The 140,592-nt window shown below is 32.4% G+C and overlaps 23 protein-coding genes and 1 long non-coding RNA gene across 26 annotated transcripts in view; 19 read left to right on the top strand and 5 right to left on the bottom strand.

Annotated features, from left to right (window-relative positions):
- The window catches only part of LOC124932382 (putative ABC1 protein At2g40090), a 5,577-nt gene extending 4,668 nt beyond the window's left edge, over nt 1-909 (top strand). The window contains exons 11-12 of the mRNA XM_047472999.1: nt 1-96; nt 469-909. The exon at nt 1-96 is cut by the window's left edge and continues 18 nt beyond it. Of these exons, the coding sequence (XP_047328955.1) occupies nt 1-96; nt 469-669 (297 nt within the window). The 3' untranslated portion in view covers nt 670-909. The remainder of the gene's footprint in view (nt 97-468) is intronic.
- Nucleotides 910-1,366: 457 nt separating this feature from the next.
- On the bottom strand, nt 1,367-3,899 carry LOC124930695 (putative serine/threonine-protein kinase-like protein CCR3). The gene has a single exon (XM_047471035.1). It carries the CDS (start codon nt 3,827-3,829, stop codon nt 1,379-1,381), a length of 2,451 nt encoding a protein of 816 aa, XP_047326991.1. The 5' UTR covers nt 3,830-3,899; the 3' UTR covers nt 1,367-1,378.
- A 1,741-nt stretch (nt 3,900-5,640) lies between these two features.
- On the bottom strand, nt 5,641-9,041 carry LOC124932355 (CTD nuclear envelope phosphatase 1 homolog). Its single transcript, XM_047472975.1, has 6 exons — nt 8,415-9,041; nt 7,873-8,001; nt 7,670-7,790; nt 7,465-7,546; nt 6,171-6,324; nt 5,641-6,065 (listed from the first exon to the last, which is right to left on the bottom strand). Exons 1-6 carry the CDS (start codon nt 8,727-8,729, stop codon nt 5,928-5,930), a joined length of 939 nt encoding a protein of 312 aa, XP_047328931.1. The 5' UTR covers nt 8,730-9,041; the 3' UTR covers nt 5,641-5,927.
- A 577-nt stretch (nt 9,042-9,618) lies between these two features.
- LOC124932160 (probable serine/threonine-protein kinase dyrk2) lies at nt 9,619-12,672 on the bottom strand. Of its 2 annotated transcripts, none has more exons than XM_047472771.1 (7): nt 12,236-12,672; nt 11,374-12,127; nt 10,809-11,088; nt 10,622-10,729; nt 10,261-10,539; nt 10,010-10,153; nt 9,619-9,926 (listed from the first exon to the last, which is right to left on the bottom strand). In XM_047472771.1, the coding sequence occupies exons 1-7, from the start codon at nt 12,522-12,524 to the stop codon at nt 9,750-9,752; spliced, it is 2,031 nt and encodes a 676-aa protein (XP_047328727.1). In that variant the 5' UTR covers nt 12,525-12,672; the 3' UTR covers nt 9,619-9,749. The 2 variants fall into 2 exon arrangements, with proteins under 2 accessions (XP_047328727.1, XP_047328728.1); XM_047472772.1 differs by having other exon boundaries at nt 11,374-12,099; nt 12,236-12,376.
- A 13,596-nt stretch (nt 12,673-26,268) lies between these two features.
- Nucleotides 26,269-29,782, top strand: LOC124929049 (protein SMAX1-LIKE 6-like). The gene is made up of 3 exons (XM_047469313.1): nt 26,269-27,876; nt 27,969-28,167; nt 28,270-29,782. Exons 1-3 carry the CDS (start codon nt 26,666-26,668, stop codon nt 29,611-29,613), a joined length of 2,754 nt encoding a protein of 917 aa, XP_047325269.1. The 5' UTR covers nt 26,269-26,665; the 3' UTR covers nt 29,614-29,782.
- Nucleotides 29,783-35,472: 5,690 nt separating this feature from the next.
- Nucleotides 35,473-37,936, top strand: LOC124929136 (zinc finger CCCH domain-containing protein 47). The gene is made up of 2 exons (XM_047469415.1): nt 35,473-35,658; nt 35,791-37,936. Exon 2 carries the CDS (start codon nt 35,831-35,833, stop codon nt 37,709-37,711), a length of 1,881 nt encoding a protein of 626 aa, XP_047325371.1. The 5' UTR covers nt 35,473-35,658; nt 35,791-35,830; the 3' UTR covers nt 37,712-37,936.
- A 1,964-nt stretch (nt 37,937-39,900) lies between these two features.
- Nucleotides 39,901-41,873, top strand: LOC124930620. Its single transcript, XR_007098676.1, has 2 exons — nt 39,901-40,020; nt 40,105-41,873. It is a non-coding gene; the product is annotated as an uncharacterized LOC124930620 (long non-coding RNA).
- An 18,206-nt stretch (nt 41,874-60,079) lies between these two features.
- Nucleotides 60,080-61,513, top strand: LOC124931661 (probable protein phosphatase 2C 25). The gene is made up of 4 exons (XM_047472184.1): nt 60,080-60,487; nt 60,565-60,927; nt 60,998-61,177; nt 61,259-61,513. Exons 1-4 carry the CDS (start codon nt 60,080-60,082, stop codon nt 61,424-61,426), a joined length of 1,119 nt encoding a protein of 372 aa, XP_047328140.1. The 3' UTR covers nt 61,427-61,513.
- Nucleotides 61,514-63,685: 2,172 nt separating this feature from the next.
- Nucleotides 63,686-66,202, top strand: LOC124931660 (GDP-Man:Man(3)GlcNAc(2)-PP-Dol alpha-1,2-mannosyltransferase-like). The gene is made up of 8 exons (XM_047472183.1): nt 63,686-64,124; nt 64,347-64,633; nt 64,735-64,921; nt 65,162-65,230; nt 65,319-65,512; nt 65,652-65,761; nt 65,853-66,082; nt 66,125-66,202. Exons 1-7 carry the CDS (start codon nt 63,822-63,824, stop codon nt 66,074-66,076), a joined length of 1,374 nt encoding a protein of 457 aa, XP_047328139.1. The 5' UTR covers nt 63,686-63,821; the 3' UTR covers nt 66,077-66,082; nt 66,125-66,202.
- A 614-nt stretch (nt 66,203-66,816) lies between these two features.
- On the top strand, nt 66,817-68,718 carry LOC124931664. Its single transcript, XM_047472186.1, has 2 exons — nt 66,817-66,979; nt 67,727-68,718. The coding sequence occupies exons 1-2, from the start codon at nt 66,956-66,958 to the stop codon at nt 68,339-68,341; spliced, it is 639 nt and encodes a 212-aa protein (XP_047328142.1). The 5' UTR covers nt 66,817-66,955; the 3' UTR covers nt 68,342-68,718.
- A 139-nt stretch (nt 68,719-68,857) lies between these two features.
- Nucleotides 68,858-70,898, top strand: LOC124931662 (transcription factor bHLH51-like). Its single transcript, XM_047472185.1, has 2 exons — nt 68,858-70,186; nt 70,260-70,898. Exons 1-2 carry the CDS (start codon nt 69,911-69,913, stop codon nt 70,776-70,778), a joined length of 795 nt encoding a protein of 264 aa, XP_047328141.1. The 5' UTR covers nt 68,858-69,910; the 3' UTR covers nt 70,779-70,898.
- Nucleotides 70,899-72,476: 1,578 nt separating this feature from the next.
- LOC124929365 (pentatricopeptide repeat-containing protein At3g56030, mitochondrial) lies at nt 72,477-73,550 on the top strand. The gene has a single exon (XM_047469708.1). The coding sequence runs from the start codon at nt 72,483-72,485 to the stop codon at nt 73,470-73,472; it is 990 nt and encodes a 329-aa protein (XP_047325664.1). The 5' UTR covers nt 72,477-72,482; the 3' UTR covers nt 73,473-73,550.
- Nucleotides 73,551-73,760: 210 nt separating this feature from the next.
- LOC124929615 (sister chromatid cohesion 1 protein 1-like) lies at nt 73,761-77,841 on the bottom strand. Its single transcript, XM_047470020.1, has 20 exons — nt 77,772-77,841; nt 77,619-77,686; nt 77,384-77,452; nt 77,244-77,302; nt 77,102-77,146; nt 76,983-77,002; nt 76,810-76,886; nt 76,532-76,649; nt 76,357-76,423; nt 76,175-76,253; nt 75,893-76,002; nt 75,420-75,685; nt 75,181-75,337; nt 75,011-75,102; nt 74,779-74,923; nt 74,591-74,687; nt 74,333-74,469; nt 74,153-74,243; nt 73,948-74,060; nt 73,761-73,861 (listed from the first exon to the last, which is right to left on the bottom strand). The coding sequence occupies exons 2-20, from the start codon at nt 77,669-77,671 to the stop codon at nt 73,779-73,781; spliced, it is 1,878 nt and encodes a 625-aa protein (XP_047325976.1). The 5' UTR covers nt 77,672-77,686; nt 77,772-77,841; the 3' UTR covers nt 73,761-73,778.
- A 3,429-nt stretch (nt 77,842-81,270) lies between these two features.
- On the top strand, nt 81,271-83,301 carry LOC124932252 (laccase-12-like). The gene is made up of 5 exons (XM_047472871.1): nt 81,271-81,354; nt 81,461-81,612; nt 81,676-82,049; nt 82,123-83,088; nt 83,171-83,301. Exons 1-5 carry the CDS (start codon nt 81,271-81,273, stop codon nt 83,299-83,301), a joined length of 1,707 nt encoding a protein of 568 aa, XP_047328827.1.
- Nucleotides 83,302-83,570: 269 nt separating this feature from the next.
- Nucleotides 83,571-85,388, top strand: LOC124932254 (dehydration-responsive element-binding protein 2A-like). The gene is made up of 2 exons (XM_047472872.1): nt 83,571-83,922; nt 84,158-85,388. The coding sequence occupies exon 2, from the start codon at nt 84,178-84,180 to the stop codon at nt 85,021-85,023; it is 846 nt and encodes a 281-aa protein (XP_047328828.1). The 5' UTR covers nt 83,571-83,922; nt 84,158-84,177; the 3' UTR covers nt 85,024-85,388.
- A 3,384-nt stretch (nt 85,389-88,772) lies between these two features.
- Nucleotides 88,773-90,691, top strand: LOC124931685 (dehydration-responsive element-binding protein 2A-like). Its single transcript, XM_047472209.1, has 2 exons — nt 88,773-88,984; nt 89,457-90,691. The coding sequence occupies exon 2, from the start codon at nt 89,482-89,484 to the stop codon at nt 90,349-90,351; it is 870 nt and encodes a 289-aa protein (XP_047328165.1). The 5' UTR covers nt 88,773-88,984; nt 89,457-89,481; the 3' UTR covers nt 90,352-90,691.
- A 2,315-nt stretch (nt 90,692-93,006) lies between these two features.
- LOC124931268 (wound-induced protein 1-like) lies at nt 93,007-93,683 on the top strand. The gene has a single exon (XM_047471699.1). It carries the CDS (start codon nt 93,207-93,209, stop codon nt 93,537-93,539), a length of 333 nt encoding a protein of 110 aa, XP_047327655.1. The 5' UTR covers nt 93,007-93,206; the 3' UTR covers nt 93,540-93,683.
- A 15,797-nt stretch (nt 93,684-109,480) lies between these two features.
- Nucleotides 109,481-110,138, top strand: LOC124933051 (heavy metal-associated isoprenylated plant protein 45). The gene is made up of 3 exons (XM_047473779.1): nt 109,481-109,577; nt 109,701-109,776; nt 109,894-110,138. The coding sequence occupies exons 1-3, from the start codon at nt 109,569-109,571 to the stop codon at nt 110,040-110,042; spliced, it is 234 nt and encodes a 77-aa protein (XP_047329735.1). The 5' UTR covers nt 109,481-109,568; the 3' UTR covers nt 110,043-110,138.
- Nucleotides 110,139-110,530: 392 nt separating this feature from the next.
- LOC124929613 (cation/H(+) antiporter 4-like) lies at nt 110,531-113,150 on the top strand. The gene is made up of 3 exons (XM_047470018.1): nt 110,531-110,779; nt 110,913-111,914; nt 112,035-113,150. The coding sequence occupies exons 1-3, from the start codon at nt 110,531-110,533 to the stop codon at nt 113,148-113,150; spliced, it is 2,367 nt and encodes a 788-aa protein (XP_047325974.1).
- Nucleotides 113,151-114,197: 1,047 nt separating this feature from the next.
- On the top strand, nt 114,198-116,762 carry LOC124929612 (cation/H(+) antiporter 15-like). Its single transcript, XM_047470017.1, has 2 exons — nt 114,198-114,425; nt 114,495-116,762. Exons 1-2 carry the CDS (start codon nt 114,198-114,200, stop codon nt 116,760-116,762), a joined length of 2,496 nt encoding a protein of 831 aa, XP_047325973.1.
- Nucleotides 116,763-119,046: 2,284 nt separating this feature from the next.
- On the top strand, nt 119,047-122,681 carry LOC124929611 (ring canal kelch homolog). The gene is made up of 10 exons (XM_047470016.1): nt 119,047-119,266; nt 119,350-119,528; nt 119,608-120,258; nt 120,329-120,439; nt 121,015-121,330; nt 121,567-121,766; nt 121,885-121,961; nt 122,064-122,165; nt 122,248-122,434; nt 122,520-122,681. The coding sequence occupies exons 1-10, from the start codon at nt 119,107-119,109 to the stop codon at nt 122,607-122,609; spliced, it is 2,073 nt and encodes a 690-aa protein (XP_047325972.1). The 5' UTR covers nt 119,047-119,106; the 3' UTR covers nt 122,610-122,681.
- Nucleotides 122,682-122,989: 308 nt separating this feature from the next.
- Nucleotides 122,990-123,801, top strand: LOC124931672 (PRA1 family protein B3-like). Its single transcript, XM_047472195.1, has one exon. The coding sequence runs from the start codon at nt 123,038-123,040 to the stop codon at nt 123,668-123,670; it is 633 nt and encodes a 210-aa protein (XP_047328151.1). The 5' UTR covers nt 122,990-123,037; the 3' UTR covers nt 123,671-123,801.
- Nucleotides 123,802-127,571: 3,770 nt separating this feature from the next.
- Nucleotides 127,572-132,003, top strand: LOC124932116. 2 transcript variants are annotated; one of them, XM_047472721.1, is made up of 11 exons: nt 127,572-127,950; nt 128,236-128,278; nt 128,464-128,517; nt 129,026-129,089; nt 129,528-129,584; nt 129,865-129,971; nt 130,403-130,441; nt 130,602-130,690; nt 130,770-130,848; nt 131,503-131,550; nt 131,724-132,003. In XM_047472721.1, the coding sequence occupies exons 1-11, from the start codon at nt 127,763-127,765 to the stop codon at nt 131,802-131,804; spliced, it is 849 nt and encodes a 282-aa protein (XP_047328677.1). In that variant the 5' UTR covers nt 127,572-127,762; the 3' UTR covers nt 131,805-132,003. The 2 variants fall into 2 exon arrangements, with proteins under 2 accessions (XP_047328677.1, XP_047328678.1); XM_047472722.1 differs by having other exon boundaries at nt 127,881-127,950; nt 128,236-128,292.
- A 1,524-nt stretch (nt 132,004-133,527) lies between these two features.
- On the bottom strand, nt 133,528-134,504 carry LOC124931072 (abscisic acid receptor PYL4-like). Its single transcript, XM_047471459.1, has one exon. It carries the CDS (start codon nt 134,312-134,314, stop codon nt 133,697-133,699), a length of 618 nt encoding a protein of 205 aa, XP_047327415.1. The 5' UTR covers nt 134,315-134,504; the 3' UTR covers nt 133,528-133,696.
- Nucleotides 134,505-140,592: the final 6,088 nt, after the last annotated feature.

Below are 140,592 nucleotides of genomic sequence, written 5' to 3'. Positions count from 1 at the left end.
TTCTATCAAATTTCAGAGCTTTTAAGCAGGCTGCCTCGGGTAATCTTGTTAATGTTGAAGACAAATGACTGCTTACGTGCAGTTAATGGCGCACTGGTACGTCTGCTTCTAAGGCCTTGTTTGATCTAGCCTTCTAGGGTTATTTGAATAACCAAGATGTTATTTCAAAAAATTTACTTGTTCGATGTAAGTTGTTGAAAATCAGGTTATTTGAGATTGTTCAAGTAAAAACATGAAAATTTTATTTATAAAAAAATAGTGTATTTTGTTGATGTTTTGAATTATGTAATTGATGAGTAGTTTGTTGATTAAATAGTTTAGAGATTATTTGAAAATTTTCAAATAACCCACATTAAACAATGTCTAAGTTCTGTTTTATGAGCTTAAAGTATATCTATGTTTTGAGGAATATTGTTACTCTTTTCTAATTTAAGTAGCATTATTTTTTTTTTTAATTCTTTTTTGTAGGTGAAGGGTTCTTCCCTTGAAACGTTTCTGATAATTGGGAGAACCTCTGCTGAAGCAGTGATTGAGATCAAGTTGAAACATAGCAAATCTTTCTTAAGTCGAATAAGCATCTGGGTCGAAGAATTTGCCTTGGAATTGCGATTGTTTGCAATGCATATGGCTTTGTGGCTTCTACGGTTCAGGAGATGTTTGTCTATGTGAAAGAAAGAGCAGTTATTATGTCTGAAGGTATACACATTTTTCATTTGAATACTCAGCCCACTACAGAAACAGGTATATATCGGCAATCGGAAGGGATTTATTTTTCCTAACATATATCAATATGTCCATTTTTTTGCCCTTAACTAGGTGGTAGGATATACATTACTTAACCATTTTTTTACGGAATGATAAGCCTGGGTTAATAATAGTTGTATAAGTTGGTTGCATTATTTGTGCATCGTGGATTGAATTTGTCCCATTTCTTTATGTATTGTAACAATATTGTGTTTTTACCTATATAAATGACTACTAGGGTGGTGGGTGTGGAATTCCTGTTTGAGAATGATGAATTGGAATTTGCACAACAGAAGTTCATTGATTATATGAGTTAATTTAGTACAATTGAGGTAAAAAAATAGTGTAACCTGTTAGCATTTACTACTATGGTAGAGTGGGGCCCATGGCACCATTATTTTTTTTTGGTTTGGAGGGAACATTTTGCCTTTAAAAAATTACTTTTGATTTCAGAATTTGCCACTTGTGTTAAAAGTAAATTTTGATCTATTTTTCCTTCTTCACAATACCATTATTAATATATTGATAGATATAAATAAGAACTAAGACGTAATTTCTCTCTACTAATCTTTTTTCTGTCTCTACATTGTCAATCCATGGATTCTATCTAGTAAGAAGAGAATGAAAAACAAAATTAAAGATAATAATGATGATGATCTGAAGCCATGGATAATGGACCACTAGATATACTCCCATGACTAGAACTAGTATCATCCAACATACCCAATGCCCTCTCCATGTTGGCCACAATATCCCCCATCGTCGGCCTATCTTTTCCCTCCAAACTCACGCACTTAGCCGCTATATGCGCCATCAGCTCCACCGCCTCCGCCTCATTCCCCCCTTCCGGCGCCCCCACTCTCTTATCCATTATCTTCCACAAATCTCCCGACCTAATCGCCGGTGCCGCAAAGTCAACCAAGCTAATCGGTTGATATTCTTCGCCCCCCTCCTTCTTGAATATCGCCCTCTTTCCAGTCAACAGTTCAAGCATCACCACCCCCAGCCCGTAAACGTCGCTCTTTGCAGTCAACAAGTTCAAGCTGTAGTACTCCGGGTCGATATATCCGATCGTCCCCGCCGCCTTTGCAGGCGGGAAACATTCTCGCTCCTCCGTTTCCGGATCCAACAGGGACAACCCCAAGTCCGATACTCTAGCAGTCCAATTGGAATCCAGGAGGATATTAGACGATTTTATGTCGCGATGAATTATGGGCGGGACTGCGTAGTCGTGAAGGTATTCGATTCCGCGGGCTGCGTCTAGGGAGATCTTGATCCTTATTTTCCACGTATTCAGTACGCTGCTGTCTTTCTCGACGTTGCTTTTGTCGTGTAAATGGTCGTAAAGAGCTCTGTTCTTCATGTAATCATATACCAAAAGCATTTCGTCTCTCTCATCGCAATACCCGACAAGGCCCACCAGGTGTTTGTGATGAAGCCTCGATAAGAACGCTAATTCTGACTCGAAGGCACTCTCTTTTTCCTGAAACTTCTTTGCCTTTTCCTCTGTTTCCCCTCCTCTCTTGATTGCGACTTCTCTTCCGTCCCATAATTTCCCCCGGTATACCACCCCGAAGCTTCCCGCCCCGATTCTGTTTTCCGGCGAGAAGTTGTCCGTTGCGGCAGCCAAGTCCCGGAATGAGAATTCCTCCGCTCTGTCCGGGTGCTTGGACGATGGGCCGCTCCTCTGTCGTCTCATAATCCTCGATCCCTGTCGCAGAAGGGTCGTCGGCGGCGACCGTGAGAACAGCTTGTTAGAAGTCCGGCCGTTTTTCGAATTTGATCCGGCAATCGTAGGCTGAACTGAATTGTGAATCTTTTTACGGCCACAGCAAGCACCGGTCCATAGACAGTATAGTAAAGCGCAAAAGCCTGAAGCTAACCCAATTGATCCAACAATTGCAAAAATCAACATCGCAATTTTCAGACGCTTGGACGGTGCCCAACGTGGGACAGGGTTACCGCCGGGATTCGAATTTGGAGGAGCCGCCGCCGGCGGGGAAAGAGGAATTTGAAGGTTACAGGTTTTGCAGATGTTGCCATAACCATGGCAAAGTAACTGAGATTGAGGATATATACCGCATTCGCTACAATTGGACTGAATACAAGGGCCTGGAAGAATCTGAGGCAGTGGAAGAGCGATTCCGGCGGGATGAATAAGATTAGGCCAGCCGGGTCCCCAGCAGATTACTGACAAATTGCTCGTCACTAATCCACATGTGAAATTAAAACCCGCAACTATCGATTCAAAAGAAATATTGGGAGGAGGAGGAGGAGGGTCTTCACCATTTTCAAGATTCCCCCAACAAACTACTGACCCATTTGAGTTTCTTATAGCGCATCCATGGCTGTTGCCGAGGGCTAAAGATGAGTACTGAACTGCTGAATTATGAAGAGGAATATTCAATTGCCTAGATTCATTTCTTCCTCCGCAGACAATGAAACCGGTAACATTCAACCCGCAGGCGAAATTACCTCCGGCTTTTATGTTGAGCATTGAATAGTTCAAGAATTCATTTTCGATTGAACTAGCCAATCCTTTATCCCTACCCATACAAACCACCCTTTTGGATTTCATCAAAACTCCGCAAGAAAATCCTAATCCAGATGATAAAGAAAGGAACCCATCAGATTCAGACGTAAACGTGGGCGGAATTCCGGTCCCTCGCCAGCACCTGGCATTTCGGGTTTCGTTGGTGAGAGCACAAATTTGTCCATCGCCGATTGTGAGATCCTGTAAGAGAACCGATGGGTTTCGGTATATTCTTTTGGGACCAAATGTGGAGTTAAAGCAGAGGAGGCTGAATCCCCCGGAGACTATACCACAGAAGACATCCCGACCACCGGCTATGTAATCGAAGGAGACGCCGGGAAACACATCAAACACACGGCCTCCTCGCCAGCATTTGATTCCCCCCCTGGATTGTGGTCCAGTTGTAACGCCGCAGACTGAAACGTTTTCACCAAAGATAACGGCGATGGTGGGTGCGGTGCCACCAAGGGCATTTACTTGACTAGGCAAGAAGAAGAAGAAGAAGCCGCCAATGAGAACGATAATCGCTGCGGCGATAGCCGTCGTCGTCATCTGTTCCGTTTCATTGGGGGCTGAGAGAGAGAAAAGGTGAAGAGTTGGAACTGGAAACGAGGAGTTTAACTACTGGAGGAGTAATATATAAAACTTATTTTATTCTACCTTTGGATATACTATTTAATATAGGGAGAGAATTGAATTGGTAAGAATTTATTTTATATTAAAAAACAACTATATTAACATATACTATATAATAAGAAATAACAGGAAATATGATCATAATAGTTCTTTAATAAATTTAATAAATGTAAAAATAAACTTAACTATGACATTTTGATTCAACTTATTATATGAGCTAGGGATAACGAAGTTTCAGCTAATAAATCTATAATAAATAAAATAAAATATACATATTTGGTGAATAAACTCAATAATAATGAGGAAAAAAAGAGATAAAATATTAGGTGAATAAACTCAATAATATTGAACAAATAAGAGATAAATTGAAAACTACCAAATCAAATGCTAACTATATATATCTTTTTTTGAGTGGATAGGTAAGCTAGATGAATGTAACTCACATTGACCAATAAATTATAGCCATGTGGCTTTCTCTACTAATTATGATGGACCCCTAAACATATTTTCTAAATCTCTAAATTAGTTTTTAGAATTTAAATATGAGCATTGCATTGCGTTCACTTTGGGTCAAAGTCTGTAAGAAAAATCTTATAAATCTTAATCATTAATAATTTTATAAAGAGAAAAAAAAATTTGAAAAAGGAAAAAGGAACACAACCCAGTTATAAAACGGGTCAAAGACGGCCTAATGGTAAGACCATATAGAAGAAGACCAATAAAGAAGAGAAAGTGAAATAAAAAGAGCAGGTACTTATTAATAGTATTGTTTGGTTCAGTAGGAAACTTGATAAGAATATATTACCAATTTTGAGTCCCCTGGCTTTAGGGGACGCTACTTAATTCAATTTCTTAATTTGCTTAATTTTCATTAATAAGAACCCTAATGCAGCATATGATCAAACTTAAAAGCAAAGGGAAGTGGGTTTATAGTTGGTGAATGTGAATGTGACTTTTAATGAGATTTTAATCTAAATGGCCACTGTTTCTTTTTTCCTTTTAATGACATTATTATTTGGGTACGATAAGGCAATAAAACAAGTCTCACATGTTGTTAGCTGCTCCTTAAATAAGATATTAGTGTTATATTACAGCACCATCAAAACCAAATTCAACATTCTTTTTTTTAATTATAACTCCACTTAACTAAGATATTCATGAGCTTGTTTGATGTGGGTTAATTAAGATTAATTCCAAATAATCCCACTATCAAAATCAACAATATATTCATCAATCAAATCATTTAAATCTTCAATCACAATATTTTCTATATATATATATAGTTAAGCTTGTTTGTTAAGGATTATTTGAAAAAGAAATATTGTTTGGTACCAAGATCAAAATATTTTATGTTTTAATATTATAAAATAAAGTATGATGATGGATAATAGGGGTTATTTGGATAGGCAGTCATTCATCAAACAAGGCCAAGTTATAACCTAAATAACCTGATTTTCTATAACCTATATGATATCTGAAAACAATCAATTGGTTATTCAAATAACCCGAGATCAAATAGAGAGAGACCAACCTGGTGAATTCTTGCACTTAAAAAGTTTCCATTCTTGTTGATTATCCGATAACTCCTGCAATCAAAATCCTTAATGAGAAATAGCAGCCTGACATCCAAAACATCATTCCTCAGTTTCTCATCCAGATATTCAACTGCACAAGTGTTATCAAATTAGTACAATGTGAACATCTATGAAATTCATTTGCAAAGGCCATAGAAACATAATAATTGATAATATGAAAAGAACCAATCCACCATCTTCATAACATATATCAATGGAGTTGCATAAGAATAATAATATACACATATCAATATTATAATATTGTGATACAACAGCAACACGCATCAAATCAGGAACATCGCGATTCACCCATCTTCTTCTAAGATAGCAACACTATTACTGACTTTGCATTTCCCCCTTTAAGGGGTGGCAACTGGCAAATAAGAAGATGCAGTTTTTGGCATGAAAAATACATACACCTTCATGTTATTAGCACCAATTTACCACCCAGGCTCAGACAGTGGAGGGATACCATGCCTTTGAAACCACTCCGGCATGTGAAACCTATCGTACAGCACAGGCCTCACGTCCCTTTGCTCAGAAAGATGTTGTACAAGTGGCAGGATCACCTCAAGTAGCTGTCCTTAAACAAGACCACAAATTTGTAATTATTTAAAAGAAAAAATAAAGATGTGAATTGAAGTAATTGATTGTAGAACATCATCCCAGCCCATTAATCACACCTGATCATCTTGCGGTTGTCCTGCAGAAAATCCTACGCAAGGAATGCCATTTACTGGTTGCAGTATGAAACTGAATGGGTTGTTATCAACTATAACTATGCGCCTAGGATCTTTTGAAAGACATGACAGGTCCTTAACATGTTCTCTGTATTCCCTGTTAATACACCAGGACGATATTTATTTAATTTCTAACCTAAATTCTCATTTTAATCTTGGTTAAAGAAATTTAACCAAAATAGTGCACAGGTTTGTTGGTTCAGGGGAAAACAAACACAACTCCATCCATTATTTTATGGCATATCAAGAATTATATTAATATGCATTCACTGCAATATCATCTATATACCAAAGGAATTCAAAGGTTTATTATAGTAATATTCTAAAAGACTTAAAAGATTCACCAAAGCTTAGTTTGTAATTCATCCAAATCAAAAAGAAATGCCTACTTCTGGACTAGCTTTTGATATTCAATGTACATACAAAAATGAAAGAAAAAGGATCATAATCTAAAACATGATTTTATTTATTTGCCAAGGATTCTAAAATATGATAAGCAACAAAATCACAGTATAATCTCAATCATAAATGAGACAAAATATTAGTTTCCCAATAGGCTCTATATGTGACTTACAATTGTTTTTTTTAATACAAAATTTCTCTCTTTTCACAAAGTAATTGTACACATGAAACTCTCTCTCTATATATATATATATATGAAAATCTGACGTAAATAAAAATAAGTCGTTCAATTTGTTTCTCATTTATCCTTCCTATACTAACAAAATTGAGGGGATATATATCTTCTACAAAATATAAGACCATTTGAATTCGTAAACAATTTACACAAAGCATGCCTTCTTTCATTTTCTTCTTATATCTATGGACTTCTTAACTGTCTCGAATTTCAATATGCACTGTAGCTCCAAGATGATATCAATTAGATATTAAAGACAAAAAAAAAATCTAACAGATTTATTCTAGTTGGACAGTAGTCTAAGGTATAACTACAATCATCATGGGATTGAGTGTAGTAGAATGAATAAGAATTCTAATAAGCATGAAGAACTTAAATATTTACACAATGAATATGAAAAAATATGTGACTTAATGAAACATAATTTAGCCATTGTGAGACTATATGAAAAATAGAAGAAAACAACATAGTAACATCTAATTGATGCTTGAATGTCAGGTCTAAGGACAAGCTAAGACCTCCAAAATGACAAGGATTTATTATTATAACAAACACACACACATTTAGATTTAGACATGGAAAAAGACAAGGACCACTTACGTGCTAGTTGTAGAAGGCCGATACAATCTTTGAATGAACCTATTTTCATTATCTATTCTATCAACCAAAGGTCTGGCATAACCTGCCACAAAAAAATGATAAATTTCAATAAAGGGAAGGATTGAGTGACAAACCTGATTAGATACAAAAGAAATACTCTTTCAAATAAAAGAAATTCAGAAGATGATCAAGTCAGTAGCCAAACCTTCAAGACCTGCTGTAAACAACACAAGATCAGCAAATTCATTGAGCTGTCTCAGAAATTCTCGTAATCCTGGACGTTCAAACACTGTGACATAGTTGATTTTTGGTTTTCCATCACATTCCTTCAACCAAAAGTTAAATGTTATGAACTGTAAAGGTTTTTAGCTAAACAAAGTAAGACCGTGGGTCCAAACAGAAAGGCACCTTGTCTGAAGATACACATTCTATCTCAAACCATTTCAATCCAGATTCAATAGCTTGAGTCCGAATTATAGATGGCAAACTGGATGTTTCATATGCACACACTAAAGTTTCATCCAAGTCAAGAACTACCTGCATAAGGAAAATCAAAACTCTCTTAAACAGAAATTTTCCTGTTCTACTTAATTGGTTAGAACCGAGAGTTGAAATCATAACCTAATCCATGTTGATTCGTTATTCTACAGCTCAAAATTTCAGGGATCAGTAGTACAATACTCCGAATAGTTACAAGGAAAAAGCAATAACTTCAAATTATAGATCAGTCCAATCTCGTTCCATTGATCTCATATTTCCAATAATTTACTGGTACTCGACGTTTGAGTTATATTCTATCTATGTGATTTCATAATCAGAGTAATGTTTGCATCAGAATAAGTTAAAGCAACTTAACATCAAATATAATGCTTGCAAAATGCATCTGGAAAACGCAATCCTGAGAACCTAGCTATCCAAATATGATATCGAATTAAGATGAACGAACATACCGTGAGCCTGTCAACTGGCCGATCATCATTGACTCTTTCACTTGTAATATGCAGCGTCGAAGCAGCAGGCGTCTCTATCCCTGTCTCATGAACTTCTTCCAATTCAACTACGGGAAGCGGCTTGAATGACGGAGTGCTGGAAGATAGCAAATTCGAATGCCCTAGACCAATATAGGAGAAGACCTGAGCCACCGACGGAGCTCCTCTAACGATCTGAAGGAAGATCTGGAAGAAGAAAGAGAGCCAATTCAGCAAACCTCTCCACACTTGCAGACTCTTAGGCGCGTAGACTTCAGTTTGAGTCAACTCGACCATGACGGCCGTCCACTCCGGCGACCGAGCAACTTCAACAGGAAATATATAAGAAAAACGTCTAGTTTGTAGCTGATTTAACAAATGAAGTGACTAGTCCTGCAAAAGCGATGGAGAAAGAACAATAGGATGATGATGATATGCCACCGTGACTACCAATCATCTCTTCTTCTTTAAGCCTCTTTCGATACATACACTCTTGTCCATCGCTTTTCAAACTTTCGTTTCTGCCTTCATTTTCAATCTCGCCGGCAATGGGATTTTTGGTCAAGGAACTCAAGGTTTAACTTCCTCCACCAAGTCTAGAGAGAGAAAGCTGAGTTGTAGACTGTAGCTTGTTTTATATTGGATTTATTTAAATAAATATTATGCTTAATTATTATTTAAAAATATTAAATAAAGTTACAAATAATAAAAAAACGTATTAGATTTGCGGACACGCGAATGGAGGAGAAGGGTGGGAAAGTAAAAGGAGTGAAAGTGGAGTGGTTGTGGGAGAAAGAGCCAATCAGATAAATACAAATAATAATTTATATATTTAATAAATTTCATTCTTAACCTGCTCAAGTACTCCAGTAGTATCCCACAAGGCAGTCTAATCTAATGACTTGTTTGGTTAGATATTTTTTAAATAAATTTTGAATTATTTTAAAAAAATTGTTGATTGTTAATATTTAAATTAAATATAAATTTATAAATAATTATTAATTTTTTTTACAATTATCTTATTCAAATATTAATTTAGATAAAATAATATTTTAAAATAAATTAAATAATTTTCTTAAATGTTAAACCCAATTCCAAATGTTTTAAAATAAAGCTAATTAGGAAAACCCAAAACAAAGAAAAAAAAGAGAAAAAAATTATATATAAAATGCATAAAATGTGCTTCTTTTCTTTTTTACATAATATATATAGCCTTTACACTATACCACACACTCACTAATCAATCAAACTCAAATGTATCGGTCGGTCGGTGGGTCGACTCACAAATAATTATGGTTGTATTTTCATGATCAAGATTCAAGAGTACTGATAAGATAGCCAAGGGTGATGCAATGCCTCTTTTGATGTCAAACGTCTTTCTGGATTCATTTCCAAAAGATCCCTCAAAAATTCACTAAACCCTGCATCAGAAATCGCCAGATGATCCTCCAACGAACTCTCTTCCGGGATTACATATTCCAATTCGTTTGTTTCCTGAAATCACCAACAACAAACATTACATATTAATAATGTAATTCCAGGATTCTAAATCTAAAGCATTCTCTGAAAGAACTAACCTCATTTATGTGATACAAATCGAACTCCTTTGTGAAATATTTGTCAGTCTCTTGCTCATTCACTAACATCGCTGGATCAATAGGGCCGAGCACTCCAATCATGCGTCCTAGCAACATTGCCACTGCCTCATTAGGAAACAGAACCTGATCATATATAATATTTATGTCAAAACCCATAAGTAAACAAGGGATAGTTGATTTTATTTATGAAAATGGTCATGGAAGTTGTAAAGATGCAAAAAAGAACATACTTCCCCAGAGTAAAGCTCAGCCAATATGCAGCCAAGGGACCAAATATCAATCTTTTGGTCATAAGGAAGGCCTAGTATGACTTCAGGAGCCCTGTAGGAGCGTGATTGTACATACATGCACACGTTATCAGTTACAAAGCAACTGCTTCCCAAGTCGATCACTTTTATCTCACACCTCCTATAACTTTTAATCAAAATGTTCTCTGGCTTAAGATCACAGTGAATAATATCCAATTGATGTAAGTATACCAGTGCCTCCAAACATTGCCGAGCTATTAGCTGCCAAAGAAGAAAACAATATCATAAGTTATTATTAACTCAATGTATACGGTTAGTAATTCAAGATCCAGCAATTAGGAACCTGCAGCCTGTTCATTGTAAAATAAGGTTCTCCGTCAGATTCTCTATTGAATTTCTGGAACTCATATAAGTTTGCCCGAAGTAATTCACAAACAATGAAAAGGTGCTCCTATAGATTCAAAGAAGAAAATAATTCAGAGCTCTAAATTGAAAGCTTATAAATTTGATGATTTTTTAACCACAAACACCTGAAAGTAGAAATAATCATAAAGCCGTAATATATGGTATTCATCCCCAGGATCGTGCTTGTTAACAAACCGTAGAAGTTTTATCTCATCCAAGCTCTGATCGAAGAAGTCCTTGTCATTTTTAATGATCTTCAAGCAAACATCCACACCTGTAAGTAGATCTTGTGCCTGAACAACTCTGCTGAAAGCAGCTGACCCCAAATACTCTGTCACATAATATCTTCCCGCAATTACACTATTCATAACAATTGGCAGCTCCTTATTTTCTTCAAATCCAGTCCTATGAATCATATACTCTCACTTAGAAGATTAAATTTATAAATGATCATAATCTTAGTTAGAAGTGAAATGGAATCATGTTGATTCCATTCCAATCGGTTACTAAATCGAGATCTTGATCGAAAAAGCTAATAATTCTAATGAAATTAGAATATTAATTCCAATTCCCCACATCCAAACATACCCCGAGATTGCAACTTTTGCTTTTAATTAGTACTGTACTAACTACTTTAGGAATCCATATATTTGTTTTAATCTAAAGTAGCTTTGGAGTAAGCAGATTTACCTGTTTTTCCTGTGTATGACTCTAAGATTGAAGATTTCATATTCCTCCTTATTTGTATCATATATCTGAAGCTCCTCCTCTGTAGTACCCTCCTCCAAATGGGTAGCAGATTCGGGTTCATACAAGCCCATTCCAATGGTATTTGAATCATTGTCAGGTCTTTGAACCCCAAAGCTTTCATCACTCTTCTTTAACTCTTTTGCAGATTCAGATGTGGAATTCTTCACCGAGGAGTCACAACAGGCGTGTTTTTCATCATCTTCTTCTTTCAGATCACCTCTAAATAATCCTTCTGGTTCGGCACAACAGGCACAAAGAGGTGCCGAGCAGCGATAAAGGGAATCATCTTCTTTCTCTGAACTTCTTTCATGATGATGATCTATCTTGAAATCATCTAAGAATTGGTACTCCTTTAAATCATCCATGGATGAAACATTGAAAGGCCAATTCTTTTTAAAGTGATGATTTCTTTCAGTTGATTGAATATCAGCACTAGGATAGAGCGTGTTATTCTGAATACCATTCTCCACCTCAGAAGTCATGATGAATTTATCCTGAGTCGGGCAAAGAAATGAATCCAATTTCCCTAAGCTAGAAGTGTTTGCAGATTCGTCTTGGTCGTTGAACCAGTACAGGTCATTTTGAATTTCAAAATCCGGATAATCACGAGCTGTACCAAACTGAGATAATCTATCCGATGAAGCTTGGGAGCTCACACGGGTCGTACTGCAAAGTCCATATGGATTTACAAACTCTGCATAAGTGAACATATAGGAAATTTTAAATCCCAAAACCTAATCAAAGCTGAATTCTTTCCTTTTGATCATATTAATCTAGTCGAGGAGGGAAGAGTTAGTAGTACCTGAAGATGTCAAATTAGTTATAGAAGAGCCCATGCTGACAAACTCATCGGATGAATCAGCGGCGGAATCATCTTCAGAAGCGACGGCGGTTCCCTCCGTCGTCGATCGGTGAGTATCCGGAATCTTCAAGAGAGGTGGCGGAGGAATCATCGGAAACAAAAACTTTTCGTATTCGAGGGACCGGAATTCTGATTTCTCAACTATATCATCCAAAAGAGCCGATTCGGATTGGGAAAAACCATTCTCCTTCAAAAACTCGAGAACGGAATCAATGTCCGAAACAGCCATTGATTGAGCAGTTCAAATTAAAGATGAGCAAAATCATGGAATTGAAGTGAAGAGTGCAGGTCAAAAGTGAAATTCAACATAGCAGAAATTGGGGATTGCATGCCTGTGAGGATAGAGAGAGAAAATGAAGATATATATATATATATATATATATATAAATATATATAGAGAGAGAGAGAGAGGAAGGTGCTGTAAAACTGAGAGATCAACGGGAAAAGTTCTTCTTCTTCTTTTCTCTCGCCAACTTTGAAAAGTAAATGCTTCGAATTTTCTCTAGATGGTCCCCATCTGTCCGTTGAAAATCAACATCAAATGACACGTGTCACCAAGGATTCATCCCAAATTAGAAAAATATTAACCGAAATTTTTTATATTTATGTCACTATTCATTTATATCTTATAACTTATAAATAAAAAATCCTAAAAATATACTGAAATATAAACATTAATTATTTTGCTAAGATGAGATTACAACTGTTTTCACTGTATTTATCGAATATACAATAAATAATTTTTTTATTTTATTTTGAGAATGTGCTAAATTTAAGTAAAAGGAATAACAATGATTAATACAATTTATTTCTTTAAATTATTAATTTATTTACATTATATTATAATAAAAAATCATTTTAAGTAATAAAATAATTAATTTAAGTCTTAAATATAATATCAAAATCAAAATGTTTGAGATATTCAAGTAAATGAAGTTTTGTAATTTATATATAAATTTGACAAATCACTGAATTAAGTAAATTATCATTATAAAAAACATTTATTCTCTCAAGATAAAATCCAAACTAGAAACAAAAAAAAATCTTGACATAATACTAACATTACAAAAGAAATTCACTCTATAACTGGAATTACAATAAAAAATAAACTTTAGAAAAAAAATTGAAAGATGTTTTTTTTAAAATTTAGTAAGTTAGCACAATTATACAGTTAAGAGTCATGAATTAATGATAATTAAATATATAAAAAAAAATTTCTTAGATATTGATTCTTATCGCTCCAACTATTATACAACTATTGTAGGGAATTTACATTTATAATTTTCGTATCATTTTTAATACTTGTAATTATTTTGTATCAAATTTGTGATGTGAACTAATAAAACTGATTTTGACTAAATGTTGCAATGAATATTCTATTTTGAAATAAAAATTGGAATAACTATATCATTTTCTTACGGAATTTATGACAATAGTTTAATAAAATTTATTTTGACGGAAGTTATATAAAAAAAAATTGTGACAACTCTACCATTATTTGATAGATTTTGTGATAAGTGTACACTTTGTGACGGAATTTATAGAATGAACTTAAATAAATTTTTTTTTTTGAGATTATTTTTGTGATGGGTTTTAAGAATCACTACCATTTTGTAATGAAGTTGGAGACCATGTTACAATTTTGTGACGGAATTTACATCGCTCTTGATTGCAACTACAAACATTTGTGTACAAAAATTATCGAGAAAATTAATCTGTGTTTTTATCTGTCATTAATATTTCCTCTTTACCTCGGTGTTTTTTTAACTATACAAGTAAATTTAGTAAGATATCAAGTGTTTCTTTGTGTAATTATTGTGTTACTAATTATTGCTAATCATTTTTTTATAAATAGAACTTGTCATACTTTTTATTCTATTCTATAATTGTGTTAAATAAATATAAAATAGAGCCCATGATACTAGTTAAATTGAATATTTGGTTCTTCTATTTACTTTTGTATTAGAAAAAGTATGGACTTTTTAGAGCATATTTGGCTTAAATAAAGGCAATAATTGAAGTAACACATATTATAATACTAGTATATTAAATTAATGCCATCATGTTAAAAAAACACCAGATATTAAGCTAAATGGCGTAAATAATTATAAATATTCTATGATCATATCTTTAGAAAAAATAATGTGTGGTGTGGATATGAAATAATTAGGGTTTATGGGTAAAAATTACAGGTGTGGATGTTGATATGTTAACTCACCCTCTAGTTATATACTATTTAAATTAATATATATTTATAAATTGGAAAGTTTACACATAATAAAAAGAAAAAAATTTAAAGTTTAAACAAATAATTAATTTATATTAAAACCCAGATGGGTTTATACTTTATATAATTTGAAAAATCATTAATTAATTATATAGTTTAATTAAGAGGTAAAACATAATTTTCATAATTAAATTTGTACAGGAGGTAGGTGGGGGCATGAATAATTGACACAACCTACCTTACAGATCATACTAATGATTTTGTTTGTCACTATGTTGACAAACTATTTATCAATTATCCCCTTTACTTATTTTTTTTATAACTTTTTCTTGGATCTTTAACAACTTTGGGTAGTAGATAGAACAATTGATTGATCATCATAATTGTTGTTTATATGTCTTTTAAAATGATTACTTATTTTCTAGTAAAGTTTTCCCTGTTCTATGGCTTTGAAAAACCTCAATTGGCATCTTTACACTTCTAATAAGAATATTTTTTTAAGCCCACACACTCAAAAAAAGGTTCAATTATTCTTATTTTAAAAAATAAATAAAGGTAGGGGTAATGTATGTATTATATATGTACAAAATTCCATGGTCCAAGTACAACTAATCAAATGATTGATAGAAATTGGAGTGACTAATATGCATATCTAAGACACTTGCTATTTTTAATTATATTAGTTAGAGATAGATTTGTAATGTTCATTGTAACACATGGAGTAATTATGAAGATAATTCATATGAATAATCATGAAAGTAAGATTTGGAATAATGTCTCTTGTGAGTTTGCTTACAAAAAAAAATTATGTTGGGAACTTTTGCATTGGATTCTGCTAATTGTTAATGGGATTAATTAATATTAATTTTAACCCTATATTTGCATGAGATATTTAAATATTGACTAGAGAAAAAAAAATGATTCTTTATGCCTACTTAAAGGCTAGTGGTAGTAAAGTAAAATGAAGTCCATGAGGAAATAATACCATTTATACCCTCCCTAGTGAGGAAATGAAATGACCTTAAGTTTTTGTAGCATGAAAAATGATAGAAATGGCATTTTAAGTTTTTTTGATATATTTTTTTTAAATTATTCTAATGTCATATAAATAACATTTTAAACATCAATGAGTTAATTAAAATACTAAAATATTATTATTTTACTTAAATTAAATACAAATTTTAAAAACAAAATGACATTTTAATAAATAAAAAAAAATTAAATAAATCATAATTTTTTTTATTATTAAACAAAATTGGTTGAAAAAAACAAATTCAAAAATTTACTATAAAAGATAAATGAATCCAAGAGGTTGAACACACATAACAATATAAGTCCCCTTTTGGACACTTGGGCTTTTACGAATGAAGTAAAATAATAAAAACAATTAACTTTTGGTTCAAAAATATAATGGTTTCTATTTTAGCCCATAGAGAGTTTGTCTTGGAATCTGGATTAGTTCTCATTTTAATAATCTGAAATGGGCTTTCTAAGTCTGGCTTTTAAATATTGTGTATGAATAATATATAACAATGCAGTATATTGTATTCTTCTTATGAAATTATTATTTTTCTTTGTCTTTAATATTTTTAAAATTATCGTAATTTAATCGTCATAATTCTTAATTTCAACATAAATTATCAGTGAAATTCAATCTCAAATATTTGATCATATTGACTCTTATCATTTGAATTAGTTTTATCAACTCACTACTATTATCTTAACAAAATAAAAAAAATAAAAACTCATTAATAATTTTTTGTAACATAACATTTACTTAAAGATTAATATTGATAAAGATTCAACCCAAATGAAACAAGAGCAAGTTTTATGTTCCTATTGGTTAAACTTTATAATTATTGTATTTCCTAAATTCAAAATTATTATTATTCTATTGATATTTAGTGAATCTATCTAGAAACTACAATATTCACATTGCAATCTGTCATGTTCATAGACTTTATATATATTTCTATGTGGTTCTTGATGTCGCTCTAACCGATTTAAAAACTATATAGATCGGATGTCGTTTCGATCAACTAATAGTCTAAACAGAAAATATCATTTTGTTTAATTGGATTCGGTTTAGTTGTTATCGGAGGGAATTAAATTGTGAGCAAGTAGACGTCTATTTTGAAGATAAATGGGATTGAATTGAAAATGAAAGAAGTTATTGGTTGAATAGAAAGTATCATACAAATTGACGAGCCATAGGGTGTTTTGGTGGTCCTTTATTAGGGCAGAAATTGGGGAAGTGGTAGCATCATCATTGATGGGGCGGGTCGCTTTTCTCACTTTTATAAATATACAAATGTCTATGTCTTCACTTTGTTCTATAATTGCTTTTTATTGCCCAAAAAGGCAACTTTTTCCACAGTTGCGGGATCATTTTTTATTTTATTTATTTGATTTAATATTATTATTTTGCTTCCACATTCTACTTTACACATGCTCAATTCTTGACCATTAGCCCTAAACCTAACCTACCAATGAATAAGAATAGGATCCCCACATTTTGTGATTCATTTTTTAAAAAAAAAGTTGATAATAAATTGAAGTATATAATTAAATAATATTATTTTCTTAAATTAATTACTATAAATTATATCGTTTTATGAATTTTGTACTTTAAGGTTTTGTAACACAAAACACTTTTTTAGATAAATTGGAATACTATTATTGTATAAATTTTCTTATATATATATTTTTAATATAAAACATTTTATTCATTCACATTTTTATTAAGATCACATAAGTTTATGATGAAAAACTTAACAAAAATAAATCAATGAGTTATTATATAAATCATAAGCTTTAAAACATAAAAAAATATTAAAAGAGTAAAAACCTAAAACCAGAACAATGTTTCATCTTCACTCAAAAAATTAAGTGAACAAAGATCTAAATAGTTCTTCATACATATCTAAATAGTTCTTCATACATATCTTAATTCATAGCGTTGTAAATTATAAACTTTCTTAGTCTGGTTAAACTTACATGTTTTATTTCTCTTAATCTCCTGAATGATCTTTTAATAATTTTTATTTACTCGTTGAGTCTAAGGGGTAAGAAAACGACCAAACCGTTCAAACCAGACCGAAACCGTTCAAACCAAATCGGATATCAAACTGAACCACCTAAACCGAGTTCAAATCGGTTCTGATTTGACTAAACCGAGTTGTACGGTTCGGCTGGTCGATTTGCGGTATCATAATCCATCGGTTTACCGACTAAACCGAATATACTGATTTTGTATAATACAATTACGTTATTCATTTTCCTCTGTATATTAATATATAATTATATATTATAAAGATAAAGTAAATGATGCTTCAGACTCTTCATCGTTCAATTTCAGCCTCCGTTGACGACCGTTGACAACCGCGGTAACCTGCAAGCTCAACTGTTCAAGCTGCCTCTGTTTCTTTTTTTTATTTATTTACAATTATATTATTTTTTTTATTAATTTAATAATTAACTATTTTTCTCACTAGTTTCAAAAAAAAAATTATACTAAAAATGGCTGAATTCATCCTTCATTTTCAACGTTATAGTATTACAATGTTAATTTTTATTCATACATTTTTTCTTTACTGAATAGATAACTCTCTAAAGCTAGCTTTTAGCCCTCATATTCAAAACTCTAGTTTCTATTTTTCAAGAATCAAAGACGAAATCGAGAATAATAATAACTAAAGGTAAGAATAAAAACTTCGATTATCCATTTTCATTATTGTTTAACACTTTAAGTTCATCATTCATCTTCGGAGTTGAGTAAAAGACATATATTTTAATTTTTAATTATTAGGTCAACTCTAAGCTTAGAAAATTTGAAGAAAACTCCTCAGGGTTTAGTTCGACTATTGTTCAGTTAACATTCTCCACTTGGCTTTAGATTCGATGACTTTAAGTCATTATTTTGAAAATTTTATAGTCTAGTAACATAATTTTTTTTATAACTATCTATGCAGATTTGATAATTGTGTTTTTAAACCGAATAAACCAACCAAACCGATTTTTAAACCGTTAACACCGAACCGATCAAACCGACTAAACCAACGGTTTCAAATTTAGCAAACCGACCTCAACGGTTTGGATGTGCATTTCGATCAATAATCCGACTAAACCGAACCGCTTACCCCTCAGTTGAGCCTAATATGGGACCTGATTCAATCTTCTCTTTTAAGTCAGTGAATCGGGACCTAAAATAAAGAGTGATAAGTAAAAAAAACAAATAAATTGGCAAGGAAGTGTGTTTTGCGATCAACTCCATTAATGTAATGCATGAATATCCCTCCCCCTCCCCTAAAGTTGGTTAATAGAGACCACATGCATGATAAAGAAAAGTGATGACTAAAAATGAACGATAAGTTGGGTTCCTTAATTAGGGCCGTGTCTCTCCCGTAACCTAGCTAGCTAGTTTTGGAGACTTTTGTGGCGTCATGACAACAAGAGCAAATCCTTCTCATGCATGCTTTCTGTGGTCCATCTCCCTACTCCCTTTGGCACCGTGTAGCAGCCTCCCCTAGCTCCCAGCAACAACTAGCTTGAGAAAATATATCAAAAATTTTAATTATAAAATATAACACAGTTGACTATTTTTTAAATTAATCAATGCATAATTCAATAGAAGATAAAATAAAAAATATATAGTAGCTCAATGTCTCAATTGGGCCTCCTTGCCCGTCCCAATATCCTAATTAGATTACCAACATTTGTCAATCACCCTATTCCTAGCTATCCATATATAACCTAATGAATCCCTATCAAAATTCATAAGAGACCTAGATACCAGTAACCAGGGGCGGCGGAACTAGGATAAAAAATTACTTGGGGCTGACTCCAACTTGCATCTCAGATTTAACTTTCTATGCTCCGCTTTTTTTTCAATAAAATTTCCACGATTATTAGAAGATGAAAACTCGTCATGCCCTCTCAATGCACACGCTTGCAAAGTGAGCCACCGAGTGCTTTCAATAGTTGCTGTAAGCCGTAATCTGTTATTTTGTTTTTCATCTGAAGACTATGCATTCAGTACTTTGTCAATATGACAAGGATATTCATTAGATTATCAAGATATTCAACTGACCTATTATGTGGTGAAATATTACATCCTCTATGCATAACAAAAGAGCATCTATCCCCATCATTAACTCGCTTTCAATTTTTGAATCCATCTATTGTAAATGTATGTTTTTGGGGTTGCTTATGTTCAAACAAGAAACATATGAAACAAAAAGCAGCATCTTTCAAAGGAAAGTATTCTAACCAAGTAAATTTCTTAAACCAATAACTTTGGAACCGTTGATTTTGATTTTCAAATTTGGTCGGCGGGTACTCATCCTTAATAGGTTGATATGACCTCATCTTGATATAAGCTCGTCTAATTTCATCACTTTGATTAAAAGGATATTTTCATATCGGAATACGTAATGCTGGATCAAGTTTAAGAGAACTTACATCAACATCAATTCTAAGAGATTTGTTAGGTTCTTGAGCAGAGATATCAAATTCTTTATTTAAATACCGAATTAAACCAATGTAACTATTTTAACTTGTTTATTAATATTAATTTATATTTTCATCTTTAATAGGTTGATATGACCCCATCTTGATATAAACTCGTCTAATTTCATCCCTTTAATTAAAAGGATATTTCCATATTGGAATACGTAATGCTGGATCAAGTTTAAGAGAACTTACATCAACATCAATTTTAGGAGATTTGTTAGGTTTTGAGTATGGATATCAAACTTTTTATTTAAATACCGAATCAAACCAATGTAAATATTTTAACTTGTTTATTAATATTAATTTATACTTTCTTATAAATTTTTAAAATAATTTAAAATTAAGAAATATAAAACATTATTATTATTTTAATTTTTATATTTTATCCTTATAAATAATTTGTATTATTAATTATATTGAAATAAATAAAAAATAATGTATAGTTATTATATAAATATAATTTTAAAATAAATAATATTATTATATGATTTACATTATTTTATATATAATTTTTTATACTTTATTTATATAAATAAATCTTATTTATATATTAATTAAAATTTATGTATTATAATAAATATTATTAGTATAAAATAAAATATTAATAATAATTATTTTAATAAAATTAAAATAATATAATTATGAATTAGTTTATATATATACAAATTATATTTTAAAATATAATAAATTAAGGTGAGGCCACACAGTTTACTTACATAGACAACTGACCTCAGAGTTACATGTCAAATACATATATAAAATGTTTTATTTTAAGATTTTAATTTAGGTGGGGCTGAAACCCACCCTAACCCATGCGTGGCTCCACGGTCCACCCCTGCCGGTAACCACTTTGACAGTGCAATAATAGTTAAGAAACCCTTTTCACCTAGCTCCTTACAACTCGTCATATTCATGACGTTCTTTAGAATACCTTGTGCACAGCTTGTTTTCAATCAAAAAAACGAGATTTTTGATTTGAACTTTAAAATTCCACAACTTCTCCCGGTTCAACTTGGGCGACATCCATTTATAAATCAAACTATAACCATGCATGTCATACATTAAATGACTCAAAATCATTCTCTTATTTAAATTTAGTATAACTTTATAATCCCCAAGATGACACAACTTTATCAAACAAACCTTTAATAATCTTTCTATCTCATAAATAACAGTTATTATGTTATACATTTAAATAATATATAATTGTGGAGAGAAAAAAAAAGTAAAACATTTGATCATATAAAACAAATAGAAAGATACCACCAATATAACTAACTAGTTGATGAAAATATAAAAGATTTAATCTTAAAAAGTAGTAATGACTTTATTTTATTTCAAAGTTGATGATGAGAAATTGAGAATCATTCTAAGGATGATAATATTAGCAAGTATTAGTGGTGGTTAGCTAGTGGCCAATGAGTGGTCATTGTGGGATTAGCACCAAGTCCAAGTGCTACTAGCTATATATATATAAATATGATCATGAGTTCCTTTCCATTTATACTTTTAAAAAAAAATATCACATAACTATTTATCATGAACAATAAGATTATTTTAACTTCAATATATATTTAAAATAATAATTAAATTTGATTATATCTACAAGATGAGTAATGAAAGAGTAATTATTAGGAGATAGAAGACAAATTAAGGAAAAGTATTTGTGGGGAGAGAATTGGTAACAAGATAATTTGAGTGAAGTCACATCATCTCCCACTTTGGACGACAATTACTTAAAGTTGCATCTTAAGATTATAATAATTTTTAATTTTTTTTTTTTTATGTTTGACAATTAGGAAGCTCACATATTTATTAAGAATGATCTTAACATTTTTGAAACTAATAATCTCATAATTTGGCATTTGCATGAATGAACATATATAACTTTGCATTTATTAATGATTAAACACCCATTAATGTTGATGTCATAAAAGAATATGCATAAATATGGGGGATAAAAAATGGGGAATTAAAGCAAATAATAATACTATAAGATGGTAGCTGAAAAAGGACTCAAAGATGATGACAATGAGCATGAGCATGAGCAATAGAAGAAGAAGAAGACCCATTTTGAAATAATGAAATAATAAATAATTAGAAAATGTAAAGGCGAGTCAAATCCCACCAGCCCCTGCTCGATCGATCACCTTTACAACAAAAGCTAACACCCATTTCCTCTTTCTCTTTCTCTTTCTCAGTGGCATTCCATCAAACAGGGGAGAGGCATCATCTCTCTATCTATCTATACTTGCTGGCTTATGGTCCCCCTGCCAGACCAGATCAGACCGGACCGATCCAACCGGCCCTCTTCACTTTTCTTCTAAATTATTTCTTCTTTTCCCCTCCTACTATATTTTTGCTTTATACGACACCTCTGCTTTCTTGTTTTCTTTCACGCGCTTCCATCCCTCTTACAATTCTTTCATGTAACATACTATGGCCTTATTCGGTTTGTGTTTTTAAAATGAGTAATTACATGAAAGCGAAATATTTGTAGTGAAAAGGCAGCGAATCATTCAATCTCTTCTCATCATCACATCATTCAAATTATTAATCAAAATACTAAAATACTCTTTATTTTAAATTACTATTATTTTATTTATATATATTACTATCTTTTAAGTCATTTTAACAAAATTAATCATCACTTACTCAAAATTATTAATAATTATTATTTTTTTTTTCCTCTAAAATTTTCAAATAATCCAAATCTAAACAAGCTCTGTGACAATGTCCACATTCAATGTATTTATTTATTGTCCCTCTTTTATATATAAACCTCTTTTATCAACAAAGTCATTTATATAATAAATTACTACATTAGATTCTTCGAATCTACTTGGTAGAAACTTAGTTTAGATGTTGGGTTATTTTTAATTTTGTATGATAAAAATTTAAATTTTATAAATAAAATAAAATATGAACTTACTAAGATAGCTCAAGTGATAATAATGGTTTTTAAGAGATTGAATGTCACATATTTTATTTTTATCGTGGATTATTATGTTAAATTAAGTGATTAAATAGATAAAATAATAATCAAAATCAAATGAGTTCTTGGTAATGTATAGTGTTTTTAATTTTTTAATTTGTGATACTTTTCTCGAATTTATGGTTCAAAAAGAATCTTTTTGATCAATTATTTTTTGCCTTTCAACCAAAAAGGTTGAGATCTGTCCTTTACACTTCTCATAATCTTCCCCTTTCTTTTATACAAAGCTCGTAGTATTACTAAATAGGCAAAGACACTTTACTATAATTGGTCAAAGGAGATTTCATTTTTTTAATATTCAAACTGAACCATAAAAATGTTAAAACATATAAGCTTGTTCTGTAATCAGAATCATCAGAGGAAAAGTAATCACTAATAATCTCTATTATGTTTTGATTCTTTAATTATTGTGAAGTTGTTTTGATTAGGGTAGATATATATATATATATCATAAACTCCTTACTTTGATTATGTTTTAGAGTTACGTTGACGAATTCGGGATGATAGTTGGTGTGGATTTGAAATCCTTTTAGGGTTTAAATAATGACAAATTATAGATAAAACGAGTATACGAAGATGAATGTTATCATATTTTTAGAAAATAAATAATAAATTAAATTTAAAAAATAAATAGAAAATTAGGAAGTTAGGTGAGATTACTGTAATTTTATTTGTTGAGGTGGGCTTCGCCTTTAAGAGATCCCGCCTATTCCTCCCTTGGAACTATATGAAGTTTATTTTTTTAATTTGTTTATTAATTCTTTTATCGTATTTTTTTATTAATTATTTACTTTTTCAATAAACAAATCATATTTTAATTTTATAAATTTTAAATACAGCCCAATATTATCAAAATTTAATTAACATAGGCAAACATAGAAAATGAGGATAATATCTAATTTTGAGAGAGTTGAAATTTTTTTTGATAAAAATATTTAAAGAGTATTAATATAATAATAACAATATTAAAATAAATGAGATTTTAATATATTGATTAATTAATTAAGTGATATGGTCTAAATTTTTAATCAAATAATTAAAACTCAAATAAGCTCTAGGTCATTTGATTTAGTTTTTTTTTTACTTTTTAAACAATCTAATTATTTTATTTATCAATTAAAATACTAAAATATTCTTATTTTATTTTTATAATATTCAAATAATTAAAATAATTTATATTTGTATTCAACAAGTTAAAGAAGAAAACTAATTAAATACTCTAAACGAAATAACCAACATCAAACAAACAAGCCCTTGTTAAAGGAACATTAAAACTAACTACTTTTATGGGAGGGTGGTAAAGATTTATTATTTAGGGTAAGGTGTGAGGCATTTATGGGGTAAGGCCATAAAAGGAAAGGGAAGGGAAGAAAATAAAAGTTAGCAAGGAGGAGCCGAATGATACAAAACACCACATCCAATCAATCATCTTTTCTTGGCTTGGTTGACCCACACACACTATCAATTATAAAATTATTTTAATTAAAATATTTCAATTTTATATAAATAAAATATCTTTTTTATTAATAATTTAAATGACTACTTTTTTTTTAATACTATTATGTAAGAGAAAATAATTAAAAAAAAAACATGCTATCTTAAATTTCCTTAAACACTGCAAATATTAAAATTTTCTTTTATAATATAAATACATATTAAGGACTTGTATTAGGAAATGTTTTTTCTCATAATTTTTTCTTCATTTTTTTAATAAATACTTTTAAAAAATAAGTTTTTTTTTTGTTAAATTATCAAAATATCTTATATATTTTAATATTTTTCTCTTCTTCTTTTAGAGTTAACAAAGATTATTTTGATATTTAAATATATAAAATAGTGATTAGATGACTAAATAATAATTGAAATGATGATTGAATTTTTAAACGAAACTAAAAAGTGTTTAAGTTTTGTGTAGATTAAATAATTTGTCAAAACTTATTTATTATTTTTATTTATCTAAACCTAGTTATTATAAACTTACTTAATACATTCATTAAAATATTAAAATATTTAAATTTTAAATAAAACATATTAGACTTTTAAAAAAATTAACTAAGACTTTTCTTTGTTATTTATCAATTTTTTTTAAAATTACCTTATGAGTTCGTTTTATATATATATATATATATATATATATATATATATATATATATATATATATATATATATATATCACAATCATTATTATTCTATCATTAAAGTACTTGTTACATAAATTAAAATATTTATATTTTATTTAAAAAAAAAATTTAAAAAAAAAACATATAATAATTAACCAATTAAAATTACAAATCAATGTTCATTCTTTAAGCAAGATTTTTAAAACAAATCATAAAAACCCATTAACTAGGACATTTTTATGTGTTGGATTATTTAAAAATTAAGAAAATAAAATTAATAATGGGAGATGATTTTAAGGATATAATAATTTTTTTAAAAGAATATATATAAATAAAATAAATAAAAATATTTTAGTTAATTAACTAAATAATATAATTAATAAGATATAAATAAAATAATATTTAATTTGTTTAAGATTATTTAAATAATTCCAATAAAACGAGAGACAGTGAAATTAAAAAAAATAAAATTAGAATGTGTAAGGAATATTGTTTTAGAAAAAGAAAAAAGAAAATAGAGTTAGTGTATATAATTGACAAAACTAAAACTGAGAGTTTCTATGGGTGGGCGCTGCTGCTCCTTGCCCTCGGGGAACTTTCTCTCGAAGCAATGCTTTTTCTCTCTCTCTTTCTTTCTCATTCATCACCTTCAACCTTTACACATACATACATACACTGAAGTTATCGACCCCCCTTTCTCTCTCACTTTCATACGTGTGTGTTGTGTGTGAGAGAGAAAGAATGTCACCCATCTGGGACACCCACCTTTTCTCCCTACCTAGCTAGTAGCTACGTTATGGCAGTTAGCTGAACAAGATTAGCGTTCATTATTGATTCATCCATTTTGGCTGTGTTGTTAATGATTATGATCAAGTGCGCATGCTGCTTTTCTTCTTCTTCTGGCTCTGCCTGCTTGCTTGCTTTGCTTGTAGATATGTAAGAAAGAAAGAAAGAAAGAATTGTTCCTTCTCCAACAGATGGAGACAACGACTATAGAGCGAGCCGCTTCTGCTGCTGCTGCTGCTGCTGCTGCTGTTGTTTGGTCCACTGAATGGATGGGGAAAGTGGCCATCCATCCCATGTCCACTCAATGCTATTTAGCTGCAGCTTCTTCTTCTTCTGCTCTGCTGCTGTTGGTCCACACACACACACACACAACGCAAGTGGCCTTCAAAAAAAGCATTTTCATTTCATCATCGGGTTGAAAATGATATCCTAAAGAAAAGATCTTCCACATAAACATGCACAGAACAGAATCTATGCTCTCCCCCCTGTTTCCTTCTTCTCGATTATGCAATTGCAATTCTAATGGACCCATCCCATCCCATCCCATCATCTCCTCTTCCATATTTCCCACCACTCTCAGTGCCATCACCAAGCAACTAGTAGTATCATCATTCATCAACACTCCTTCTCTCTCTCAAATAATTCAATCCTCTTATTAAAAATCTTTCATATAAAATTTCTACAATCCCACTTCATATACTCTGCTCTGCTCACCAACTCTACCTTTTTCGATGCCCACGCCTGTTACTACAGCCAGGCAATGCCTCACAACCGACGCCGCTCTGGCACTAGACGAGGCCGTCGTTGTCTCTCGTCGCCGCGCTCATGCTCAGACCACCTCTCTCCATGCCGTTTACGCCCTCCTCTCCATACCCAGTTCCGGCCTCCGCGAAGCCTGCGGACGGGCCCGGAACGGCGCTTATTCCAGTCGGATTCAATTTAAGGCACTTGAACTCTGCCTCAACGTCTCCCTCGACCGTCTACCTTCCTGCCCTAATCGCTCCGACGAGCCGCCGGTTTCTAACTCCTTAATGGCCGCGATTAAACGGTCGCAGGCCAACCAGAGAAGGCAGCCGGAGAGCTTTCATTTGTATAATCTCAGACAAGAGACGTCCTCCTCGGTTTCCACGGTAAGGGTGGAGCTTCCCAATCTAATTCTATCTATACTGGATGATCCGGTCGTCAGCCGTGTCTTCGGCGAAGCCGGATTTAGGAGTTATGACATCAAGTTTGCCATTCTCCGTCCCGTTCACCATTTTTCCAGATGCTCCCGTTACAGAGGACCGCCTGTTTTCCTCTGTAACTTGACCGGCGATTCGAATACTAATTCTCGAGCTTTTAGCTTTCCCTTCATGGGTTTCTCCAACTACCCAAATGGAGAAAACCATTTCAAGAGAATAGGAGAAATCATCATAAGAAACAGCGCAAGAAACCCGCTTCTTGTAGGCGTTTCCGCCATTAACATCCTTCGGAGTTTCTCGGAAACTGTAGAGAAAAGTAAAGGGCTCGGAGTTTTGCCCGTAGAAATGTCCGGAATTATCATAATTTCCATCGAAAACGAAGTACCCAAGCTGATTTCCGATAGATTTGATGATGACCATGACGAGATTCTGAAATTAAAATTTCAGAAATTAGGTGAGACGATAGAGAAGAGTACAGGACCTGGTGTCATAATCAATTATGGCGATTTGCAGGTACTCGTTGCTGATCATGGTCACGAATCGAATCGTTCTTCATCGTCGAGCTCCATCGTAAGAGAGATTACAAGGTTGCTTGATGTTTATCGCGGGAAGGTGTGGTTAATCGGAGCTGCTTTGAGTTATCAAACATACTTGAAGCTCTTGAACAGATTTCCATCCATAGAGAAAGATTGGGATTTACAGCTCCTTCCCATCACTTCTCTTGCTCCTGCAATGGAGGAGTCTTACATCCCCAGATCCTGGTAAATCAAACTTTCTTTCTAAGTTCTAACAACTGCTATTAATTCAATTACAGAAGAAACAAGTTTTCTGAATTTGATTAATGTTCTTACAGCTTGACGGAGGAGCCTTTCGTGGGTCTTGGCGGATTATTAAGCTGCTCCTACCAATTCCCGACCCCTTTTAACAACATAGATAAACACGATCAAAACGTCATCCCACATGGAATCTCATGTGGAGATTTGTCTGTCTTGCCTTCATGGTCCTTGGAAAGTAATGAATCTAGAAAACCTGCTGATTTCGATGACACGAAGGTGCGTATTAGAAAAATAGGACATGCTTTCCATGATCAAGAATCAGTTTGATATTAAATATTTTGAATTTATGTCTTCCATTCGTCTGTCTCTTCAGCGCAGGCCGATGATGATGATGATGTAATTATATTGAATGTGAAAGCGGCCGGCGTCCCAACCGTAGTAGGTTTCAAGGTTAACGACGACAGAAGTGGATCTGGAAAGAACGATTCTTGTGTATCAATTGATCTCGAAGAAAGTCCATCGCCCTCGGAAACATCCGCAACCACAAATCTGGGCCTGGTTCAGAAGAAGAATCGCTCATTTGATCGTGTCCCTTCTTTTTCATCACGGTTTGATCGTGTCGATTTCAAGATGCTCTATCGGGCTTTAAGTGGAGGCGTTGTCGTCCGGGAAGACGAATCTTTCGAGGCCATTAGCCGAGCGATAGCAAGACACGGAAAGAGCGATGAAAAACGCTCGAGAGGCGATGTATGGTTCGGTTTCCTCGGTCCTAACCGCTTCGGCAAGAAGAGGGTCGCGATTGCCCTTGCCGAGATCCTATACGCAAGTAAAGAAAATTTCATTTCCATCGACTTGAGTTCCGAAGATTGTATTTTTCTCGACAATAATTTGAAATTCAGAGGGAAGACTGTCGTTGATTTCATCGCCCACGAATTGAATGAGAAGCCTTCGTCCCTCGTTTTCCTCGAAAACATAGATAAAGCCGATCCCCCCACGAAGAACAGCTTGATCCAGGCGGTGAAAACTGGTAAATTTTCCGATTCTCACGGGAGAGAAGTCAGTCTCAACAACGCTGTTTTCGTGGCTGCGACCTCTGCTTTCATAAACATTCCAAATTCTTTCCACGGAAACGGGAACTATTCGGAAGAGAAGGTTCTGAATGCAGTCAAGACAGGGCCGGTCCGAATAGCAATTGAATGTAGAAAAACCGGCACCAACAAAAGAAAGCTGTCAACAGAAACATTATTGTCGCCAAAACGCAGTCATAAGATAAATCTAGACCTGAATATAGCGGCGTCCGAAGACACAGAGGAGGTTGAGGAAGCCGAGTCCATGATGAAGTGGTTGGAAAGTTTCATAGAGCTGATGGACGAGAGAATTGAGTTCAAAGGGTTGGAATTGGATTCGATGGCGGAGAAAATAAGGCAGGACATAAACGATTGCTTCCACAAGATCTTCGGGCTGGAGATTGTGGTCGAGATCGAGGAAAGGGTAATGGAGGGGCTTCTAGCGGCCGCCTGTAGCATGTCGGAAAGCAGCAGCTGGGAATTGGAAGCGTGGATAAAGGGAGTACTTGCAAAAGGATTTGAAGAAGCTGAAAAAAGACAAAAGAATCTCCAAAGTTGGTCTTCTGTCCGGCTTGTTGTAGTTACCGGGGAAGATCTTTGGCACACGACCGAGCCAGTTCAAGAGGAGGGGACTACTTACCTTTTAAGATTATAATATTTTAAGGTTCATTTTGTAGCTTAATTGTTCAAATATATTAATAAACATTTGTAACACCTTTCTATTTTGTGGTTTAGAATATAAATATATGTGTGATTAAGATTGTAACTATGTTTGTAGGTTTGTAATAATATATCATGAAGCAAGCATCTTTATCTTCTTCCTACATTATTATCAATTTTATATTCATTCATTTACAAGATCCCCTACCAAATATCCCTGATGGTCAAAAGGGTATAGTTAAAGGACATCCAAAACATTCCTAGAGTAGGAGAAAGCTCTTGCTCTTTAGTCATTAGAATCTTTATACACAAAAGGGTGGGCTAATTCTTTTTTTGGCTAAGGAAAAAGGTGGGCTACTTGATACTTGTAGTTATCTAGACTATTGTATGGGCCTTAGAAAGTGGATAGGATATAATTATATAACCCATCAAACATGTCCAGCCATATAGGGAAATCTTATTTGTCATTTTAAGACCACAAATAGGTGCATCATGCACTCACCTGATGAGACTAATATTGATTCTCAAGTATTGATTGTTTTAAGCATTTTATTGCTAAGTTTTAAACTGGTCTCATGTAGATGTTATTCAAAATCAAAACACTCAATGAATTTGTAATTCATATAAGCATCCAAATATAAACACATTAGTTTCAAAAAAATTGGGTTATAAAACTTAATCGGTTAAGACTAGGGTTTTGATCTTGACCCGAATGTTTCAAAACCCTCCAGAGGCAATAGGATTTATTGTAAGTCTTAGAGTCGGCCTCGAACTTTGGGCTGTTCCAGTCCCAGTAAAAAAAAAAGTCAATATTTTTTGTTGGCCAATGTCTAGTTTACAAAATTGATTAAAAATATATTTTTTCTTTTTTGAGATTTGAATCCATAACCAAATAAAAATTTTAAATTTTTATCTTGAAACAAGTTACAACATTTTATATTTTAAAACTATAATAAATTTGACTAAATATTTTAGTATTTTTAATAAATGAGCTGGCCTGGGGAATAGAGTAGACTGTCCTAGCTCAAGTGCTTGCCGAGCTTACCCTAGGGCCGGACTTGACGGTTAACGAGGAGTTATCAATACTTTCTCCAGCAAACAAACCTAGCTATTTGGCAAATAACCATAAGAATAATTTAATTTTATCTTTTAATTATATCATTAGAAAGATGTCAAAAGTTGTTGGTCACGAATATTTAAGAACACCTAAACAGGATCATCCCAAATGAAAGACTATAAACATTAAAAAAAAAAATTATTACATTTCTAAACACAGACTTGGAGCTTGAGTTGAGTTTAGAAAGAAAAAATAGTGATTAAAACTTAAAATAAGGAATATTATATGAAATTATATATTTTATATTTCATTTATTAACCTTACATTATTCATATAACAAAATAATGTAATAATGATATTATTAAAATATTACAAATATATTATTTTATATGATAAATATTTAAATAAGTTATACTCATATTATTGTATAATCTAAATCAAGTTTGAATTAAATACTTAACAAAATAAAATAAAATAATAAAATAGATAATTTATTGCTAAACCCAGGATCAAGTCCAAAAAAAAGTATTTTCAAATTGAGTATAATTGTGGATAAATTAGATTTCATTTGATCGTTTTAGATTTAATATTGAGCTATCCAAAGAACATAATATATAAATGGCATAAATTTCACGTGCTATAAATGGTAGGAAGTGGCCACTAAGGCCTAATGATTCATTCAAGCCAGTGGAAATATGACATTGCAACTCAAATAATTCTCCCACTATACACTTATATACTTTACTAACGTTTTTCACTCTTTATTTTATTAAAACTATATATATTTATAAAATTGCAATAAAAAATATTTCTAATAACAAACTTTCTTTCTATTTTAATTTGTAAATGATACATCAGTAAAATATATCTTTAACATTAGGTATACCGATTTTGTTAACTGTTTCAGATATAAAAAATGATTGAACTTAAAAACAAATGAGTATGTCAAATGATAGACTATTATTCATGCTTAGAAATAAGGGGGTTAATCCGCCTTTTAAAATTATATATGGTGACGTAATCTAAATAATTTTTATGTGAAACATTGTTACACTTTATTCAATAAAGTCAACTCATCGATTTTTGTTGAGAAAAATTATGCGAGACTAATATGACTACCAAAATTTCATTTTTTTGTTGAAGTGTAATTTACGGAAGAATTTTCACAGATGATAGATGTATGCAAAATGACATAATTATTGTGAGTTGCATGTGTTACAAGAAGGTGAAGACGACTTCTCATATACTTTTAGCCTTTTACGTTGATATATAAAATCTTTTATGAAAGTTAATTGAAATCTAATGAGTTATTGACAAACATGGATCGGCGGCTAAAAAACGAGATTTATAAAATATATCTTTGTCCTTATAATTTTTGGTAAGTATCTGATTATCAATAAATATGTCGTTAATGATTATTACAATTCGTGATTCATGAGGAGATCTTATTGTTTTTGTTAGATTTTTCAATTAATTAATTGTATTTATTTATTTTAATTTATATATATATATATATATATAATATTTTATTATTATTAAATTGACCATTTAAAAAATAAACTAAAATAAATTAACATCTACGTCAACACGACTAAAATCCCAACGTAAAATACAAAGTAGGAGCACTCTATTTCTATCCGTGCAAAAATAGAAGCGCGTGAAAGTAGCCGGTAAAGCAACCGGCTGTAGCCAGTACCATCATCACCAATTTTAATTCTATTTATTAAATTCAACCTAAACTATCACTATATATTCAAAACATTACCTGATATTTATTTCGCATCATATTTTAATCTAATGTTTAATATATTGTGTGATCAGACCATCTGATTTTATATTAGAGGTGACTAAAAATATTAAATTTCATTTGTTATTATATCTTTTAAGAGTTTAAATACCATTTTAGAAACAAATAATATTTGTATCCCGTTTGAATTAAGAATAATAATTTAGGTATAATTATAACATTATTTAAGGAAAAAGATGTCCCGTAGACTTGGTCCAATTTCCCAGCTAGCGACGAAACGAGTCACAGCTAAATTCCACAACTGAAAATTTATATTTGTATTTTTCCTTATCATTTGACTCATTTTGAAACATTATCTTGTTTAATTATAAATTTATTATTAAAGATTATATATTATCCATTATTGTTTAAAGTTGCAACCAAAATGATTATTAATTGAATATAAATCTGAAATCATTAATTATCATTTTAAAATTTTAAAACGGTTATTAGTTCAAAAGTACACACCTATTTGAATTAAAATTAAATAGAATTATCAAATGCCTGTAACCATTCACTTTTCAGATATCAATGTCTTATTATTATAGACTACACAATTTAAGATTTTTTTTTATATTATTGTAATATAAATAAGTTAGTATACTCATTATTTTAACTTAAAATGTTTTATTATTTACTCTTTGTAGTTATCACATCTAAAGAGTTTATTTGATTTAAAAAATAAAAATTTGTACCCATTAGTATAGTTTCACTATAAAATTAATTCATTTATTGACTAAAATATCATCAAAATATTTTATAATTTTCTTTTATTAAATTTTATAAAATAATTTACTATTTTATGAAATAAAATTAAAATTAAAAAAAATCAAATAATTTACTATTGTATGAAATAAAGTTTCTAAAAAAAATACAAAACAAGCTCCACTATTCTAATATAGATTATATTTTATTGTTGTAATTTTATTTTTAACAATTCCTGAATATTTGCCTTTTTAGCGTGAATGAATTAATGAATTGTTGTTAAGTATCAATTGGTTCAAATTTAAAAGCAATCAATTTATACGTGTGCTGAAAAGAAGATACCAACAGATAAATAATAATTTTGGAAAGCATATAATAGTGGATTCTTTAATAATAGCATATTATCATTAGAAAGGGATTGTATTATATTTATTATTATTATTATGAAGGAGCACTATAGAGATGGTTAGAGGAAGATTAAATTTATTATTAAAAATTAAAGAGCGTAGGTTATATAGTTTTGATGTTACAAGTTAATGGTGTAAAATTAATAACCGATGTTAAAAATTAAAAAAGTGAGTATAAAATTGTCTTATAATTCTAATAAGGGCCGGCTTCGAGGTTTGAGAAACCTAATGCAAATTTAATTTTTGAGACTCCGAAATTAAAATTAATATAATAGTTGTACATTTTATTAAAAATATATTAAATATACAAATTAAATATATAATTTGATCAATGATTTTAAAAAAGGAAAAAATATCTATGGTAATATATATTGATAAACTTTTGGTAATTTTGAAGCTTCCTTTAATAATATTTGTGATATATTATATATGATATTTTAGATGATGAAAAAAATATGAAAGATATTTTAAAATGAGAAGAGATTATGAAGATAAAATAAAATTAAAAATAAGTAAATAAATAAATTTAAGAGGATTAAAATGTAACTTAAAAAATAATTTTTAGGTTAGAGTTAAATTTATAATAAAAAAAATTAAAATATTAGAAATGAAAAATCGACAACAATATAAAAATATAATTAGAGTTAGTGATATAAAAGAGTTACATTAAATATATATATAGATAGAAAATGAGCATAATATTAAAGATAAAAAATTATATAAAAATTATTAAATTGTTACAAATTACAATAAAGAGATAAAAATTAAAAAAGGAAAAAAAATTAATACATTATTATATTATATATAATATATATAATATAAAAAGATAAATAAGTAATATATTATTATATAATATATAGAGATAAAAATATTATTATATATAATATAAAGAGAAAATTTAACTATAAAGAAATAAATATAAAATAAATATTATATTACATGATAAAATATATAATAATATATAATATATAATTAATTATATTATATATATTAAAAATTAAAAATTTAAGACCCTGAAAAATGAGAACTTATGCAATTTGCCAATTACATTGCCCTTAGGCCGAATTTAATTCTAATTAAGACATAAACATGTCTTAATGATTATGTTTAGTTATTTGATCATCAAATTATAGTAAAACTATTTTAGGCCTTTTTTTTATAACAAATTCATGTATATTTACAATATTTAGTAATTATTCTTTGACTAATAACCGATGAATAAATGAAACTGATAGGTTGAGATTTTTTTAAACCGATATAAATAATTTAAATGTCCATTTTAGTGTAAAAACTCATCGACGAATTCGTTTTTACAAAAAAAAATTGGTAGATATAAAACTTTTATTAGTAAATTTGTACAAAATTATGCTATGGACATACTTACTTAGACTCTAGTAATAGGATTAAGATAATTATGACAAAAGAAAAAAAAAACATTGTAAATATAGTCAAACAAATAAACATATAATTTTTTTAATAAACAAGTTAAAAAAAAGAACATTGTAAATATAGTCAAACAAAAAAACATTGATTTTTTTTAATAAAAACAAGTTCTTTTGGATATAAGAAAGCTTGGTTTTTATTTATTTATTTATTAATTAGTAATATAAAAAGATATATTGTAATTGATAGTCAAAGATGAGAGCCGGCCAATTTAGATATTATTATTATTGTGAATACCGAAAACCAGCCCATCCGGTTGATTAAGAGGAGGAGCGTGGGGTAAGCGAGTATACATTTGAGTTTCATTTGCATTTGAGTTTGCATTTACATTTACATTTGCATTTTTTTGAAAAGGTTTTAAAAAAATGAAAGAAACACAGCAAAAGGGGGGTGGGCTGTGGTGGGCCCCGAAGTCCAGCTTTGCTAATTTGACTTTGACCCATTTGTAAAGAGGAGCGCACACCTTCTGCCCTCCTTCCTTTTCACACGCTCTTCTTCCCTTTGTCTGTCTCAAAACCAAACCAGAAATCAGATTATAAATTCATTACAGCCGTCGACTCTTTCTTCCCCAATTCATCATAGTTTCTCTCCTTCTCTTTCATTTATTCTTGGAGCCTCCTTCCTTCCTTCCTTCCTTCCAAGGTACTAATCACTCTTCTTCTTCTTCTTCTAGTTCTAGATCTTCTTTTGTGTGTTTCAATCACTGGCAAACTCATAGATCCATATAATAGTTTTCATATCGGCCTAACATTTCTTAAATTTGCTTCTTTTCAGTGACTATAACCTTAAAAATTTGGCCTTTACTAACTTGGCGATGGTGGGTGAGAGACAAACCTCGATTTTACTCGAGCTGTCAGCAACTGACAATCTCGACGGCTTCAAAACAGCAGTTGAAGTTCAGGGTTATGATGTAGATGAGGCCAGTTTGTGGTACGGAAGAAGAATCGGGTCGATGATGATGGGTCTCGAAGAGAGGACTCCTCTCTTGATTGCTTCCCTCTATGGGAGCTTTCGCATCTTGAATTATATTCTCAAGACTTTGAAAGTCGATGCCAATAGGGCTTGTGGGTCTGATGGAGCAACCGCCCTCCATTTTGCGGCCGCCAGTGGGATGGATTCATCCGCCGAGGTTGTTCAGCTCTTGATCGACGCCATGGCTGACGTCAACGCACTTGATGTTAACGGTAACCGCCCGTGCGACTTGATTCCTCCTCGGTTGAAGAGTTCGAACCATTTGAAGAGGAAGAAATTGGAGATACTGTTGAAAAGGTATCACAATAATAACGACGACGACGGCAGTGTAATTGAAGAGGTTAATGAGAAGGAAAAGGAGAAACCTCAAATGGTTAATAAAGAGTATTCAATTGACGTGCCCTTGCCGGATATTAACATTGGTCTTTACAGCACAGATGAATTCAGGATGTATTCGTTTAAGGTGAAGCCATGTTCGAGGGCCTACTCTCACGATTGGACCGAGTGTCCTTTCGTTCACCCGGGGGAGAACGCTAGAAGACGCGATCCAAGGAAGTACCAATACACTTGCGTCCCTTGCCCTGAATTCCGCAAAGGAAATTGCCCCAAGAACGACAATTGCGAGTACGCTCACGGCGTTTTCGAGTCTTGGCTTCACCCTGCCCAATATCGAACCAGGCTATGCAAAGACGAGACGGGTTGTCTTCGTAAGGTCTGCTTTTTCGCTCACAAACACGATGAGCTTCGTCCTTTGTACGCTTCGACCGGATCGGCTCTCCCTTCGCCTAAATCGCTCTCCACCGGTCCAATCTCTTTGGATATGACACCGCCGATGTCCCCCTTGGGTTCTTCCTCGTCATGCACATCATCGCCCATGTGGGCTAACAAACCCAACATCACTCCTCCCCCGGCTTTGCAACTACCCGGAAGCAGATTGAAAACCGCTCTTCACGCTCGAGACTTGGAGATGGAGTTGGAACTCGAATTACTCGGGTTGGAGAACCTCCGTAATCAGAACCAAAGACAACAACAACAATTGTTCGACGAGATGTCCGGTCTTTCTTCTCCATACGGTAGGATGAACGAATTGAAGCCTACTAATCTCGAAGGGGTTTTCGGTTTATCATCTCCTAGGTTATCAACATCCACAACGCCCACAACCCAACTCCAAATGAACTCTCTCCGATCGAGCTACCCCGCCGCCAATCACTCGTCTTCCCCTTACGGGTTCGATTCCTCCTCCGGCGGTGCTATGGCAGCGGCGGCCATGATGAATTCGAGGTCGGCATCTTTCGCAAAGAGAAGCCAGAGCTTCATAGATCGAGGAGCCGTGAACAGCATGAGCCGTCCGGGGGTCAGCCTTGGGTTCACCGCGGCTGCTAATTCAGCTGGGTTGTTTCCATCAAAGCAGCATAACAATACAGAGTGGGGATCTCCGGATGGAAAATTGGAGTGGGGATTTATGAATAAGGGCGAGGATATGAACAAGCTGAAGAAGTCTGCTTCTTTTGGATACAGAGGTGGGATGAACAACAACAGGACGACAATGGCGCCTTCAACGGTGAACGAACCGGACGTGTCTTGGGTTCATTCGCTGGTGAAAGACGCTTCGGGCAATGAAGCAGCAGCAGCTTCGGCGGGTTTGTATAATTCCACCAAGCATGAACTCATCCCTCCATGGGTGGAACAATTGTACATAGAGCAGGAGCAGGTTTCTGCTTAAGCCATTCAATAATTTTTTTATTCTTTTCTTTTTATTATTATTTTAATTCAAATTAGCCCTTATAAGTCGGGCTGCCCCTCTGCCCTTATAAGATATAGTAGATTATGTAAGGACAAATGCAAGAAAATTGACTGAGCTGATTATTATTATTATTATATGTTGTTTAATTATTATTATTGAGAAAAGGAGAAGGAAAAAGACAAATAAAAGTGGAATTTGTGCTCATTCTTCTCTTTCCATTTATTTAAAGTTATTATCACTATAGAGACATGACCGTTATCAAATTCTGATTCATTTCAATAATTAATTTATGGTTATTGTTTTTCTTTGTCAGAAGAATAAGAGATTAATAATTAATTAGTCCAATGAACTACATAGGCTTCAAATAACTCACTCTTTTTTTTTGTTTAAATAATCCAATAATTAGGTTTCATCCTAAATTAATGTGAATCAACCATGTATATGTGTTATTTGGCCTTGGCTTGAGAGTTGGTCTAGTGGTTTTCCTAACCGTATTAGATATAAAAGAAGATTGACTAGTGAGACAAACGTGTCCAATGGTTAGAAATAATGGGTTAAACCCGTTTTCTCGGAATTCTATGCGTTGACGTGATCTGAATAACTTTAATGTGGGGCATTGTTACACTTTGTTTAATAAAATTAGCATAATTAATCTTTGTTAGGAAAATTAATGAGAGTCTAAGATGCCTACCAAAATCTCATTTTGACGGAATTCCCACTACGATAGATGAAAAAAGTCATAATTATTGTGAGTTGATGTTGTATATGTTACAAAAAGTTAGACGACTTCTCATCTATTTTTACATTGTCATGTTGTTACAAATATATGAAGTGTTTTATAGAATTTGACTAGAATACAATGAATTATGTCGGAAACCGTTAGTGGCTATTAGGAGGCATGAATTGAGCGACTAAAAATGCGAGACTTAGAAAATGAGTCTCTATCCCTATAATTTTTTGGCCCTATAATTTTTTGGTGGACTATCTGATTAGAGATAAATCGAAAACTTTTAACAACGAAAGTAGGTCATTAAGGATTATTCACAATATGATTATCACGACAATGTCAGATATTAGATCCGGAAAACTAGTGGATTTGTGTAGAAATCCTATTGCTCTTCTTAAATATTTCGAGTAAATTAATTATTACAATGTATTCAATTTTCATGTAATGCTTTTATTGTTGTGTTTAAACGATTTTTTATTAAATGAATTATCTAAAAAAATCATAATTTCATTTTTACGATCTTTTCCAGTTACCTTAGTTTTGATTAAAAAGCAGAATTCCCTTCAATTTCGAAGTTGATCTTTGTCGTATAATTATGTTTACGATTTCGTTAAAATCTCGAATTGATTATTAAAATTTTATAATTTTAAAAGAGTTATCAAAGACAATTTTAGGTTCACTATGAAATTAATCAAACTTTTACTATTTTATATTTAAGATAGCAAGATATTACAAATTATAAATAATTTTGATTTCTTAAAAATAATAATAATAAAATTGTGATAAAGAGAGTTCTTAATAAAATAAATGATAAAATCAACATCAAACTTGTAATGGGTCTTCAATTTCTTTTTAATGAAACATTTTATTTTATTATTATATAATAATACTTTTAAAAACTAAAATTACTTTATTAAATTTCCACATCAATTAATTTTTTTTAAATAATTCAAAATTCATTCAAATAAATCTCAATCAAACTAAGTGGTGGATGATGTTTATTTTGTATGGATATTTAAGAATGTATTATATATAGAATATAAATTCAATGTAGAAGTGAATGCAAAATTTGCTTCTTCCTTTTCAAATCTAATTCAAACTAAATTATTAACTTTTTTGTATCAGCCAAAAAAAAACTAAATTATTATATATTAATTGAATGCACCACTTTGTAGTTTGTTTCTTCTTAGGCTGCTGCTGAATGCTGACTATTAAGATAGATGTAGACACTTAACCAAAACACATAGTGACATATTATAATAATTTGGCAAAATGGATTGACTGACTCTATATATAGTCTATACATAAATTCAAAATAAATATTTGAATAGTCTTGACAAATCATATAATAATTAAGCAGGATTCTTCATTCATATGCTTTAATTTGGGTTGCCATTGAGGACAGGGTCTGTTTGATAATACACAACATCTCCATTGTCACTCACATAGTGATCCTTCTTCAAGCTTCTAATCAACACTCCCAGCAAGTGAAACGGGAGAGGACCCGATCGCTTCGGTTCTCTATAGTATTTTCCTAAAACCGGTTTCGCTGCCTCCGTCTGTCCGTCATTATTATTATTATTATTCAGCTTAATTTTATCATGTTCTAGCTAGAGAAATGAAATGATGCATGTTTTACTTACAGCTTCTATTAGATTGTAATGTGGGATCTGGGGAAAGAGGTGATGAATGACGTGAGTCCCAATATCATGATGAACGTTGTTGAGCCAACCGTAGTCGCGATCAAGGGTAGTTAACCCGCCTCTCATATAATTCCATTCCTGTAAGAATTCAATTTCATACAAAATTAATAATTAAGCTGTTCATTATAGGTACATAAATTTACTATCCATTTTCTTATGATCAATACCTCCCCACGATACCAAGGAAGCTTATCATCGTGACCATGGTGATGCAAGTAAGTTACTAGGTCTAGCCACATAACAAAAAGCTGCATGGATTAATAATAATAATGAGCAACTGTAATTGATGATCAATATTAAAAATGCTATCTATCAGAAGCTAGCAGCTGCTAAAACTAACCCAATATGGAATGCCATATAGTTTAACCAATTGAATTGGTCCCATTACAAAAGATAAGCAGACAAGAAGACCAGCCATGGCTGACCAGCAGACTGTAGAAGTAATCACGTCTTTTCGCTCACTTCGGACAAACAAATCACTGTTTGGGTCGAAATGGGAGCCCGACTTTCCTGGACTTCTACTCCACTGTGTTTGACAACAACAACAACAATAATAATATAAGCCTAAATCATTTGAAATGATTCTTTAGACAATGAATTTGGTTTCAACAGCATGCATGCATGCATATGCATGATTGTATTAATTGTTGTACCAGATAGAAAGGATATGCAAGCATGGGGAATGGCAAAGTGAATCTCAACAACTTTGTAGCTTTGTCCAAACTCTTGTAAATCTTCTCAGGCAACTGAAATTTCAAAAATCACAACCTTGTTTGTGGGTATATAATACTCAAGATTCAAAAAGAAGAAAAAAAATTAGTTTTTCTACTAGGGTAATTGAAGAAGCTTGAATTGACTTGACTCACTGGATGCCATGATTCATCGTTTTCAACATGACCATGATTCTGATGGTGAGTTCTGTGGCTGATTCTCCTGAATTTGTAGTCAAATTTCTCACTCAGACATTATGTCAAACACGTTATATGCAGAGAAATGGGGGTGATTTAAAAGAGACAAACCATCCATGGTAAGGGACCAGAATTGAAGAGTGAAGAAGATGCCCAGCCACACTGTTCAGTTTAGGATTGTTCGAAAAGCTTCCATGACCACTACAATCACGAAATACAAATCAAAGAGAGAAACAGAGGAGGAAGAAGAAGATTAAACTGAAAAAATTTCAGTAGGAAAAAAGGGTTTCCTCACCAATCATGGCCGAGAACAAACAAAGCCCAGAACATGGTCCCTTGCGCAAGCCAGTAGAGAGGCCAAACCACCCAATTGTTGAAATAAGCCGCTGCAGCCGCCAGACCAAACACAATAGCCACATCTCTGACAACGTAGCTCATAGATTTCCATGGATCCTTCACCCAACAATGTTTGGGAATTGCCGCTCGAATGTCGGCCAGCTTGAACGGAGGCGGCGCACCAGGATCGAACTCCTCCTGGTACTGGACGTCATTGATCCTCTCTTCACCCCCCTCATCTACAGATTGAACTTTCAATGGAACGCTCACCTTCAGTCCCCAATTCCTATCTCTAAACCCAATCAACGACCGGTAAGGATGAGACCCTATTACCGATTTGATCTGCAACTTAGAAGGAGTAGTATTATTGGGTCTGAAAGAGTTGTATCCCCTTCCGGATTGAGGATATACCAGTGGGAGGGGTCTTAAGCCGCATTCAGATAAGACCCATGTCGCCATAGGAGACCAAATTAAGAATATAATAAAGAGACAGAAGCAGGTCGTAGTACAGTATGTGAGAAGAAGAAGAATGATAATTTTATACGAGAAGAAGATAATAAGAGGAATTCTCTCCTCCACAACTCAAGCAGATTAATTAAGAGATGATGATACCGTGTGGAATCTCCATCACAATTGTCATCTTCCTTCTTCTCCGGCCACGACCTCTTTCTCTTTCTCTTTTGACCGTCCAAAATGCTCTGTATAAATTTCAACTCTTTATTATGTTCAATTCATCATCTTCCTACCAATATATATATATTTATTTTTTCCCAAATAAATTTAAATATTACATTTTCATTCTTAATTACTTAATTTGTTTTTATAAATTTAATTAATTAAAAACTAAAAAAAATCATTCCCTAATATTTTCTTTTTAAAAATAAACCCATATCAAACAAGCTCTAAAGTGAGTGCCCCTTTCCACATTGGTTTGCAATAATTAATCCATATAAGAAAAAAAAACGTGATTTAATTTGTGCTTTCCAAACAAAAAAAAAACATCCGTAGATGTCTTAACCGACATTCCATTCTATCAACTATTTTATTTTTTAAATGTTTGGTATTCATTTATTAAACCCATGAGCATATGTTTTTCTTAATTTAGTTAGAGCTTAACACGAACTTAAAAGATTGACCTTCAAATTAGAACATTTTCAACGAGAATTAAACAATAGATTTTTATTTTCTTGAATAATTTTTGTTGACTTTGAATATTCTAACGAGTTCAAACACAATTAATGTGTCTATGTCTAGAGAGTGATAATTATGTTATTAAAAATTGTATGGATATTGACAAATATCAATAATGTTTTATTATCATTCCAATTATAATATTTGAAATTATTTTCTACTTGCCATTGCATAGGTTTAATTGCCCCAATTCTTCTATTTTACAGAAGATTTGGTATAAAACAGATGAGAGAAAGTAACTGTTCATTTCTTTCATAAGTTATTAGTACTGTCAAAGAAATATTTTTATTTATTTATTTCTGAAAAAAATAAGCTGTTTAACTATTTGAGCATGTAATTTCAGTGTAATGACTAATGAACATGGAGTATAATCACATTATTAAAATAAATAAATAAACCTATTAAATATTTAGCTAAAAGAAAAAATGTTTCAAATTTAATTACACAAAGCTTCCTAAAAAAACCAAAAAAAACCCCATAGTTGGTTAGAAAAGGTCAACATATAGAGAGACCTTATATTTTTAATAGTGTAAAACTTAGCTTTAAAGCTTGTTTACAAATTACAACAAAGGTGAAGTTCTAAATTATAAAAGATCTCTTTATTAAAAGAAACATGAAATGGCCCATTCATTTTCCAGAGTTCTTATTTCTTAACATCATTTCTCAAGGTTTTAGTGGGCCATAGAATAAAAATTACTTCATATCTTAACCCATTTGTGGGCTAATGTCAATGGAAAAAAGTATTCTTGTCACTTAACTTTGATTTTTTCTTGTTTGGCTAGTTGTACTTTATGATCATTTTTCTGTTGCTAAATCTAATTAATCCAATTTAAATAAATAGATATACTTCAAATGTTACCAGGCCGACCCGGGTTTTGGGCAGTCCCGTTAGAAAAAAATATCAATATTTTTTTTTTCCCCTAGAGTTAGTTTAAAAGATTGATAATTTTTTATTTTTTATTTTTGTTGAGAATTATCCTATAACCAAATAAATATTTTAAGTTTTTATCTAAAATCATTAAATTATAATTTTTTATGTTTAAAAATACAATAAATTTGACTAAACATCTTATTATTTAAAATAAATGGGCTAACCTGGAAGGTGGAATGCCCTACTCGAGGGCTTATCAGGCTTACCCAAAGTCGACCCTGAATAGTATCTACCAAAAACCCCACACATTCAAAATGATATACTTTTATATATATAGTCAAAAGTCAAAACTCTTTATTCATACAAATTTTAAATTTGCGACATAAATTTATATTTATTTATTTGTAAATATCATGGAGACAATGTAAACCCGAGTTTTGAGCTGTCTCGGTAGAAAAAAATTATATATATATATTTTTTATTTTCCTAGGTCTTATTTAAAAAATTGATAATATAAATAATTTTTGTAATGAGATTTGAACACATAACTGAATATTTTTTTACATATCTTATGTTTAAAATTATAATAAATTTAATTAAATATCTCATTATTTTAATAAATGGTTTGCCCTAAGGAGTGAGTTGTCCAAATCCGAGGACTTGTCGGGTTTACCTTAAGGCCGACCCTACATGTAGATAATAAGTTAATGGTATTTGAAACTATTAAGATAAAACCTCATTTAATATATCTTAAAAAAATAAGAAACCTCAAATTGTAATATTTAAAAAAAAATATGAAATCTCAATTGCATCGACAAAGAGCTCAATTTGACAATTCAGCTATTAATATTGTATTTATTATTTAAAAATATTTTGTATATAGAAATTGTAATTATAATTTATATATATAACATTTCTTAAATAAACTCTTTTGAGTTTATTATATATATATATAAATAATTGTAATAATAATTTTATACTCGATATATTTTTAATTTTAAGTTAAATGGAAAGAGATTATAATTGTTTTTTTAGTAAAATATTTAAAAAACTTGAATTGGATTTTAGTCCAAAACATAACCATAGATGAGGCCCATTGATTGGACTTTTACTGTATAAAAGTATATTTTTACAAGTTTAATAAGAAATGAAAAAGGCCCATATATAAATTATGATGTTTGGACTTAGTCATATATAAATTAAAGATATATTAAGATTTTTTATTAGTAATATAAATATATTATTTTATTAACCATATATTATAGTTACGTTTACAAAATATATTATAATTTTTTTTTGACTTATCATATATATTTTACCAAATTTTATATTTTTAATTGAAAGTTGTGAATTAGTATTGAAAAAATAGACAATAATTCATCAACTTAGTTTGGTTAATATACATTAAGCTTTTCTAATATATTTAAATTTTTTATATACTAAGATTTTTTTACTTAGTCAGACTTGGTTGGTTCGGAATGAGTTTTTAAAGAATTCATACAAATCAAATATTATTTTACTTTCCTCTTATTAATTACATCATTCCATTCATTACCTAAAATATTAAAATATCTAATATTTTAAATTATTAATTATATATATATATATTTTTGTCAAAAACACACACAAAGAAACTTAAATATAAAAGAAATTTGATTATAATCTTTCTAAAATCCTTTAAAATTTTATACTTAAAAAGAAGACATGACATGATAGTCAAATCATAGAAAGACTAGTTGATTGGATCAATCTAGCCTTTCTTTTCAAGTTTAAGGTAACAAAGTTGAACTCAAAAGAGAAGATCACTAATTAAACTATATTTGGTAACAAAGATTTGAGAAGTTAGTTCAGGAATGGTTAGTTGTTAAAATTAAGTGTGTAAGTAAATCTTTCAAACTAAATTGATCGCTTAAACTGTACAAATATTTAAAAAGTAATGTTTAAATAAAACGGGACGAAAATCGAACCTTAATCCGATAATGGTGATTAATATATTAAAACTATTAGGTAACCACACATTTAAAAAAAATCATGAATGTGAAGTTTTGTTAAAAATATAAAATATTAACTACAAACTTAATCTTAAAATTATTGACTTACTATTATTACATATTAGTGTGATGTTTAATTAAAAATAAATTTCAGTGATGTCATTATTCAATTAAAAGTATAAAACATTAAGCCTTGGTGCAACTAAGCGTGGCACCAACCCTTGGTGCCCACTTCCTGTCGAATTCCTTAGACAATCACTCCTCGTTCACACTTATTTCCTCCTGTAACGCCTTTATTCTACTTTCCTAGTTTGGTGTCAGGCCAAGACCTGAATTACACACAAATCGAAATATTAGACTGGGCTTGAGGTCACCGATCCAGAGAAGGATGCGTTCGTGAAAACTAAGTCATTTGGAGGCTAAAACCGAGTGAACATCGGGTTGGATCAATCTAGCCTTGGCTTCGAAATATTGATGGTAATGAAGTCAGTTTCGAGAGAGAAGATCACTAATTCTTTGTTCTCCACCATCATTTTGATTTGGTGGTAAGAAATTAAGAAGTTCATCAAGAAATGCTTCTTGACGAGACATCCAACCAGAGAAGAAGAGAAAAGGTTGAGTTACACTTGTTATTCATTGTAGAGATGTGATGATGTTACTAAGGGAATGCAAAATTTATAAGCTTAGTTAAGTTGTTAGTAAATATTTTCGGTTAACATTTGTCAAAAAAAATTCGATAAAATTTATGCATGCAAGATGCAACCCATTTATTACCTCTTTTTTCTCTTTTTTTTTCCCTGTGGTACTGACTTTATTTTCCCACTGTTTTTGTCGTTACTTACATTCATACAACTACTGAAAAAAAATTAATATATAAATTAATATTTTAAATATTTTATTAAAATTATTTTTGATTTAATCATGTACATTTAGAGGTTATATTAAGAATTTTAAATAGTCATATATATATTATTTTATTAACCTTACATTTGAACAAATATATTAGGACTTTTTTGATATATCATATATTATATTATATTATTAGAATGTTAATTAGTTATATATAAAGAATATATTGTTTTTTTTTTAATTAGTTCGTTTATATTATTTTATTAACTATTATATATATATATATATATATATATATATTTACATGTAAAAAACATATTATAATTTTTTTTGACATATATATATATTGTTTTCATATTTCTTTATCAGTTTACCAAAATTTATATTTTTAGTTGAAAATTAACTTGAAAAGAATAGAAAATAACTTTAAAACATATTTAATTTGGTTAATATATATTTTGTTTTAAATATATTAGGTTTTTTTATTTTTTTTATTTTCATATATATAATAATAATAATAATAATAATAAATTTGAATACAATCTTTCTGAAATTAGAAATTTATATTAAAAAAAATATAATTTATAAATCATAATATTATATTTTCAATGAGACACAAGTACAAATTAGACTAAGCTACGGTTAATCCATAAGAAATAAATAGGAAGTGAGATACAACTTATTAAAGATTAGATCAATCTAGCCTTTGGTTTCCAAGTATTGGAGATAATGAAATCTAATAACAAAGATAAGTTAACTAATTTTTTCAACAACATTATTTTGATTGGATAATAAAAAAATGGGTTACATTAAATTATTATTATTTATTATAAAATTATATATTTTTTTAAAAAATCTAGTAAATGAACACGATCTTACCGTCATTATCCGTGAACATGGATCATTAAGCACAATTGTGCCACCTTAATGGATTTAAAAAATAAAAATTCAAATAAATAAATTCAAAATTTTATTTAAAAATAATTATTATCTTATAAGTATGTAACTATAATTTTTTTCACAGTTAATATACTTTATATTATGAGTTAACACTTCTCAAACTATAATGAAATTAGCATAAAATTTATGCATGAATTCTGTTTTTACCTTTTTTTCATTTCTTTTATGTGGTAGCAGACTTATTTATTTATTATTATTTTTTTTTAATCATTTTGAGTATTGCTAATTTTGTTTCAATTAACATGGTTAATATATATTAAACTTTTCAATATATTTAATTTTAGATATATTAGAATTTTTATTACTTCGTCATTTATATATGAATTTGATTATAATATTTTTTTAAAGTTTATATACTTACAAAAATATATAAACATACTATTATATTTTTAACGTGAAAGTCATGTCTACATGTAGCCCAACAAACCTATGTGTTAGAGCAACTCATACCCAGAGCCCAGGTTAAAAACTAATTAATATTTTATTTAAATTTACTATTTGTTTAACAAAGATGTATTCAACGTACTTACATTTAATCATCAATGTCTAAAGACTATTCGGTTCTGTTACAAATCTATAACACCATTTTGATAGAAGATCATTATTAAAAAAAATAAAATTTTGAATGTCCAAACCTTCGTGATTTTTAAAACATTTAACCTTATTCCAACTAACTAAATGACAAAACGATGAGTTAGAGGATCTCCATAGAAATTTACAGATTATTCTCTCCATTTTCACCGTCACACTCTTGGGAAGAATGAATAAAGACATCATATATGTGTGCACAGATGACAACACACTCTTAATGAGGATTAACCGACCCCCTTTTAAGATTATTTTACTTTTACATCTAGACAATTTAAATTTCATTTTAGTGATAATCGGGTCCCAAAAGACATTGGATCGTAATATAGCACCAAATGGCATACTAAGGTATGTTGATGGAAGATCACTAATTCTAAACCCCAACACATTTGTCAACATTATTCTTTTTCTATTCAAAACAGGATTTGAGAAAAATATCTGACTTATTAAGATTTTACTCAAAGATCGAAACATACACCGAATACCCATAAAATATTCCGAAGGTGTAAAATTCATGTAGGTAACCTAAACCATGCAAAGTGTGTCATCAGCGAAAAACAAATGTGATATAGAAAAATAATATCTTCTTGACCCACAACCCACTCCACGGATGAACCTTGAGTTTTCTACGAACGCTATCATTTTCGAGAGAATGGATCACCCTGTCTAATCCCTTGGGAACTCTCGAATAATCTTTAAGAACTATCATTAACAATGACAGAAAACATAGTTGATGAGAGACAAAATCTAATCCACTAAATTCATTTCGCATCCATTCTCATTCTGCCCATTACATTAAACAAAAACTCTCAATTGACATGATCATAAGTTTTTTCGATGCCTAACTTAAAAAAGCACATTTATCACCTCTTGAATTAGCTGAGTCAATGCACTCATTGTCTATTAATACAACATTATATATTTGACGACTTTTGATGAACGCAATTTGATTACTAGATATGATCGTCTCTAATACCTTTCTCAATCTGTTGGACAAATATTTTGCTATAATCTTATAGAAAGATGAAACAAAGCTAATATGCGGAAAAAATTTCACATCAATAGTCTTTGAAGCTTTACGAAGAATAATATATATGGTATAAAATAAATTTATTAAAAGCAATTAACAATAATATATTCTAAAAATTAAAAAATAAATTATTTTATAAATTTAAATAAATTATTAAACAAAAAATTAGATTATTACAAGAAAAAATGTATTCATTTTTTAATATTAAAGAGTTAATATTTAAAAACTTCTAATTTAATGTAAATATAGCATAGTGATAAAAATATCTTCTCATTTTCTAAGTAAATTTTCATCATAAAATTTAGAATGCATCTCATTATTCACCTTTTTTTTTTCTTTATTATTTATTTTTATATTAATTTGTCTCTGTAATAATCTATCTTTAGTATATTAATTAATATCCACCATTAATTATTTGTGGTTTATATTAATTTCCGTTATATCATAATTATTTTACAGTTACACTTATTTAAGTTAGGTGTTTACGTTTTCTTATTTTTTGCATTTTAATAATTGTAGTATTTTTTATTTGTTGTAAAATTTTCATCTTTGATAATTAAAGTCTCTTTTCACCAGTTTTTTTATACGTCATTGTTCATCACTTTCTTGAATTCTGCACAACAATTGGTATCAAAACGGGGATCAATTTATTAATATTTGTTATCTAACGAGAAGATGTCTACAATAAATCTGAAAATCAAAAAATTCATTGGGCAAAACAGTTTTGGTGTATGGCAAATCAAAATACGAACATTTCTTAAACAACAAGGCATCTGGGCACCATTGTCAAAGGACAATGTGAAAATTGTACTAAGTCCTACAAAGGAGTCTACCTCTAGTAAAATCACTATTGAGCTTGAGGTATTGGAAGAGAAGGCACACTCAACGATTTACTCTGTCTGGCCGATGAAATGAACATTGAGGTATCAGATGAAGATACTGCAATCGGTCTGTGGTCAAAGTTAGAGGCTTTGTACATGACAAAGTCACTAACTAACAAATTGTTATTAAAGCAACGTTTGTTTAGTCTTTGTATGCTTGAAGCTAAGTCTTTTTGAAAACATCTCGATAAGTTAAAGACTATATTACTTGAATTGAGAAATATAGATGTTAAGATCGAAGATTAAGATGTTGCATTAATTCTGTTGGTATCTTTACTCAACTCTTTTAAAAATATTGTTCAATCGTTCGTTGTGGGTAAAGACACCGTGACTCTAGAGGAAGTTCGGTCATCACTTCATACTAGAGAATTGTGCCATAAGGCGAGCGGTGAAATTGTAGACAATCAAGCATCTGGGTTGATTGTCAGCACAATTAACTACAAAAGGTTTGGAAAGAAGAAGGATCGAAAATACAAATCTAATGGCCCTAGTACTAAAGACATCTGTAATTACGGTAAAGAAGTTGGTCATTGGAAGAACAATTGTCCTAAGAAAATGGGAAAATATTCCACGACTGTTATAGCACATAAAGACAAAGACGCCAACTCTAAGGAGGACATTGCCCTTGTAGCTAACGCTTCTCTACACCCTATTGATACGTGGGTGTTGGATTCAATGTGTTCATATCATATGAGTCCGAACAAAGAATGATTCGATACCTATGAAGATTATGATGGTGAAAACGTAGTCATGGGAAACGATGCCATAAGTAAAACTGTGGGTATTGAGACTATCAAGATTCTGACTGATAATTGTAAAATACGGACCCTAATTGGCGTTCGGCATGTTCCTCAACTAAAGAAGAACTTAATATCTTTATGCATTTTAGATGCTAAAGGTTTCAAGTTTAGGAGTGAAGAAAGAACATTGTGCATTAGTAAAGGTTCAAAAACAATACTAAAATGTATCAAACAGAATACCTTGTATATACTACAAGGTAAGACGCTGACAGGTTCCACTACGGTTGCATCCAAATATGTGAATCTAGGGGTGTTCAATATTTGGTCTGAACCGAATATCCGACCGAATTCGAGTAAACCGAATTCGAATTTCAAACCAATTCGAATTCAAATACGGTTTTCGAATTGGTTTTCGAGTTTGGGTTTCAACTCGAAAACCAAACCGAAAACCGAATTCATTTTTTATTATTTATTTTTCCAAACTTAGCTTTAAAAAATGTTCGAAATAATCAAATTATAATAAAAGAAAAAGAAAACAAAAGCATTAGTGGTCTAGAGGTAGAATAATATTCTGCCACGGTATAGACATGGGTTCAATTCTTGGCTGATTCTATTTATTTTGAGTTATGCTAGTTCCAAAAATTAAAAAAAAATGAATTCGGATTGAATTCGAGTTATTAGGGTCCTACTCAAGTTGAAAGTATAGGAGGTTATAACAATTTTGTAACATCCATAAATGATTACTCAAGGATGACCTAGTTGTATCTTATGAGACATAAGAGCGGGGTATTTAAGACTTTCAAGTATTAGAAGGCACTAGTGGAGAATCAAACTGGAAAGAAGGTTAAGAAGCTGCGAATAGATAATGATCTTGAATTCTATTCATTTGAGTTTAATGAGCTCTGTAGGGATATGGAAATTGCAAGACATCATATTGTCTAAGGTACACCACAACAGAATGATGTAGCAGAAATGGTGAATCAAATACTACTAGAGATAGTTAGAAGCATGCTCATGCTGGATTGACTAGAAATGAGGTTGTCTTAACGACTTGCTATTTGATAAATCGTGCACCGCATACTAGGACTGATTGCAAAATCCCTTATGAGGTATGGTTTGGTAACGTCGTTGATTATTCTCACTTGAAGGTCTTTGTGTGCGCATCTTACTATCATGTTAATGAAAGGAAGTTGGAACCAATGGCAAAACAAAGTATTTTCATGGGTTATAAAAATGAAGTCAAGGGATATATATAGAATCTGGACATCTTCTAAAGGTAGAGTAATCCTTATTATGGATGTCACATTTAATGATATGTTTATACTTAATTCCTCTGTCAAGCCATCACTTTTTAGAGAAAATTATAGTACCGAGAAACAAGTGGAGCCTGAGATGGCTTCAATTCAAGGGACAATTGACATGACACATAATACTAATAAACCATCTGAGATAGTTTATTCATTTGGAGTACCTGAAAGTCAATCTAACATTGCTACACGACCTAAAAGGCAAATTAAATCTCCTGACAGATTAATTCATTCAATCGAGGGAAAAAATATCTCAACATGTCCTAAAAGTAGGACAATCAATCCCTCTATGAATGATACTGAAAAATGGTAAGTTATGCACTTCAGGTAGCTGAAGATGGTCATATATAATGAGTCATCTTCTTATAGTGAAGCTATTAATAGTAGTGATTCTGCACAATAGATTGCTGCCATGTGAGGAAATAGAATCACTTCACAAGAATAATACATGTGAGCTGGTTACTTTATCTAAGGGAAGAAGAGTCATTGGCTACAAATGGATTTTCAAAAGAAAAGATGGAACCTCTAGTGTTGAAGAGACCATATATAAAGCACGACTAGTTGCAAAGGGATTCAGTCAAAAGAAAGGCATAGACTACAACGAGATTATCTCACCTGTAGTCCGACACACTTCTATCAGGGTACTACTAGTTATAGTAGCACATCAGAATCTGGAACTCGAGCTAGACGTGAAAATGAATTTCTTATATGGTAAGATTGAGGAGGATATATTGGTGAGTCATCCTAAAAGGTTTCTTGTTCCTGGTAAGGAAACATATGTTTGTAGTCTGAAGAAGTCTTTGTATGGACTTAAATAGTCTCCTCGACAGTGGTATAAGCGGTTCGACAATTTCATGATTGAACATGGTTACAATACGAGTGCATATGATTGTTGTTAGGCATGGAAAAATGGAAACGATGGTTCAGGTACCCGAAGGAACCGAACCGATCGATTCGGGTAATTTCTTTGATTTTCGGTTCCGGATCAAAATCGGGGCAGAACCGATCGGTTCGGGTACCCAATGAATAAACCGAGTCCAGAACCGAACCAACAAATAATTTACAGATCTACTTCCCTCTTCTACAGTTTGGCCGTCTCCTTTGGTTCCCTCCGTCCGCCGCCCAAAGAACCCTTCTAGTATTCTGGTTCTCTTCGTCCGCCGCCCAAAGAATAAATCTGGAACTCTGGTCTGGTAAGTATGGTTCCCTCCTCCACCCAAGACAAATCTATTCAGGCTTCCGACGACGAATATACATTGAAAACTCTAAAACCATCTCTAATCCTGAAACCCATTTCAGACCTCCTCCGACGACTATAGCTATCTGGGTTTCAGGCCTTCGACGACGACTATAGCTATCTGGGTTTCAGGCATTCGACGACGACTATAGCTATCTGGATTTCAGGCCTCCAACGACGACTATAGCTATCTGGGTTTCAGGCCTTCGTCGACGACTATAGCTATCTTTAATCCAAGTAAGTGAATGTATGAACCAACAACATTTAAATGTAGGCAGGATTGAATCTTGATTTCAAATAGGCTGATGATTTGTTTATAGTGTATTCCCTCCTGTTTATGAAACTTGCTGATTCATTAACTTCATTTAAATTCTTCTTTAGATTTTTGTTGTGATGTTTGGTTGATGTTAGGAGATAAATATTATGGTAGTTTATGATTAATCAAGGTTAGAGTTAAAAAAAGAAGAGGTAATCACTTGCTGAAATTCGTTTTTGCTTTCTGCTGAAAAATCATGTTAGTTTGACAGTTTGGATTTAATGTACTATTAGAATGGTGTTTGGCATTATGTATTGGATGATTTAATTATATATCTTATGATGATTTGGTTTAGGATGATTGAAATATACAATTTTTTTGAAATTCTAGTTGTGCAAGTTTTTGTTTCTACCATGCCCATTATCATTGTCCCTACAACTGGATTTCTCCTTTTCTTGATGTAAAAGGCTATGTACAGTCAGATTGAAATCATAACAGGTTGACTTCAACAAATCAATTTCGGTATCCTCAGTTTCCCTCTTCCTATGTGGTTGTTTCTTAACAGGACTAATGTTTAGATTACTAGTTGTTGTAGTTACTGTGGGTCCTTGAATGAGATTATTCTGGAGCAGCAAAGTCTCCCCTTTTGGACTTGGTCCTACACGGTCACAATCAGTTTTAGCTAGATTAGAAACAAGATTCATGTGAGATTCGGTTTTCCCATTCCCGTCCAGCAAATTGGTTGCGCTAATGTTAACTTTATTACAACATCAATGACAGTTTCACTGACATTAATATGGTCCTTTTTTTTTCAGGTGTCCAATCAACACATCCAGGCACTCTAACAGTTAGAGTATGCATATCACCTTCAGTCTTTAAAGGATAAACTGAAACTAGAAAAGGGCCAGAGATATTCGTATTTGCTTGTGCCTCCATATAAGGTATGCATGCTTTATTAGAATAAGAGTGAACTCCATTTGTCTTTGGTGATAAAACACATGAAGCTTCACTCAACTTATTATCAAGCAATGCAGTAATTCAAGTTGATGAAAACTTTGTCCTAATAAGAGATTAGAGAACTGTTAATAGCATCTTTAATTTCCTGATTTCTTTTTATAAAGTGGATTAAGGAGCTTTATCGCATTACAAATATTTACGTTTAACTTAAGATTGTGGTCAACACAGAGAATTTGTGTTACTGTTTATGGCTTCTTAAATGAGTTGATCTTGATACTAAATTCTTTTATTGATGACAAAGTTAATTGTAGTGTCAAGTTTATGTAGGTAAAATTATTATGGCTGTCTATGTACCAAATTTATGTAGAATAAAGAGTTATATTTCAAATAAATTTTATGAATAATCTAATTATAACACAATACTAATTTAGTTATGAAACTTTTCTTCTTAAATAGAAAAGTAGAGCCCTAATTGGATTTACAAAGAAGAAATGAAGAACAATGAAAGAATGATAAAATATGATTATGTATTTTCTTGAATGAATTGTTAATTACAACTTATTTACTCAAGTAGTAGTATTAGAGATAACAACCAATTAGAATACAAGTATTCAAATTTCCCATTGGAAGAAGGTTGTCATTTATTCTTATCTAATAATTGCTTGCATCATAAGAAAGTTTTCTACATTAGGAAATGAAGTAGTTTAATTGGATATACATTAGGAAATGTATTTATAGCCAAAGTTCATGACAATTCATTCTAAATTTTGTGAGTTTGAGAGTAAGAGAGTAGAATGGAATAAATTGTATTTGTGATTTTAATATGCATCCAATCTTGTTTTTGTTTGCTGTACTTGTAGGTTTGTCAGTTTAAATTAGTATTATTTTTTTGAATAATTAGAGTTATGATCAAGATTGTCCACTTGACGTTTTTGCTATTTAATTTGTTTTAGTCAAATGAGTCAAACCAGAGAAACTGTAAGGGCAGCCACTACAGAAGAGTTCTTAGATTGTTTTGATAACACAACAGAATCCGTTAGGGAACACTTGAATCATGTTGAAAATGAAAGAGAAGAGATTAGTGAAAATGCTACTAAAAAAATATAGAAGTGCAATTTGGGAGCATTTCACTAAGGAGAGTATTGATGGGATTCCTAAAGCGAAATGTAATTATTGTGGTAAATATTTGGGTGGTTCTTCGATCAATGGAACTTCTCATTTGTTTAAACATCATGGAAGATGCAAGAAAGTGCAAAACGTAAATTTGTTGAAGGAAAAACAAGTTGTTGACTCCGATTCATTTACTGATGAAGAATTTCGAAGACATGTTGCAATGATGATCCTTTTCCACGACTATCCACTTTCTATGGTAGAACACATCAAGTTTAGAGATTTACTTGAATATGTTCGTCAAAAACCAATGCGCTTTCCATCAAGAAACACCACTAAAAAAGACGTGTTAAAGATTTATGAGGTTGAAAAGGCGAGAGTGAAGCTTTTGCTAGAAAGAAATGAATCAAGAATCGCTATCACCACTGACATGTGGACTTGCACATACCAACGGAAAGAGTATATGGTTGTGACATCACATTTTATCGACGATAAATGGGTGTTGCAAAGTTTTTTATTGAGATTTATCTATGTACCATGTCCTCATAAAAGCGAAACTTTGGCAATGTGTTAACGAATACATTGTTGGAATGGAATTCAGACTTGAAATTGTCAACCATCACCGTTGACAATTGCTCTACAAATGATGTAATGGTTCAAGATGTGGTGCATAGGTTGCACAAAAGCCATTTATTATCTAACGGTGAATATGTTCATATGCGTTGTTGTGCACACATTTTAAATTTGATTGTGAAAGATGGGTTAGATGTGATTAAGTCGTCAATTGAGAAAGTGTGTGATAGTGTCGTGTATTGGTTGGCTTCGCCTAGAAGGATAGAGGAATTTGAAGATAATGCAAGGACACTTGGAATTTACATGAGTAATAAATTGTCTCTTGATTGTCCAACTCGATGGAATTCAACTTTTTTCATGCTAAGAACTGCTTTAAAATATAAGTTGGTTTTTTTGTCGATGCTCTCTTCGGGATAGACAATACAAACACGAGCCAAACGATAATGAATGAGATCTTGCCCAAGAAGTATGTGAAAGACTTGAACTATTTTTCAATGTGACTGAACTATTTTCTTCAACAAAATATCCTACGTCGAATATATGTTTTGCTAAAATATGTGAGATTAAACTAACTTTCTCTACTTGGATAGAGTCTCCCATTGAAAAGATTCAAGATATGACAATTTTAATGATGTCAAAGTTTGACAAATATTGGTTAGATACACATATCTTGATGGTTGTTGCCTGTATTCTGGATCCGAGGAATAAATTGAAGTTGGTTCAATATTATTTTACACGTTTTTACCCAAGTGAATGGAAAACAAAGTTAGATGAAGTGCGTCAAAAGTTTATTATTTGTTGAAGGAATACACAAATGATATTTCAAATACCCCAATGACCACAAGTGACACAAATATTCTCCGGTCAATGAGTACTATCTATCCTGCAGACTTTACTAGCTTTTGTGAGAGCGACGTATATATGAGCACACAAATGAAATCTGAGCTAAATATGTATTTGAAGGAAAAATTTCTCCCAACAACCATGAATATTGATGTTCTCGCTTATTGGAATGGTAACTTTAAATATCCCACGTTACGAGCAATTGCAAGAGATTTGTTAACGATTCCAGTGTCAATAGTTGCTTCAGAGTCTGCGTTTAGTACAAGTGGTAAAATTGTTGGTCCTCATCGGAGTAGGCTTAATGTGGAGATGGTGGAGGCTCTTATGTGTGCAAAAAGTTGGTTATCAGGTATTGTTAATAATATTTTGAAAAACAATAAAGTATTATTCTCTTTTTTCTTCTTATTATTCAATTTTTACATTAATAATGTGTAGGTGAACCTCCAAATAAAACATCGTTCATGGACACAGATAAAGATTTGGACCTAGATTGCGATAAAGATTTAGGTATAATTTTATCATTTGCGATTATAATTTGTAAATGTTTTTAGCTAATTATTTTTTATTTTTACAGATGTAGATGACGTTAAGGAGAGAATTGTAGAATAAAGATTTCAAGAATTGGATATATTTTTGAGAAAATGTATTTTGAATTTGATATAATTTGGAGATCTATTATTTTGTTTGGGTTAGATCTAGTATTTTGAATTTGATATATTTTGGAGATCTATTATTTTGTTTAGGTTAGATCTAGTATTTTGAATTTGATATATTTTGAAGATCTATATTTTGTTTGCGTTAGATCTAGTATTTTGTTTGCTAAAATTTTTTTTGGATCTATTGGTGTGAAAAAAAAGACTTAAATTGTATGCTATATTACTATATTAAATAGACATAGATATGTAATTTTGTGCCAAAATAGTGAAAATATATATATCTTTTATGTTATTGCTGGATTTTTCTAAACAAAATTATAAAAAAATATAGATTTTATAAGTGTTAAGCAACTAGTTTATGGATTATATATGTATTGAAATTATGAATTCTAATTGACTAGACCCAATAGATATAGATTTAACATTTATTAGTTTCTTTAAATTTGTGTATAGGATTGTTTAAAATTAATTTTTATTTATTTTATTTTAAAAGGGAGAAAATTTTAAAAAGGTGAAAATCAATATTATGTTATTAATTGGATAAAAAGAACTAGATATATTTAAAAAATTATAAAAAAATTATGAATTTTTAATCTAAAATCGGGTTCGGGTCGGGTCGGGTACCCATCGGGTTGGGACCGGTCAAGTTCAGGTCAAACATGGACCCGATTTTTCGGGTCAACTTTGGGTCCGGTTCGGGTCCCCCGAGAACTGCAAATTTTCCATGCCTAATTGTTGTGTCTATCACAACAAAATCGGTGATGGTTCTTTGATTTATTTACTCTTGTATGTAGATGACATGCTATTGAAGCCAAGAAAATGTCAGAGATTCAAAAGATGAAAGACTTTCTCAGTTTTGAGTTTGATATGAAAGATCTAGATGGAGCACGAAAAGTTCTGGGCATGGAAATAGTAAGAGATCGAATTCAAAAGAAGCTATTTATTTTACAGAAGAGTTATATTTTGAAAATGTTGTCTCATTTTGGGATGAGTATAGTAAAGGCTCTAAATACTCATGCAACTGTTACGACTCATTTGTCTGCATTCACACCTAAGTCTGGAGCTAAGAAGTTACACATGTCTCATGTACCGTATGTTAGTGCGGTGGGTAGTTTAATGTATGTCATGATATGCACTAGACCTAATATTGCGTATTCAGTTAGTGTTGTTAGTATGTTTATGTCTTGACCTGGTAAGGAACACTAGCAAATGGTAAAGCGAATATTTCGCTATCCGTGAGGCACATCAGATGTTGGTCAAGACATAAACATTTATGGGAGTAATAATTAGTATCTTGTAACTGGTTATTCAAATTCAAATTATGCTGCAGATATCGATGGTAGAAGATCAATGACTAATTATGTTTACACCCTTGGTGACTCTATGGTTAGTCGGAAGACAACATTACAATCGACTGTGACGTTGTCCATTACCGAGGCTGAGTATATGGTGCTAACGGGAGCAACCAAGGAGAGTATATGATTGAAAGGATTAATCAGTGACCTTGGTATCCATCATGATCAAACAATTGTTTTTTTTTGTGATAATTTAAGTGCTATCTGTTTGACCAAATATCAAGTGCATCATAATAGAACCAAACATATTGATGTCCGTTATCATTTTTTTCGTACTGAGAAGAGAATTAAGTTAAAGAAGATCGACACTCATCATAATACTGTAGACATGTTCAAGTCGGACCCCACTTAACAAATTCACCCATTTTTTTGGACCCTTTAGTATATTAATTAATATCAGCCATTAATTGTTTGTGGTTTATATTAATTTCTGTTACATCACCATTATTCTACAGTTACGAGTAAGTAAGGTGTTTAAGTTTTTCTGTTTTTTGTATTTTAATACGTGTAGTCTTTTTCATTTACTATAAATTTTTCATCTTTGATAATTAAAGTCTATTTTCATCTTTTTTTCATACGTCATTGTTTATCACTTTCTTGTATTCCGCACGATAGTCTTATTGGAGAACACTCATCTTTTTTTTTTTTTTTTGCAACACTTGTTTTTTTATTTATCTTCAATTATTAATTTTTTTTCTTTGTTATTGATTTCTTAAATCAATATATAAGTTTTTGTAAAACACTTGTTTTATTGACAATTATTTATGCATATCTAAATATGATATTCTTTGCTTATTATTATTAATGTATGTTTATAGGTATACATCTTTTTAAATATAATAATATGAAATAATTAAATTAAATATATTTTTTACTGTTATTTTCTAAATTGCTTCAACTTATAATATTTGGTTTCTGAATAATCTCTTAATTTTTAATTTTTATTTTTTGAAAAAAGAGAAGACTAAAATGGTCTTTTGTACTATTAGGTAGACAATTAATTGTGATGTTTAAAACTTAAAAGTACTAAGTCAAATTCTTCTTTTTCTTCTCCTCTTCTTCTTCCCATTATTGAACTATTCTGCCTCAGACAAATATATTAATTGTATGACATTGAATCCGGCACGCCATGCAAGAAAAGCAAAACAGGAAATAGTCTCCTCAATCGTCTCCCAAGTTCCAACGGCGCCGTCTTTGGTCTTTCTCTCTGAGAACCTGCAGTTCGATCTCTATATATAGATCGATCTCCCTCTATTATTTGTTCAACAATATATAAAAATGTTAGTTCCCCAATCAATGACTAATTCCATTCATCTTGTATTCTCTCCAATACCAACTAGGGTTCATAGAATTCTCTCCAATTCTTCTCCCTCCAGCAGCCTGTCTTATCATGGATTATCATCCCCTCCTCCACCTTCTTCATCGCCAGCAGCAGAGCATACCTTGAAAGAACATGAACCAAATCATTATTCTTCTTCCTCTGTTTCATCAGCAGACCTTCTAAAGAGAAAAAGGCCCGCAAGGATCAACATCCCGATCATTTCCTTCAGTTTCCCACCCGTTGATACATTCAGGGAATTTGAGTTCCAAGAAGATGCATATTCTGCCTATTGCAAACGCGGGAAGAAAGGTCCCATGGAAGATCGATATTCAGCTGTCCTCAACTTTCAAGGAGATTCCAAAGAGGTATGTATAATAATATAATATATATATACCTAACCTAATCATAATTAGCTAGTTATATATAATGTTGATTTTTACAGGGATTTTTCGGTGTTTTTGATGGGCATGGAGGGTCGGCGGCTGCTGAGTTTGCAGCAAAGCATATGGACAAGAACATCATGGAAGAACTACGGAGAAGAAATGAATGCGGTGACGGTGAAGTAGAAGCAGCAATAAAAGAGGGTTATCTTAAGACCGATAGGCAGTTTTTAAATGAAGATGATAATGTAATTAGTGGGCGTGGAGGAGCTTGTTGTGTGACGGCCTTGATACGTGAAGGAGAACTTATAGTCTCTAATGCCGGCGATTGTAGGGCTGTGATGAGCCGAGGAGGAGTGGCAGTGCCACTAACTACCGATCATCGTCCTTCAAGACAAGATGAAATGGCGCGAATAGAAAGCCTGGTAATGAATTGTTAATTAAAATTGATATTGTTGAAGAAAACATTTGATTAATTTAATGAAGATGATGCAGGGTGGATATGTGGATAGTGGTCGTGGAGTTTGTCGAGTACAAGGATCTCTTGCGGTGTCTAGAGGGATTGGAGATGGACATTTAAAACCGTGGCTAACTGCTGAACCGGAGACAACCATATTACCTGTTTCCAGTGATTGTGAATTTTTGATCCTTGCTTCTGATGGACTTTGGGAAAAGGTACATACTTAATTACAATCTCTAATTAATTAATTAAAATTTTATTGTGTATGCGGTGATTAATTAAGTATTTTAATTTAGGTCGATAATCAAGAGGCTGTAGATGTAATTCGGGCGCTTTGTACAGACGTTGATAATCCTGAACCGTTGTCGTCTGCATGTAAGAAGCTCGCTCAATTGTCGGTGTTAAGAGGCTCCATTGATGATATTAGCCTGATTATAGTTCAACTAAATCGTTTCCTTAATTAATTTATTTGAAATAATATGCTTAGAGTATGATTGGTTTTGATAGTTGTAATAGACTTGCAATATTGATAATGTAATTAGTGTTTATAAAATTGACCTTAATTTTCTATAATTTCTTCAGTCCATGTTTTCACCCTTGTCTTATTTTATGTTGCAAATTGGAAATAAACAAAAAGAGAAAAGAAGAGTTAAAAATAAACAAATGCATGAATAAATCTAAGGTTTGTCTTATTTAGATCTAAGATTAGTTCAACTAATCAAGAAACCTGATTTATGTGGGAAATATGGACCATGGAAGAAAATGTTTATGACTAGCTAAGATGAAAATATCTACAAAACAATGATTTAAGATTGACTTATATAAACATACTTCTTTTTCTTTTCTTTTTTTAGATCAAGATTTGTTTTGTAAGAAGGTTAACCTGACCCCAATTATATCATTTATATGAACTTCTAAATTAATTATAGGTTATTGTTGATAAATAAATGTTATTAAATTGGTTAATATATATCTAATTAAAAAATATTTTAAAATATTATTTCATTTAAATCAAACCCCAAAATAAAAAATTGTAAAAGAATATAATTTTAAAGTAAATAAAAGAAAATTCAGCACAACATTAATTTTTTTTTTTGTTAATAAGTAGGAAAAGTTAAGTAAACTATATATACATCTATTCTTGCCCATCACACACACACATGAAACGGTCTAAGGATATTCATGCATGGCCCGCGTGGAATGGTCCACAATTTACGGATTGAATATGTGATCATTCCAACTCAATTTCTTTATTATTGTTTAGATACGGATGTATGTGGGGTTTAAACCCACCAGACATTTTTTTTTAATATATATTATACTTATATATAGGGAGTTAAATTAGTGAGATTAGTATAGCACATACCAATAAAACTAAAATTTTATTTTATAAGTCTCAAATATCTTTTAGATGAGGAGATTAAAAGAGAAATAGAGTTAGATGAATGAATGATTGATTTATATATATATATATATATATATATATATATATATATATATATTAAGAGATATTCATTAATTATTTGTTAAACTTTGTTTGATTATAAATTTATTATTATTTGGATGAGATTTGAAAGAGGTGGTGATATATATATATATATATAAATAAAAGATTGTGGATTGACCCGCTTATAAACTTAAAACGGTTAAAAATAAAATAAAAAATGCTATCACATCTTTACTATAATTTTTTTTAATAATTTTTTATATAATTACTCATGCAAATATACGAACTACATGTTAATGTATTTAATGGGCTTAATATACCATTTTTTTAAAATAAAATAAGATCAAATAATTCTATAATTTTTTTGAATTAATTCAATATTAGAATAAATATTTACTTAATTTTTATTCTTTATTTTTAAGTTTATTTTCTTTAAATCAACCTTAAATATTTTTAAGTCAGCTTAACTCAAAATTCTAAATTCCTCAATGTTTTTTTATAAAGTTTTGGAAACGCCTAGCTTCAGAGGTAAAGTTGAGTTTGAGCGTTTATTTTTAAGATTAACTTTAAAACTATTTTTTTAATATCTTATTGAGTCGTTGATTTATATGAAATAATGTTCTAAATTATACATTTTAATTGTACATATTAACAAATTTAATAACATTATTCATTAAAATCCAATTCAAACCTAGCTTGAAGGGTTTTAAAACATGGCTAGAGTAGAATCTTGCAGTGCATATCCTAGTTTCGCTTTCTAATCATTTTTCAGAAATAAAGAATAGCATGAGAACTCAACCATTATTACTTTCATTTTTATTTAAAACACACTAGATAATAATGGATTTTTACTTTATGGACCAGACCCAAAATATTTTATATATATATATATATATAACTGGGTGATTTAAATAAAATTTTCTTATTTGTTTCATGTTATTATTATTATAGCCTGAATAGATTTTATGGATTTCTTTTTAACTCAGTAAATTTTAAATTTTAACTCCGCTTCAAAATTTTTAGTACCTTCTAACCCAGTTTTGTCACATAAATTTTATTATTTTTTATTAATGAGTTAAAGTTAAAGTTATGATCATTATTTTGAGTTTTTTTTTAAGCTTTTAAAATAAAAAATAAATAAAATTAACTTTAATATTTTTTAATTATTTTTTGCATTACAGTATATTATTTATTATTTAAAATTTAATTAAATAAGTTTTTAATTATATGCAGCTTTGGCACAAAAAAGAAAAGAAAATTGACTTGCTCAACTTGAAAGTTGAAACAAACCTAAGCATGAATCCGATCAAGAGTTTCCGGCTGATCACCTGAGTAAACTTCGCTGGACGGCGTTTCTATTGTGAATCTACTCTTTGAAGAAGGAATCGCCACTGTCGATTTCAGCTTCAAAAATGGCAAATCAACTTGTAATTTGGTCCATCATCTCCGCTCTTTCAGCTCTGATTCTCAACTTGTTCGTGAGATTGGTACTTGGAATTACAAGAAACAACAAGAAGGCGGTAGCATTTTTTCACCCTTACACTAACGACGGTGGCGGAGGGGAGAGAGTACTCTGGTGCGCTGTCAAGGGTGTCCAAGAGGAGCGCCCCGATCTCGATTGCGCCATCTACACTGGTGATCACGATGCTTCTCCCGACAGTCTTATGGCCCGAGCCGTCGATCGTTTCGGTGTGAAGCTGCGTTCTCCACCCAAGGTAATAGTGATTATTAATATCTCCTCATTGTATTGATTTATTTTGATAACCAAAATTAGCAATTTCCCAAATCCCACTACATTTGAATGCGATCTGATACTGTATCTGCCAAAAACTGGTTAAATAAACATCATAATGCTTTTATTTTAGCTCTGTAGAAGTCAGATACTCCTCCCTGTTCCAAGTATAATTTGATTTCCGGTTTGGTGTTCTATATGTAAGGTGATTCATTTGTATAAGAGGAAGTGGATTGAAGAAACAACTTACCCTCGCTTCACTATGATTGGTCAAAGCTTGGGCTCTGTGTATCTTTCAATTGAAGCTTTAAGCAAGTATACCCCTCTGTATTATTTTGATACCAGTGGCTATGCTTTTACATATCCAATTGCGCGAATGTTTGGATGCAAGGTCATTTGCTACACCCATTACCCAACAATCAGTTTAGACATGTTATCTCGTGTGCGTGCAAGGAGTTCAATGTATAACAATGATACTTTAATTGCTCGGAGGTTTGTTCTGCATTTTCCATATAACTGCTATTTCTCCTCATTTACTCTTTTTCTTCTTCATTGATGAAATTACTCAATAATTGTGTTTGTTTTTTTGGCAGTATTTGGTTATCCCGTTGCAAAGTCGTGTATTATAAGGTTTTTAGTTGGTTGTATGGCTTGGTTGGGTCTTGTGCACACCTTGCAATGGTTAACTCTTCGTGGACAGCATCTCATATTGAAAAGCTTTGGGGGATACCGGATCGTATTAAGCGAGTTTATCCACCTTGTGATACTTCAGGACTTCAGGTTCATCACTCTTCATATTGTCTTAAGCCTGATAATTTTTGTGATGAAGAAATATTCTTTTGAAAGTTATGACTATGCTTATTTTTGTAGTACTTGTTTTCATGCATAGGATTTTTTTTGTTTGTTTGGAGTTATCGTCTTTGTATTCTTAGATTTAAATACTAGAGACAAGATGATTTTCTGATATGGTCTTTAATACACGTATATCCTTCAAATGCTAACTAGTTGCAGTTATAACAGGAGCTTCCACTCGAAAGATCAAGGAAACCACTAACAATCATATCTGTAGCTCAATTTCGTCCAGAGAAGGTTAGCATTTTATATAACATCTTGAGTCTTGACAGAAGAATGCTGAAAAGTAGCATCTGATGGTTTTTTTTCTGGTAATTTGTGTCAGGGGCATGTTTTGCAACTCGAAGCATTTTCAGCTGCCATCAAGAGGCTGAATGCTGATGAACTAAGGCCTAAGCTCCTGCTTGTTGGTAGCTGTCGAAACAAGGCAGATGAGGAAAGAGTGCAGAATTTGAAAAACAGGGCCACTGAATTGGAGATTGACGATGATGTAGAGTTCCATGTGAATGTAATGTACAGGTATGCACCATTTTGGCATATAAGCCTCATTTTGAAACAAACACTTCTGTTTTTGTTGTTTCTTTATTTGTACATGTTGAAATCATCTGTATTTTTTTCTTTTGCTGGTGTTCTTGAATCGTGATTATAAATAATACAGAGACTTGGTGCGACTCTTAGGAGGTGCAGTGGCTGGAATTCATTCGATGATAGATGAACATTTTGGCATAAGTGTGGTAGAATACATGGCAGCTGGAGCGATTCCAATTGGTGAGAAACTCACCAGATTTTTGAAATGAAAAATCTGATACTTTTAATATGGCTGACAGATTTATTTCCTTTTGTCTTGAGTCTCATTCAGCCCATGATTCTGCCGGTCCAAAGATGGACATAGTGGTGGAAGAAACAGGATTTCTTGCGGTAGATTTGGAACAATACTCGGATGCCATACTAAATGTTGTTAGAATGGAGGAAACCGACAGAATGAAGATGGCTGCAGCCGCAAGGAAACGAGCTGAAAGGTTCTCGGAGCAGCAGTTTTATGAAGATTTTAATGCTGCTGTCAGGCCAATTTTACACAGATAGAATAACAGTATAACACTTGGATAATAATCAAAGACTCAAAGTGAAAATCATTTATCACAGAAATTTTGTACAATGAGAGGGGACATATTTAATATTTGAAAATTATTTTGCTTGGGCTCACATCTTTAATAATCCCATCCAAGACCTATGTTCTATTAGATATTAGGTAGGAATGACAATGTGCAGTTCTGGACGACGGAGAATGCATTTATCATTCTCGTACCGTTTTACTTTGGAGATTTTTTTTAATATAATATTTATTGTAACATATTAAAAAATTATATTATTACATAAAAAATTTATAAAATATAATTAATAAATAAATATATCGATAATTTTATATATTTTATTGTGTTTATAGTGTTCGAGGTGTGATCGGGACGGGTCGGAGTGAGGAACACAAATACTATATACATTCAATCTTCGGTCAACTACTGGTCAAATCAGAGAAAAATCATCCCAAACGGAACAATTTAATTCGGTTAGTGCGGAGCGGTTTTAAATTGGTATTCTTACTATTACGTCTATTTAAAAAATTTACTGTAAAGTTTTATTTCTAAACAATATTATTTGATTAGATGAATTAATTTGAAGGGATAAATTTTGTATATCATGTTACATAAAATTTTATTGATACCAATTATAAGAATATTTTTATTGGTCAATTTCTGCCCATGTATATTTTATTTTCTTTGAAGAAAGTAAAAGGAATTTAAGAGATTGTGGGCAAAACGGGGAATTGGCTTAAAATTGTAGATAGAAGATCCGGTTAGCCACCGCGCGATGGCCAAGTGGCTGATAGAGCATCGTCTTTCTCTGATTCACCACTTCTCTCTCTCTTCTTTGGGTGCTTAATGGTTGGTCCGTAGGCAAATAACAATGGCTGCTTCGTTGAATTCAGTGGTAATCCTTAACTCAACACTATATCTCTTCCATCTCTTCAGCTTACATGTCATTTTTACCGATTCTATTCTTTGCTTCTGTCTGTATGTCTGTCTGCTCTCTTCTTATTAATTATTGTTCAGTGTTTTATATCCATAAAAGATTATCAGTGATGATGACTAGAACTTGTAAAACCAGATAAAAATCTTTTAGATGTACTTCTGGAATTAAGTTAATAAACATGTTATGTTAAATTATACGTTTTATAGATGGGTTTCTCTTGAGAATGCATATATTTACTTATTTCCATAGATTTAAGCAAAGAGAATTAGGTGATTTTGAATCGGATAGGGTGCTCTAGGGAAGATGATCAAATAGCACCATGTACTTATTAGAAATATACCAATTAATCCCTTAAAACTTTTGAATGAATAATTTGGTTCTTGAACTTATACAATCAAATTAGATATTGTGTTATCGGGTTTAGGGATATCCATTCGTCACCTATTGAATTTTCCTCGATTTTTCAATTGAAGCATAGATTTAACATTTAAATAAGGACTGTGCTTAGAGCCTTTAAACAAGGATTCTGTATAGGATATCTATCATCCTTATTAGAAGAAGGGGAGTCTTTCCTTGTGTTAATTCATTTTTAGTGATGTTGTTTTGTGGAAATTACAGCTAAATGTTTTGTAATGCTATTTATCATTTTCTGATTTTGAACTGGCCTGGGAAAAATAATGTCAAATTGCTTCATGATTGTTGCAGGCCACATGCTGTTACTTTACTTCTGAATGTAGAGTGAATTCAGCTCTAAAGATCAGAGCTTTCACCTCTCCCATACAAATAGTTGGATTAAGAGAACTTCCTTTTAGTAAAACAAAGAGGAGTTTGTGCCTTTTAGTAACAAAAGATGACCGTGTTGTGACAGACACCAGCATTACTAAAGAGGCTGGTCCTCTCGGAAATGAGAAAGTAGTAGATTCTGAGGCATCTAAAAATAATGTGAATGAGGAGAAAAGTGGTCCAACAAGATTGCCTTTAACTGCAAGAAAGAAACTTAAGGCGGCCAGAGTTCTCAACCGTTACAATGAATTAAAAGAATCTAAGGTGCCTAAGCCAGTAGGAGCGCTTGGAAGTAAGGTGATGGAGGCTTTAAGGGAAAGTGATAAAGGGAAGAAGAAATCAGGTCTTCCAGAAGCCCCGACGAATATGTTTGATGATGGGAAGAGGGGGATGCCAAAGGCAGGTCTGACTTTCGAGCTTCCGGTTGGAATGGATGTGGCTGTGATCATCTTTTCATTTGTTTTTATCACCACAGTGATGTTTTCCACAACTTATGTGGTGTGGAAACTTGGAGGCATCCATTTCAATGAGTACTAAAGTAAAGCTTTGTTGAGACGGCACAGGGTAAGATGTCTCCTCTTATTTTCAAATGTTGACAGAAAATATTGAAATTAAGTTATTTATTTATTATACATGAATGAATTATGCAAAAAAAGTCAACTTTCACCACAAAAAAAAAGATTTGATGCATGGTGAATCCTGCTGCATTTCTTGACATATATAATTTGTGGGTCATATTGAAATCAAATGTTGACTTGTGTTAGTGTTTCAATTCAGAATTGATAATGTCAAGATGTTAAGAATTAAACAAAAATAAGGTGAATTTCCAATCAAGCACTCTCATAGCTCATGTCATGTATGTCTAACATTGTATAATATTAGCTGTTTGTGTTTTATTATTTCTATTTGTTGAATGTTGGTTAGTTATTTGTGCTTTTGAGTTATGCAACTATTTGGAAACACTTTCTGGTTATGGATCTGGATTTAAATCCAGATTCAAATGAGAAACCATAGAATCTAAGCTAAGCAGGGTTTCCAAACATGATTTCATCTAACAAAGAAAAGAAAGAAGGAGAATTGAGGATTTTATAAGTTTGAGATTGGAATTTGTGATTATTTGAAGAATGAAAACAATCAAACAATCCTTAAAACAGAATGAAAATGAAGCATATCTTAGTGGCACATCTTATATCTTTTGAGAAAAGAACTGATCCATGGCATGATGATCAGTTGGCCTCATTTTTCAATTGTGACACCGACACTGCATAAAGATTTACTGTTTGAAGAAAGAGACAGATAGATAGATGAATGGATGAAGAAGGGGGAATCCTTATGGACCATTGAAATTGTAAAGAACACAGGCAAGAAGATAAAATTGAGTGGTTAATCAACAGGCCGTATGAAGGCCTCCTTTATTATGGTGAGAGTTAATTTGAAGAACGTGTTTAGGGCCCCAAAGCCGCCGTTCATCTGCCCCCACCCTCCATTGATGATTGTTATCTCATGTTTTTCTTTTGTCTTCTTCTTCTTCCCCTTAAAAGATGTAAAGAAAAATTCATCCAATTAGTAGACTCCACCTCTTTCTGTTGTGTGTCATTCACACTTCACATCACTTTTACTACTAATTACTACAGTTTGTGAGATTTTTACATATTTATGTGATTAGGACTTTTGTACTGACATTATTTTATTATTAGATACATATCTATATAGTACAGATAAGACAACTCCTAAGAGACATAAGTGTTAGTATGGGACCATTATTTATTTACTATTCTCTTTGAGAGACATTTTTCTATGCACTCAGATCCCAGTGGGATTGGGGTATCCTTGACATATCCCTGATGTTGAGATGACTGGTTGGTTAATTGATAAATATTCATTTGACTCTAAATTAATGGGTTTGGTATGATATGAGCCATCACCATTCACACCCATCAACATCTTCTTCCTCCTCCTCAAGATAAACTGAATTATCAGCAAGAACAGAACAGAGCAGAGCAGAGACGACTGTTTCTCTATAAAGGGATAAACAATGATGGGGAGGAGAAGAGGGTCATTCTTACAGAAGGGAAAGTTATAAATATATATATCTTTTTGGGAATTATGGAACAACTAGATTACTGTGGTTTTGCTCAACTTGATGATCAAGAATTAGCTCCGACAGACCAAGAAAGAGAAACCTCCATTTCACTTCCATGGCATATTCCTCCTGGTGATTCTCTTCCATTCCATGGATATCATGATTCGAGCTCATTACCTTTTGGAGAAGACAGGTCTATAAGTGCCTCGAGAAGCCATAGTCAAGCGGAGAAGCGTAGGAGAGACAGGATCAATACTCAGATGGCAGCTCTTAGAAAGCTGGTCCCCAAGTCAGATAAGGTTTCTTTTTTCTTTTTCTCTTTCACTCTTTCTATTCTCATTGTAATGTTATTATGTGTGTGGGTTTAATCAGATGGATAAGGCAGCCTTGTTAGGGAGTGTAATTGAGCAAGTGAAGGATCTGAAGAGAAAAGCAACTGAGGCTAGCAAAAGCCTGATTGTGCCGGTGGACATTGATGAAGTAACTGTAGAATTGTTTCTGGACGAAGAAGAAGATGAAGAAGCAGCAGCAGCAGCAGCAGCTTGTTCAAGTGAAATTAACAACAACCCAGAAAGCATTCTGATAAGGGCATCGGTTTGCTGTGAGGATCGTCCGGAGCTGTTTGAGGAGCTGAGCCAGGCACTGAAAAGCCTGAATCTGGGGACAGTAAGAGCTGAAATTTCGTCTTTAGGGGGAAGAGTGAAGAGCATATTGGTCCTTTGCACAAGCAAAGGGGTGTGCTTGAATAGCCTTAAGCAATCACTCAAAGGGGTTTTGGTTAAAATTGCTTCGTCTTCTGAAACATCAGGTGCATCCAGTTACACTATTAAGAGCAGAAGGCAGAGGTTCTTCTTTCCTAGTTCCCAATGCTCCACAACTTTTTTCTCTTGATTTCCCGTGGTGGGTGGGTGGGTCTTACAACCTTAAACTGTTTTGTTTGTTTCTTTCTTTTTTGAAATGTTTCATGATTGGGGGGAGGAGAAATAATCATCTTTACTCTTGTGATCACAATAAATATTCATTTCATCTTATAGTATTTTCTTTAAAGTTCAAAAGGCTAATATGAGTATATGACTAGCTAAAGTGTTACTTTGAATTAATATCAAATAACTCACATATATAATATCATTTCCATTGTTAATATTATATTGTTATTCATCTCTATTCTTTCTCTTTTTTTTTTCTACTAACCTTCCACTATCATATAAAATAGACCATTATAAATACTCAAATGAATATAAATAGTGGAAATGAGATTGTTCTCAAGTTAGATTCGCAGCACTTTCAAGAAGAAGAAAAAAACATAGATTCATTAGAAGAACAAAAAAATAAAAGATAAAAGGAGAGAGCATGTGGACCACAATGAAATTGTGTATTGATCTTCATATGCTGGATGGATGGTGTGATGTCTAATCCATCCTTCCATACCAAAACAAAAAACATTCAATATTATGAATAAGATGGATTGTTTTATTGCATATATAGAAAACATAGTGTAGATTGAAAATTGTAACTCATCAAACTAGGGTGACAACAATGGACATAATTGAGTTGTTTTAAATTTTTTTTATAATTTATACTTTTTAGATCCTACATTAAATCATATACAAACGAATTAGATTTATGATATATTTGATCGGTTTGATAATTTAATATCCGACCATATACATTGTTTACAAAATTAAGTATAAAGTGTAGCATTATTTTTGTTAATGTAGAAGTTAACATTGTTGCTTCAAAAATGTATAAATGACATAATAATAATAATAATAAATAAATACTTATTTAATTAAATAAATGTGACAATAAATAGATAATAACTATAAAAAAAAAAGATAAACTCTTACAATTGAATAAAAGTTAATATTTTAATATTACAAATTTGATATTATCAATGTTAATTAAAAAGAATGTATATAAACTTCATTAGTTTATATTTACAACAAAAAAAAAATTCTTTGTTGATTCTAATTCTAATATATTTTTAGTACGGAACAAAATAATTTAGTTATTTTGATAAATTATATATCTGACCATAAATCAGATTTTATAGTTCAAATCATATATTAGGTTAGTTCAAATTAATTATATTTTCGAGCAATCTGATATTTTGATTTGAATAGAATAGAATAGTTATAAAGTTCCACTCAATTGGGACTAATTTATTTATATGCTGATGCTGGTCTCGTCAACAAACAAACAGTTTAAAAGAAGGTTTAATCCTGACTATAATGGAGGAATGAATTTTAGTCAAATACAATCATCATTCATCATTGATCGAGTAAACTAGCTATCTTCTTCATACTAATGATTGATTATCATTTAAATATTATTCTCTCGCAAAATAGGGAACTAAAAAGGGGTTTGTTGACAAAATTATACATTATATCATCATTATCATCCTTAGTGGGAGGAACTTGGAAGTGCTGACATTTATGGGCGAAAGTGGATTGGGCCTTAATAATGTGGGCTAGCAACTGAGTACTTGTTTTAATGGGCTTAGACATCAATAATAAGTCCATTAAGCGGCTATATTAACAGTATAAATGGATTGAATTAAACGGCTACTCTCACACAGACACACACACACAAACCATGAGAGACCTTTGCAGCCGTATTCTTAAAACCTCAATTTGGGCATCCCAAATAAACTGTCGTTTACTGAGCTCCAAGAGCCGCCGCAACTCCATACCGGACTGGCCATCATCCTCTCACTACGACGATCTAATTAACGTCGCCGGTCGTGAGCGAGACTTCGCCACCGTCCGTCGCCTCCTCAACAAACGAATGGTAGACGGATTCTTCAACACCACAGACACTTTCAAATTCATCTTTAACGATCTTTCAGTTCTCACCGATCTAACCGAATCCCTATCTCATCTCGACGCCGGACTAACGCGAAAACACTCCTTCGATTCCCTGATCCTAGCTCTGTCTCGCGTCCGCCGCACTGACGAGGCCCTCCTAGTTGCAGACGAGATGCTGAAACGGCGGTACGGTGCGAATGCGGTGACGTTCCATCCTATTCTGAACACGCTTGCGAAGAAAAAACAGCTGAAGGAAGCGTGGAGAGTGGTGGACTTGATGAGAGAAAATGATATCCATATGGATATCACCGGTTACAATTACATCCTGACTGCGTACTGCTGCGCAGGGGATATGAAATCTGCAACGGATTTGTTGGAGAGAATGGAAGAGGAGGAGAAGCTGCAGGCGGATTCACGTACTTACGACGCACTGGTGCTGGGGGCGTGTAAGGTAGGGAAGGTGGAAGGGGCTCTGATGGTGATGAGGCGAATGGAAGAAGATGGAGAGAAGGCGATATTGTTCTCCACGCATGGGCATGTCATATGGGGAATGCTCAGGGTGGGCTGTTTTGAGCAGGCGATTGAGTTTGTCATGAGCTACGCTGGGAGGGACAAGGCTTTGGATACCCAGAGTTTTGGGAGTCTTGCTAGCCGTTTGATTGGCTTCAGAAAGTTTCAACAAGCTCGTTTAGTTTTGATGGAGATGGAAAAGAGGGATTTGCCTATGGGTGATAAGCTAAGAGAGTTTTATTATTCCCAAGAAACAACAACTTCTTAGGCACTTGTGTGTTGTAGTAGTAAACAAGATTTGTATCAGACCCATTTACTAATTACAAAAAAATAGGATAGTAATTATCAAAATAGCCAAATACCCCATCCATCTAATGCAAAATAAAGAAACTTTTTTCTTTCAAAGAAGACCTTAAAAATTAAAATAATGCATTGTCATTCATACATATTGCAGCATTTGAACTACTATGAATGCTCAATTCCCACGAAGTTTTTTTTTTTTTGTCTAAATACTTATCCAACCGCCTTTCTCAAAATAATAATATGAAAATTAAAATCATACATACTTTCCTTTTCACATCTTAGCCCCTCTTGAGATGACTATGTCTTCATATGCTGCTTTTTGCTCAACTCTTATGAAATCCTTGGAAGCAAGAACTGCCAAAACCATGAAGCTATGTTTTACTAAACATTTACAAGGTAGGTTTTCTTTTTTATGTCTAAATTCAAAAGGAGATTTATACCACAAGTTTGATAAAAGAGAAGGGCTGCTGTTCTTTTGTTCATGCCATTGGTAAGCTGATTCAGAGATTCTGTTGAAGTATTTCCAGGTGTCTCAAAATGTGTCTTTAGCTGCCTGATGGCATCAATCAACCAAACCACCACACCATCAATTTCAACAATAACAATAAACAACAACAATTACACAAATCAAACAAAGCAACTCACATTCTAATACAATCAGTCATATGGTCCACCTGTTGATCAAAGGCCGGGAAATGGGCTTGTGTTTGTGTAGGCCCAGTTTCAACCAACAGCTCTGCAAAAGCAAATTAACAATATTCATTCATGGCTAGTAGTCTAGTAGTAATGATGTACAAAGAAGTAGGCATATATAGGATGCTTTACCAGGCGTTACGCCATCTTCAGAAAGTCTCGATAGCTTAAAGTTGGGTTCGGCATGCAGCAACGAGTTCTCCTCCTCAACGGGTTCCAGTCCACTTCTGCTGTGTTTCGATGAAGAATAAGGCCTTTTCTTGTTCAATCTGAGAATTTTATTGAATGAATTTTAGGACAAGGCATGGTAAAACTAAACCGTTGTGCACAAAAGGAAATTGAACCCCCTTCTTCTTAGTGGCATAATAAGTCGGGTAGGCAACTACTAACCGGCCCGAGTTAGTATCAGAATTAAGTGTCATGAAATCGTATGCAGATCCAGAACTAGGATTAGATCTCACTTCATCTTCTGCTGTGAAATTATATCATTATTAACCTTAAATAACTCAAAAGGTTCATTAGCAAAAAAAAGTTTAAAAAACATTCTGGAAGTTCAGTACGAGGATTTGTCTATTTACCAAATTCACTGGCCTTATTATTAATCCCCGATACATTGTTAAGCTCTCCCGTCAGAATATCGTTATTGTGGATATCTGACCGTAGCTTCTCAACGGAACTGCCCAATGGTTGGGATCCAACTCCACTTTGAAAATCTTCAAAAGGCTACTTGATATACAAGAGTTTCCCCAACTTAGACTTGACAAACCTGGTTCAACTGTGCTAGAATATAATCTTAAGGGCTTTACTTACTTCATATCGTGAAGGATCGTTGTAGTCACGCCCATCTTGACGCGATGATGAAGATGGTCTTAGAGGTTGTTGTTGGTCTGAGGAGATAGTCACTGGATAACATAGTTGACAAAAGTTAGTTGGCATTTTTTACAAGAAAACAAAATTGTTTAACAAAAGAGAACTCTAACCAGAAGGTGAATCATGGGTACTTCTCCTCCATAGTTCCAAAAGAGGTGGTGGATAATAAACTTCTCCACTTCCAGATGCAAATAACCCACAAATTAGGACAACAGGAGGCAAATCCATAAGCTTGGCAATTTTCTTCGAGGGCGGAAGATTGAAACGCTAAAAGCATTAACCTAAAGTAAGCACTCAATAATCTATGTTACTTAAAGAGTAAAGGAATCTAAATGGTATAAATTTTTACCTTTCTCCTTTTCCCCTCTTTTTTAGAGACAATGTCAGCTGTACTTTGAAGCCAGGGCTGATACACATTACCTGGAATGATCATTTGATCATAATCCATCAAAATTGCTCGTCGTGGTTTTCTTGTTCTCCTCACAACAACATTATTGGATGTACAATTGTCAAGCATTGTTTGATCAGGTTGCTGGTTCAGTTGGTTTTCAGCATGCTGGTCGAGGATCTCGTTCCATTGATTCTCAAGATGGTGGTGGTCTTGGATTTCATCGGCTGTGACAACAATAAAAGGATTTAGCTGTTGTGGAAACAACTTAAAATTTTTCATCACTCACTTGTGACAGTTATAAGGTACACTTTTGTGTGATATTAACCTTTCTAATAAATCAATGATTCTTTTGCATCCTTTCAAAAGAACATCAACGCTTCTAATGGAAAATCACATTCAAAAGAACTAGAGGCATGATTGTTATCACTTACTTTGTTGAGGCTTTGGTTGATTAGGAGTAGAGTTAGTATTAACAGTTGGGATTTCTGCATCGCGATGACTAAAATGTGATTGCATCTCTTCATCCCCCTCAATATCAAACCTGGTGCAAGAAGAATAATGAGAAAAGTTTCAAAGTATGGAAAGTCTTATGAATGACTCACTATTTTTTTAATACATAAATGAAAAGTGTTGTTCCCTAAATAACCCTCCCAAACTAGTTTATAAAAGAAACTCTAGAGTGCAAACAATACACAATCAATCATGGTCAATACCTCTCAAAGTGATTGAATGGGACATAGCTTTGTTGGCATGCATTAAAACAGTCTAACAAAGTGATATCGTTGTTATCAACTGCAAACGAGAATATTAGACTTATTAGAAGTGGAAATTGACATAGCTTCCAAATGCCCAATGTCAGCCAGTACAAAAGAATAAGGATTTAGAAAAAAGGTACCTTGATGGCATTGATTTTCTTCCATCAATTTGTTGTTGACGAAAGGGTCCTCCAAACTATCTAGACGCTGCACATCGGAAGGTGTGAAGTAACTATTAAAGTTAGTTTCTGTATGGAGTTGTAATTTGTGTGGATAATCGTAATTAGAAGCATGGCTAATGAAACGTAGACTTACCATTGCAAAATAGCCCGACTGCTGGAAGACCATCTTTGTTTTTATATTTGAAAGGGACTGCTCAATCTCTCCTAGATCTGCCTCTTCTTGATTATCAGGCAAGGTGACTGCTTCAACACTATAAATATTAAAGAGGTAAAAATTGATGACTTATTTAATACTCCTTTATAATAAAATCACAATTAAAAATTCTAAATCTCAAATTAAAGAAGCCCAAAGTTTCGTAGGACAAAACATCAATACAGACATAGAAGAAGACTTAAGTTAGGATGTCATACTTGGCCCGACATTTACTCTTTGGGAGGAGAGTACGATCTGGAACTTCTTTTACTTTCCATGCTTCGTTTATTTCAACCTGATAAACTCGACAAAGAAGAATTTTCGTCATCTTGATGACTTGAATAACATATGTAACAGAGAAACAAAATTATTTGAGCAAGTTTTTGCATACCAGAAAGCGAGTGACATCCTCTATGTAACAAAACAGGAAAGAAATGTTAATTGGTCATTCAAAATTGCATGTCGAAATAGAGAACTAGAGAAAAGAAAATAGAATAAACGAAAGGTTACCATATAATATTTTCACTTTACGATCGTAAACTATCACAACTCCTTCTGAAAATAACAAAACAAAACAAGTCTTCTGTTCAGGTTTAGAGGCTAAAAATCAAATTTAAATCGAAACCTGTATGCACAAATTAATGAGACACACCCATGAGTATCCCGGACAATCTCAGAGCCATTGGAACAGTTGGATTCAGAATCTCTTCGCTGTTGGATTGAAAAAAACAAAAATAGAGAAACAGATGAGTTGGTCTTAAGAAGAAGAAGAAGAAGAAGTTATTTGCTGACCAAATTTTGATAATATTAAGCTTATCCAGTTTCTTCCGATTCATTTTAGCGTGCAATGTTGCTGCCATCCTTCACCACAAACACACAACACAGAGAGAGAGAGAGAGATGAATGTCTAGTCCGGACAACTGTAGTGGTTATGAATAAGAAGGCAAATGAACTGAATAATGAAATGGAACATGGAGAATTTACGTTCCGATTTGATGCTGAATTAGACAGAATAAGAGAAGATTACCATATCTGACCAAGTGGTGCTTTCCGAGCTAAGAGTTGATGAGAGTAAAACATTCCGATCGTTCGTGACTGTATAAGTATAATCAGCAATTACAATTAAGCCTGAAGGTAAAAGATGGAAGTAATTTACATTGAAGTTAGAGAGAGTTATTACTCGTTACTGGACCGAAGGATGTAGTTAAACACACTTGTGATTGCAATTTGCACACACACGCAGAAAACGAAGATGTTGCTCGCGGAAAAGAGAGAAACAAAATAGAGAAGACTTCACGCCATGTTAATCGTCTCTGTAGAGAGAAAAGTTGAAATGTGAAGTGATAGAAGAGGAGAGATGGCGCGCACAGTTTGTTAGTATTCTGTTCTGCAACAAATTACCGGCCAGGCCCCACACACACACGCGGATTGTTATTCTCTGTAGCACGTGGCGATCCTTTTCGAATACTACTGGTCCTACCTCATATTTAATTTATTTGAAAAGCAAGCATTACAAATTGAAATTGAAAGATCATCTCAATGTCGCCAGTGAGAGGGTTTTTGATCTCTAAGAATAAACTGCATTTACAGAAAATGGAATATATCAAGAAGAAGAAGAAGAAGAAGAAGACGATGAACAGTACTAGCAGGCAACCTGTGGAAGCTCTTGGATAATAAATAGTTGAGTCTCTAAGTCGTACTTTGAGTTCGATCGGCTTCGATTAGCAAGCGCTTCCCCTTCCTCTTCTTCGCATTATCGTTGATGACAATGTCTTGAACTCTCAGCGGCATTCCCTCCCTCAGTCGATATTTCTCCATTTTAGCCTTTTCGAAAGGCGCGGGGGCTTGGTTTCTCAGCCTCTTCTTGATCGAATTCTTCGCCCTCGTCTTCTTCATCGTCGTCGCCATTGGAGAAATCCTCTTCATCTTTGTCTGTATTTAGTGATTAGTTCTTCAGCCCTTCTTCACCGGGGATAGCTATGGTTGAGCCCAGCGCAATGTGAAGGTCGGTGAGGAGGACAACGTCGGAAGTGTGAGTGAGCGAGCGTCTGAATAACCGTCGTCTAGGGTAACCGTGACTGCCCTAACGTGGATTTTTAAGAATTCATCATTTTATAAAACTTCTGATTACAATATATATTTTATATTTCACCTTAACTATTTTTTTTAAATAATAAATAATAAAATATTTTAAAATTATAATTTAATATTTTTTTTAAATTATTAATACAAAATGATATAAATGAGAGTGATTTAAAATCAATAATAAAAGTATTACAATTTTTTTTTAAAAAAAAATTAAATAAAGTAGACCACAATATAATTCACCAATATTATCAATTTATCCGAGTAAAAATATCTTAAAGAAGATCTCTCAATTGGATACAATTGGGATATATATAATCTATTTATAATTTTAAAAATCAATGATAATTAAAAATAAAATATTTAAAATATATATATAAATTAAAAATATATTTGTTTAATATCTTGTTCTAAATTATAATTGATCTTAATAATCATAAAAATATATATATATAAATTACAAATATTATATTTATTTAATATATATATATATATAATTTAATATAATTTCAAAATACTTTATTGATTATGGAGAAATAGTTCCTGTGGCATCATAATAAGCTCATTTTCTATATAAAAAGGTGGGAAACATATGAAATTCGAAGTGGAAAGCAGATAAATTCAATAAAAGAGTTCAAAAGATCTCTACAAACGTTAATTTTGTATTATTAGTGTGATTTTTTTCATAAATGTAATGCTCCATTTTATAATAAAATTGTATGAATCATTTAAAAAAATTAAAAAACCTTTATTATTGTTTTAAATAAAATCATTAACTGAAAATATGAAATTTGTACTTTGGATAGGAAAGGTATCAGGGCAAAATGATGTGACAATAAAAAAAAAAAAAAGTTGAGAATATGGTATTCTTATTCTGATTTATAAATTAAATATTAAATAGTATTTGAAATTTAAATTTTAATACATCTTATAAACATGTATCACTTCAACGATAATTTGATAAAAAAAATATGATATTTTTTTCTAAGCAAAATCAGAAAAAACTATTCCACTAAGGTCCATTTATTTTTACAGTTATGGTCCATTTTCGGCTTAAATTATTGGTGAGTAGAGAACTTAATTAATATTTTGATTTTCAACTCAATTGAATTATTTTTTTAATGTTTTGATCATTTAATCTATTTGAATTTCTCAACCCCTTCTAGGGAAATGATTGTTAACAATTTATTGGAAGGTCCTCTAATCCATTGATTTTAGGATGATATAACTTCTTCTATTATTGTTGTCATTTGAGTCATATTATTGTTATCCTTTTATACTGTGTGATAGATAAATAATTATCGTTCTTAACAAAAATAATAAATAATAATAATAATAATAATAAGAGTCGGTATCACTATTGCTGGTCAAACTTCCTTTCATAAAAAAAAAATTATTATTATTATTTACTTGGGCTACCAAAATGTCATTTATTTCCTTAATCATGATAGCAAACAATGAAAATTAAATCCCAAGCAAAGAAAAAGAGAATGAAAAGTGAAAAAAGAAAGAAAATAACTACCTTTGTTGACAAACAAATGAAACTATTTGACTAATTACCTGCAGACATTAATTTTGTCTTACTGGATTCTTCTATCAAGTTCTTCCCCCAACTATTATAAACTTAACAACTTACATGATTAAACATAGCTGACGTTGAAATGCATTTCATTAACTAACAAAACCACGTCAAATGATGAAGTGGAGATAAACCATTAGTTAGGTTAAAGGTTAGGTCTAAAAAATTATCAATGGTTGATTCTTATAGTATATACCCATAAAATCCTTTTTCTTTAAATGAGACTATTATTTCATTAAATCATAACATGAGTTCACGATTTATATGTATCACAAGTCATCACAAATAAGACAGACATCTATTTATTAAGAATTGGATTCTTCAAATGACTTATGTTGTTTGCGTTTTGTAGCTATTTAGGTCAGTCCGCCTACATATTATGCACTTAAGAAATTCTCTCTATTTAAGTATGATTATATATTGGCTTTTTTGAGTAAGATAAAGAAAAAATCAAACCCCACTAAGGTAGTTCAATGGTAAAAGACGACTTAACAGACCAAAATGTCACGATTTCAATTTTATCTAAAAGCGCTTTGAGTTTAAGCGATCATGACTTTGGTGTGTCATTCTAGTTCTCCTTTCATTCCAAAAAAATCAATCTAAATATATTTGTAAGTATTTAAATTATAAAATTAGGAGTAGAATTAGAAAGAAACAATAATTACAAAATAAAACTAGTATTGTTGTATGTTTGGATGTGATGGTGAGGGTAATATAATTATTGTGTTTTTTGAAATTCATCCTCCAATGGTGAAAGACTTATAGGACAAGCAATGCAATCTTCTTTGTTTTCATGTGTTGGGTTAATTTGCCAGTTGGTGCACCAACTATATACTTTGCCAATACTGGACTGAGTTAACTTAATTACCATCTAATTCATTATTAACATTTTAACCTTGATAAGAACTAGCTAAGTTCTCTCCTTTTAGTTTACCCCTATAAAAGTGGAAGCTTCTTCTTCTTCTTCCCCACTCTCATCCATCAAGCTGCATTGCATTTGTGCAATATCAATCTCATGGCTTCCTTCTTGTTCATCGTGTTTATCTTCGCCAATGCTTTGCCCACATTGGCCCAGATTGTCCACCAACACGACTTCATCGTACGACATATCTTCAATTGTGAAGGATTAATCTCCACTTTTAATTTGTATTATTAATTGCATACATTCTATCTATGGTTGAAATTGAATTGATGCATGCATGCAGGTGCAAGCGAGCAGAGTGACGAGGCTCTGTAAAACCCAAAACATTGTAACAGTCAATGGACAATATCCAGGACCCACTTTGGAAATTAACAACGGTGACACGTTGGTTGTCAAAGTTACCAATAGAGCCAAATATAACGTCACCATCCATTGGTAATTAATTACTAATTAATTTCTCATTTTATTTAACTTTTAACCAAAAACAAAACAATGCAGGCATGGAATTCGACAAATGAGAACCGCATGGTCAGATGGACCAGAATTTATAACTCAATGCCCGATTAGGCCAGGGACCAGTTACACTTACCGGTTCACGGTTGAAGGCCAAGAAGGAACGTTATGGTGGCACGCCCACAGCTCGTGGCTCAGGGCAACCGTTTATGGAGCCCTCATCATTCACCCAAAACAAGGAACTTCCTACCCCTTTGCAAAACCTAACCGCGAGACACCCCTTATTCTAGGTGAATGGTGGAATGCCAACCCAATTGATGTTGTTAGAGAAGCCACCAGAACAGGGGCGGCACCAAATGTTTCTGATGCATTTACCATCAATGGTCAGCCCGGGGATTTCTATAATTGTTCTAGCAAAGGTAAGATATGATTAAACGTTGTTCTATATTGAGTTTTTTGAATGACCAATATTCATAAGTTTGCTTTTTGCAGATACAATTGTTGTTCCGATCAACTCCGGAGAAACCAACATGCTCCGGGTCATAAACGCGGCCATGAACCAACAACTTTTCTTCACCGTAGCCAACCACAAACTCGTAGTTGTTGGTGCCGATGCTTCCTACCTTAAACCTTTCACCACCAACGTCATCATGCTCGGTCCTGGACAAACCACCGATGTTCTCATAACGGCAGATCAAACTTCCGCCCGATACCACATCGCGGCTAGTGCCTATCAAAGCGCACAAGGAGCCCCATTTGACAACACAACCACAACTGCCATCCTCCAATACAACACATCGTCTTGCTCTTCCAAACAAAAGTGTGTATCCACTAAACCCGTCGAAGCAAACTTACCCAAATTCAACGACACTCGAATCGCAACTAAATTCACCACTACCCTCAGAAGTCCTCGAAAGGCACCTGTACCAACCGACATCGACGAAAATCTCTTCATCACGGCCGGGTTAGGGCTTAACAAGTGCCCATCCGGTTCCAACGCAAGTAAATCTTGTCAAGGTCCAAATGGAACACGTTTCACGGCCAGTATGAACAATGTCTCTTTCATCCTCCCGTCTAAGGTCTCCCTTTTGCAAGCCTTTGACCAGGGAATTGGAGGAGTTTACACCACCGACTTCCCACCAAATCCGCCGCTGAAATTCGACTACACAGGCAACGTGAGTCGTTCTCTCTGGCAACCTATCTCGGGAACCAAAGCTTACAAGCTAAAATACGGAGCGAGAGTTCAAGTAGTCTTGCAGGGAACGAACATCTTCACGGCAGAGAACCACCCGATTCACCTCCATGGATACGACTTCTACATCGTGGCAGAGGGTTTCGGAAACTTTAACCCTAATACAGATACGGCCAAGTTCAACCTTATTGATCCGCCAATGAGAAACACCGCAAGCTTACCTGTCGGTGGGTGGGTCGTTATTAGATTCGTCGCTGATAATCCAGGTAAATTAACTATTAATTAATGATTGATCATGTGATTCATGACATATTGTCATGTCCAATGATATTTAACAATTATATATAGGAACATGGATAATGCATTGTCATTTGGATGCACACATAACGTGGGGATTAGCTATGGTCTTTGTGGTGGAGAACGGTATCGGCGAATCTCAGAAGTTGGAGCCGCCTCCGGCAGATCTACCGGTGTGCTAGACGTACACAAATTCAATCGGACCAATAACACAAGATGAATGGGTCTAGGATTAATTAAAAGCAAATTATGTCTGTTTTTAATATAGTATATAGATGGCAATACGACCATGATGAATATGTATCTTTCATTGTATTCTTTTTGAGTGTACGTGGTCTTAGAAATAAAATAAAATATTAAAAAAAAAAAGAGACTAAATTGTTATTTGTGGTAAAGTTGAGAGGTGGAATTGAATAAATTTGCCTTGGGAAAAGGGTAGGGCGGGAAATCTTAGGGACAAAGAAAAGGAGAAGCATGTGCAGGCAGTTATCCAAAAGTGGTTCGGGAAAGTTCTTAAGCGACACGTGCTAGGTTCGGGGTCTCTCTCACGAGCCAAACGCGACCATGCTTTTGCCACGTAATCCAATTAAGTAAAAATATCTCAGCCTTATTTTATTCGTCGAAATATCTAGACAGAATGCTATACTATAAATAACTACTACTGCCATTGCTTCCAGAGATTTCCCGATTCCTCTTTCATATCTTCTTCTTCTTCTTCATTAATCTAACAAAAGGATCACAGCCAGCCAGAGAAACAAGTTTATTGATCCAAGTCTTCTTTCATCCGCTAACATCAGGGAAAGGTTGGTTCATTCTTCTTCTTCTTCTACGATCTTTATCAAACTCAATTCGATTTCATCCACCGTTTGTTACTGATGAAATCGTCTTATTAACTTCTGATTATAATAGTAACCAAGTTTAGTAGATGCATTTGGCACATTTGGAGCTAGGGTTTCTGACGAATTTTGGGAAATGGGTTTCTAGTTTTCAAGTGTTTAGATTACTCTTAGACTCATTTGTTCATTTCTTGTTATTCAGTGTTTACAGAAACAAGAAGAATGGCTCTACTAGATCAAGTATATAATAATAATAATTCCAGTTCACTGCCGGTGGATTACACTAGGAAAAGGAAATATAGAAGTAGACGTGATGGGCGAAATGTAGCAGAGACATTAGCTAGATGGAAAGAACACAACGAGAAACTTGATGATGGGGACAATCCAACTCGCAAAGTTCCAGCCAAGGGATCTAAGAAAGGATGCATGAAAGGAAAAGGGGGTCCTGAAAACGGTAGATGCAACTACAGAGGGGTTAGGCAGAGAACATGGGGGAAATGGGTAGCTGAAATCCGGGAACCAAACAGGGGAAGTAGACTCTGGCTTGGAACTTTCGACACTGCTGTTCAAGCTGCTCTTACTTATGATGATGCAGCTAGATCCCTTTTTGGACCTTGTGCTCGTCTCAATTTTCCTAACGACTTACCCTCGAACCCAACTACGTCTGGTTCTGATTACACTGCCGGGGCCTCTTCTAGCGTTTCGGATGGTTGTAGCAAGTCTGAGATAAAAAGGGAAGCGGTTGAGTGGGAAAAGCTCCAGACGGCAGAGGTAGATGGGGCAGAGTGTAGTAATAAGGGGACGGAAGAGATGTTTGATGTGGAAGAGCTTATGCATCTTCTTGAGAATGATAGTAATGGGAATGTATCAGATGAGAAAGGTGGACAGGGATTAAGCAATTTGAATATGGAATCAGTTGGACAGGCTTGGAATTTGTGTGATCATCAGAAGGAGGGGAGTCTGCAGCACATGAACATGGACAATGGTGGTCTGGATTTCTTGGATCCGTTCAGACCGGAAGACAACAATTTCATGTTACAAGAGTTGGGATATCTTGACATGGAGTGAAAGATTTAGTCCAAGACCATTTTGTTGTTGTTGTTTGTAATTGATATAGTGGGGCTGTCTTGTTATTAACATTCGTTTGCTTTGAAGCTTAGAATTACAATGTACGTGGACTTGTAATTATCCTCTTAGGTTTTAGATTTTAGAGGATTTTAAAGTAGCTGATGAAGATGGATCCGAGCAATTTTTTTGTAATAATGAGTGGAGTGGAGTGGAGTGGTGGGGGAGTGAGTATATGCTTGTTTTTATATTCTCATTACTGCCATGCCATGCCACCACTAAACCTAGAGGACCACAACATCAAAATAATCTGATGCTATTCTCCAATCTTAAATATGTAATAAGTCAACTTTGTTACTTTGTGTATACTGAAATACAATTGAAAATTTAATGGCATTAAAGTTATTTCATTTCCTAAGTTGCAAGTGTCTAGGTTAATTATGCAATTGAATGACATTAATAAAGCTAATTGAAATACTATGTTGAGAAAATGCCTAGGCTAATTATGCACATATTTTCATTCATATACCTCATATCATCATTTTTATTGATAAATTTGTTTAATTTTATTTTATTTCTTTTTGTAACATTGTATAAAAATATAATTTTGAGATAATATCTAACATTATTAAAATTATTTTTTATTTACTTTTAAGTTTTGTTGTAATCACCCAACTAGTTTAATAATTAGAAATTTCATTATGTTTCACTAAAATTATAAACTCTTATATGTACAGATTTATTTTATAAAAATAAGAATTACAAGAGTATTTAAATTTAACTGGCACTTTTAAAATATAAACAAAATATTATTTATATATAAATATTTTAACTCATTAATTAATTGATATTGTAACCCCGGGAAGTCCTGCCCGTAACTTAGTATTTGTCGAATGTCACGTGGCAATACGGGGATCTGGGGTGGCTCAAGGTTCGATGGTTTCAACTTTGATTTGCGTATCAGACATCTTTTTAAAATAGTACGCAACTTTTAAAATTAATTATAAAAAATAATTAATTTTATTCAAATTTTAATAATATGAGAATTTGTTGTAACCAAATAACAATTTGAAATTAAATTCAATTTAAATTAATCAAATATAATTAATTTAAAAAATATTTATTTAAAACAGAGTCGCCAAATGATTTTAAAAAAATCAGTAAAATGTACGTATATAAATTACTTTATACTAAAGTTTTCATAAGAGATTCGTTATTTGGCTACGCTCGGAAAAGGGTTTTTATGTTTTATCTTCCGCGCCCGTTGAAAACGATTTTATTTTTTAAAAGTTTGGCTATCAAAATATTTATTATAACATTTATTTCATTTAATTAGTAGTCCAGAGTACTAAACAAGAATAAGTTTAGATTACGTTAATAATTGTACAAAATTATTTAAAAGTAGATACCTACGATTATGGTTATATAAGATTGAGTACAAGACCTAAAAACATTAGAAAAGTATTATAATTTAAAAATAAATTTCAAACGGAGTCTTAGTCAAAATATTTGTTTGAGAAATATCCTGAAAATATTTTAAAATCATTTTCTGACCTCTCGGAATTATTTAAAAATGGTAAGAGGTTCCAAAATTACAAAAATAATTTTGGATTTTGAAAAATGAAACCAAACAAGTCATAGGACCGAAGTCCTAAGGGTTGGGTCTGTTTTTACTTTTTACCGGTCGGAGACTAGATGGGCTTAGTGTAGACTAAGGAAGCTCTTGATCGGGGCTTAGGATGCTCGGTCGGAGGACCGAAATGTTCGGTCCTGAGGTTCGGGAGGCTCGGTCCCAAACTCGAATTGTTAGGTCCTAGGACTGGGAGTCCCGGTCCTAGATTTAGATTTCTCAATCGTGGGTCCTAGGAGTCTCAATCATAGGTCAAACCTCTCGGTCATAGGTAAAAACCATCGGTTAGATTTCTCGGGTTTTGATCAAGAACACCGGTCCTAGTGCTCGGTCCTAGGTCAATTTTCTCAGTCCTTAGTCTCGGTCCTATCTCTCGATCCTTAGTCCTACAAGAGGTCCAAGAACACCGAATATTCTTCATTTGGTATGAAAATTGCAGGTTTTGTATCTTTTGATACACATCATGAAAACATAATTTGTAAGTTGTTATCAACTCCATTTGATGTATGGATCATAACCTATAATCTTAAAACCAATCAATCAAACTCTAAGACAATTGATTTTTTAAAATGATTTTTAGTGCAAAATTTGAGAACTTTTAAATTAGGCCATTTCATGGCCTAATTATTGTTTCAACAACTTCGAAATAATGTTTATAATCGAACACCACCAAAACAAGAACATTAAGTATAACAAATTTTAAAATTAAAATTTAAACTTTTTTATTTCAAAATTTTATGTTCGATCAAACATGATCGGGATACATGTTTTATCATTTGAAAATCATTATGCAATTATTTGAATCGAAATTCAAGCTTAAAAACTAATATATATATATATATATATATATATATATATATATATATATATATATAATATTTAATAAACATAAAAAATACAATTCTAATAAAGGGAGCATAATGTCACGGGCTAAAATTAGATTCATGTGCCACTAAGTTAGATCGAAGAGATTTTAACTTAGTAAGCTTTTTAGAAACAAATAAAACTCAAATGCAGGAACACTTAGATAGAGAAACAAAGTTTGAGAATAATATTATATTAAATTGAATGAATATTTAATGATTTACAAAGGAATACATTTGAGGTATTTATAGGACTAATTACAACAACTATATTAATGATACTTCTCAACCACAATATTAATTATATAATCTTTTAACTACTCTATTAATGATATTCTCCTAACTAACTCATTGATGGGCCTATTACCCAACTACTATATTTATAGGCATTTTTTTCAATGCTTCTAAAATATTTCTTATAGGGGGGCTTACTTGGATGGTTGGGCCTCCTTTGAGTTAGGCCCAAAATATTTCTTGTAGTGGGCTTACTTGGATAATTGTGCCTTAGGCCAAGACTTCAATCAACCTCGCCATTCCCTTGAACGGGCCGTAACACATTAATGAGCCGCAACAATCAACTGAAACCAACAACATATTTTTTTTTAAACAAAAAAACATATTATTTTTATTTTAAATATAACTATTTAACATACATTTTAACCTCATATATATAAGAATTAATATTTATGACCTTTTCCAAAAAAAAATATTTATAAATAAAATAATTACTTGAAAACTTGTGCATGCATATACATCAATATTTAAAAAGATAGAACAATAAAATACTAATAATAAAAAGAGAAATGAGATGCAAAAAAAAAAAAAACATGTAAACAATATTATGTTGAAAACAAAGTTAAATGTAAAAAATAAAACAATAGGTTTAACTTTGTAAAATAAATAAATATATTTGTTTTAATAATAATAATAAATAACATTCTTAAGGGTTCTTAAGGTAGGGTCAACAAACTTCGTCACAAAGAAAAGGATGGATGGATAATGCAAGCGCGTAGTTATCTTTCTTTAGGGGGGTGGGATCTGCTGTTTCCTATCTCCTCCTCCCTTCATTGTTCTGGAAACCTCTCTTCGACACGTGGCAGAACTCTTTTCTGTTTCATGAATCATGAACTAAAATGCGGCTACGCTGTAGCCACGTAATCGATTGCGTATTATTTATTTATTATTTTATTTTATATAGAGAAGCGACCTCTTACCTACCTAACTGTATAAATAGCACTACGACCATCTTCTTCAAGCTTTCCCAATTCTAGAAACATCTATCAATCTTCTTCTTCCTTCCTTCTTTCCGATTCTTCATCTTAAAAGTTAAAACTATCTATCTGCTCATCTTAGAAGAATCACAACCAGTAATACGCCAGCTTTCACGAATCGACTCCACCAGAAGCAGCATCTCTATCGAACTCTTCTTCCTTCTTTCCTGCCTTGGCTGATTTCGTCTTAGTTCATAAAGGTAATTGCTTTATTTTCTCCCCCACTCTTCTCACTTTCTCAACTCAATCTTCGATTTCGTCGCTTAACCCTTCTCCTCTGTTTACTGTTTTATTTAGATCTTCAACTCCTCCTCCTCTTCATGATTCCATTTAATCAACTCCTGATGTATTTATTTGGCACATTAGAAGCTAGGGTTTCTTAAGAATTACTTGACTTCGTTTTCTAGGTTAGAAATTAGAATCATATATAATATCCAACTTTTTTTCTTTCTTTGATTGTCCTGTTTACATTTTAGTCTTTGTTTCTTGGAGACATTGTTTATTTTGAAATTTTGGGGGAAAATGAGTGAACAAGTCTTTAGTATGTTGCTTTGGGACCAAGTATGACTAAAGTATATATCTTGGGGAGTACTCAAGAGGTTTTCTGTATCTATCCAACTTTATCTTGGACGGCTTATGAATAAATTTTAGTTTCTGGTTTTGTGTTTACAGAATAACAACAACAAGAACAATCAACATGGTTCTGCTTGACCAACCATCTAATAATACTACAAGTACTTCAGTACCGTCAGTGGATTGCGCGAGAAAGAGAAAGTCAAGAAATAGGCGTGATGGGCGAAATGTAGCAGAGACATTAGCCAGATGGAAAGAGTACAATGAAAAGATTGACATTGCTAACGAGGATGATGCAAAGCCAGCTCGTAAAAGCCCTGCTAAGGGATCTAAGAAAGGATGCATGAAAGGAAAAGGTGGTCCTGAAAACACTGTATGTGACTACAGAGGGGTTAGGCAAAGAACATGGGGCAAATGGGTAGCTGAAATCCGTGAACCCAAGAGGGGTAGTAGACTTTGGCTTGGTACTTTTCAGACTGCAGTCCAAGCTGCTCTTGCCTACGATGATGCAGCTAAGTCCCTGTTTGGACCCTGTGCTCGTCTCAATTTTCCCAATCAAAAGCTCCCAACTACGTCTGATTCTGATTACACTGTGCCGGCCTCGAGTATTGTTTCGGGTGGCTCAGCAGATTCAAAGCAGATTAACAATATTGATGAAAACAAAGCTTGTTCAACAACAGTACAGAATAGTGAAACAACTGAGGAGGAGGAGACCTTTGAGGTCAGAACCAAGCCATCAGAGTATAAGCTGATGGATGAAATGTTTGATGCTGAAGAGCTTCTAAGACTTCTCGAGCCTTGGGATATATCTCCCCAGCTGCAGAATCCTGAGGGGAAGTTGGACGAGAAGATCAGTATTGAGCAGCAGCAGCAACAACAACAGCCTTGTGAAGTCATCAACAACTATGATTTTTTTGATTTCTTGAGTCCGTTCAGACCAGAAGACGAAGAGTCCATGTTAGGTGAATTAGGATACCTGGACTTGGAGCTGTGAATTAAGTTAAATCAGTATTGATCATTAATTTGCAATTGGAAGACAGACAGTGAATGAGGGCTGCTAAGCTAATTGTTGTTGTCCTCGGTTTTAAAATTAGGGGATGATTAAAGCTTGGTTCTTGTTGTGTTGGGGGTGATGGATCCGGATAATGTTGGCTTACATACATAATTATATATGATGTAGAGACACTAATACTAAAATAAGCAAAAGGGCGGAATCCCAATCAAAATCTGATTCTTTTTTTTTTTTTTTTTTTCTGATTTAGCAAGAGATGATAATGTATATTATGTACAGCATGGTTTGATTTATTATTATAACTATTATTATAGCTCTATCTCCAATGTGTGTATAAATATATATAGCTTAGTTTGATTTTAGTTTATTATGCCTAACTTCAAAATATATAGATCTAAATGTGTAAGCAACCCCAAACCCTTGTGTTAAATCAGGGTCACAGCCCATTTAAAAAAGAAAATAAGATATTAAATTTAATAATTTTTTTTAAACTTAAGATATATAAAATTTAAGAATTTTTGTTTTTGATGAGTTTAAATATACTAAAAAAATTACACATAAAATTCCTAATATTTTAAAATATTAAATACTAATCATATTTTAGTATATAATTAATTCAAATAAATAACATTATTATTTTAATTTCTTAAGTACTCTGATTTCAAATATCAATTCAAATATTTCAAACATTTTTTTGTTTTGCGATAAGTTCAAATATCGCTAAAAAGATTACACATGTTTGTATCAAAATGTGTGACAAAAATAGACGAATCTTTGAAATAAAAGTTTGTATCAAATGTGTGATAAAAAATAGAAAGATCTTTGAAAAAAAGGGTGAATTCTTAATATTTTGAAATATTAAATATTAATCATATTTTAGTAAATAATTAATCCAAATAAATAACATTGTTATTTTAATTTCTTAAGTACTCTAATTTCAAATATTCAATTTAGATATTTCAAACATTTTTGTTTTGTTTTGTGATGAGTTCAAATACCATTAAAAAATTTACACATATTTGTACCAAAATAGACGGAAGAAAATTCACTTCTTCACGCAGAACATAAATATTAAAAAGCCTTAACATTAAGATGGAGTGAATTCCTAATATTTTGAAATATTAAATATTAATCATATTTTAATAAATAATTAATCCAAATAAATAACATTGTTATTTTAACTTGTCAAGTACTTTAATTTCCAATATTCAATTGACATATTTCAAACATTTTTATTTTGTTTTGTTTGTGACATAGTCAAGTTTAGTTTATTTTCTTTACACAAATTCTGAAGTTTTTAGTGAAAATTAAAACTAAAACTTACTTGAGATATGAAGTATTTAATTTTAATTTTAGTTTTTTGTATAGAGATAGGTTTCTCTTATCCTCAAAATTGAGTATCCTTGTTAAAGGTTAAAACATCATTAACGTGTTGATATTAATTTGATATCCCTACCAAATATATTAAGATCTCTTAGTTTGTTATACTGGATTTTGTGTAAAAAAATATTATGTTTAAATAAAGTGCAAAGAGAATGTACTGGAGAGGTATTTTATAAAAGACAATGAAGATAAATAGTTGTTCTTTTGGACGAAGTGGTCATATCTTATGGGGCTTTGGTGAGTCACTTATGCATAACTTTCATTCATGAATCTTTCTTTAATTTATCATAACCAAATTTCACTTGGCCAACCTCCAAATATTGAATTATGCTTTGACATAATCCCCACCCGACCACATCACATCCAAATATAAAAGTATATTTCAATAAAGCTAATAATAATAATAATAATAATGGAGATTTGTCCACTTCTCACATACCGACATATAGAATAGTAATGTGATATTCATACTCTCTTGCATTTTCTCATTTTAAATAAAATGCATTCAAAATAATTTAAAATATTGAGATTATTTTATTGATGTTTTTTTATAATAATAATAAAAAAAAGGTCAAGAAAGTATGGCTTGAAACTAATTATATGGAATGGTCAATATACAAAGAAGAGATAAGTATATATATATATATATATATATATATACTAGCCAATCATTTATCCACGTCATCCTCCTCAACTTCCTTCCTTGTTTAATCTTTTTTATATATTTAAATAATAACTATTATATCACATATTATTATTTTAATTATAAAATTTATTAATTAAAATATATCTACTTTATAATTTTAAATATAAAAAAACTTAATTAATTGATCTTACAAAAATTTTAAATATATATTTTTTCAAAATATCTAAAAAATTTATTGATTGAGATTTTGAATAAACATAATTAAATATTATTTTATTATTATTTTTTTATCATATATTAATATCTTTTAAGTAAAAAAAAAATAAAAATACATTAAACATAACTTTTCAAACAGTCCATAAATTATTTTAAAAACTGATTGGTATGTCTGTCACGCAAAAAATGTGAAAATGTAAAAAAGTAAAAAAAAAAAAAAACTTTAACGTTTCCCCTCCTCCGTCGGTAAAGTAGCCGTTTTGAGCGGTAAATGTGCGGTGTAGAAAGACAATTTTAGCCCAGGCTCCATCTATATATATAGCTAGTACACCTGACTATCCTCTTCACAATATATTTATTTATCTCTTCTTCTTTTTCTCGGTTAATCAATCAATATATATAAACCCTAGAGAGAGAATCTTCTGTTCTGTCGGAGCTGGCGAATTCACAAGAAATTCTGGAGGAACTCAGTAATAAAGGGTTAGTGCTGGCCCTGTATGAAGCGTTGAGATCTCGAGACGTCGCAACGGTTACCAAGCTCTTGGGGTCCGATCTCGAGTGGTGGTTCCATGGCCCTCCGACCCACCAGTTTATGATGCGCCTCCTCACTGGCACCACAAAGCCAGAAGAACATTCCTTCGAATTCCTCCCTCAATCTCTCGCCGTTTTCGGATCAACCGTCCTCGTCGAAGGCTTCAATACCACCCGATCCATCTCCTGGATTCACGCCTGGACCCTCACCGATGGGATAATTACTCAGGTCAGAGAATACCTCAACACTTCCCTAACCGTCACCCGCTTCGGAAAACCCTCCTCCGCCGGCGAATCTTCCTCCATCTCGTCCCTCCATTGCCCCTCCATTTGGGAGAGCACTCTCTCCGATCAGGTCGGGAAATCGGTTCCTGGTTTGGTACTAGCTATTTGAACCGCCCGCTACTCATATCCGGTTCGTTTATAAATAATAAATAAAAAAAAGTACGTCCGAACCGGTTAATTAAAGTTTGTATTTATTTATTATAAAAAAAAAAAATGACGTGGTCATTCAGGGGCGAGTCTCCTTTATGTTTTATTATCGAGTTTTCATTAATAATAAAAATATTAATAATTATGCTTAATTGGTTGGTGACATGTTTCCCACGTTCCTTATTTATCGAAACGATACAAGGACGTGGATTAAATTACGGATATTTTTAGATGTGTTCATGTTGTTTACAGGTTACACGTCACCCCATATTAAAAATATAAAATAAGTTAGTTTAAGCGTAGTCTGCGTAGACATTATAAATAATAGTTAATTCATATATTACTTAATTAAATAATTAATTAATTAATGTTATACAACAATATTTTTATATATAAAGTTGAAGGATGAAGAAGATACTGTTTTTATGGATGAAACCTAAGACGTGTTATCTCCTAAGCATATGTTAATTACCTAATTATATAAGCCATTAATGTGTTTTCAAATGACTGAATAAATCATTGTTATCGAATCCCCTTCAAATTGAAGAAGACAAAAGACTGATTATTATATATATATAATTATATATATATATATAATTATATATATATATATATATATATATATCATTCTAATTATTCTTAATATATTCATATAAAAAAACAAAACAAACACTATTTATTTATGTCTACATAATTTTTTTTTCTAAAAGAGAATTTAATTTTGTTTACTAACTAAAAAATATAAAATATTAATAAATTGTCCGAATTTAATTATTAATTTATATTTCTTAGCACAAAATTAATATAAAATTAATATTTAAAATTAATTTTAAAAAAATGTATTACATTATGTAAAGAGAGAAGAAAAAAACTTTATTTATTTATTATAAATGTAATTTAAATTTTCATCTTACTTTCAAATTTAAACTATTCATTTATTACAACTATCACAAATTAATAATTTGATAGGTTTAATATAATAAAAAGATTTGTGTGTTGTTATTTGAGAATCTAGCTAGTTATCTAAGAAAATTACGTTTTTATATACATACAGATATTATAAAAATTTAATAGGAAAATTTAAAATTATATAAATATAATGTCAAATATTTATCTTTAAAATATAATATCTTAATATTAACTTAGTTGATTAGTATTATTAAGTTGTAAATTAAAATTTTATAAATGTCATTTTTAATCTTACTTATTTAATTTAACCGTTTAAAATTTCAAAAGAAATCGATTCATTTATTCTAACCAAATGAGAAGTTGTGGTAAATGATCTAGTGATTATAGAAAACTAATGTTTAATTATATGCTTTTAAAACTTATTTCTTATAATTATATTTTATAATGACAATCAAAATAGTAAACAACATCATTGCTTATGTGTTATTGATAAGATGATATATAGTACGTGGTGGCTAATGCTTATCACTTTAATTATTACTTTTTTATTCGAAAGCTCTTTTATCTTACAGGTAACAGAGTTGACTTTGCTAATTAATATCTTAGCAAATAATTAATTTTGGTCTTCCTCATTTTAATTCACAATTCCCTATCTACTTTTGTGTTCCTATCATGCCATATTTTATTTAGTTCACTTTTGGTTCATATTATATTTTATAACTCTTTTATAAATTTATTAAAAATATTTTTATCATTTGAGTTACCTTAATGATTTTTTTCAATCAAAATTTTATGGATGAATCCTTAAATTTTATGTGTATTTTTTAAATAAGTTTGCCCTCCACCATCATTTTTTTTATGTGGCATTTGAATATATAATATATTACTGTCATTATTAATGTCATTTTTGACATGTTATCTCTTTCCAATAGTTTTAATTATTCATATACTTTTTTAAAAGGACAAAACTATATATAAATTTATATCTTATGCGAAAAAGACATGGCATTCTAGCATATTCTCCAAACGTGTATAAGAAGATGCCATTGCATGCATTCTCTAGAGCATATTCTCGATCCCATTAATCTTAATTTCGAACTTTTATATCAGTCACACTTATTTTAATTGATTAATTTATATTAATTAACTATTCAAATTTGAAGTTGGAAATATGCATATAATATATTTTTTACATTTCAATTAAGAAGAGACTAATTAATAAAATGTGTACCTTCTTGAATATGGATTAAATAAAAGTCGATCAGTGTCCTATCTATCATGAATATTAACGTCATGCATGATTTATATATCAACCAATTGCATGTTTGGTGGTCCTAGCTAATTATTATATGATGCATGCCCAACTCCACCATATATAAGTGCGCTGATAGTTCATTTACACTCATAATCCTTACATTTTTTTATAAATATAAACGAGAAAAAAAGTTTATTCATGATCAATTAATGAAGTTGATAGTTTGATAGGATATTAATTTATTCGAACCATCAATGTAGAATCAAACCAACTTATGCATCTAACCCAAACAAGCCTTAATTACTTTCCTACTGCACAGCTATGGGAAATCTTTATTTATTTTAGCTGGAAGCTTTGGGGAATCCAATCAATCCATGGCAAAAAATAATTGTGATAAATAATAAATAAATAGATATATAAATAGACTAGTTAACTTGCATAAATAATTTGTTGGAATTGGCTTAAAAGAAAAATTAGAAAATTTTGAATAAAATAATTAGGTAAAGATAAGTTTTATTATTTTTTAATAATTAAATAATTAAACAGTAAATTATATTATTTTTTTTAAAGAAATTAGAGTATAATGTTATATTTTTAACATAAACAATTTTTTTTCGGGTTGGCTTAACCTTACATAGATCCGTCTCTGCTTATAAAAATTAAACTTGTAAACGTAATATCAAATAACCTTGTTTATTTTTTAGCACAAATAATATTAAAAAATAGCCGTAATAGGGGTAACGAAGTTGAGAACGAAAACAATTTCACGAATCTGACGTGGTCTGACACTTGTACAGTAGAGACAAATAAAAAAATCTTCCTAACATGGCTATTTTCTCGAAAAAAAATATATATTTCTCCTACACATGACCATGTTCAGGACAAAAATCTTTCGAACATGACCATGTTCGAGAAAAAAACTCCCGAACATGACCATTTCCCCCCCAAAAAACATCTCTCTTGCATTTTCCTAAAATATTTTTTTTTTATCTCTCATGCACATGTGATAGACCACGTTAGATTTGTGGTATTACTTTCGTTATAACTTTGTTGTTCATATTATTTCTCATTAAAACAAAAATACTACGTTTAATAAAATAATTTTGACAACCAAAATTTATAAATTTTCTATTATAGGGTTAGTTAGTGTCACAGAGTTGCAAGACAATATCCTATTTTTATGGATGAAACCAAAGATGAGTAATCTCCTTAAAGAAGATGTTAATTACATAATTATATAAGCCATTTATGTGTGTTGAAAATGACTGAATAAATCATTATTATCCAAGTCCCCTTCAAATTGAAGAAGAAGACAAGACTGAGAGGGGAGGAATATAGTATATATTTTAATGAATGATATGTTTCACCTTTTAAAATGAAATATTATGTTAAAGACTGAGAGGGGAGGAATATAGTATATATTTTAATGAATGATATGTTTCACCTTTTAAAATGAAATATTATGTTATGTTTTGGACTTGTTCAGGGGATTTGACCGCAGACATTAAAAAAAAAATCTAAATTAAAGATAACTAGTATTTTTTTAATATAGGTATACAAAGAGTAATCCAAATTAGTGTAACATATTCATATTTAAAAAAAAAATATTAATGTCTACTTAATTAATTTTTTATTTTAAGAGTTTAAACTTTTTTTACTAACTAAAAAAATATAAAAATGTATTATAAATCAATTATTCATATTTAATTATTAATTTATATTTAGTAGCATAAAACTAATATGAAAATAATATTTAATATTTTTTTAAAAAATCATATAATTAAAAAAATAATAATATTTATATGATAAATATAGTTTTAAATTCAATCTTATTATTATTATTTTTTTTAAATTTAACCTCTTCAAATTTTATGAACGAGTCAACCCGCAAATAAATAATCTCATCAATTTATTATAGGGGTGTAAGTAAAATAAAAAAACGAACCGAACTGATGAAAAACCGACCGAAATAATTATAAACCTATCGAAACGGGTTCTGGTCGGTTCGGTTCATAATTTCCTATACTGACCCTGGACGGTTTGGTTTGCGATTTATATAATAAAATACCGACGATTTAACCGACCTTATACGTGTTTTTGATATATTAAAAAATTTATGTCCTTCTAATTTAATAGTAAATGATGAACTAATGTTTTTTTTTTATTATGTTTGCTATTTTTTTTATAAAATTCATCGACTATTTTTTCCATTCTTTAGTTTATTATATTATATATTTGTTATTTTGAAACGATTAAACTGATAAACAGAACCGACCTTTAACCGTCAACCGGCGGATGGAGATTTTAGAAACCGACAACAACGTTTGGGATGAATTTTTCGGTAAAAAATGACCGAACTGAACCGCTTACACCTCTAGTTTAATATAATAAAATGTATCACGATATATGTTGCGAGAACCTAGTGATTTAAAAGAATTGTATTTATTTATATATATTATAAAAAAAATTAAGTTTATCAAAATTTTATGTTAATTTTAAAATATAATTAACTTAATTTTTAAATTTTAAAGTGGTGTATTTATATGATTAAGTTGTAATATATATATATATGCAACTCGACTATGTTGTTCTAACAAAAAAACGGCGAGTATCAATGAGAAAACTGTGTTTTTATATTAACTCATATTTATATGTTTTGAAAATATATTTCTTATAATTAATATTTTATAATCACAATCAAAATAGGAAACAACATCATTGCTTATGTGTATTGATAAGATGATATATATAGTACGTGGTGGCTAAGGCTTATCACTTTAGTTAATATATACTTGTTAATTTATTCGAATGCTCTTATCTTACTGGTAACAGAGAGTTGGCTTTTCTAATTTATAACTTAACAATTAATTAATTTTGATCTTCCTCATTTTAATTCATATCCCGTATACTACTTTTGCGTGTTCTTATAAGCAATATTTTATTTAGTTCACTTTTGGTTCTTCTTATTAATGAACGAAAAAGTCATATCATCTATTTGTTAAAATCATATATCGTACGTATCAATTATTTTGTTTTTTCTTCAATCAGATGAACCCTTAAATTTTATATGTATTTTTCAAAATAAGCCGCCCCCTCCACCAACTTCTAAATTCAACTACATCATTTTTTTTATATGCCATTTGAATAATATATTAATGTCATTTTTGACATGTTATCTCTTTTCAATAACTAATAATTAATATTTTTTTAAAAGGACAAAACTATAATAAATTTACATCTTATGCGAAAAAGAAATGACATTCGAGCATATTCTCCAAACATGTATAAGAAGATGCCATTGCATGCATGCTCTATAGCATATTCTCGATCCCATTAATCTTAATTTCAAGCTCGATCTTATATCAATTACACTTATTTCAATTAACTGGTACTAATTTATGTTAATTAACTAATCAAATTTGAAGTTAAAAATATGCATATAATATATTTTTACATCTTAAGAAAAAACTAAATGTGTACTAATAGAAGTAGAGTCATGTTTACGAGGTATTAATACTAGTTCTTTTTAATTAAAAATAATAATAATAATATATATATTAATATAGATTAAATAAAAGTATGTCAGTGTCCTATATCATGAATGGGAAATGATATTTTCAACGAAAGAGTAGCGAAAGCAAGGCCACGAATCTACGTGGCCTTACCAGCTAGGAGAGAGAAAAAATAAGAAAAAAAAGAAAAAAGAAAAAAGAAAAAAAAACGTTTCAGTTTCCCCCTTCTTCTTTCCTCTGTCTTTCTTCTTTTCATTTATTCTTTCCGGCGATTTTTCTCTTCTCTGGCGATTTTTCTCTCTGGCGGCGGCATCCCCGACTTCTTCAACTTTATTCATCTTCTTTCTTTCGATCGAAAATGGTAGGTCTTCTCCTTCAGGTATTTCCGTTCACTTCACTGTCTGCATTTTGATGGTAGGTTTTCTCTTTTTCAGACTGGTGGTCCAGGTACATCTCCATGCAAGACTCCAAAATCTCCAAGGACAAGGTAAATAACATCTCCTATAGAATCCTAAAACATTTTGATGATTTGAAGACCGTTTAGGTTTTTGCGGTTAGGGTTAGGGTTAGGGTTAGGGTTATGGATTTTGATGATTCTGCTGATTTTAATGATTTTAACGATAGAAATGGTTGATTATTTTGTGTTTATTTGCTTCTATGTGATGATTTATGTGATTTTTGATATGTTTGGCTGTTATGGGTCCCGAAAGTGTTGTTTCGGGGACCCGAAAGTATGATTACATAGTCTAGAAATTTGATTTTGATATGTTATTTGAATGAACGGTCCCGAAAGTGTTGTTTCGGGACCCGAAATGTGTTGTTTCAGGACCCCAAATGTGTTGTTTCGGGACCCCAAAATTGAATTTTGATATGTGAGGCTGTTATGAGTCCCGAAATGGGTGGTTTCGGGACCCGAAATGGGTGGTTTCGGGACCCATAAATCTGATTTTGTAATGTTTGGCTGTTATGGGTCCCGAAAGTGTGGTTTCGGGACCCGAAATGAGTGGTTTCGGGACCCGAAATGGGTGGTTTCGGGACCCATAAATCTGATTTTGTAATGTTTGGCTGTTATGGGTCCCGAAAGTGTGGTTTCGGGACCCGAAATAGGTGGTTTCGGGACCCATAAATCGGATTTTGTAATGTTTGGCTGTTATGGGTCCCGAAAGTGTGGTTTCGGGACCCATAAATCGGATTTTGTAATGTTTGGCTGTTAAGGGTCCCGAAAGTGTGGTTTCGGGACCCGAAATGGGTGGTTTCGGGACCCGAAATGGGTGGTTTCGGGACCCGAAATAAGGTGTTTCGGGACCCGAAATAAGATGTTTCGGGACCCGAAATAAGGTGTTTCGGGACCCGAAATTTTGATTTTTAACTTGTTTTCTCTTGATTTTTAACTTGCTTTAACTTTGTTTCTCTTAGATTATCTGTTTCATGTTTTTTAAATGTTTATCTTTTGTTTTTGTAGGGCAAATAAACGTAAAAAGAATGCCCAAGAAGCAGCATCTCCCAAAGCAGTTCACAAATCCCCAAAAGCTCCCAAATTAGTTCCGAAATCCCCCAGAGCAGCAGCTCCCAAAGCAGCCCCACACAACCTTTTTTTAACTAGGACATCTTCTTTTGGCCTTTTCAATCTTCTGCAACTACTGTCTAATGATCAAAAGGAGGCTGTGAAGTCAATAGGCTTTGGCCATCTACTTTCATTATCACTTTCAAAATGCCCCGGGGAGATATCTCGTTATCTAGTGAGGCAGTTTGACTGTGATAAATGTTCTTTCACTCTAGAGAATGGCGAGGAAGTGAAAATCGAAGAAGAAGATGTTGAAATGGTATTGGGTCTCCCCAGAGGGGAGTTGGACATTGTAGAATATCAGAATAACGAGACTGATGACAAGCTGAAGGCATTTAGGACTCGATGGGGTAACCCTATTAATGGCGCTCCTTTAGTGACTGCTATACCGACGAAAATGATTGAGAACAAAGCTGCTGACAACAATTTTAAGATAGACTTCGTATTATTTGTTGTCAGCTGCTTTCTCTGGTGTGATCACCTAGGTCAACTATCAAGGTACTATCATTTTTGTTATTTCATTTGCATGACAACTTATATGACATGTTAATAAATCCTCAAATATGTTTTTTCCCCTTGCAGGTATAGAATTCTGAAATCTATTTCAGATGTTCATAATATCAAGAAGTTCAATTGGTGCAAATTTGTACTTGAAGGATTAGTTCAATCATGCGCAAAAGTGAAGGAGAATGAAAAACGACATTTCCAAGGACCACAGACGTTCCTTATTGTAAGTTATCCGTTAATTAATTTCTCTGTTTGCAAAAATAATTGGTTTTAATTAACATATGTTTGTTTTCAGTTGTGCTACGTGTATAGGGTGAGCAACCCACAACTGGGAGGAGTTAATGACCGTCGATTTCCAATACTGTCATGTTGGAATGACACGACTTTGAAGTTTAGACTGGATACGGAGTTTGAAAAGGGAGGATTCGGACGCGGAAGCGTCTTGGGACGAATTCCACTACCGGGGATGTGGGGGGAGAACGATGAGGAGGATAATGATGTGGGGGATAATGATGTGGGGGATAATGATGAGGAGGATATGAATGAGGGGGTGTCTGAGACCCCAAAGGCGGCGGCGGCAGCGGCAGCAGCAGCAGCAGAACCTAGGAATAGGTCACCACCTAGGAATAGGTCACCACCTCGGATGAGGCCACCAATGAGGAGGTCAGAACCAACGCAATCAACACCTATGAATCAAGGCCTACCACCTATGAATATAACACCTATTAACACGGCAGGTCCGGACGTTGATAAACTGACTTTTACAGAGAATTTGGCGTGGATTGCTAAATGTACGTTGTTTATTGAAAAAGCCACGAGAAGACTGAAAGCTTTAACTTCAGGCTGGGATGCAACGCCAATGTATGACAACGCCATCCACGTAATTTATAGAGCAATGGACAGTAATAAACCTTTTAGGGATGCCATGCACAGATACTTCAAAGATCGAACACCCACTGAGGATGATGGGGTAAACGATCAGGACGCTCACACTGAGGGGGCTCACACTGAGGGGGCTCACACTGAGGGGGCTCACACTGAGCGTGCTCACAGTGAGGGGGCTCAAACTGAGGTGGCTCACACTGAGGTGGGTGTTCTCGAAGAGGAAGATGAAGATGAAGTACCTGAAAAAGATGGATCTCCAAGAAAAAGAAGGAGAAATTCAGTGCGACATATGAAAATTCCAGCACGCCTTAAATCTCCATACATGACGCAGAACAAGCCGACGAAGATCATCCAGCCTGCCCCTCAAACTCATGTTGTCGTGGGAAAAGAATTGGTTGCTTCCAAAAAACCGAAGAAATATCCCATACATATGATGGAACTTCCAGCACGCCTTCAATCTCAATATATGAAGAAGAACAAGCAAAGAAATCTAGAGTTCTATCATTATGTCAATATGGAATACCGAGATGAAGTCGTTGTGGGATTCATTTATGCAGTTGATTCGAATGCCAGGTAAATCAAGATTTCATAGTTTCTTAAATCATGTATGTTTGGCTGAATTAATGGTCCCGAAAGTGTGGTTTCGGGACCCGAATAGGGTGGTTTCGGGACCCGAAAATGGTAGTTTCGGTACCCGAAATGTGGTTTCGGGACCCGAAAAGGGTTGTTTCGGGACCCAAAAAGGGTGGTTTCGGGACCCGAAAAGGGTGGTTTCGGGACCCAAAAAGGGTTGTTTCAGGACCCAAAATGTGGTTTCGAGACCCGAAAAGGGTGGTTTCGGGACCCGAAAAGGGTTGATTTTTAACTTGTATTCTTCTTTATCTGGTTTCAGCAAGGAAGTATTCTATGTATCCGAGCTTACCAATATCAACATAGAGCAATTTCAATCAATGAAAAATGAATGCCATGTTGAAAGTGGGATAATTGATGCGTGGGCAAACATGATCACTCTTCACTGCAAATCAACTTCCGACTCGAAAATAGTTTTTTCGACAGTCGTTTCTGTAAGTCTCTATATCTTTCATTGTTGTTTAAACCAATTATCTCTTATTCTGATGTTGATTTCATTTGCAGGACTTTTGGAGAATGAAAGACCTTTTCATTGAAAGATTGGTTGAAGAAATAAGAATTTTCGAATTAACTCCCGAACACATGAAAACTGCTAAGTCCTTTTTTATATTATCTGATTTTTGATTATAATCTTGGTGATAATCTTGCAGATATTTTTCCCAATTTTATATGAAAATCACTATTATGTGGTTGTCATCAATATGCGAAACCAAGCAATTGAAGTCATCGACAACCTCCCACTGGACCCAGATATTGAATGGGATGATAAATTTGTCACAACTCGGCAACTGGTAACGTTGAAGTCTTTTTTACACATAATGTATTGACTTCTTTGAAAGTGTTTATTAACTTCTTTGGTAAAACAGGTACAGAACGTTGTGGACTACTTCCAAACTATCGACCAAGGGATCGCGGATAAAATTGCTCAATTCCCGTTCAATGTTTTGAAATTACCTTGGCAAGACAGTTCAAATAAAACGGATTGCGGAATATACTGTATGAGACATATTCATTGGTACACGGGCGATACAACAAATTGTAAATGTGGTATAACGATAGAAAATGTAAGTTACATATTTTCACATTTCATTTGTTTTACAAATCTTTAATAACCGCTGAATTATAATTTCCTACAGGCAAGGGGAATGCTTGAAGCATTGCGAGTCAAATACACTGCAATGATCATCCGTTCAAACTTAAACAAAAATATCAAGAACATCTTACAAAAGTTTGTAGACATTTTAAAAGTAGAATGTCCTGAAACATATAAGTTGTATGATAACAGCAATTCTTAATTAATTTAGTACATTTTTTGTCTTCAATTATAATCATGTATAAACTAAGTTGAAACCCAAGTATAAACTAAGTTAAAACAAGTTAAAAACCAAGTATAAAGTAAGTTAAAACCCAAGTATAAACTAAGTTAAAACAAGTTAAAAACCAAGTATAAAGTAAGTTAAAACCCAAGTATAAACTAAGTTAAAACAAGTTAAAAACCAAGTATAAAATAAGTGGTTTCGGGACCCGAAATGGGTGGTTTCGGGACCCGAAATGTTGTTTCGGGACACGAAAGGTGGTTTCGGGACCCGAAATAAGGTGTTTCGGGACCCGAAAGGTGGTTTCGGGACCCGAAATGGGTGGTTTCGGGACCCGAAATATTTGGTTTCGGGACCCGAAATATTTGGTTTCGGGACCCGAAATAAGGTGTTTCGGGACCCGAAAGGTGGTTTCGGGACCCGAAATATGTGGTTTCGGGACCCGAAATATGTGGTTTCAGGACCCGAAAGGTCGTTTCGAGACCCGAAATAAGGTGTTTCGGGACCCAAAATTTAGATTTTTAACTTGTTTTCTCTTGGTTTTTAGCTTGCTTTAACTTGGTTAGACTATCTTCGTTAGAAATGAAAGGACAAGAATGATAAAAATGTAAAAATATTCAAAGTTATAACATGATCAAAATAAGTACTATCTTCGTTGAATGTTATCACCACACGCATGATCTTCAACATATACTTGAGAGGACAAAAGTGATGTGAAGGATATTTGAGTTGAAAGTGGATCATTCCATTGTTGTTGTTGTGTTAAATCCAAAACTGTAGATGTTGTGGCCGTATTTCCCTTCTTTTTTGATCTCGAAGTCTTGGGGATTTTTTCAATTAAAGATTGTTTCCTCTTTGTTGGTGGTCGTCCTCGACTTCTAACTTTCTTAGGAGAGTGTATCAAAATGGATGTAGCGGGAGATTGAAATAGAGATGGAGATGGAGATGCTTCTGTGCTTTGGTCTTTAGATGCTTCAGTGCTTCCATGATTAAGTGACATAAACTGTTCCATCAAGCCTTTTATTCCGTTCATCCAAAAAGAACAAGTTACTTCCGATTTTACTCCAACTTGTTGAACCTCTTGCATCAATCGAGTTAGACTATTGTGACGTTTTTTTTCTTCCACGGACATATCTGAATCATAAATGTTGGTGATATTTTGATACCCACGCTTAATATCTTTACGCCACCGGTCCATTATATAATACATTGGTACCTCATTCACCCTCATTTTTTTCAACACAGCCATGATATGTCTACACAAAATACCTCTGAACTCAAACAATCGACATTCACATTTCACATTGCAATCCTTTTCGGTGTAATGTACTTTGTAAGAAACATCTCTTAGATGTTCTCCATGAACCCCCAACATGATTTCCTCAACTCTAAATATAGAAACTGAACCTTCCTCTTCAATGGCTGAGATGTCGCACAACATCAAACCTCTAACTTCTACTTGAACCAATCTAAATATATCTGGAGTGTATAAGTTTTGGTATTGCCTTTCGAAGGCAAATCCACTAACAGTTGGTATCAAAGAATTAAACGATTGGAAATCCAATTTCTTTTCTCTCTCGATATTTCTCAACAGAGCCCTATCATATTGCTCGACAAATTGTTTGAGGGATGTTTTGGACTGCACGTAGTCATCAAAGAAGGCGTTAATACTTTCACTCCGTTGAGATGTTGACATACCGGCCCAAAATTGTCCTTTGACATAAACAGGTATCCATTTAGATCTTTCCAAATACAAAGATTTCAACCAAACATTATCTTCCAACTGATAATCTTCAATTAGTCTATTCCAATCCTCTTCGCATTGTTGAATATTTATGGAATTGTATACAATGTTTTTCAGCCTCTTCTTTATTAGATGGTATTCAGTATGGCTTCCAAGTTTTATAGGAAGTTTCTTCATTATATGCCACAAACAAAATCGATGATGCGTTTTAGGAAATACCTTCTCAATTGCAATCGCCATGGATCGACATTGGTCTGTGATTATGGCATTGGGAGGTCTATCATGCATACATTCCAACCAAGTTCTAAACAACCATGTGAAAGAATCTGAATCTTCACTTGACAATAACCCACATCCAAGCAAAATGGATTGACCATGATGATTAACACCAACAAACGGAGCGAAAGGCATGTCATAGCGATTTGTCAAATATGTTGTATCGAAAGAGATAACATCATGAAAATCTTCAAAGGCAGCCCTGCACTTACCATCTGCCCAAAATACGTTTTTAATTCGGGATTCCTCGTCCAAATCAATAAGGTAGAAGAAGTTTGAGTTCCTGGTTTGCATTCTTAAGAAATAATTAGTGAGTGCTTCAGCATCCCCAATCCCTAACCTCAACCGTCGTGCTTCTGTAACGTAATTTCTACATGTCCTCTCATCGAAAGACATGTTTTCATACCCTCCAGCTTCAACTACAAGTGATTGAAATGTTTTGGCCACAGTTATTCCAGCTTCATCGTTTGTATCCAATCTTCTCTTTACATTTCCGTCAATTACTTTGTAGGATCTAACATGACGTATTCTCTTAGGGCTTAAAGAATGGTTGTGCTCAAGAGAAATACTTGTTATCACATATTCCCCTTCATTTCGAACAACAACATTAATCTTTGCTTTACAATCTGTCTTCGTTATTGGTCTAGGCTGATGAAACTTGTTTTTTGACTTCGATTCTTTCAGAAAACTCTTGGCACAACCAACGCTGAAGTATTTCCTCTTACCACCTACATTTTTGCTCCCTAATTTGGTAATGCCGAATCCCGTTAAGTGGGCATATGATGTGTAGAATTCAAGAAGTTGTTCTTCGGAGGAAAATGTCATTCCAACACTAGGAATGTGACTGCAAAAATTAAGTAAAACCGTAAGAAAAAAGTCCATAAACCACTCATTTCGGGTCCCGAAACCACCCATTTCGGGTCCCGAAACCACCCATTTCGGGTCCCGAAACCACCTTTCGGGTCCCGAAACCACATATTTCGGGTCCCAAAACCACCCATTTCGGGAAATAAAAGGACCCTTTCTTGTCCCGAAACCAACCATTTCGGGACAAGGAAGGACCCTTTCTTGTCCCGAAACCAACCATTTCGGGACAAGGAAGGACCCTTTCTTGTCCCGAAACCAACCATTTCGGGACAAGGAATGACCATTTCTTGTCCCGAAACCAACCATTTCGGGACAAGGAAGGACCCTTTCTTGTCCCGAAACCAACCATTTCAGGACAAGGAAGGACCCTTTCTTGTCCCGAAACCAACCATTTCGGGACAAGGAACCCTTTCTTGTCCCGAAACCAACCATTTCGGGACAAGGAAGGACCCTTTCTTGTCCCGAAACCAACCATTTCGGGACAAGGAAGGACCCTTTCTTGTCCCGAAACCAACCATTTCGGGACAAGGAATGACCCTTTCTTGTCCCGAAACCAACCATTTCGGGACAAGGAAGGACCCTTTCTTGTCCCGAAACCAACCATTTCAGGACAAGGAAGGACCCTTTCTTGTCCCGAAACCAACCATTTCGGGACAAGGAACCCTTTCTTGTCCCGAAACCAACCATTTCGGGACAAGGAAGGACCCTTTCTTGTCCCGAAACCAACCATTTCGGGACAAGGAAGGACCCTTTCTTGTCCCGAAACCAACCATTTCGGGACAAGGAAGGACCCTTTCTTGTCCCGAAACCAACCATTTCGGGACAAGGAAGGACCCTTTCTTGTCCCGAAACCACTAGATCTGTTCAGGGTACCTTTCGGGTTCAACAGGGGTGGATCTGTTCAGGTTAAGTTCTTCATCTACTGGGTTGTTCAAGTTCGGTGCTTCGGTTTCCTGAAAATTCAAACAGTTTAAATCCATAAATACTTATGTAAAATATAAACCCTAGATCTGTAAAATCTAAACCCTAGATCTATAAAATCTAAACCCTAATCTATTCAAAAAAAAATAAAGATCCTTAAAAAGGATACCATGGAGAAGTAAATGCTGCCGTAGAAAGAAATAAATGCAGCCGGAGAAGAGAAATAAGTGCAGTCGGAGCCGGAGAAGAGAAATAAATGATGCGTTTCAGAGAGAGAAAGAAATGCAGAAATATGAAACCCTATTGGGTGAAAGAGGATATGCAGAAATGTAGAATTTTTTTTTTCTTTTTCTCTCTCCTAGCTGGCAAGGCCACGTAGAATTCGTGGCCTTACTTTCGCTAACCCTTCGTTGGGTTTATCATATCTCATCATGAATATTAACCTCATGCATGATTTATTTATCAACAAATTGTTTGGTGGTCCTAATTATTAATTCCTTTATTATATGATGCCTAGCTCCTCCACTATATATACACAAGTGCGCTGATAGTTCATTTACACTCATAATCTTTACATTTTTTTAATAAATTAATATTATATATAAATGAGAAAAAGTTTATTGATGAAAAATTAATGAAGTTGATAGTTTGATGGGATTTTTTTTAACCATGAATGGGGAATCAAACCAACTTATGCATCTAACCAAACAAGACTGCACAGCTATGGGGAATCCAATCAATCCATGACAAAAATAATTGTGATAAATAATAAATAAATATCAAATAGACCAGTTAACTTGCATGAACGGTTCGAAGAGCCCATCAAACTTTATATAGGTTCACTTGTAAACAATTAAACTTGTAAACGTAAATTTAATATCGAATAACCACGTTTATTTTTTAGCACAAATAATATTAAAATAGTACTACATTTAATAGAATAATTTTGACGTCCAAAATTTATATATTTTCTATTATGGGTTAGGTAGTGTCACAGAATTACAATCAAATGAAAAGAAATGGGGTCTATTTCTCATCACATTTTATATTAAAGATTTTTATTTCATATATTTGTGAAGAAATTATAATGATAGTATGTAGAAAATAATTAGATTATATTAATTTTTTTATACTATAATAAAACAAACCATCGTCCCAAATTGTGAATGGTTGTTTATCCTTAGAAAAATTAGATTACTATGTAAAAATTATATAGATCATGAATAATGAACTTTATACTAATTAAATAAAATGAAAAAAAAATCACTTAAAATTTTTACTATTATTTCAATGGGACAAATATTATAACAAATTATGTACCACTTTTTAAATTGGACAAGTTGAGATTATCATACAAATTTAAAGAACATATTATTAATGGACTCTTTTATCAAATAATCCCACCTTTTTTTTAGCCAAAAAGTGATTCTTTTCCTCACCAAGAAAGGAATCCAATACTCCCCCCACTTTCACATTGGTTCTCATACTTTATGTAATATTTAAGAAAACAATTTTCTCTCAGTATTCAGACTCAATCCTTCAAGCGAACTCATCAACCTCTTGAGGTCGATCATCACCAATTAAGACAAGCAAAACGAGAAGAGAATGGGTAATGTAAGTTCTTGCGCTTTACACACAACACATGGTGTCGTTTCATCACATTCATCTGTTGAAAACAAAATGCCCACTTTATTTTTTTGGATGATGCTAATTAATTTTAAGCATGATCATGATCAGGTGGTGGAATTGAAGGTTGATTTAGACTGTGATGGGTGCATCAAGAAAATCTTGAAGGCCATAAAAAAGATGGAAGGTGTGTTTATTAGCTAGCTTAATGTTATTATTCACCATCTAAGTACTACTAATTACTAATTACAGGCAATTTGATTTATCTAATTTCTTTGTCTTGTGCATGCATGCATACATCCAGATATAGAAACTTATGACCTTAACACACAACTCAACAAGATAACGGTCACCGGAAACGTGACGTCAGAGGAGGTGATCAGAGTTCTTCGGAAGATAAGGAAACCTGCAACTAATTGGGGGGAAGATGGATCGAATATCAGCTCCTCCTAATTATTCTTAATTAATCTCATGCATGTTTTTCCCCAAGTTTTGATCTATATATATATGTATCTTATTATTGGTTAAATAAAATTTCATTTCATTTCATTTAATTAATTATAACCAGTTTCTTTAGAAATAACTTATAACTAAAAATTACCCAATATATAAAAAAGTACATATAAAATGAATGAATAAAAGGATTTAAAAAAAAGCCATCAAAAAAGAAATAAAGATACAGGTTCATTTTAATTTCCTCTCCTATTTTAATCATAGTCAATCATGGACCATCCGTTGAGATTTTGCTCTCCAAAAATCTCGCCGAAATAATGATGATGGGAGATTGATTGATTGATTATCCCCGAAGAAGAAGTTTTGGGGGTGTTCATATTTCATATCCTCTTAATTATTTCTCTCGATTATATATCCTTTCTCGATCGATCGGGGCATGCATGCATGCAGGTTAAACCCAACCCCCGTATGCTACGTACGCCTGATCAATGGATGCCTCAATGGACATATACCAGCCTCCCCTTTTCTTCCGTCCTCAAGGGAACAACCGTATATGCACCGGAGACCCCAATATGATTCATTCTCCGGGCATTTGGGATCGGGATGGAGCAAAACACTTTCTCAGCTTTGCCCTTCCTCGCCTACAGCTTCAATTGGCAATCATCTTCATTGTCACCTACGCTCTTCATACCCTTTTTAAGCGCTTCAATCTTCCTCGTATTGTAGCCGAAATGACGGTATATATATATATATCCAATTCTTCTTTTCTTTAATTTACCCCCTCCTCCTGATATTCATCTCCTGATGTTGTTGTTATTGTTGTTGTTGTTGAATTGATCAAACGAACGACGTACACATATATATATGCAGTGTGGTTTCATCCTAGGACCAACACTTCTGGGTAGGTTTTTGCCAAGAGTGTGGAAATCAATTTTCTCTCCAGAAGGAGATATATACCTGGGTACCCTAGCTAAAGTGGGGTATATGTACTTAATGTTCTTGATTGGAGTCAAGATGGACCCTAGTAAGATTAAGGTATCTGGAAGGAAGTCTTGGATTATTGGAGTTGTATCCACTATTTTACCTGTTATGGTTGGTATACAAGTATCTCCCCGTGTGGCCGCTGTTGTAGGTTGGATTAGGAATCCTGCAATTCGGTTCATTATTGGAACCCAAACCATAGCTCAGTTCCCTGTTGTAGTGGGTCTACTCATGGATCTTAAGATCATGAACACAGAGCTCGGCCATCTTGCTTTGACAGTTGCTTTGATTCGGACTCTTCTCAGCATTTTACTTTCAATGCAGACCACGTTTCTAAGGGTTACTGCACAAGGCTCAAGTGCAGTCGGTGGTCAATCAGCTCTTATTTATATTGCTTGGTTTCTTTTTACACTTTATGTTCTCCGCCCAATATTCCGATGGATGATACGCAGGACCCCAGAAGGCAAGCAGGTTAGAGATGAGTATGTTGCCTTCATTTGTTGTATGGTTTTGTTATCCGCCATTATAAGTGACAACGTGGGAGTTCTTTACCATTATGGCCCCATCTGTCTCGGCCTCATCGTACCAGTTGGCCCTCCTTTAGGATCCACACTAGTTGACAGATTGGATACAATGGTCACCGGTTGGCTGGCACCTTTGTTGTTCACTTTCTGTTCACTTCAATCAGATCTCTTCGAGATCTACGATATGAAATTTGAGAAGATCTTGATTGCTGTCCTTACCCTCTCCAATATCTTTAAGTTTGTCATTGTTTTTATTCCAACAATATCCTGCAAGGTACCTTTGAAAGATTCCATTGCCCTCTCCTTGATTCTAAGTGCTGAAGGCAACGTTGAACTCGCAGGATATCTAGCATACAGGGAAAATGATGTAAGGTTTTACTTTTTTAAGTTAAGAAAAGTACGTACGTAATTGGTCCCCGGCCGGCCCATTGTTATTATTATTATTATTATTATTATTTACTTTGTTCACTTGTGTAATGAATTGCAGACATTAGATCTTCAGACATTTTCGACAGTATCGGGTTCTGTGCTGATTTGCGCAGTAATAATACCGTTTCTGGTGAGGTGTTGCTACGACTATTCCACAATCTACAGAGGATACCAGCAAAGAAACATAGTCCGAACTTCAGAAGATTCGGATCTTAAGCTGCTTGTGAGCGCTCACAGGACAGACGACGCGACAGCGGCTTTGAATCTTCTGGAATGTATGTGCCCGTCGAAAGACAGTCAGTTGTCAGTGTACGCAATTCATCTGTTGGAGCTAGCGGGTCGGGCCACTCCCCTTCTGATTAACCATCAGCTAGGACAAAAGTCATCCGGTAGGAGCGGTTCTCGGTCTCAAGAGATAATCGACCTGTTTCATTTCTACGAGAACAAGTTTCCTGGAGGATTCTCGACTCAGATATTCACGGCCATGTCCCTTACCAAGTTCATGCACGACGACATATGCTCGCTTGCGTTTGAGAAGCAGGTGTGTTTCATCATCCTCCCGTTTCACAGGAAATGGAGTGCTCAGGGGAGGTTAATATTGGACAACACGCCGGTGCGTAGCATAAACCAGAACGTTCTGGAAATGGCCCCCTGCTCGATCGGAATCCTGATAGACAGGAGAAAGATACAGGAGATGGAAACGAGCGCGAGCCATAGGATGGCGGTTATCTTCATGGGTGGTAAGGACGACAGGGAGGCGTTGGCGTTTGCAAAACGGATGGGGAGGATGCCTGACTCGGAACTAACCATCATCCGGTTCCAGGCCACGGAAGAATGGGAGAACAATGCCTGGGACACGGTTCTGGACATGGAAGCTTTGAAGGATCTGAAGATTAGAGCCTCCCAACCGGGCAGCACGATAATCTATAAGGAGGAAAAGGTGAAGGATGGTGCCGAATTGGCTTCGCTTGTTCACTCAATTGCAGAAGTTTATGATCTCATCATTGTTGGGAGACACCATGCTGCTGCAGAGAATTCGCCAATGTTAACTGGTTTAACTGAATGGATGGAATTGCCCGAGCTTGGCCCCATTGGAGATATGCTCGCTTCTTCCGATATTCGCAGGCCCGTCTCTGCATTGATCGTGCAACATCAATTGCACGTTAACAAGTAATTCGAATTCGAATTCAATTCTCGTTAGATCGATTGATTAATTAGACCATTTATATAGATTTAAGAAAATATTTTAGAACTGATTATCCTCTTCTTTTCTTTTTTTGTACAATTGATAATATATATAGACCACCATAGTTAACATTTATTGTTTTTTATGTAATTTGATATATATAGCCATTACAATTACATTTGTAAAATAAAATTATGTATATAAAAATGTTCTTATATATAGATATGGCAAGTTGTCTTGTGGGCGCAGAGCAATTTAATTGCTTGTATTTATTTTGACCTTTATAATTAAAATGATGAGTTACAAGTTTTATGGATTGTGTTAATTATTTTAACTTGTTGAAATGCAATTTCCATATAAGTTGTGACACATATAAATTAAACAAGGCATATATATAAAATAAGGCCAATATTTGAAATGAGACGCCTAGCTAGCTAGAACAACCTTTTGTTAGTTAAAACATATGCGTTATTGTAGTACGTAGTAAGTGATTATCATTTGAATTTCTAATTAAATTATGTTTTATAACTAAGTTATAACCAAGGATTTCCAGTTTCTAACTAGCTAATTAAGTTTTTCTTCAGCTTCTACTAATTAATTAATATGAGATTTGTTAATTTGGAAGGCAAATTAATCAGATTTCATGAAAAGTTAAAGGAGCAAAATGGAATTATATAAAAAATAAAATCTAAAAATAAAATTTTAGTGAGAATGGATTTGATATAAAATGACTGATATAGGAGAAAAAGAAAACAGAAATAAGTGGAGAGTTGGTAAAGCATGTATGTATGTTTGTACGGTCAACAACTTAATTGGACATATATATAGAAGAGAAGCACAACCCATGCATGAGGATGACCACGACCGTACGTATGTAGGTACTTACCACCATTTTCATTCTCATTCTGAATTTCTGTAATATTGGTCCTATTGTTTGTTTGTTTGTTTGTTCGTTTGTTTTCAATTATAATTACACTAGATATGTAGTTGTTGGTTAAGGAAGGAATTAAGCAAAGCAAAACAAAGGAAAGCAATATGACGGAATCACTTGGGCCAAACAATGACACATTGATCAATGTGGGACGAAACACGATTCTGTGCATGGACCTTGACACCATTACCGGTGGGTTCGGGGTTCACAATCCCCTCGACTTCACCGCCTCTCTTCTCCTCGTCCAGCTCTCCCTCATCTCCGCCATATCCATCCTCATCGATTTGGTTCTCCAGCCTCTTGGCCAGTCAAGCATCGTGGCCCAGATTGTCGTAAGTTATAAATTATATAATTTCTTCATTCCAATTTTCATAAATTAATTTATGTCAATTCATTTCCAGGGCGGTATTATCGTTGGACCCACGTTTCTTGGCCACGACAAAGACTTAGCACTGGCCTTGTTCCCTCCAAGGAACACCATGGTCTTGGACACCATTGCCGCTTTCGGTCTAATGTTCTTCTTCTTCTCCATAGGAGTCAAGATGGACATATCCATGTTGGCCAGACCAGGGAAGGTGGCCGTCATGATAGGAACCTTCCTCATGTTCTTTACCACTCTGCTTTCCGTCATGATCTCCTACGCCATGAAGACGTACATACCCATGGACAAGTCCCTCGCCCGAGCCATCCAGTTCTACGCCGGTTCCCAGTGGCTAACCGCCCTCCCCAGCCTCGCGTGCCTCCTCACCGAGCTCAAGATAGTCAACGCAGACCTCTCGCGCCTCGCACTCTCCATCACAATTTTCAACGACACCGTTGGAGTCCTCTTCATCATAGGCGGGGTTGCCTTCATCGAGAGCGCCAGTATCATCCAGGCCGCCCTCATTACCTTTTCCTCAGTCGTAATCATTTTCATCATTGTTCTTTTCTTTTACCCCGTCGTCAAGTGGATCCAACGCAGGGTTATCAACGACGACAAAGGTGTCCAGGAGTGGCACATCATCGTTCTCTTCATTTGCGTGCCTCTCACCGCCTTGATGACCGAGATGGTCGGCCAGCATTACATATTAGGCCCCTTTGTATTAGGACTTATGGTGCCCGAAGGCCCTCCCTTGGCCTCCGCCATTGAGACCAAGCTCGACTTGTTCATTTCAAAGCTGCTTTACCCTGTTTATCTCACCGTCAGCGGCCTCAGCACCAATGCCTACACCATAAGCGGGAAATCTGCCTGGATTCTCGGGCTCCTAACCCTGTTTTCTTGTATTATCAAGACCATAAGCGTCATGTTGCCCGCTTGTTATATCGGCATCCCGGTGCAAGAAGCTTTCGTGCTCGGACTCATGCTCAATGCCAGGGGAGTCAGCGAGCTCATTGTTTACAACTTTTGGAGTGATTTCAAGATCCTTACGGAAGGAGACTTCTCGTTTGCGGTGTTTGCAGTGATAGCGGTGACAGCCATCATCACTCCGCTGATAAGACACCTTTACGACCCGTCCAAGAACCAGATTCCACTTAAAAGAAGAAACATTCAGCAATCTAAGCCGGGGACAGAGCTTAAGATATTGGCATGCATATTTGACGAAGTTAACGTGCACACGATGGTAAACCTTCTCGAGGCCTCCAACGCTACGCGCGAGAATCCAATCGCCGTCACCACCCTCCTCCTGGTGGAGTTGGTGGGCAGGTCCATGCCCATGCTCATCGCCCACGAACCGAACCAGCCCGCGCGTCACGACAGCTCGGCCGCGATCATCAACGCTTTCCATCAATACGAGCTCTACAACCAGGGATGCACCAGTCTCCGCGCCTTCAGCGCTATATCTCAATTAGACATGATCCACGAGGACATTTGTCGCGTGGGGGTCGACCAGAACTCCTCCATCATCATATTGCCTTTCCACAAACAGTGGGCCATCGACGGCTCCATCGGATCCATGAACCGAGCCATCCAGGCCATGAATGTCAGAGTCCTGGACCGTGCTCCCTGTTCCGTCGGAATCCTGGTGGACCGCGGGGGCTTGCATGGAACTCTGTCAATCCTCAACAACCAATCCACTTACCACGTGTGCGTCCTATACGTGGGCGGTGCCGACGACAGCGAGTCCCTATGCTACGCTGCTAGGATGGCGAATCACGAGAGCGTGGTTATGACGCTGGTTCGGTTCTTGCATTTCGGAAGCGACAATGCCCGGGAACGTAAAGTGGACAACGAGCTAATCAGCGAGGTCCGACGAGCGCATGCTGGGAGGGACGCATTCTCGTACAGGGAAGAGCTTGTGAGGGATGGAGTGGGTTTGGCCGCTTGTATCAGAGGACTGGAGAGTTCGTTCGATCTGATTGTAGTAGGGAGGAGCCATCCGGATTCCCCGTTGATGGTGGGGCTTGAAGAATGGAGCGAGTGCCCTGAACTGGGAGTGGTTGGCGACATATTGGCGTCGGCTGATGCAAACAGTACTTCGTCGGTATTGGTTGTACAACAACAAAAGATCCTGGGAGGAAAACTGGTTCATCGCGCGATGAAACACCTGGCCGGGGATAGAGATTCGCTTCTGATGCAGCCAATGCCAACACCGGTGGGCGAACACAATGATCACTCGTGGGTAAGCGAACAGAACGAACCCACATGGGCGGTTGCAATGGACAAATCATCTGATAGAAAGTTTAATTAAGCTAAAATATATCTTCCTCGATAGGAATATTAGGATATATAGGTGCCAAATTAAAGGTCCCCCACCCATGCATGTACTTCTTTTAGTCTAATTTTAACAATTTAATTAAGACACCACACCAACTAGTTACAATTATCCAGCTCATTTAGAAAGACAAATTTAGATTGTGTCTGTAATTTAGATTTCCTAATTATGAAGATAGATTTTTTTGTTCATTAAATTAAATAGTACAGTTTCTATTCATTTCATTGGAGAGAAATCAAATAAATAAAAATCAAACAAATTAATATCTGCAAAAATCCTTCAAAATGACAATGAAATTTTCGACCAAATTTGTCGTTTCCTAGTCATATAAGATGATAGTATCGTGAAGTATCTACAACAAACAATAGAGATTATTAAATGTTTTACTTATCTTCAACCAAATTATCCAATGTAATCTCGTTATTTTAGACATACAATTTTAGCTATCTCAATCCACGTTTTTCAATTCAGATCAATATTACTCAAATAATCTAATGGATACCATTAATGTTACAAATAAGATTATAAATATTAAAAGCATCCATACAATTAATGTAAAAAAATGAAGACTCGTCTCTACTTTCTTTATGCACAAACAAACGACAAAGACAAACTAATATAAATCTTTTACGCATATATCTAACATCAACTAAAATTCTATTATGAATTGCGATCCACCAAAAAAATATCTTAGTGAAAACCTTATACTCACATAGTTTCCTCCAACCAAACATAGACTAACCATTTTATTCGAAAAATATAATAATAATGTCAGTAAAAAAAACTTTTCCATAGATATAATATTTAGTCTTACCATGTTGTAAATTGCCCAATTTATAGTGACTGTATCTTTGAAGAAAGTAAAATTTTGATTTATAAAATTTTGATTAAAAATATAAAAGTGTAGTTAAATTTAAAATAAATCACATTAAAATATGACTAAATTATAAAATAAATTTAAAGATAAATAACATTCACCTTTAACGCTTTAATATTTCCTAATTAGTACAAGTAACTTTATTTGCACATAAGGAAATAAATCCTATAAAGCTTATTACCACTAATTTAAAAGATAATAAAATAAATTTGACTTGACAAATTCATTTGTAATTTTCCATAAAAGTTGATGTGATTTTATTCATAAATAAATATATAAGTTAAATATCAAAATATTATCTCATATAAATTAATTATTTAACCAACCATAATCTTATTTGTAATCTCCTTTATATTAATGCATTTAATACGGAAAATGAGAAGTTTATAGACATTTAATAAAAATGGTCCTTTAATATTTTACCCTTTTTGGAGACACGTTAAAATTATGATCATGGCCAAGTTTATACACTACGTTGAAAGGTGGTAAAGCTCTGCGCCCAGAAACCGCTCAGACTACTACTCTCACTCCTTGACTCGCTTTCTCTTTCTAAAATCGGAGCCCTAGACGACGAGGAAGCAAGGTATTTAGAAATCTGATAATTTGAATGCATATATGCAAGTCAGCTTCTTGATTTGATACAGGGAAATAAACTGTCGAGTCAATTATCGATGAATTCAACTTGCGATATGAACCCAGTATCACTCGCCTGAATCTGATCTGCTGATTCTTCAGGCCCTTATTCTACTGGAACATTCTCTCTTTTCTGTAAGAATGCAAACGCACTCTGTCCTAAGACTGTTAATGTTTTGAGGCAATTTCTTCGTTTGCCACATTTATTTATTTCTCACTTTCCAATTTGCTTGCCCGATCGATCTCTTTGTGATCTCTTCGGGAACATGATTGGCACTTCTTCTCACTCGTTCTTTCCTTTCGGTGCTGCAAAAATAGCTTAACGATTGAGGAAGCAAGGTCCGCTCAACCTGTTGACGAAGCGAATCTGCAGGAAATAGGTGATTTCTGAGAATTTTTTCCGCATTTCTTCAGGCCACCTACCATCTTTTGATGTTTGTGTTTAAGAATGAAAGCTTCTCTTGAAGGCAAAGTGTCAACTTCTCTCACCTTTAAGGCCTGTAACTAATTAAGTTGTGACATTCACTTATTGAATCTCAATAAAAGCAAATATTTTCATATAACAGTGCATAATTTCTGTATAGACAGAACATGCTTATAGCGAAGAAATCTATTTCACATCGCGTGTAGATAGATAGAGGGCTTGTAGCAGAAGTTGAACTTCTGCAGCCACTAACAGTAGTCTAGCAAAGCAAAATAAGGCCACCTACCAAATACAAGGATATTTGAATTGAATCCTTTTATTTCTTGCTTTTGTTTTTGTTTTGGACTGCATCTTTTGATGTTTGTGTTTATGATTTGAAATTAAGGATGGGGGCGGGAAAGAAGACGAAGAATGCAAGAACGGAATCCTCTTGGACAGTGAATTCCACCACACCAGCTAGAAACTTGAGGACGACCGAAATCGGGGCAATTATTTTTGGTTGCAAGCACAACACAATTCAAGAATGTTACAATAATCTATTATTTGGTTTGTTTGAAGCCTTCTTTCATGAGTTATGATTGATTTTATGATTTCAAGTTTGAGATTTTATTTTTTTTATACTTGAACAGGTTTGCCAGCACCACATTTTGCATATGTGCGAAATGTCAAACCTGGTATGCCACTTTTTCTATTCAATTATAGTGATAGAAGACTTCATGGTGTTTTTGAGGCTGTTAGCCAGGGACAATTGAACATCAGTCCTTATGCATGGACGGATGGATCCTACTACACACCATATGAGGCACAGGTGCATGCTTCTCAAACTTTAACTTGTTATTTTCTACATTCAATGATCATATCCAGAAACTGAATATTTTTCATTGTAGGTAAAAGTTCGGGTTGTGACTCAATGCAATCCAATCAATGAAGAGAGCTTTAAGCCAATAATTGCAAGCAACTACTATGACGAGAGGTTGTTTTGGTTTGAACTAGACAAAGTTCAAACTGATAACCTGATGTCTAAGTTTCATGCAAAGCCAAGGGAAATATACAAGAGGCCTCCCTTACCACAAGGCCCAATTGCCGAGGCTTCAAATGCTTGTGCAGTGAGTGGGACTAGAGCGTCCATTCCTGAGAAGAAGTGGAGTTCATTGTTTAAAACTTCACCGGATAATGAGGCCATAGCAGAAGCTTCTTCAGATTTGTATGCCAATGCAGGGTGGGAATCTGTGCAACCCATGCATGAGTCCAACTGGGATAATTGTTCTAATTTTGATCCTATACCTGTTTATGTAAACCAAGAAGTAGAGCACTCACAGGATGATGAATTAAGTGTTGATGCACCAAGTTCAGTTGAAACTAATGTTGTTGACTCACCGACTAAGGCACCTTGTTTGGATGGAGGCCTTGAGTATTCTAGTGTACCTGAGGACTTATTACATTCAAGGGAAGAGTTGACATCACATAATAATAACATGCAAGATTCTGTTCATTCAATGGTCAGGGAACATTCGAAAGCTGAGTTTACTTCAAAGGAGGTAAAAAGATTTTGTTAATACCCATCCCTTATTATACCTGTATTGTAATATCTCATTTCTTCAATTACAGATTGGCGAATGTTCCAGTGATTGCTGCTCAAGATTGTTTGAAGAAGTTAAGAAATTGAAGATATGTTGCTCACAACAAGAACAGAAGATTAGTGTTCTGGAGCAGGCACTGGTAGTGGTAGGCTTTCATCATTGTTAATTAAAACATTACTTTACTAGTGTGTAGTTTTGGAATGCATCTTGTTCTTTGTTTTCTATGAAGCTAATCCACCAAGAAAGTCACAACAAAACACAAAAATCAAACCAAAATACCTAGTTGAACCCCAAGCCTAATAGATGTCATTTTGCTATTGTTTCTAGACCATGATTCAGACATATAAATTTTGTAATATGCCTAAAATTTAAAGATTTCATTTTGCTATTGCGTCATTTCACAATTAATAAATGCCTAATCTAGCTCCAAGCAGGTTAATATGAAATGCTTTTGCATCATTCTTAACATTTTACTAGAGAACTTTAGATGTTACACTTAAAGGACCTCTCTTTTATTATATGCATGACTTTAAAAAAATACTTGAGAATTTTGTTTCATCTGTTTGCTTTTTTTGTCTTTTGTTATATAACATAGCATATCTGATATCCTATATGATTACTATCTTGTCAAGAAATATGCTATGTAGTTGTATCATTGAGTTGTATTCATTCAAACAATTGGGCACATTTTCACTCTTTGACTGAACATCTCAGGTTGAATCAAAGATACAAATGCAGAATCTTATGCACCTGAACAACCACCAAATGGAATCTTCTCCTTTGACCTCTGCTGACTGTTTTGAGGACAATATATATGATCACAAACCCATATATGATGCATCAATATATATTGTTGGAGGATACAATGGTGATTTCTGGTTATCATCATTAACTAAATATTCACCTCTCTATGATGAGATGAAACCCCTCCGCCCAATGCCTTTTTTGCGGAGTTACGCATCTATAGCTAAACTTAATGGTGAACTTTTCGTACTTGGTGGTGTTCATGGTAACACATGGTACGACACAGGTATTAACCGCACTAGTGTTTTCAAAGTGTAATTGTCGCAAGATGTGATTTCACAATTAAACAACTTTACTAACCCTGAAGCATAAGACATTCCAAAAGACCAAAAAGGAAGTCTTTCAAAACTCGACAGAACCCATTTACATCCAAACCATACAAGTTTTCTTGAAAACAAATCACGTCTTATTTTTTTCATTGTATTTTTTTGGGGGTTATAATTAATTTATTTTATTCTGAAGTTGAGTCATACATCCCTTCGAATGACATTTGGGTCACCCGCCCTTCAATGAATGGGAAGAAGGAAAGTCTAGCAGGAGTATCTCTGTGGGACAGGTTGTATGCATTAGGTGGCGGGGATGGAGTTGAATGTTTTTCAGATGTTGAATTCTTAGATTTGAATGGTGGAAGGTGGATTACCTCACAGTCCATGCAACAGAAGGTAAGTACGTCATTATATATTAACTTGGAAAGCATTTGAACCATTCCTATTTTAGAAACTATTTATGAAAGCTTTATTCCATCTGAGGTGATTTAACATTGACTTTATGTTGTTACAGCGCTTTGATCCTGCAGCAGCCGAGACCAATGGGGCACTTTATGTTGTTGGTGGATATGATGGAGTACATTACTTAAGGTAAGACATATGGACAATTTACCATGATTTTAGGAATATCCTGAATATGTCTGTTGGTTTTTGTTTATGTATCCACGGTAAAACCTTTATTTGCTGTATTAGCACGGCAGAGAGATTCGATCCTAGAGAAGGTTCATGGAATAGCATCAAGAGTATGAGCGTGGGCAGAGGTTGTCACTCTTTGAGTGTGCTGAATGGGAAATTGTAAGTAGAGATATTTCTTTGCATATCTTTCAGCTTTGCAGAAGATTGATTTTAAGTAAATAATTTATTTGTTTATTTACAGATACGCAGTGGGAGGTTACGATGGATCGAAGATGGTTTCATCAGTAGAGGCTTTTGATCCTCGGGTTGGTGCTTGGATGTCAGTTGAGAACATGAAGGGTTGTAGAGGTTCGTTTGGAGCTAGTGTGGTTGGGGAGAAGATATATGCGATTGGTGGAGTGGGTGAAAATGATGTGGTCCTTGGGACGGTAGGATGAATATCAATTTTGACAATCTTTCTTTTTTTGGCTCCCCTTTACTAAACAAGTAAATATTTTTGTTATGGCTTGGCAGATTGAATGTTACAAAGAGGGTACTGGATGGCAGGTGACTGACCTGAAAGGCATTGGAGAAAGGGGATTCTTCTCTTCCATTGTGATGTAGCTGATTAGAAGTGAGTGTTATCTTTTCTTAAAACTGATTTTTTTTTATTAAAGTCAGAAGTCCAACAACAACAACCAAAGTTATGTTAATGGAGGATGAACAAGTTTAGTTAGTGTATAAGGTTGTGGTGGGGACCTCTCCTTTCATAATTATAGATACTTGTTTAGTAAGTAGCATTTGGTAGTGACTTGTAATATTACAGTTAGCCACTACCAAATTTCATTTTTCAAAAAAGAAAACTATTCCCTTTAATTATTATTATTATTATTATTATTATTTGTATGAGGATGTGATGTCGACCAAACGGGAGGAGTCAGCTTGAGAATGAATTTTCTAATTTTCTCTAATAAAAGTTGGCTTCAAATCCACTAGTACTAGTACTACTTTAAAGTCAAAACTTCTCTTCTCTTTGACACCAACAAATCCCAATGGTTTCGCCACCATCCCTCTGGATCTCCCAATCCTTGCTGCAGCTGCAGAAGCGGCTTCCAATTGCCTCACCGGCTTTACGCGCCTTCTTGTCTCGCCTCTCTTCTTCCATTCGACACGGTTTCTCTCAGCGTCGCCCCTGGTTGGAGCTCGTCGACGGTAGCTCCATTTCCCGCCCCGAAACGCTATCCGAGGCTCTCTCTCGCATCCGCAAGAACCTCTCCTACTTCCAAATTAACTACATCACTCTAATTGCATCAGTACTTGCAATCTTTCTAATCTCTCATCCTTTCTCATTCCTACTCCTCCTCTGCCTATTAGCTGCCTGGCTCTTCCTCTACACCTTCAGATCCTCAGATCAGCCTCTCGTTATCTTCGCTCGCACATTCTCCAATCGAGAGACTCTCGCCGTACTCGTTGTCTCCACTATACTTGTAATTTTCCTCACCAGCATCGGATCGATCATCATTTACGGTTTATTGGTTGGATTTGCTATAGTTTGTTTCCATGGAGCATTCAGGCTTCCGGAGGATTTGTTCATCAACGACCAGGAACCGGTGAACCCCACTGGTTTCATCTCTCTTCTCGATGCTGCAACTCCATCCGGCACTGCAAGGGTTATGGTATTATAGCCTTAACTACTTTAAGGTAATATATAATATTCATTATTAAAGCTCCCATCCCTTTTACTCATTCATGTAACCAAAAACATATATAATATGATTCTATAAATTATTCAAAGTTAAGTATTCTTTTAAGGTAAGGATCTCTTATATCATATATGTAAAAATACTTTGCCTTTTTCAAATTAATTTCTACATAAATATAATTTGTGGTAGTTCATACTTAAATTCAAATTAAACTAATCAAATAAAATAAGCCCCCAAACACGAATTCTATTGGGATTCACTTAATTTGAAGAAAATTATTAGAGTAGGAAGAAGAGAGACAATAATATTTTAGGGTCGGTTTGAAAAAAAATACAATAAAAATAATTTGAATATATAAATATATATTTATCAAGATATTTTTTTGACACATTTTGTTATAATGGTTTAAACATCCATAGTTTTTTGCTTAGAGTTTGATTCTCATAAAAAAAAATAATAATATGATTTACAGGTTAATTTACCAAATTAAAAAATAATATCGGATTGACATTATAACTTTCTAAATTAAAAATAATAATTACCCACGTTAATCATGTTTTAAATAATAAAACAATAATATACTTTTGTATAGAAAACATATAAAAAAATAGAATTACAATAATGAGTACGGTGTTCAATATTTGGTCTGAACTCTGAATTGAATATTCGATCGAATTCGAATTACATTTTCGTTTTTCGAATCGAATTCAAATACGGTTTTCGGTTTGATTTTCGAGTTTAGGTTTCAACTCGAAAACCGAATATAATTTTTATTATATTATATATATATATATATATATATATATATTTAATTATATATATATATATATTAAATTATCATGAGTCTCCTACTATATATCTATATTAAATTCATAATTCTTCGTTCCCTTTTCTTTTTCTCTAGCCGTTCACATCTCTCAACCGCCATATATTGTGGTTGTCTACACTGTTTTACTTTTATTTTCAATTGTCGAATATATTGGCGTTGAGTCTTTAAGCTTAGATTACGTGATTTGTATTTTTTTTTTATAATTAAAGTAGATAAAATCTTTTTAACAACTTATTTATTTTGTTAACTGTTTTAAGATTTTTTTATCTTATGGTAGATGATGTTCAATATGATATAAACCGAATATCCGACCAAATTCGAACCGAATTCGAATAAATCAAGTTATTTCGAATTTGTTTAAAAAAAATAAAAATTCGAAGAATCCAAAATCCGAACCGATGAACAACCTAATGAACTTTAAAAAAAAAGTGAAATTGAGAATTATAACATACTTAAATTCTAATTTCAATTCTTAATCTTATTCTTATGTTCTATTAAATCTTGGAATTGACCTCAATTTCAACCCAACCTTAATGATTTTAGTATGCAAATTATATGTTAATTTATACAACCTAATCAATTAAAGGTAACTAACTAAAATTAAAATCAACTAATCACAATTCACCACTAATAACTTGGTTAGAGATGTTTGTGTATATGAATTTGATATAAATTAAAAATATTATGTTTGTATAAATAAATTTGATAAATTGTATCATATTGATCAAATTAATAAAAAATTAATAATGATGTTAATTTTGTGTCATGCAGCAAGTTTTTTTTTAATTCACGTCATACTCACAACCCATTAATTGAATAAATATTATATATTTTTTCAAATTTTTATAGTCAAACAAAATACTTTTATTTTGTTTATAACTAAATTTGACATTATTAGCAAATATGATATTAATAATGATAAGCAAATACACAAAAAAAGGAAAACAAAATTAAAAAACAAAAATTTCTAATGACAAAATTTCTGGTATGCAACCATTATCAGAAGTACTGCTTTTATAACTGATTAAGATAGTTTAAGTACAAATTCACTTTAGAGGGACTTTAAAAAGATTTAAGTTGGGACTCCTTAAAAAGATTTAAGTTTTTGTTAAGGTTTGAAAACTAAACTTATAGTATTATATATTCTCTATATCATTTTTAAAAACATTAAAAAACTTAAAAGAAATAAAGTTGCATAGGACCGGTCCGTCATAAATATCAAACTTTTGGGGGCGACAATAAATATGTTAATTTGAAATTGACCCGCGAAAACCGAACCGAATTGTCCCGTTTGGGAAAGTTTTTCCTCAAAATCGAACGGGATGGTATTTGTATCTCTTACCCCGCCCCGATTTCACCTCGATTCTGTCCCGAACACTATAAACATAATTAAATATATTAAATCACCAATATATTTATTTATTCACTATATTTTATAAGAGTATTAAGATTATTTATTTATAATAATATAAAATTTTAATATATTACAATATATATTATATTAAAAAATTCGTTAATATAATTTTATTGTATAATTTTTTTAAAAAATTTTAATTGTTCCCCACGAGATTCCTCGAAATCAAAAAAAAATGAACGGGACGGAGATGGTAATAAAAAATCCCGAAATTAAAACGAGGCGGGGATGGTAAATGCATTCCCCGTCCCGAACCGCCCCATTGTTATCCCTAGCTGACCATGCTTAAGTGACAATATATTTTTTAACCCATTAAGATAACTCAATAAGAGTACTTCTTAAATGATCAAAAGTCACTGATTCAATTTAAAACGTAGAAGGAAAAGTTATACATTAACTCAGACCAATATTTTTCACTAACCAAGTGTTTAAAATATATTAATGAAGGAATAGAAAACTTCATCTTCATACAATGACCAAGTCTCTCAAAACTGCTTGAACTAGACATAACATATTCAATGATTGAAGTATAGAGTAGAAGCAACTAATTTTAAATTATAAATGTAAGGTTTTACAATAGTTTCTAGAGCCTTTCGGAAGTGCAATAATTTCTATTAATACAATTCCTTAATGAAACCTGTAAATCTGCATTTGAATACTAAACATATGCTGGGCTTTCCATATATATATATATATATATATATATATATATATATATATATATATATATATATATATATATATATATATATATATATATATATATATATATATATATATATATATATATATATATAGATATAGAGAGAGAGCTATAAGAGGTAAATTATAAGGATGTTTAGAGTATATTCGAAAATCGAATCAGATTCTTATCAATTTTAATAATATTAACCGAATTTTATTTTTGTTTCGAATCGAATTTAACTTTTTAAATATATTATATATAATAAAATATATTATTAAAATAAATAATAAAAGTTTAATTTGATTTTGTTTGATTGGCTTAACTCAAAAATTAAATTAAAAACCGGTTTAAAATTCAATTCGAAAATCAAAAATCATATTATGTGAATTCGAATTCGAGTTATACATTCGGTTCTAACCAAATATTGAACCTACTAAATTATATATTTTATTGTCATTTAATTTGAAATATAAAAAATAATATAAATTATTTTATATTTGTGTATTTGACTTAAAATAAAAGAATTTTATTTTTGTAATTAGTTAAAGTTTATATTCTTTTAATTTATTATTATTTAATATTTTAATTATTATATTTAATAATGAAAGAAATTTTAATCTATATAAAAATTAATTATAATTATAAATTTTTATATTTATTTAGTTATAACAAATAAATAATATTATTTATATTTTAATTAAATTATAGAACAATCTAATAATAATTAATTAAATTATTATTTTTACAAATTATAATATTTATATTTATTTATATTATATAATAATTTATTTTTTTAAAAAAGATCCAAGTATATTAGTATATAATAATATTAATAAAGAGTATAGGAAAAAAAATTTGAGATGAGATTACGAGTGTGCGTTTATAAATTTGGTATGTTATATGTTTGTGCTAACCTTACAAATATATCAAAGGCGGTTTAAAAACAGAATGCCCTAACCAAACACCACTTTAAGATTATTATTATAATCTATCTATAATGTTTTCCTCCTGAAACTGTTTCTATTATTAATTATTTTTTCCCAACGATTGATTGATTATCAGTTCTTCTCGTCGAGCAGAGCTAGAGCTGCTGTTGCTGTTGCTGTTGCTGCTGCTAAGTGCTGATTGGATTCGTGGGGTCAGAGAATGAAACCCGCCGGCGATTCTGTGAGATGGGTTAGTCTCACATTCGCCGTTTACGTCCTCCACCGACTAAGCTTCAATTCGGTGTTCGGCCAATGCGAACTCAGTATCACCGACAGCAATAAACTCTATAACTACACTCTAGCCTCCCCAATCCCTAACTTCCCCCATGGAGTCCTCAGTGAAGATGGGTACTGTAATCATCCCCCCCTCCTTATCTCTCTATGTATATATACACGTATTTGCTCGATATTAGATCCAAAATGATGAATCCAATTGCATGTTTGATTTTGATAATATTGTTTTAGAGAGAATGGCTTACATTGTCTTTACGAATAGTAAGAACAGCACTGGCACAGTGACCGATTTTCATGGAATTTGAAATTTTGAGACGAAATAATTTATCATTCTAATGAAAGCTTAGCTCCAAATGCTGCACCGATTAAAGTATTTTTGTTATCTTTCATTTCATTCAGATTCTACAAGGTTGCAGCAAACGAGACAATACTTTGGTTTCAGGTTTGCTCCATCAGGTTACATTTTCATTAATATGCTCTGTTTCTTCTACCCTGCACGAAGCTAGATGATTGTGTTTAGTTGAATGTCAACCTAAGTCAATAAACGAGACTATTCTGTGACTTCATTTTTCTATTGTAATTACTTCAGGCTATATAGCTAATTCTCTTCTTATTTCTATGGACCAGCTTTGTGATTCAATGGTTTTCAACCATGAGCAACCTCGATGTTTTGGCTGCAAGGTAAGTGCTAATTGAGGTCTAGTACTTGTTTGTCTGGCTATCTTGTTGGTTCGAATAATGCATGACATTTGACATAGGGTTGGAATGATGTTTCTCGGAGAAGTGACACAAATTGGTTTATCTATTCAGTCATCTATTGAGTTTGCCTTTATGTTTCTGTGAGCTGATTTAATATCCTAATCTTTTACTAATTGCTCCTTAGTGATTTTGGAACTTTGACAGTTCTTAAATAAAACCTATTAAGAACCACTTTTCCGACAATAGTCTACCCTTTCTGTGTCTTATCAAAATGCATGTTCTGCATGTCCATATGAAGAATTTATAAATGGAAGTCATTAATCATTCTGGGCAGAGCTTTTTTTTATACAATCACATTAACATGGAAGTTGTAGACTTAAGTAGCCTCATGCTTTGCTTACGTGGTGGTCAGAATTTTATTTTATTTACTTATTCAAAAAGAAAAGAAAATTTAATCCTCATTCCGAGTTCATGTATTTCCATTCTCCAGGATTGTGGAGGAACGTCACACTGTGGCATGTTTTGTAGCGCCCTCGTGGTTAACAAGATTGAAGGTGAACTCTTGCCAAAATGGATGGGCACAATTTTATTAGTATTTTGAATTCTTTGATGCAACTTGTTAAAACTTTTAGAACTTCTATTATTACTTCCCAAAGGTTTGCACAAAATAAAGATGCATTTGTTGTCTTCTCTTCTGATACTTGCTGGATGCGATCATGCGACCTGCATAAGGTTTGTTGGTGTTATTTGGGGTATTAACTATAGAAAATGATTTGGCTATGGAGTATGGATGACAATTGTCAATTTAGTTGCCTCTGGGTAACTGTGTTTAGAACTGAATAGTAGGTAATAGTGAGTACCAACTTCAGTAGCTGTAAATTCTATTTTTTGGAGAAGAGAGGGAGAATGATAGCCTTTTTCCTAATTAATTACTTCCCTGAAAAAGAGTATTCATCTTATGTAGCTGATTGAGTTTCTGTTGTCTCTTATAGGTTATCCCGTCTGTACCACCATTGGTCATACCTCAAGTATGACTATTGATGTTGTTGGTAAGATATCTTTTAACTCATTAATTGGAACAAAAGAGGTTCTGTTCAGTTTGAATTTGAATTAAAACTGTCATATATTTTGATGTTAATGAAATAAACTATTTCTCAAATTCAAACTAAAGCTTTTGTATTTGACAAGATTGAGAATCAACCTCACGCCACAGCATCATGTAGTTGGTAGATTTACTATTATCAATATACCATGTGTACACATGTTTCCCCATATGAAGCTGAATGTTAGATGTCTAAGAACGGTATATTTTGATTATGAACTTAACAGACAAAAAGAATCCCCGCACTGGTGTCTCAGTTAGAATGTCAAGTACTAGTTCTGGAAACAACTGCTCACTCACTGTCTCCGTAATATGCGACCTCGATGGAGTTCAGGTGAGTTTATAGTACACTTATTTATCCTCAAACACTATGTTCATGTCACATCCCATGTTTCTAAAGATGGTCCATTTTTCTGATGCACTGCATTTTTTCCATGTTGCTCCTGTTGTATGGCGACTTTTTGAGGGGTGATTCTCTTTGCTGTAATTTGTTCTACTTTTTTGTGCGGTAGAACCCACCTGGGGTATCTTAAGAGGTTGAGGCCTAAATTCGATTCTACCGAAAGCACCTTAACTGAAGTGGGGTTCATGATGGGGTGGGATGTTGTGCACTTGTGCTAACCTGGTCCAGGAAAAACCTTGGTCTAAAAAAAACTTATTTGTGTGTTAGATGCAACATGTAGATTTAAATGAATTTCCTTTAAAAAAATGTCACACCCTTTTTTTTTATGTCACACCCCTAATTGTTTGTATATTTGTTTGCAGGGACCTGGTGCACTGGAGAAAGTTGGAAGATGTGATTATGTGAGTGACCTAGAAATGTATATTTTCTTCTCCTGTATTATTATAATTGATAACTTATGGTTTTCACTAACAACACTCAGAAAATGGAAAACATTATGTATATCCTTTATATGATTTCAGTATCTGAATATCCTTTTGTTTTTTGGCTTTCTACTCATAGGCTACATCTTTAAGGCATCCATCTGGTTGTGCAAAGATAATATCAATAAATGGAAACAGATTGGGCTGGTTTGGTTCCTTAATGACCGTGTAGGTTAATTTAATTCCATGCTTCACAGGGCACATTTACTAATTAAGATACAGACTCATTGATGACTTAACTTTTCAGAATTGTGTGCCTCTTTGGAGCTTATCTACTGGCAGGTGTTGTTTATCGACACTACTACCTCAGGATTCGTGGTATAGATGTATGTATGCCTTCTTTCATAGACAGTTCTTATAATATATATTTGTTTTCTCCTTCTGGAACTTCAGATACATTTTTTGCTGAGATTTTGATTTTGTGGATTCTTGTTCATGTTTCTGCATTATTGATTTGGAATATTCTCTTCAGTTGCAGTTACATTTGAAATTTTTCATTATGTTAAATTGCCCTATTGGTCGTTCTGCTTCATGTATTATTATGTATAATGAGATTGAACAATTACATCTGCAAAGAGTCTTGGTTTGGTGCATGATGGCTCTCAAACACGTAAGAAGTCTAGGGTATTGAATTGGCATTTAAATCATGTTTTGAACAATTAGATTATTATCACCTGTTCATTACAACTGATAGATATGCTAACATATATCTGAGAATAAAAAACAGTCTTGCAATGAGTGAAGACACATTTTTCTAGCTCTTTTACTATTGGTTTTATTTCATTCTCGCAAGTTTGTTTCACTTGCCAATGAACTTTGTAAATGGGTAAGTCAATCTTTATGTATTGGAGATATAGATGCTTCTAACATCCCATTTTTCATTTTTTTTTCTATTGTAACTATATATTTCAGCCTTCTTAATATATGTTGGGTTTAGCAAAAAATAAAATGTATAATAGTTGTTTCCTTGCCTCTTTCAGGTTATACCCAACTTGGAATTCTGGACCAGCTTGCCACATAGAGTGCAGGTAGTTCCTAAAATTACCAAGTAAATAATAATAAGATAACTGTTACAAATTAGATAATTGAAAGAGAGCCACATGCTACCTACCTGATGAACTTCCAAAGTCTGTGTTCATGATCCAATCCTTTTGAAAGTTGGGTTAAAATTAAACCATATTTATATTCCTCTAATTTGCAGGGTATGTTTACCTGGATCGTATGTAAGTTTAGAGAACATACTGAAAGTTACAGAAGCTCTTATTCTGCTGTCCACTTCTGACTAGTTCATTAGCTTGGCTTCCAGTTTTGAAATTATGAGCAAATATTGAAATTCATTTGTTCTTTGACGTTGGTGTGGCGAAATCAGTGTTGTAACAATTGATTAATGTGATTGTGAATTCTCTATGAAACAAATGTATAGTCAGAATTATTGTTCTGAACAAGGTTTGATTTATTGGATTTTCATTTTTATAAGTTTCCGATCGGTTTGGTTTGGTTTGGTTTGGTGGATGAAACTGGGACTTTCTTCTACCTCCATATATGTCCTCATGAACTTTAATGTTATAATTTCTATTATTCATTCATGTAGAGCTGGTGCCGACAGAAATGTGACAAGTAAATGAAATTTTGCCTGGAAGATTAAGATGTTGAATAGTATTAGTATTAGTATTATAGATCTGATCTGATCTGCCCTGTCCACAAAAAAAATCAAAATGGGCACATCAAGTTGAAGTTAATATAAAAATAAGTCAATTAATGATCTAGTCAGTGTGTGTGCAAATTGGTTGAAAGTAGCATGCTTACCCAAACAAGGAATAACAATTAAGGCCTGCTTGGCCACTTGTTGTTACCAAGTTGTAGTATATATCATCAATTAATGGGTAATTGAATTCAATGTGACAACAAGTTGCATATGTTTTTGTTTTGAATACTAAATTAATTATATATTTATAAAATAAAAAAAGACAAGTTGAGGGGTTGAGGGTGGGGAAAGTATATAGTTGTTGTTGTCTTGATATCCTAAAATTTATCAACTAGGATTTATTTAATCATGTGTGACAATAACATTAACCAAGCCTTCCCTGCTTCCCCCTCTTTTGGATTTTAATTTCTTCATTAAAGCTAAGGTAGCTAAGCTAAGCTAGCTTCCCCACATTTATTTTTCTCTTTTGAGTGAGACTCATAATAACTTTCAACACTTTACAACTGTCTTAATAGAAAGTGGATGATGAGTTTATTATATAAATATTATCAATTTCTACATTCTTAATAAATTCATAGGAAATGTCTTGTTTCAAGTAATTAAATTCCATCAAGTATATATATATAATAAATAATTATAAGGGACCATGTTTTATCTTCTCTCTTCTTCTTCTTTTTTTTTTGGTTTGAATAATTGTTTTATCAAGTCAAATAGATTTATTTATATAACAAATAAACATCTAGAATTTGTTCATTATAAACTATATAGAATATAAAAAATAACTCAAAAGCTTTGTTAATAAAGTAAACAAATTGTATCATAAATTTTAATTTAAAAATAGCTCAACTTGCTCACTCAATTAATTTCTTTCTGGTCAAACTTATTTAAATTCTTTAGATCACATGTCTCTAAATAATTGTTTTAACTCTTTAATCTAAAAACATTTTATTAATATATATATATATAAAGCATTGCAATTTCTTTGAAATTATCTATTCTATCTTATTTTTGAAATTTAATTTGTCGGGACTCATTTTAGATTGTAAGGACATTTTTAATTGATATAAAATAATTTTAAAAAATAATAAAATTTTGGTTAGAGATGATGATGACTTTTCTAAAGAGTGATTTAGTTTAATGTTAAGAAATAAAACACATGTGAATCAGAGTTTAATATAGAGATTATGATTTTAATCTGAGATCAGTTAATTTAATTTATTTATTTTTTCTAAGAAGGTTTATGTATATTAAAAAGAATCGTTTAAAAATAATTTATTTTAATTTTTTCACAAGAAATCAAGAGAAAGTTTTCATTAAAATTCACAAAATGAGAAAGAAACACCGTCTGTCTAGGACAGTGAAAACAGCAATGAAAAGTCTGTGAAGTTACATTAATAATAATACTAAATAAAAAAAAGAAAAAAAGAAATATGACTTTTAAATTCAACAACCGAGTCAGGAAACCGAGTTCAATGTTTCATTCTGACCGAGTTTTCAGCATTTCTAGCCAGGGATTGCAGGTTACATCGAACTATGGTGTCGGCGAACATAATCGTCTCTTCCTTGGTATTTCCTTGCGGTACATCTACCACGTACGATTCAACCACCACCGTTTTCGTACCGTCCGGGCATTTATGCAGCGACGTCACCGATCGGTAGTTATTCAGGCGATGAACGCCGCCGACGACGGAGAAGCTGATGACGTGGCGCTCGTCGTCTAGGATCTCCAATCGCTCGGTGCTGGAAGCGGCCGGAAGTCCCGACACGACATGAACCTCTCGGAGTGTGCCGACGTCGCCGTGGCCGTCGATGAGTTGGCAGCTCTTGAGGAAGTGTTTGTATGCTTGAGGGTTATCGAATCGACGGACTAATGACCAGACGGCGTCGATTGGGGCGTCGATGGTTTGAACTAGGACAGAGAAACATTGATTGGGTCCAACCGTGTGTGTATGATATGGAACGGCGTCGTCTGGGACGATTAAGGATGTCCATGTGATGACCGCCGCCGTGGATTGTTGTTGTTGTTTGTGACAAGTGATCATCATCGGACCACCACGGGCGGTTCTAAATTGAAGAGAAGTCGGCATGTATGTATGTATGTATGTATGTTGATGTTTGATGAATTGGATGGATTCAATTGAAATGAAGAGTAGAGAGAGAGAGAGAGAGAATTGAATCGATTCTTATCGGGGAAGATGATGAAGAAAAGAGGAAGGGAGGTTGGGGGTTATTTACGAGAGAGAGAGAGAGAGAGAGAGGAGCCGGACACTAGATGCAAGTGGATCGTCAAGTTGCAGACTCTTTTGGACGGAGTCATCCCCATTTGCCTTTAAATAATCTTCCTCTCTCTCCAATCACTCTTTCTCTCTCTCTCACATACTTACTTACTTTACACACACTCAATATTATATACATGTATTCTTATTTTACGACTAATAATATCCTTACATTTTTCTCATAATAAACAACTGGGTTGTATTTTATTGGAAAATATTAGCAAATTATCTTTTCAATATATTTATACAATAATAATCTAATAATCGGTCTTATATTCAGTATATCGGTTAAATTATATATATATATATATATATATATATATAATTTGTGTGTGTAATATATAAGGTTAAACATTTTCCTCCATTATTATATACTTTTTTAGAGCATGTCGCTCTATATCTTTTAAAAGAATAAAATATATGTGGTGGTGTATTAATGATGTATTCATGGTAATTAAATTAATGTAAGATTTATATTTTACATTTATTTCAAAAGACAAACAATATTGTAAAATCAAGAAAAGAATCCTAAAATTAAATCCGTGAACAATAGACGAAAAAGCGATTATAACACATTAATAACTACTTTAAAAAAAAACTGTCAATTTTTCAATATCTTCACACGTTAAGGCTTCAAATTTTTATTTTTTTTGGACATAATCAATGGACCCAAATTAAAATATAACATGCGTATATTAAATTTGAATAGGTAGTTCGGTGGATCAAAGATTTTTTTTTTTCCAATTTCTTATAAAATGAAATATGTCTATATAATATAAAAATAATAATATTGCTAAAATATTGAAACATAAACCAATGGGAAAATATAAGCATTGTCATTCTAGCATTACATTACTTTGAAAATAATAATAATAATATATCAGATAATGTATTTAAAATTGATATATATATATATATATATATATATATATATATATATTTGGGATAATTTAATGAAATGGTAAGTTAATTCCACTTTTTTCAATTCTTTTTTCTCATTTTATTTTGTTTTTGAATTGAATCCTTTTAAAAATAAATAAATACAAGGATAATTGCTAGTATTCTTTATAACTTTGTTTTTAGTTAAACTTTTTTAATAACTTTAAATTTTAATACCATTCAATATCATTAAAGTAATATTTCTTTCTTAATTTTATATCACCTATAATTCATATCATAATTTTTAATTATTTAATATATATTTTTAGTTTTAATTATCCTTTTCAAATCTTATTTTTAATTTTCAGTATTTTTTCAAATGAGTCATTTAAACAAAAATGGACTGTTTTAATATAATTTTATTCTATTTTATTTAATATATATATATAATCTAACTTGTTTATTTATAGTTGTTATTATTATTATTTTAAATTTAAGAGATAACATATTATCATAGTCAAAAAGTTATTCGATTAATTATTATAATTTTATAACAATAATGACAAATGAAATATATGTGCTTAAAAATTTCTTAGTATCAAAATTATGCCCAAACATGTGTATTGGCAATAACTTTATATTTTTTTAGCTTTTAATAATTGTTACAAGATTATGGTAAAATTGCTTCTTCTTTTTTTATAAAACACTTTAATTGAATAATACATGAAATATAGTTATAAAGTACAATAAATATAAAATCAAACATACCTAAACATATATTTAAATAATTAATAAAAATAAAATTATAACATGTGTCGTTTTAGAGAATTCAAAAAAAAAAAAAAATATAATAGTATTTGATAAAGATTCAAACACGTATTGATGTAAATTTAGTTTGGTTGATTCATACTTAAAAATATTATAAAATTTGAATAAACTATTGCTATTATCAATTGAATAATACATGAAAAAAATACTTCTTAAAGAGTAAATGAAATAATATATATATATAAATAAAATGTAAAAGTTAATTAGAGCTAAAATAGTGAGTGATAATTTTATTAAAATTTTAAAGTTAGTAAATAATATATTTTATTTTAAGTACAAAGAAGAAAATCAAATATTTAGATATTTTATGTAATAATCTAAATTTTGTAATTAATAAAGATAGAAAATTAAAAAAAAAAAATATTAGTTGTATTGTTAAAATATAGTAAATATATATTATAAATATTACCACAATATTATATAAATCTTAAATATTTTGATAATATTATTATATTATTTTTTTATATGTATAATTATATAATTGACTATAAATTAAAAGTATATATATATAATGATTATTATATATATATTTCAAAATGTTTCCATGTAAATGGAACTCAAACAGTATAAAAGATCTTATGTTTATTACGTGGTATAAAATTGTAGATATAGTATAACTATATCTATAGGAAGTTATAATAGTTGTTTGGTCATTTAATATTTATATAAACAGTGATATTTATGTATAGTTTATACCTTGAAAAGTGTATTATATAATATTCACTCCTACCTATTACAAGGATGTATAGGATTTATAAATTTTAAAATTCCTATTTTATTCTTTAATTTTATATAATAGGATACAATTAATAATAATTATTTTAATTTTAATTTTTGTATTATATTTAAAATACAATTAATAATAATAACTAAATATTAATTTATATTTAACTATATTTAATTTTCTAATTTAAATAATAATAATAATAACAATAAATAAAACATTATCAATATTATTTTATAAAATTATTATTATTAATATTTTATTTTATACAAATAATTAATATTTTTTAAATATACAAATATTTATAATAATACATAAATTTTAAATATTATTATTAAATATTAATTAATATATATATATATATATAAGTTTTATTAATATAACTATATAAGTTAAATTATAAAAAATTATATATAAAATAGTATAAACCGTATAATATTAGTATTATTTATTTTTAAAATACATTTATATAATAATTAAATATTATTTTTTATTAATTTTAATATAATTAATAATTAAAATTATTTTTTAAAATAAATATTAAAATAATAATTAAAAATAATGTATATAAATATAAGGATAAAATAGTCTTTTACATTTATTACTACTTTCTTATTCCACCAACCAAACAAAAATAATAAAATTTATATAACTTATATATATTTTATATTCTCAACCAAATTTATATTCCTTACCACTTATACTTATATATAACTTGTACAATTTACCAAACGATACCTATATTTATAACATATTACTATATTTTAACATATATTATTAAAACATATTATCAACAAAACTTTATTTATTATTTTCAAAATATTGACATAAAAATAGTTTTTGAAAGTATAAAATTTTATTAATTTATTTAGGAAATGAGGTAAAAATAATGAAAATTTTATATTTTTTTATAATAATAATAGTATAATTCAAAATATGAAATAATATCTAACAAATAAAAATATATAAATAAAACGTTTATGCATGTGACACTTAAGTCTTGATAATGTAAATAAAAAATCTCAAACATCATTTATCAAAACGAATTATTTTTAACCACAATTTCATATCATATTTCAACTTGTAAATAAATGCAAATTAGAAGATTCAATATCAATTTATTAGTAAGACTAGGACTCTTGCTTGGTTATTTCCTAGCAATATAGCCTCTTCTTTGATATTTTTAAGTTTTTTTTTTTAAATCACATTTTTATTTGTTTAATTTTTTTTTCATAATATATAGTACTTTAAACATTTAAATAGAATAAATCGACAAAACTTTTCAAATTTCGAATGTCTTAAAATTTGTTGTTATCCTAATCATAATTTTCGATTTAAAAGTGATAGGTGCTCCCATCATTTAGTCCAGGGGCGGAGCTACCCAGCCCCACCTAAATTAAAATCTTAAAAGAAATTTTTTTATATATGTGTTTGACATGTGACTCTTAGCCCAGTTGGCTATGTAATTGAAATGTGAATATGAGGTCAGACGATTAAACCCTGGCCTCACCTTTAATTTTAATTTTAAATATAATTTTATTAAAATAATAATTATTAATATTTTAATTAATATATAAATAAGATTTATTTATATAAATAATGTATAAAAAATTATATAAAATTTTTTGTAAATCATACCCGATGTCTCTTCGTTTATTTTATACCAACAATATTTTATAATATACAAATATTTTAATAATACATAAATTTTAATTAATATATAAATAAGATTTATTTATATAAATAATGTATAACAGATTATATATAAAATTTTGTAAATCATACATTATACCTCTTCGAAGAATTTAGTATTTTGTATTTTTTATTCGAATTAGAACTTATACATATATAGAGAGGTAACCGGTAGTTGTAGGCCCAGTTTGATATGGCTCTTTCTTTCGACATTCAAGGGGTGTTCAACCGGCCGGTTAACCGGCTAACCAGTTAAACGGTTCCGGTTAATACCGGTTTTGGCTTCTATTTTACAAACCGGTTAATCGACCGTTAATGGTATCGATTTTATCGGTTCTGGCCGGTTAATTCAATTTTTTTAATTAATTAATAAATTTATAAAATATATTTTTTAAAATTATTTTTTTCACTTTCCTATTATACTATTCTCCATCTTTTTTTTCTCTATTATAATATAATATATTATATTATTATTATTATTATTATTATAATGTAATATAAATATATTATATTATAATAATATATTTTATTGATATATTTAGGAATATGTTATAATATATAATTTTATTGTAACAATATAATATATTTTATAGCTATTCGGTTAGGTTTTATATGTTCCTTGAGAAAATTCAAATTCATTATGTCGATTAGTCTTTAACCAACCAAGTATAAGCGAATATGATAGAATTCTCTTCTCAACCAATAGAACGAGAAGTAAAATCGGTAAATTATAATTTATAACTTTGATTTTAGGTGTTTCCGTATTAGACGTGTTGGAGAGAAAGTTAAAACATAAAGTGAAGGTTGAACTTCGAAGAAATCAAATTTTAATTTGCTTAACTATTTTGATTTCGTTAATTTATAATTCCTAAAAATAATTTTACATATTTTAATGAAATTATTTCAATTTGTTTTTAATTTATTTTTGTAAAATTTTATATAGATTATAAATGTTTTTTAAAAATTATTCTATAAAAATTATTTATAAAATAACTAATACAAATTAATAAATATAAAAATATATAATTAAATTATTACCGGTTTACCGGTTAAACCGTTAGAAAAATAAGGAAATCGAAAACCGAACCGTTTAACCGATAAAAACCTGATTAATTGGAACCGCTAAAACTGATTAACCAATTAACCGTTAAAATAAAACTAGTTAACTACCGGTTCGGTTGGGTTACCGGTTTTCCGGTTTTTTTGCACAGCCCTAAACCTGACTGAATGAACTATTGCAGATACCTTTATAGGCTCCTGGTGCTGGCTATAGCCGTGGGAGGTGGGTGCACCACAAATTGCCTAAGAAAGAGTACTTAGGTACCAAAGTGTTGTCAGAGCTCTTTTTTTGGACATACAAGATGCTTCCATCACGTTCGGGCCGCCGCCTATAGCCAGAGTAAGAGTTGCCCTAAATCCCATGTCTCGTATGGTGATCGGGTATCGAATCAATTAATCCTCAAACCAACTAAACCGGGGAAGCTTAGAGACAGAATGATAATATGAGAATAGAGGACGACTATGTGAGGGGTGATAAAAAGGGGGAATAATATTATTTATTTTAAAATTATATTTATATAATAATTATACATTATTTTTTATTTATTTCAATATAATTAATAATACAAATTATTTATAAGGGTAAAATATAAAAATTAAAATAATAATAGTGTTTTATATTTCTTAATTTTAAACTATTTCAAAAATTTATAAGAAAATATAAATTAATATTAATAAACAAGTTAAAATAGTTACATTGGTTTGGTTTGGTATTTAAATAAAGAATTTAATATTTCTGCTCAAGAACCTAACAAATCTCCTAGAATTGATGTTGATGTAAGTTCTCTTAAACTTGATCCAGCATTACGTATTCCGATATGCAAATATCCTTTTAATCAAAGGGATGAAATTAGACGAGCTTATATCAACCTATTAAGGATGAGTACCCGCCGACCAAATTTGGAAA

Source organism: Impatiens glandulifera, chromosome 3 (genome assembly GCF_907164915.1).
Source record: "Impatiens glandulifera chromosome 3, dImpGla2.1, whole genome shotgun sequence".
NCBI classification, from domain to species: domain Eukaryota; kingdom Viridiplantae; phylum Streptophyta; class Magnoliopsida; order Ericales; family Balsaminaceae; genus Impatiens; species Impatiens glandulifera.
Note: the sequence above shows the minus strand (reverse complement) of the source record. Positions and strands in the feature narration are given on the sequence as shown.

Excerpts from the sequence above, each read along its gene's own strand:
- LOC124929615 (XM_047470020.1), bottom strand. The coding sequence starts at position 77,671 with ATGTTTTACTCTCATCAACTCTTAGCTCGGAAAGCACCACTTGGTCAG. Across the intron at positions 77,147-77,243 it reads ATTGTCCGGGATACTCATGG|AAGGAGTTGTGATAGTTTAC; the intron begins GTGTGTCTCATT and ends TGTTATTTTCAG. Across the intron at positions 75,103-75,180 it reads TACCCATGATTCACCTTCTG|TGACTATCTCCTCAGACCAA; the intron begins GTTAGAGTTCTC and ends TATGTTATCCAG.
- LOC124929612 (XM_047470017.1), top strand. The coding sequence starts at position 114,198 with ATGACGGAATCACTTGGGCCAAACAATGACACATTGATCAATGTGGGA. Across the intron at positions 114,426-114,494 it reads GCATCGTGGCCCAGATTGTC|GGCGGTATTATCGTTGGACC; the intron begins GTAAGTTATAAA and ends ATTCATTTCCAG.
- LOC124932355 (XM_047472975.1), bottom strand. The coding sequence starts at position 8,729 with ATGGTCGAGTTGACTCAAACTGAAGTCTACGCGCCTAAGAGTCTGCAA. Across the intron at positions 7,791-7,872 it reads AATGTGTATCTTCAGACAAG|GAATGTGATGGAAAACCAAA; the intron begins GTGCCTTTCTGT and ends TTTTGGTTGAAG. Across the intron at positions 6,325-7,464 it reads CGGCCTTCTACAACTAGCAC|GGAATACAGAGAACATGTTA; the intron begins GTAAGTGGTCCT and ends GTGTATTAACAG.
- LOC124932252 (XM_047472871.1), top strand. The coding sequence starts at position 81,271 with ATGGCTTCCTTCTTGTTCATCGTGTTTATCTTCGCCAATGCTTTGCCC. Across the intron at positions 81,355-81,460 it reads TCCACCAACACGACTTCATC|GTGCAAGCGAGCAGAGTGAC; the intron begins GTACGACATATC and ends GCATGCATGCAG. Across the intron at positions 81,613-81,675 it reads TATAACGTCACCATCCATTG|GCATGGAATTCGACAAATGA; the intron begins GTAATTAATTAC and ends AAAACAATGCAG.
- LOC124933051 (XM_047473779.1), top strand. Across the intron at positions 109,777-109,893 it reads GGCCATAAAAAAGATGGAAG|ATATAGAAACTTATGACCTT; the intron begins GTGTGTTTATTA and ends GCATACATCCAG.
- LOC124931661 (XM_047472184.1), top strand. The coding sequence starts at position 60,080 with ATGTTAGTTCCCCAATCAATGACTAATTCCATTCATCTTGTATTCTCT. Across the intron at positions 60,928-60,997 it reads TGGCGCGAATAGAAAGCCTG|GGTGGATATGTGGATAGTGG; the intron begins GTAATGAATTGT and ends AAGATGATGCAG. Across the intron at positions 61,178-61,258 it reads CTGATGGACTTTGGGAAAAG|GTCGATAATCAAGAGGCTGT; the intron begins GTACATACTTAA and ends ATTTTAATTTAG.
- LOC124931662 (XM_047472185.1), top strand. The coding sequence starts at position 69,911 with ATGGAACAACTAGATTACTGTGGTTTTGCTCAACTTGATGATCAAGAA. Across the intron at positions 70,187-70,259 it reads TGGTCCCCAAGTCAGATAAG|ATGGATAAGGCAGCCTTGTT; the intron begins GTTTCTTTTTTC and ends GGGTTTAATCAG.
- LOC124931660 (XM_047472183.1), top strand. The coding sequence starts at position 63,822 with ATGGCAAATCAACTTGTAATTTGGTCCATCATCTCCGCTCTTTCAGCT. Across the intron at positions 64,922-65,161 it reads GTGATACTTCAGGACTTCAG|GAGCTTCCACTCGAAAGATC; the intron begins GTTCATCACTCT and ends CAGTTATAACAG. Across the intron at positions 65,762-65,852 it reads AGCTGGAGCGATTCCAATTG|CCCATGATTCTGCCGGTCCA; the intron begins GTGAGAAACTCA and ends AGTCTCATTCAG.
- LOC124929136 (XM_047469415.1), top strand. The coding sequence starts at position 35,831 with ATGGTGGGTGAGAGACAAACCTCGATTTTACTCGAGCTGTCAGCAACT.
- LOC124932160 (XM_047472771.1), bottom strand. The coding sequence starts at position 12,524 with ATGGCTGTTTCGGACATTGATTCCGTTCTCGAGTTTTTGAAGGAGAAT. Across the intron at positions 10,730-10,808 it reads ATGATTATTTCTACTTTCAG|GAGCACCTTTTCATTGTTTG; the intron begins GTGTTTGTGGTT and ends TTGAATCTATAG. Across the intron at positions 10,154-10,260 it reads CTGAGCTTTACTCTGGGGAA|GTTCTGTTTCCTAATGAGGC; the intron begins GTATGTTCTTTT and ends ATATATGATCAG.
- LOC124929611 (XM_047470016.1), top strand. The coding sequence starts at position 119,107 with ATGGGGGCGGGAAAGAAGACGAAGAATGCAAGAACGGAATCCTCTTGG. Across the intron at positions 120,440-121,014 it reads GTGTTCTGGAGCAGGCACTG|GTTGAATCAAAGATACAAAT; the intron begins GTAGTGGTAGGC and ends TGAACATCTCAG. Across the intron at positions 121,962-122,063 it reads GATGGAGTACATTACTTAAG|CACGGCAGAGAGATTCGATC; the intron begins GTAAGACATATG and ends TTGCTGTATTAG.
- LOC124929613 (XM_047470018.1), top strand. The coding sequence starts at position 110,531 with ATGGATGCCTCAATGGACATATACCAGCCTCCCCTTTTCTTCCGTCCT. Across the intron at positions 110,780-110,912 it reads GTATTGTAGCCGAAATGACG|TGTGGTTTCATCCTAGGACC; the intron begins GTATATATATAT and ends ATATATATGCAG. Across the intron at positions 111,915-112,034 it reads TAGCATACAGGGAAAATGAT|ACATTAGATCTTCAGACATT; the intron begins GTAAGGTTTTAC and ends AATGAATTGCAG.
- LOC124931072 (XM_047471459.1), bottom strand. The coding sequence starts at position 134,314 with ATGCCGACTTCTCTTCAATTTAGAACCGCCCGTGGTGGTCCGATGATG.
- LOC124930695 (XM_047471035.1), bottom strand. The coding sequence starts at position 3,829 with ATGACGACGACGGCTATCGCCGCAGCGATTATCGTTCTCATTGGCGGC.
- LOC124931685 (XM_047472209.1), top strand. The coding sequence starts at position 89,482 with ATGGTTCTGCTTGACCAACCATCTAATAATACTACAAGTACTTCAGTA.
- LOC124931268 (XM_047471699.1), top strand. The coding sequence starts at position 93,207 with ATGATGCGCCTCCTCACTGGCACCACAAAGCCAGAAGAACATTCCTTC.
- LOC124929365 (XM_047469708.1), top strand. The coding sequence starts at position 72,483 with ATGAGAGACCTTTGCAGCCGTATTCTTAAAACCTCAATTTGGGCATCC.
- LOC124932254 (XM_047472872.1), top strand. The coding sequence starts at position 84,178 with ATGGCTCTACTAGATCAAGTATATAATAATAATAATTCCAGTTCACTG.
- LOC124931672 (XM_047472195.1), top strand. The coding sequence starts at position 123,038 with ATGGTTTCGCCACCATCCCTCTGGATCTCCCAATCCTTGCTGCAGCTG.
- LOC124931664 (XM_047472186.1), top strand. The coding sequence starts at position 66,956 with ATGGCTGCTTCGTTGAATTCAGTG. Across the intron at positions 66,980-67,726 it reads CTGCTTCGTTGAATTCAGTG|GCCACATGCTGTTACTTTAC; the intron begins GTAATCCTTAAC and ends TGATTGTTGCAG.
- LOC124929049 (XM_047469313.1), top strand. The coding sequence starts at position 26,666 with ATGCCCACGCCTGTTACTACAGCCAGGCAATGCCTCACAACCGACGCC. Across the intron at positions 27,877-27,968 it reads TCTTACATCCCCAGATCCTG|CTTGACGGAGGAGCCTTTCG; the intron begins GTAAATCAAACT and ends ATGTTCTTACAG. Across the intron at positions 28,168-28,269 it reads CTGATTTCGATGACACGAAG|GCCGATGATGATGATGATGT; the intron begins GTGCGTATTAGA and ends TCTTCAGCGCAG.
- LOC124932116 (XM_047472721.1), top strand. The coding sequence starts at position 127,763 with ATGAAACCCGCCGGCGATTCTGTGAGATGGGTTAGTCTCACATTCGCC. Across the intron at positions 127,951-128,235 it reads GGAGTCCTCAGTGAAGATGG|ATTCTACAAGGTTGCAGCAA; the intron begins GTACTGTAATCA and ends CATTTCATTCAG. Across the intron at positions 128,279-128,463 it reads AGACAATACTTTGGTTTCAG|CTTTGTGATTCAATGGTTTT; the intron begins GTTTGCTCCATC and ends TCTATGGACCAG.